This window comes from Lytechinus pictus, chromosome 1 (genome assembly GCF_037042905.1).
Source record: "Lytechinus pictus isolate F3 Inbred chromosome 1, Lp3.0, whole genome shotgun sequence".
NCBI classification, from domain to species: domain Eukaryota; kingdom Metazoa; phylum Echinodermata; class Echinoidea; order Temnopleuroida; family Toxopneustidae; genus Lytechinus; species Lytechinus pictus.
The window spans coordinates 35,006,801-35,150,979 of NC_087245.1; the positions used below are offsets into that span (position 1 = coordinate 35,006,801).

A 144,179-nucleotide genomic window follows, 5' to 3' on the forward strand; every position below is an offset into this window, starting at 1 on the left:
GAGCATTTGAATATTGCGATCACTAATGCTATGGAGATCCTCACATTGGCAATGCGACAAAGATGTGTAATGTCACTTGTGAACAACTTTCCCCATTACTTTAGTATATATTTCACTTAAATTGCCTCTTTTATCAAGTCTATCAGTAGATCATGTGTTCTTTCTATAGGAGGGCATGTAATACAGATTTTTAAAGAATACATCATGGATAAATAGTTTGTATCACCATAAGAAAAAGCAAAAAGAGACATTTTGGGGGTATTTTATAGTCCATCAAAGGGAAAGTTGTTCACATGTGACATCACACATCCTTGTCGCATTGCCAATTGGAGGATCTCCATAGCATTCGTGATTGCAATATTCAAATGCTCATAACTTTCTCCTTGTTTGTCCGATTTTTCTAAAACTTTCGTTGATCTGTTTCTTTGATTTTTCTGTTTCGACACAAGCCTACTTATTCCAAAGGTTTCATTCCCCTTTAATCAAGGGGATTGTGTGTACATTTTGGGCAAGTGTGACTTAAAGTCAGACTCAACTTTTTGTGAAGCCCCCCCCCCCCCCACCGAAAAGATTTGTAGTGAATTAACTTGAACTTTAAACAGGAGTGTCAAGCTCGTATCATAAAAAAAAAGGTGAATATATGAGGCACTTGTCTTCAAAAAGTTCAATGAAATTGTATCGTCTTTAAATGGCAAAATTTTATTCCTTTTATTCATAAAGCATGAGTATTTGAAATTAATCTACAATCTGGGGGGAAATTGGACAAATTGTGTCATGCTTATTTCAGACAAGTAACTAGGATTTATGAAAATACTCATTAAAAGTTAAATGACAACATATGGCTTTAGCAAGAATTGATTCTATGGTTCTTCTTCCATCATGCATATACGCAAAATTGCTTTTATCACCTCCTGTTCGAAAAAAAAGGCATTTGAATTGATCAGCTATTACACATATCTTCCTTATCTTCATGAAATGTTAGTTCGAAATTTCATTCATAGTTTTCTTTGTTATTAAATGAACCGTTTTTATTCATTAAATAATTATTGTAGTATGTTCCCTTTCTATTGTGGTAAGGGTATTTGAAAGTAAACTAAATCTTACTCTTTTAAACACTTTGATTGTCTATGATATGAGCAATGTGAGAAAATATCAAATAATAAAATTTGAAAGAGAATTTGCCAAGGCAACATTGAAAAATGATCAATTCTCCAAGTTGTAATCTGTATTTTTCTGTCTTATTCTTTATTTTCATTTCAATGGTAGGGTGGGGCGTGTGTGTGTGTGTGTTGGGGTGGGATGCTTTTTAGTTTTCATAATTTTTCACCATTTTCCTTGAAAATACACATATATATCTTATTTTCATATAAAAAAAATGTAAGGCTTTAATCAAGGTTCTTGCACTTTCTGAGCAAAGAGAGAAAAAAAGGAAGAAATCTATGACTTTTTCAGGACTAAAGTTGACAAATTCCTGGACTCCACAGACTTTAAAAGGAAAAGGTAATGGACAAATTTGACCATTTTGGTTTAAAGTATATTATTCAATCGGGTACATCTTGGGGGGGGGGTCATTCGGAAATACCAGAACTTTACACTCTGATCTTTTTTGCAATTCTAGGACTCATTTTCATGCCTAGAAAAAAAATCAGGACCTGACAGTTTTTCAAGGACGGTAAGAACGCCGTTAATGACTGCTCTTCAAGACTTTGGTTCATATTGTCTTTTCTCAACACCAACCAAATACAATGTAACAATACTTAAGGGGGAAGTCAATACCCACAAAAAATGATTTGAATGAAAAAAAAAAATCCCATTGGCATTAAAACTTTAAATGCTTGCAATACATTGTTACCTTATAATTCCTGCAATATCCCATTTTAAACCTTATAGTTACCTGTTCAAAAATCCTTGCAATATCCTGTTAAACCCTACACAGTGGGGTTTCGTATCTATTCGTATCTTAGAATCTCCAAAACAGTGGAGGGATCACCTAAGAGAGAGAGAGTGGTGCTCAAAAGTTAGTGAACCCCACCAGAAAATGAACATATTCAATGGTCAAGTCCATCCCAGAAAAATGTTGATTTGAATCAATAGAGAAAAATCAACCAAGCGTAACGCTGAAAATTGCATCAAAATCGGATGTAAACGAAGAGTTAATGACATTTTAAAATTTTGCTTATTTTCACAAAACAATTATATGCACAACCCAGTGTTATATACATATACACACACATATATATATATATATAAATGCCTACATCCTACGAAAGGGCGAAGTCTATAAATGGGTTTATTCCGTCATAATACACGTAAAGATGAGGTAGAGGGCGCATTACGAACATTGAAAGAAGACAAAATATATATATATTTATATAGATATATATATATATATATATGTATTTATCTTTCTACATCTGCAGTTAAGGCAAATTTTTGTCTTTCAATGTTCGCAATGCGCCTTAACGCCCTCTACCTTTGACTTAACATCTAAATGTGTATTATAACGGAATAAACCCATTCATAGACTTCGCCCTTACGTAGGATGTATGCATATATATATATATATATATATATATATATACATGTACCATACATGTATCGTACAGCCATGGAAATAATATATATATATTATTTCCATGGTTGTACGATACATGGTAGTGTTGCCATCTGTATGCAATCAGTATACAAATGAGGAGACTGATGATGTCATTCACGCAATAATTCTTTTGTTTTTTTTATCATTTGAAATACAAAACATTCTAATTTTCTCCTCATTATCAAGTTCAGTCAAGTTGGTCCTTGTTGTCAAATCAGTAAAAAACTGAAATATTGTATAATTAAAAAAAACCACCAAAGAAATAGTGAGTGAGGGACATCGTCATCTGTCTCATTTGCATGTCACTAAGTTGTGCATGTTCTGTGGAAAATAAGCAAAACTTTAAAATGTCATAACTTCATTATTTTACATCCGATTTTGATGAAATCAGCGTTATGCTAGTTTGATTTTTCCCTATTATTTTATTCAAATCAACATGCATTTTTCTGGGGTGGACTTGACCTTTAACTAACTTTAGTTTTGGGCAATAAATATCCTCACTTTTTCAGAAATTATTGTGATTTGAAAAATTTGGGGATTTAGAGTCCACTATGGGGCTTTGGGGATTTTCTTCAGCTTGGATCGACCTGCGGCGCCGCATATCATGCACGCTGTATACACCATAGTTTGCTGGTAAAAGTGGTGCACGCGATCGACTGACACAAAACGGTGAATAGATCTAGAGTCTGAGAACCTTTATCATTGACATTATCATTCGGTAGGTATATAAAAATTAAGTGAATATATCTATAACGGTACTGAATTTATATAATAAACTTTTTACTCCGTAGTTTTTAAAGTAATTTAATATTCTGGGCTCGACACGGACGGGGTTATGTTCTTGACGTTACTCTTCTATAAGAATCCACCCTCTTGTACAACTAGTGCGATTGCTTATGCACGCAAGTGAATGCGAGATATCACGTTTCCGTGATGCATGGATCCGAATTGCTCATGAGCCAAGTCGCTGAATACATGTATATATACGAAGGGGGCCCCATGTCTGGCACCTAACGATTTTACTTAAAGTCTAAGATTTAACACGAATTCTTTTTTTTTTTTCAAGAAATATTTTCACTCAGCCACAGACAAAAAAAGAGGTTATAACTTTTTGTTAACAAATTTTCGGCATTACTCCTATTTGTTTAAGATCAGTATGCTCGATCTGTAAATGAAAATCATAAGATCAGTATGCTCGATCTGTAATGAAAATCAAATGATCATAAGTCGAATCCCACTGGTTCCAATTTTTTCTGACTTATGATCATTTGATTTTCAAAACTGACTTACTTTGGCTGTCGCGCAACTTCACTTCCGTTTTATTCGAACTTAACACATAAACATATGGCCTTTGAGTCCCCTGTACACTAAGTACAGATCGAGCTAGAACTTCGGTCTCTGTATTTTGGTGAGTGGAGCCAACAGAGTTCAGCGGAACAACCAACATAACAGAGACCGAAGCTTTTGGTCTAGGCACAGACAAGCTTCAAATTGATGGGAATAAATATCAAATGTAATTTTCTCTGCTTTGTCATGTAAAATTGTATATTCATTCAGTGCCGATCGTCCTACAACACTTAAAGAAAATAACACGTTGGCGAGGAGAACCTTATTTTTCCATTAAAGAATTTTTGATGAGAATCATATGTAGACCAAGATATATTTTACCTCCAACTACTAAATTTAGCAATCTTTTTTTATTTGAAATAGAGCCTGAGTGAAAAACTGAACAAATCTGGCTTTTGAGTTTGATCATTATGACATTAGAGAGAGAGAGAGAGAGGGGGGGGGGGGTGAGCCTGGGGATCTAGAGAGACAAGATTTATGAATCAAAGCGTGTCACAACAATAAACAATTAACTGCTCTCAGTCTCATACATGGGGAAAATAATGATGTTATCAGAGAAAATTAGCTGCTGCAAATGTGCTTTGATTCCTTCTGCTTGTTTTTTTCCTTCTGTTTTGTCAAATAAAATGAACTCGAAGAGTGGTATAAACCAAATGATGCAAGTCTTCATTCATCCATTATGCGACCTATCTACTCTCATTGAGGCTTTGTTCAACCCATTGCTTTCAGCGTAACAGCGTCATGCAATGGATTGAACAGAGCCACAACTCGAGTAAGATTAGATCGCATAATGAACTCATGTGCATGCATCATTTGTATACTGTCAGTTTTTTTTTGTAATGATGCTTGAAAATATTTTTTTCTCCATTTTCTGCTAAACATGTTCACATGTGTGTTAACCAAAACCAGGTCCAAGTTCTGGTGAACTATAACTTGACTACTCCAGTGGAAGTCTGAATTACTGTATTTTTCTCTTGTTATCTACTTACCCAGTCTATAGTAACAAGATGTCTTAATCATGCCATCAATGACACTCACAAAACCTCGTAGGAAGCGATGCGTTCATCAACCAGAAGAAGCTCCATTTCCCGTCCCCATAGAAACGATCACTCACAAGCCGGCTGCCAACCGCCAATGGTTTTTCTACAACGCCCAGATGATTGAGAATGATGTCATTGTTCAGAAAGAGGGAGACATTGTGTTTTTGAGTAAGATGGTAAGAATGAGTTTATAAATATTTACATTAAACTAGCAAAAGATGAAACTAGAAGACAAACTTCTTGAGGTACTGTGTACAGGCAACCGTATGTATTATCTGTTCACAAGTGCAGTGCACTTGGTAATATATCATGCGGGTATGGTAGTGGATCATATTACCTTAAACACTTTTCATAATTGTAATGAGGTCAAACAAAATATTTTCTGAAAATTCATGAAACTTTTACCATATACTTGTACCTATAAGAAACTAAGATGTAATAGTTTGCTGAAATACATATATGTGTGTATTTTAAAACATCTGCTTAAAATTGCACCCTCTTTGCATATAACTGAATGTGTGCTTTCGTAACTATATAGTAACTATTTATTATTGTCTCGCCTGCATAGCAGAGCGAGACTATAGGCGCCGCTTTTCCGACGGCGGCGGCGTCAACATCAAATCTTAACCTAAGGTTAAGTTTTTGAAATGACATCATAACTTAGAAAGTATATAGACCTAGTTCATGAAACTTGAGCATAAGGTTAATCAAGTATAAGAGAAGATCCTGCTTGAGTTTCAGGTCACGTGACCAAGGTCAAAGGTCATTTAGGGTCAATGAACTTTGGTCAAGTTGGGGGTATTTGTTGAATTACTATCATAACTTTGAAAATTTATGGATCTAGTCCATGAAACTTGGACATAAGGTTAATGAGGTATTAGTGAACATCCTGCCTGAGTTTCAGGTCACATGACCAAGGTCAAAGGTCATTTAGGGTCAATGAACTTTGGCCAAGTTGGGGGCATTTGTTGAATTACCATCATAACTTTGAAAATTTATGGATTTAGTTCATGAAACTTGGACATTAGGTTAATCAAGTACCACTGAATATCCTGTGCGAGTTTCAGGTCACATGACCATGGTCAATGGTCATTTAAGGTCAATGAACTTTGGCCGTGTTGGGGGGTATTTGTTAAATTACCATCCTAACTCTGAAAGTTTATGGATCTAGTTTATAAAACTTGGACATAAGAGTAATCAAGTATCACTGAACATCCTGTACGAGTTTCAGGTCACATGACCATGGTCAAAGGTCATTAAAGGTCAATGAACTTTGGCCGTGTTGGGGGTATTTGTTGAATTACCATCCTAACTCTGAAGTTTATGGATCTAGTTCATAAAACTTGGGATATAAGAGTAATCAAGCATCACTGAACATCCCCTGTGAGTTTCAGGTCACAAAACCAAGTCAAAGGTCAGTTAAGGTCAATAAACTTAGGCCATGTTGGGGTAATTGTTGAAGTGCCATCATAACTTTGAAAGTTTATGGATAGAGTGAATGAAATGTGGACATGGGTGTAGTTGACAGTCTTAAGTCTCCGTTCAAATGTCATTTATGGTCAATGAACGTGGTATTATGTCATTATATGAATGGTGTTTTTGTGAATGATTATTTTATAGTAGTTTTCAAAGTTAGCACTGCTGCTATATTAAATTGCGTAATGCAGGCGAGACTGCCAGAGGCGTTCCACTTGTTATGTATCTAAATTTCAAAATTTCTAGATATTTTTGCATATTTGGTATATATTGTCACCAAAGTTTGGTTGAAATTAGCTGTGGAATGTGTTATTAAAAGCTTTGCCTGATATATGTTATGAGTTGTGATTGTCTTTCATGCAGGGTTTCTTTGGTAAAGGAATCCTATCAAGGAGTAAACCTGAACATCAATTCTTTGCCTCATCTTTTCAAGGAGCCCATAGGAGAAACTGTAAGTAGTTGAAAATGATGACAAATGCTGCATCCTGTTGCATAAAGACACTTATAATAATTCTTAATAATAATAATAATAGGCATTTATATAGCGCCATCTATCTAGAAATTTTCTATTCCGAGGTGCGATGTTATTATGATTACCCCGGCTTTAGCTGAAAGAATTAATCCTGCCGGGTAACCATTCACCTCACCTGGGTTGAGTGCAGCAAAATGTGGATAAATTTCTTGCTGAAGGAAATTACGCTAAGGCTGGGATTCGAACCCACGACCCTCTGTTTCAAAGTCAGAAGACTAATCTACTGGGCCACAACGCTCTATTTGTTATAACAACAAATGCACAATTTCTGTAACATATCAAGTTAACCAATCAAATGATTTCAGTAATTATTTAGCTTGTAATTGTTATTGCAAATTTATTATTATAATAAGTTTTATGAAACAGGCTCCTGGGTCACGTTTCATGCATCCAACGGTGACTTCACTGAAATCCGTGATCCTAATTGGCTGATTAGCATTGTTACCATGGGAGTTACCATTGGATGACAAAGTTAATATAATAGTATACGATTGTATAATGTCTTTCGAGGATCTAGCAAAAAATTTGGGTTATGAAGAGATATGAAATTGTAACTTTTTTCTCGGGGCAACTTTCTATTAATTTACTATTCTGTTTCCCCAAAATCATGTTTTCTTAAAGCTTGCACCTGACAGATTATTGTAATCTGAAGTTTGTTAAAAAAAAAAAAAATTGTCTGTGGGACAAATGTTTGTCCATGTTATGTAACTTGAGAGCACATGGTCAGAAAATGTCCTACCCTAGATCTTACTTTCATATCATACTTTCCTTCTTTGAACACTCATGCAGTTTATATCAAAATACATTTTCTGTAACTTTTATAAATTGAGAGAGCTCCTCATAATTAGTGTTGAAATGTTGCAAATATCAATATAAAAGATTTACTACAGTTTGTACATCTGGTTATCTTTGTTATTCAAATCATTTACACTTGTAAATTAATGTGAGCAATGTTATTATTTTGTTTATTATGATTTATTATAGTACCACCCAAAGAGCGGAGATTCCAACAGCAAAGATTTCAACAAGTACGCCAACACAAGTAAGTTTATTTTCTGGTACTTGCCCGTTTTTAATTCGAGAAATCTTTTTTTATTTTCATTTGCCATGAAACTGTTATTGCCCAAATTTTCAGAATGTATTTGTTTTTGTTGCATTGTTGGTGATTTATTTATTTTCAAATTTTGGTTGGATTATAAACCTACAACTAGTGAACATTTTTAAAAAGGGGAAACACATACGAGTATATCAATCCCAACTCTTTTCCATCAAATTAGAATTCTGTTTTCTGTTTCTTATGCAATTGTTGAACTTCCAGCCATATGTGGTTTATTTACACTTTTTTTAAAATCAGACTCAAAAACATTTGTTTTGGTGAAAAAAAATGAAGAGATTAGTTGTAAAATAAAATACAGCCTTTACCATTTTGAGAAAGAAATTTGATCAAATATCAGTGATGAAAATGTGCTGATTTTAAGTTCCAACTTCCCTGACCTTGTTTTATTATCCTTTTACAAAATTTGATTTGGAATCCCTCAAGTAATTAATTGATCAAAAACTTCAAAATAGCTTTACTCATGTTGTTATTTTTCAAACTAATTCACTGTACTCTCATATTACTCCTGTTTTGAATTTGCTGCACCGGCCCCTTTTCAAACAAACAAATAATTTTAAGATTTGTTGTGCTGATTTTGAGTCCATTCATGTGTCAGGACTTTCAATACAGTTTTATAAAAATCATTTTTGTCTCGCCTGCATAGAAGAGCGAAGGTTAAGTTTTTGAAATGTCATCATAACTTAGAAAGTGTATGGGCCTAGGTCGTGAAACTTGTACATAATGGTTATGGTTATTATTATTTTTGATATTATCATTATAATAATTCAAGGATATATATAGCATCTTTTCCATTTTGATTAAATGCTTAGAAAATACAAAAAAAAGTACAAGATAAGTACAAGAAAAGGCACATTACAATAGAGGAAAAATGTCTGTCTTCAATTCTAGTACCTACTGGTGAACAAATGCAATTTTAGGTTGCCCTCAATTTCAGGCTTAAAGATGTTGCAGAGTTTGAGTTCTTCAGCTCCTGTAGTAGTGAATTAAACAGGGCTGGTCTGGTATGAGCAAAGGCTCAATTGTCCCAGAATTTTTTTGATAGTGGAATATGACTTGATTGAGATGATCGCAGGATGCTTACTGGTTGGTACTGGCGTATTAGAGACTTGTTGTAATTGGGTGCGGATCCAATGATAATATGATATACTAGAAGTAAAATTTTAAAAACTATGCAATCCTTTATGGGCAACAAATTATTATGATTATTATTATCACCTTTGTAAGGTGATTATAATTAGTATTATTATTATTGTTGTTGATCTTATTGTCATTTATTATTATCATTATTGGAGACTTTTTTGTGATAAGCAATATACAGATAATTTTAATTATGATTTATTATCACATATGTATATTGTCCCATTTGGGATAATTGTAAAAAAATGGGCAGAGGACATTGGTGTTACTTTGTACACGAATATACACCTTTATATGACTTGAAAAATATACTGTCCTATTACATTTTCATTACTTGCTATTGAAATTAAGCAATCAGGGAAAAACTCCTTTTAGTCCATTATCTTGAAAATAGAGTTTACTAGGCTCTTCAATTTTTAATTAGTGCGTCCGAAGAAAATGAATGGAAATCATTTACATGGACATTACATTATGTTATATTTTCCAGGTATGAGAGACATCTTTCGTGGCAGAAGCAACTGTTATTGCAGCAAAGGCATCGCAATAATGAAGAGTCACTGGGATTAAAGAATAGTACGATTACTGAGGATTCCATGCAGAGCCCACCCTATAAGATAGCAAGTGGGTCTGCAAAACGAGTAAAGCGTGCAACAGTCTCCGAGCGCAACCATCGCGCAGGGATTACAACAACTGATTGTAAGAAGGAGCGGCCGGAATGGAGGTTGGTTCCAGAGAATGAGTGTGGGTTGGTGGTATCTTGCCAATCTGGAAGGGACAGCAGTCAAACAATGTCCTCAGAAAATCTCTTTGTATCTTCTACCCACCAGGCAAAGACTGAACCTATGCTGCAAAGCCCAATAAAGCTTCCTTCTAGTAATAGGCCTAAGCCTGGATACGTGGAAGGTAATGATTGGATTAGATCACCAAAGAGCCCTTTTGATGGAAATACGGAGAGTAGACAAGATGCGCAGGTTTCGTATCATCTTTCTGTTAAAGATTATCATCTTGGTACAGATGACTCTGTAGGGCGTAAGTTTGTCTTCCAATCTGAGGCTGCTGGTGTGAAGCACACCATCGGCTCTAGTGAACCAACTTCATCTTGCCTTCCATACTCTACTGATCAAAGTATTAAACATGACCGTAGTGAGAAGATGTTATCGTCAGGGCAATCTGGGTTGGTCTGGGACACAAAAGATGCAGACTGGGCTGAGCACACGGAAGTGCGGAGGGTAGAAGATGAAGGACATGGGGGAAAAGAGAACAATAAAGAACTCCTTGACAGTTCCAGGATTGAAACAAGTGCCTGGTCCTTGTCATCTTGGAGGACAGATCCTGCTGATTGGAATCAAGGTCAGGATGTTGATAGAGCCCAGTCCCACTCCCAGTCTTGCCAAAGGCGAGACGAGATTGGCTTCAGAGGAATCGGCCCTTCTCAAATTGCAGAGTCAGATTCTCTTTGCAATGACGGACAGGATGGAGGCGCTGATGGAGCAACAACAAGTGGATCCTACACTGGTCTTTCAGCACTTGGATTGGATCAGACATCCATTGAGGATGAGAAGAAGAGATCAAGTGGCCACCCATTTTTGAGTGAGGAATGGACCAGTGACCCTAGAGATTGGGATATGAATGAAGGAGACCAAGCCCTAGTCTCTAAAACCAAGGAACAGGATAACAGGAACTCTACTAAAGATCTAGGTTTTGACGATAGCTATGACCCAACTGAGGAGCAGAGTGAGGGTTTAGAGCCATCAACTTCAATGAACCCACAGGAAGCATCTTATTCTGATGAACAGTTGATAAGTGAAAGGATGAAAAGAGACTTTAGTGTCAGTGACCGTAAATACCATCCAGAGGAAGATGGTAAAGAAAGTTTAAGACGATTGAATAATGATGTCATGGAATCTTTCAAGCAAGACAAGGTGAACAAGTCATTAGGTAAGAGTTGTAGTGTTGAAATGAACTGCAAAGTACAGTGTGGGTAATCTGATAATCATTGACAAGAAATGAATTAAAAAACTTTGGAAGTCAAGCCAAGCTACGGAAACCTTATCTAATTAGCTATCAAACATTTTGAAGCTTATTGTGATCAATCTTTCTTGTGTTAGTTGTGAAAAAGATGTTCACAGTTTGACAAAAACGTGGTCTTCTCATGAAACGTAGAGAATCATTGCGGCAAGTCTATAATCAAACTATCAGCTAGCAATTATTGAATAGATCATGTGTAAAATAAGCATAAAAATTGTTCTTCCCACAAAGAGTACACCCTTATAATAAGATTTGGGCTTACCATTAACAAGTAGCAATACCCTTTTTAACTTGGCTTACAGAGATCTTGGACCAAAACTGATAAATAATACTCTGGGTAATACATTTTGACATAATCACCAAAAGTAGGCAATTTTCAGTATTTTGTTGCTGTTGATAGAACATTTTCAGGGATAGGTCTATGAATTATGTTGAAGTAATCGGAATTCAGTAATACACCACAGTACAATTTCATCGCAAAGCAAGAGTCAATGTAGCAGATACGAGCCTGGTTTAATGGAAATAATATGGGATGAAGGCCCTCACACAGTATCAATCCAAACATAGATGACTACAGTACGTCATAGGCTTTGTTGAACTCTGTGGCTCAAACCCACGATCAACTCTTGCTTCTAACAGTGCTTTCTGTGTGGTCATTCTGCTCAAGGTGTCAGTGGCTTGATTTGTTAGTGACTTGTTGATTTGTTACTAGTGCTAACAACCCTTCCACTAACAGCATGTCTGTGCGGTCGTTACAGGTGGGTATTCCTTTTAGTAATCACCACCCCATTTCTTTTTTTCTTGTATAGAGTTCTCTGTGGCTCCAGAAAGAGATTCCGAATCCGATCTTAGCAATATCAATGGTTCCTTTGTTGCTGTACCCACGCCAGTGGAGTTTGATGATGCCACCACAAGCCAGACAGAGAGCAATAATATTCTCAGTATCAAGGGAAAAGATGCTCACAAAAAGGTATGCCATTATGTCATGAAATTTCATGTGTATAAAGTGCTGTTTAGCTAGTTGCCTATTTGTTTATTACCCCATTTTGGCTCCACTTGTTTCTAGTGCTTTGTGCATTCAGGGAAGTAATCCTGCCGGCTATCCATGCACCTCACCTGGGTCGAGTGCAGCATGATGTGGATAAATTTCTTGCCGAAAGAAAACAAATCATGCAGAGGATTCTAAACCATGGATCTTATTGTAAGAGGAGTCAGACCGTATCGCCCCTTCTATTTATTTGTACAGACTTCTTTTATGTCAGATATCCATTCAGATAATAATGATAATGGTAATAATAGTAATGATATTAATGATATTTATAATAACAATGACAGGGTGCTACATAACTTTTTTGAAGCACTTGCCCAGTCGGGCAAGTAAATTTTCAAATAGTTGGAAAATACTTGCCCGAATATAGATTTCACTTGCCCGAAAAAATCCTTCTAAACAAAGTTTTATTGCTTCAACACAAGTTAAAGCCTTATAGTTTTACATACCATACCATTGACGGTTTTAAAAATACATTTTTCAACATGACTACTGATGTACCTTGTAGTTGTATTTATTTTTTTTTAATGATTTTTATCTTGAACATCATGACAAAATAAATGGTAAATATGCTCTTTAATTAATTTCCTAATCTCTTATATTTTCAATATATTTTGGAGGGGACTAGGACACACAATAAAAAAAGAGGAAATCACTGAAAATAACCAGAGACAAAAAAATTAAGAGAGGGGGAGAGAATGAAAGAAAAAAAGTAAGAAGAAAGACAGAATGGACGAAGAAATAAAGGAAGGAAGAAAGACAAAAAAAAAGAAATAAAGAAAGAAAGAGAGAGAGAGAATGGCTGCGGGGATGAGAAAGATGGAAAGATAGAAAGAAATGAAGAAAGAAGGGAAAGGAGGATGGAAATAAAAAAGAAAGAAAGAAAAAAAATGAGAGGAAGAGAAAGGAAGGAAAGAAAGGAATGAATAAAAGGAAAACAAGAAAGAAAAAAGGTAAACAGAAAGGAAGGAAAAGGGAAAGAAAGAAGACGAGAGAAAGGAAAGAAGGAAGAAATGAAGAAAGAAAAGGTATACGGATAGATGGAAGGAAGGAAAAAAACGAAAAGAAAGATACAACGAAAGACAGAAAGAAATGAAGGAAGGAATGAAGGAAATAGATGAATTAGGAAGGCAGAAAGAAAAAATAAGGAAGAAAAGAAAGGATGGATGGAAAAAAGAAAGATCAAAAGAACGAAAAAGAAAGGAATGAAGGAAAGAAAAAATGAAAGGGATGAAGTAAGGAAGAAAAAAAGACAGGAAGATAAGGTAAAGAATGGATGGGCGGAAGGAAGACAGTAAGAAAGAATGAAAGGAAGGGGAAAAAGAAGAAAGGATTAAAGAACGAGGTAAACAAAGGTTGGATGGAAGGAAGAAAGAAAAAAGATAGAAAGAAAAGAATGACAAAAAGAAAGACAGCTATTGTAACAGAAAAAATGAAAAGAAGGACATTTAAAGAAATAAAGAGAGATTCAAAAGAAGGAAAGATAGGCAGAAAGAAAGAAAATAGAGAGGAAGAAAGCTCAAACTATCCACTCAGAAATAAAGAAGAAAATTTATCAATTTCCTTAATTGGCTAAAAAAAATAGTTACGAAAGAAACCAGGTTTATCAACATACACACAAATGCATATGTGGGACTGTCAAACAATGTATTTCAGTGTGTGCGATACAGACGATCATTCGAAACCCGATCTTTTTGAAGCATCACAGAAGTGAAAATTTCTCCTTTTACTGCTTACAAATGACAGAGCTACCCCAATTTTTAGGAAATATGGACATTACAAGAATTTTCATTGGTAAGAAATGTGAATTTTGACAGTTCTGTGGGAGATTTCTTCCAGAGCAAACTTCGCTCGTGCAGCACCGTACTCCTTAGAAACTTAACTACATGCATGGCTGCGTGGACTAGGCGCTAGCTAGCTGGGTATGCTAGACTGCCATTGATTCTGTGTGTGTGTGTGTACGTCTCTGAGCTGTGTGTTTATTGCAGAAAATGGCGCAAATTTTGCAATTCAAATTATAAACTTTTTTGAAAGAAGAAATTAATGATATTGCTTTTTATTGTCTCTTTTTCTTTTCTATATTTTGATGGTGAAATATGGGGAATCTTTCTAAAATATAATTTCCATAGGAGAATTTTGCTTGCCCGATTCGGGCAAGCAGTTTTTGTCTTTGCTTCAAAACACTTGCCCGACTCTAACTTTTACTTGCCCCGGGCAATCGGGCAAGCGCTTATGTCGCACCCTGCAATGATAATGATGATGATAATGATAATATATAGTCATTATAATAATTATAATATCAATAGCAACAACAACAATAATAACTATGAAAATGGTAATAATAACAACGCCATTTTTACCCAGGGTAGCCACTTCACTTGTTAAAGACTTTTCTTCCAGCTGGCCCTGCTTAACATGATAATGTTATAATACCCCAGCTTTAGTGGGCTCCCTAGGTGCTTAAGAATTATTAAAGGAATTTCTTCCTACTTCCCCATTTACTTCACCAGGGGTGAGAGTGGCAAATATAGATAAGTGCCTTGGCAATGGATGCAGATGCTGCTGTGGGATTCGAACCCCGTACCTTGTGGTTCATAGCCTGGAGACTTATCTACCCGGGGATAACACCTCCTACAGATCGATCAGATACTCGGCCATGACCTTGTACATAGCATAGCTTTCTAATTGACAGCCATCAAATCATCATGTCTGCACAGAACTCTAATGTTTGGGCATTGAAGGAGATGCTGCATGGTTTGAGCTTCTTGACTGGAACAATGTTGTTATTGTCTGTATATTCCCATACTATAAGACCGAATGAGCCCAACTTTCTGTCATTATAGCTTATAAGCCAAATATAACATTCTTGTTGCATGGCAGAAAAGTTAACAAGTCTCTGAACACTCAAGATATCAAACTTTGAAAACTCACAATTTTTCACCTACATGTAAATATAAAATCTCTTAACGTTATTTAACTTGGATATTTTGTGTTAAGATATATTATTTTGTTCTTGTAGAATCGTGAAGTCAAGACAGGTCCAGTAAGGCACAATGACCCGTATCCTATCTTTGAACATCTTCAACTCAGCTATGAGGAGGTGAGCATGTATTCTGAATTCTCTTGTTGCAGCTAAGATCACCTCTTTTATTAACAATCTCCCTCAAAGTTTGTCAACATTTTGAGCCAATGTCACAAAGGAGAATGGGTTTAACCTAATAGCCATGGTGTAGTGGTTCTGACTCTCACCTTGTAAACAGAGGGTTGTGTGTTCAAATCCCACCGTGGTCTGACGTCCTTTGGCAAGGTGTTAATCCATATTTTGCCACTATGGACCTAGGTGCGAAATGGGTTACCCTGTAGAATGTGAAAGTCATTGTAGAATGTCCAGTACCTCAACTGACTGGAATACTCCCCAGGGAGTGGAGGATGTGCATACATCATGTGCGGGAATGACTGATTGAATCAAATGACCGGGGTAGTAATATATCTGTAAAGCACTTAGACACGTCGTTCCGATGTATTAAGCGCTATGTAAAAGCGGATTATTATTATTATTATTAAGCGAGAAGATCTAAAGATTAGAGATCTGGTCAACAGTAAATTTGTTTAAGAAGTAACCTTTATTGTTTTTAAGAAAGCAAGAACAAAAAATCATATGCACTTTTACCATTGACATCTCATGTTAGATTCCTCCAGGCTAAAAATAATATGATTTGAACAGATACAGAAAAATCAGACTAACAAACCTCTGAAAATTTGATCAATATCTGACAAGGAATAACAAAGTTATGGCATCTTTATGATTAATGCATTATTCCAGTGAAACGGTTCTAGGCATGTCTTCATGAATATTCATTGAGCAAATTGATGATGTCATGTCCCAACTTGTTCTTTTGTATTTTGTTTAATGAAAGTAGGTTTATTCAAAATTTTTCCTTCAAGAAATTAAAAAAATTGGATTGACAACTGATTAAGTGCATTAGACATTCATTGTTGCATTATAAGGGAGACATATCATTCACATATGTATAAAAAAAATTATGATTTCATATAATAACATAAGAAAAAGGAAAGTGGGGATGTGACATCATCAGCCCACCTAATGAAAAATTATGATGTGCCTATAACTTTGTTCACAATATTTTGCTAAAATTCAAAATTCAATAACTGCTATTTGTTATCAGATTTTGATGAATTTTCAGCATTTTGCTCTGTGAATTTTACTCTATTTATTAATAACCATGTTCCTCATCTGCTCATCACCATCTTCCTCTTTCATATCTACTTTTTTGTTGCATTATAACTATAATTTTTACAGTAATAATAATTCATCTTTTTACATCTTTTTTTTTATTCTTTTATATTATTTATAGGCCTTCTTCTTGTCATATGGACTTGGATGTTTGAATCTGAAAAACACTAATAAGGTAAAGATCATTTTTCATGAAACCATTCCCAAAGTTCTTTTACATTTATTCAAGTGAATTCTGAAATATTCAGCGTAATTTATATCTGAAGCTTCTAACAACCTTGAATTATGTGGGCAGTCTTTAGACCAAGCAATCAATCATTTGTAAATGCATGAAAAAATGTACCTGTTTTGTAAAGCATCAAATATGTGAAACAGCTATGAGACTGGAGAGATGTCTGTCCTTGTAAGCAAAATTCTAGTTGCAGGTATGAACAAAGGAATCTTACAAGAAGATGATTTACATCAATTATCGGGGCGATTCCATGCTAGAAAAATCAGCCATTTTCGCAACATTTTCCAACCTACTGTCCTAACAAATGAGGAACTTCAATATGTTTTGTACGGTAGTAATAATAAAGTACTACTTGGTAGTCATATAAAAAAATGACAACCAACCAAAATATGTTGTCCATTGGTGAAGGAGAGGTGAAAATGTTGCGTGTCGTTCGGGACATTTCTGAGTCCCGAACGACACACAACATTTTCACCTTTAATGCACTTATAATCAAACAAATTTTTTGATAATCAGTTTTTCACATGAATATCCACTATAACTTTATTATGGACCAAAACTTAATTTCTACTGCTCAAGCAATCCACTAAGAGACCAAAAATAAAAAGAGAAATAAAATAGAAATGGAAGCAGCAATGGAGTCTTCCTAAATGTACATGGGTATTATGTTCATCAATTTTCATTTTTGTGACTGTTTCATATTCAAGGAACAAATGGACCTAACCGAGATGTGGAGAACGTTCCGTCGCCACCAGCCAAGCTTTGTGGCTAACTATATCGTTTATCACTTCTTCAGAAGCAAGGGATGGGTGCCTAAGACGGGGCTCAAGTTTGGAGCAGATTTCAGTGAGTACATAATATACCTTACAAATTAGGACTGTTAGATGGGGTGATGATATTCAAAATATTGTGCCATTTAATTTCAATGAATGGGAAATCTTGAGCCCATCTTACTAAGATTTGATTTTGCAACTATAGAAATCCAGTGACTTCAATATTGAGAAAGTTTGAATCCATTGAAAGTATTTTCTAAAGATGGTGTACACTACTCTTAAGGCCACCGCACAGCTTACGACTGTTCGCGATCCGATTTCGGAACAAATCGCATTTTGCTTGTTTTCTGAAAATGTGAATGGAACATATCATTTTATTTGAGGTTAAAATTGATTGAAAGAATACTAATATAACCGTTTTGAAAGATTGCAAGCCTTTATTTTGGAGTTAAGGCCAAATTCGTACGACTGCTATGACGTCATTACGACTAGATATTAAATTTGCTTTTATTCTAAGAAGGATGATAGCATAGTCACAGATTTGAACATAGGTATTGGTACGATAATTTCGAACATATCTTCCATATATTCCATATCTTCCATATATTCCATATCTTCACAATAACATTGTCTTTTTTTTCAGTCCTGTACAAGAAGGGTCCACCTTTCTACCATGCGAGTTACTGTGTATATGTCTTTATGGTCAATGAGGAGGATATTGATCAGCATGGTGTCCATAAGATAAACTGGTCTTCCCTGATGGGTAGGGACCGTGTCATCGAAAATGCTGCAAAGGTCAGTCATACTAATAATAATAATACCAACATGCTTATATTGCGCATATCACTGCCAAATGCGTCCCTACGCGCTTAATTGGATATTATAACCCTGGCTTTAGCCCCGCAGCCTTTTACAGCGCGGTGGAATTTCAAGGAATAAATTCATGCCAGGTACCCATTTACCTCACCTGCCATGTGCAGCACAATGTGGATAAATTTCTTGCTGAAGGAAATCACGCCATGGCTGGGATTCGAACCCACGACCCTCTGTTTCAAAGTCCGAAGACTAATCCACTGGGCAACAACGCTCCACACTAAGCTAGCTGCAGTAATTACGTGCAGGAAAATGCTGCAGATTACAATAAATTCTGTCTTAGGTCAAGTTCAGCCTATAACAATAAGTTGATTTAAATGAAAAGAAATTTACCAAACGAGCCTATCACTGGAACGTTTATCAAAATCAGATGTAAAATAAGACAATTATATAATTTCAAAGCTCTGTTTGTTTTCATAACATAATTTTCATAACATGATAATATACATTGTGTACAGGCATGCCAGGATCCGGTGACCGGGGAAATAATATGTACAGCGCTTAGAGACACAATGTGATAAAGCGTTACATAAATGTAACTGCTATTTTTGTTTTATGCCCCGTATGAGTAATATGCAAATGAGAGAGAGCCAATAATGTCACCCGGTCACCATTTCTTTAATATTTTACTAAATGAAATGTAGATTAATTCTGTTTTTGGAGAATGAACAATATGGAAGCACTTTCATTGAATCACAATATGTGTTTTATAACAACAGCAATTCTACATATTCACAGAGAAATGAATCATGTTTCATGCTGTAATGAAAAAAAAATATATAGAAATATTTCATTTCATACAATGACATACCAACAATATAGTGAGTGGGGAGGTTATTAATTCCATCTTTTGCATATGGCTTGTTGTGCATATAACTGTAAAATAATGATAATAATAATATAGGTATATATACCCAAGGAAGCCATTTCAGTTCTGAAAACTGTTCTCCCAGCGAGCCCTGCTATTATTATTATTATCAAAAATGAAGTAAAGTTTGAAATTGTCATCCATTTTTCAATAGTCCCTCTTGCTGCAGATGACATACATTCTCTTTTTGTGTTAATTTTCTTTGATATTTACCTGAGAAGATTTTGATCTTGGTCGCTTCCTGTCTGTGCCACACATCCACCACGCAATGGACACTAGTCGTACATGTTTCCACATAATAATAATACATAACATTTATAAGGCGCTTACTACTGGACAGGTGTTTCTAAGCGCACTGTGTTTTGTTTATGGTTTGAACTTGGGATTAAAAGAAAAGAAAGAAAAAAAAATGTGGCAGGGGAAAATGTCACAGCTAATACAACTAAACTAATAATTAAAAATCAAAACTGGTGTGCACCTCCAATTGACCAACCCACAACTGTGAATCATCTATCTAACAGGTAGGTTTTGAGTAGGGTTTTGAACTGATTCACAGACTTGGCATTATGAATGTAAGATGGTAGCTTATTCCAAAGGGAAGGGGCAATTGTGGAAATGAAGTCATTGTTGGTCTTTGAATTAATCATGCCATTTTGACTTACTTTTGTTTGTATCTTTAAAGTTACATGAATTAAATTGAATTGTGTGATTTTGTTTGACCATGACAGGAGCTGATGTTCTGCTTCGTGATCAAGCCCAGCAAGTTGCGTCAAAAGGACCTGGAATCCCCTGCATGCATCCCACAATTCAAGGTTCAGGAGATGCTGATGAAAAGATGGGTTCCTTCTCGTGGAAGACAACAAAATCAGATGGATGAAGAAGTAACTTAGCAATCCTTGTACATGTCAGAAGAGTAAAATGCAGGGAAGGGTCAAGTTAAATGCTAGTAAATCACATTGACCTGTAATTTCAAGAGAATGGTTTCAAAATCATGAATAATAATTGTTCCCACACCATAATAGATACAGGTCTGGTAAGTTCTAATGTAGTTTATTTGAACTAAACGCTGTGAAAGAATTAAATCGGAGAACACTGACTAAGTAAAAGTGAACAGATTACCGGTAGCACATGTAGGCATGTGTATTATAATAACCAGGTAAAAACAAATTTCTTCTTTAATTAAAAAGTGTGTTATAATTTGAAGTTCAAATTCTTTAGGATAATAATGATTTGCCGTATGTGATTTTGAAAACCCACATTCTTTTTTGTTTTGTATGTGATATCTGTTTTAAAAGTTGTCTCCTTGTTATGTGTTTTCATTTGATAAGGAAATAAGACGAACTTCAGATTGTTCATGTAGATCACTATGGATCAAATGAAGATCGATTGATTGAACATTGTTTTCATTTCAGGGCAAGTCCAAGGGAATGTCCCCTCAGATGTCAAAAAATCATCTTGACTTAATACAATTGCTATGACACTGTAGCCAAAGAGTTAAATAATTTATTTCCAAAAAAACAATATCTAAATTCTGCAAATTGCGCAAAAATTTGTGCTCTCATTTAATTATAACAGCACACTTTGTATGGGACATTAATCTGAAAATATTCATCTAAAATCAGTTGAATTTATTTTTGATCTAGTTCTTTTATGAATGAGGACCCTCAATTGTCTGGTTTAATTTGCAATTGGTAAGAAAGGATCAGCTCATTAATTATGCATATTTATGTGATTTTCTGGAACCACGTGTCCCCATAGGTAAGGATTTGAGTATGTACATTTTTTAGCTTTTTCTTAATCTTTAAATATCAAACATTGACATACCCCCCCCCCCTCCACAAAGTTTGAAGGGGGTATGTAGGAATCAGCATACGGTCCAGCAGGTGGCAATCAGTCGGACCATTGTATTTGCACTTCAAACTACCTCCTCAATTTTTAACAAATTGTCATGAAATTTGGAACTCACATTAGTCTTTAGGTAAAGATGTACAAGACACATTTCTGTGTGTGTCAGAAATCGTGTTGCCAAAAACATATAGCAAAAATTGGGTAAAAATATTGTGGTTCAAACTACTTCATCAGTTTTCAACCAATTCCATTAAAATTTCGTTTACAGATTGGATTTGAGGTAAAAATGTGCAAGACACATTTTTTGTGTATGTCGAAAATCATGTTGCCATGGTTACAACATATATCATGAAATTGGGTTAAAGTCTTGTAGTTCAAACTACTTGATCAGTTTTCAACCAATTCTAATGAAATTTGGCTTACACATTGGATTTTAGGTAAATATGTGCAAAGCACATTTCTGTGTGTGTGTCAGAAATCATGTTGCCATGGTAACAGCATATATACCAAAAATAAGATTTAAAAAATCTTGCAACTCGAACTACATCCTCAACTTTTAATGAATTCTCATGAAATTTGGCTTACACATTGGATTTGAAGTAAAGCTACACAAGCTACATGTAGTAACCTTGACTTCTAATGCTCCACCTCCCCCCCCCCCCCCCCCCCGAGTGACAAGAATCAAAATACCCCTGGAGGCCGGGACTATTAAATTTTAACCATGTCTTACCCTAATTCACCCCTTGCGTGTAACTGGTACCATAACATTATCCTCTCTCCCATGAAGTCACTGCTGAAATCCTTAAGATAAAGTTAAAATGCTACACTAAAATTACTATTCCTGCCCTCTCATGCATCAAATTCCAATGAATACCTCATAGTATTTGCTCAAGTTACTGAACATGTTCATAATTGATCATTACTATATCACAACACCTTTGACTGTGCAAGTTCTAAAGGACTCTCCTCTAAAAAAACTGGGAAAAAATTGAAGGCTTATTTCTACCCAGCCTAATTTCTGTACCCTTCATATAAGTGGGCAGTGCTCACACGAGCATGTTTAGTTTTCCATCATTTTGGTGTCATTTGAAAGTTGAGATTACTTTCTAAAGCCCTTTTCCCCAAAGTGATATTTTTTTGGTAGCCATTTCTAAATTGTATAGTTTTTTTGAGATGCACTGTATAATAACACAGCTAAATCCAAATGCTCTGAATATTTTTCAGAGGTTGAAATTCTTAAGGTGCAGGATATCTTGGGCTTGCCCTTCTTTATTGTCTTTCTATAACTTCTCATCCAGTCTGAACTGTATATGTCACAATTTCATATTTCTATTCTTAACAAAATGTTATACATATGTATGTGTGTGTGTATGTATGCATGTCTGTATGTTTATAAATCATGCATTGTACATAATCTGATATATTTTTCCTCATTGTATAGAGATTATATTACAAATGCCAATTTATTCTCTGACACGAACGAGCAGTTGAAAAGAAATTATTATATTTTCGTAATGTTTGAAATATCATGTACAGTCCACTAATACATGCATATTTTAATTATAGAATCTATACAGAATGGTTTGCTGAAAATTTGCTTGTCAACTGGTTTTTCCATCAGTTTGGTCAGTTAACGGGGAAACCATGTAAAGTGAATATTGCTTTCAGATGTGCAGTTCTTAAGTTTATAGATCGAGTGATTGATTGGTATTTTAAAAGTATTGGTTATTCTTGTAATTCACCGTTTCATTACTCTATGGTTTGTAGTTAAGCATATTTCATCTAATTGCTAATTTTGAGTACCGGTAGTGGTAGTTTTTGTTCATTGATGTTCTAGTTTCATTTTATATAATCTTGCCATTGTAATTGTCGCTTTATTACTGTATCACGTGTGTGAAGTCTCATTTGTAGTCCAAGTGACGCTAAAGATATTTGGCCATGGATGCATGAAATCATGTTTGTTATCTTTTTTTTTCATTGACACCTATCATCATCTAGGGTTAGAAGACAATTATTTTACTCTTTCATTGTAACTACTCTCAATGTATTGTGCTTTATATCTTTATTGAAAAAGGCACTATAGAAATTTTATTAGTAGTATTGTTATTATTTTATGTGGAGCGTTGTGGCCCAGTGGATTAGTCTCCGGACTTTGAAACAGAGGGTCGTGGGTTCAAATCCCAGCCATGGCGTAGTTTCCTTCAGCAGGATTTTTATCCACATTGTGCTGCACTCAACCCAGGTGAAGTGAATGGGTACCTGGCAGGAATTTATTCCTTGAAATGCCGAGTGCTGGAAAGACTGCTTGAGCTACAGCCAGGGTAATAATATCCAAGTCCTTTGGAAGCGCATAGAGACGATATTCATAATGTGTTATGCGCTATACAAGAACTGACTATTATTATTATATATATCAATTACATTCATAATATAAGCCCTTTACATTGAGAATGAAATTGATAAATCCATATGGTGATATTTCAAAGTTTTGATTAAACTATAATAAAACCTGTGAAACCACATGAATTGTATAAAATAGAAAAATCAAAGAAACTGATTGATCAGTGAAAGTTTTAGATTGAATAAATGATGAAAAAGTTTTGTGCATTGGAATGTTGAGATCATTTAGTAAAATGGCAATTTGACCAATATGTGTGATGTCACATATTAAGTATATGTTTCAGTTGTTATGATTAGGTTAATGAGTAGCCCAAACGTACCAAAAATCAAATCAGATATATCTTTTCAGGTTTTTAATTGGGGCTCTGGCCTCAAATTTTTATACTGTCATAAAAGCCTGGCCTTTTCTGACAGTATGAAAATTTTGCTGGTCACTGATTCCATAGTGAGAATGAAGTTATTTATGATTTACCATTGTTGCGCCTCCCTCATAAAACCATGGACCAAGGATGGAGGCCTTTAAATTTTGTTGATTGCATATATAGGGATAAAAATAATTTGTTATGTGATTTACTAACTCTCATGTCAGATCGCATAGCGTGGTGTACCATTGTTTATTCATTCTCAGATGCATACTACAAGTAGTACGTAGTAGTAGTAGTAGTAGTAGTAGTAGTAGTAGTAGTAGTAGAAGTAGTAGTAGTAGTAGAAGTAGTAGTAGTAGTAGTAATAGTAGTAGTAGTAGTAGTAGTAGTAGTAGTAGTAGTAGTAGTAGTAGTAGTAGAAGTAGTAGTAGTAGTAGTAGAAGTAGTAATAGTAGTAGTAGTAGTAGTAGTAGTAGTATTAGTAGTAGTAGTAGTAGTAGTAGTAGTAGTAGTAGTGTAGCCCGCCTCGACCCTTTAAATGAAGAGAAAAGACAGACACGTGTTATTTCTTGGTAAAAGTAACAGTAGAATGCCCTTCTCACAAAGTGTGGTCAAACTCCTGCAGTATCTGGACTCTTCGATTATGTTACAGGGGTAACCATCATTACCAATAGAGGGACTGCCAGGTGTGCTAATTAAAGGCCTGCTTGTACCTTTGTGTACTTTGTGGGCCTGCCCACACTCTCCCCCCGAAAAAATAAGCTGGCCGGTTCATTTTCATGGTACCCTATCATCATCAACTTTCAATACAATGTACGATAACGGTTTCAATACAACAGTTTAAACAAAAATATGCATGTATTCAAATAAACGCTTGCACACCTAGAGTAGTCATCTGGTATCAAAAGAATGAGAGAACTCATTTCTGTGGCAGAGTCAAAAGGAAAAAAAATAAAAAATTCACTTCCTCATGGAATTATTCCATTTCAGAGGTCTGGAAGAAGAAAAGAGGCCTTCCTTTCTTATCCAAGCAACTTTTACAGTTGTTTCAAGTAATAATTTTTCCGTCGCAGTATCTGCGTACTCTCCGTAATTACCCTGAAAGTCACCCATGCTACCCTAACATTACCTTTTAGCAGGACTTTTCACTATCGGTACAATCCAGCACAAAAGATAACCAGAGGACTCTCTAGAACATGCAAAATGTCCAAAAGGTTTTTCTAAACATCCAAGAACTCATGATCTTAAAAAAAAAAAAACATAAAAATAACTTATTTTAAATTAGAATATCTGCCGCAGTCTCTTTCCAAGATGTCATATTCATGATTTTGGTGTCCGAGCTAGACATACGGTTTAGTGTTCGTATAGGTCAATTGTTCAAATGTTCAAATTAGTTCTGACCAAATGTCGGCTGTGGGGCGGGGGTCCTTGTCATCCATGGCTGCCATTGCTGGAATTGTCCCGCGTCCCACGCAGGCCTGGAGATAAACGAAGGCATTTCATGAGGTATACGAACCTGCTGCTGTCCTCTCGGTAGGCCGGCATCCCATGACCAGGGGTCTGCTTGATGCATCATCCTCTGGTGTGGTTGTGTATGCGGGTAGTACAGCCCTGGCTGTCCATTCATCCTCGGGAGCTCAGTTTGCACCATGTTGACATTGGGGTCCCGTCGCCATTGCTGAGGCTCACCAAGCTGAGTATAGGTCAGAACCGGCGGAGGCTGTCTCCTGCGTGGTGGGTTCCGACGATCCTGCTGCGGAGGGCTACAGTCTCCTGAGTCGTAGAGGTCAGCATCCTGTGAAGAAAAGAAAGTGGGAGGTGGTGGTGGTGGTGGTGGTGGTAGGAAAGGTGGCATTGGGACAGGTGGGATTGGGGCAGGGGGAGGTGGAGGTATGTTAGCAGGATGAGGTAAGGGTGCTTGAGGTGTGCCTTGCTGGTTATCATCAGCAATCCTGCTGTCTGGTGTTGGCTGCAATGGATACCTTGGCTCAAGTCGAGATGGGGGCTGAGGTGGAGGTGGCGAAGCTGGTGGTGATGCAATGTGTGGATGAACAGGAATAAGCGTGACTTCTTCATCATCCGAGTCACCACTTTCGTCTCTCATCTCTGCTGGGGAGGCCTGTGGTAGTGCCCGAGGTATTCGTCTCTGCCTGTCTCCGCTTGGCTGATCCTGCTGAACTCGCAATCCCAAGTAATCACAGGGCAACAACATATTGCGATGGAGCACTCTAACTCTACCTTGACCGATCTCAGGACAGACTTCATATACAGGGATGTCTGGAGAAAGACGCCGTTTCACGATATGAACTTGCTTCTCCCAGTATGACCGCAATTTTGAGGGCCCTTGCTGTGGTACCATATTTCTCACCAGTACCCTATCACCTTGCTCTAAGGGGAGTGGATGTAGTCCCTTGTCTCTGGTTTTCTTTGTAGCTTCTGCCTTGGCCTGCGATGTATGCTTTGCCAGGTCATAGGCTTCCCTCATGGCTGTTTTCCATCTCTGAGCATATGTCTTTTGGTCACCAGTTGTGGAGTGTTCTTCATTCAGTCCGAATGCTAAGTCGATTGGTAGCCTTGGTGTATGACCAAACATCAGGAAGGCTGGGGCATAGCCAGTCGCCTCGTTTCGAGTAGAATTGTAGGCGTGGACTACTTTAAGTAGGTGCTCCTTCCAGTTTGACTTTTGCTCCACGGTAAGCGTCCTCAACATCGAAAGGAGTGTCCTGTTGAAACGCTCAGCTTTTCCATTCCCTTGGGGGTGATAGGGAGTTGTCCTTGAATTCTGCACCCCTGATAGCTGCTGCAGCCGGTGGAATAACCTATTCTCAAACTCGCCTCCTTGATCATGGAGTATCCGGCGGGGAAAACCGAATCTAAGTACAAAATCATTAAAGATTCTGTCAGCTGCAGTTTGGCCAGACTTATTCCTCGTGGGATATGCTTGAGCATACCTTGTAAAATGATCAACCACAACAAGTATATACTCATAACCACCTTTACTGGTTTCCAGGTGTACAAAGTCTATGGAGATGAGCTTTAGGGGCTCAGATGTCACGATTGGTACCATTGGAACTCTAATCTGTCGGTTAGGTTTACGCTGGATGAGACAGCTACATTCATGATGGATGAAGTGTTCCACATCTTTCTGCATGTTTGGCCAGTAGAACCTTTGCCTTGCTAAATCGAGTACTCGAGCTACACCAAGATGACCCATGTTTACATGCAGATCCTTGAGCACTCGCATCCGGTAGCATGGAGGTAGGACGATTTGTCTTCTAGTTGGTGTTCTACGATGGAGGATACCATCTTGCCCTAACTCCAGTTTCTTCAACTCTCGCAAGAGGGCTCTCTCTTCACTAGAAGCAGACCTCCAACATGTGGGGGTTGGAGAGTTGTCCTGTTCTTTCAGTTTGATGATCTTTCCAAGCACACGGTCATCATGCTGAGCCTTGGCGAGTTCTTCCTTGGATACTTCTTGGATTGGGGATGAGCTATCGTCCAAACCCTCAGCCATGGCAATATCCGCTGTAAGGCTGGCTACTAGTGGAAGGGTTTCCTGAGCTTCATGCACTTGTGTCACTGCTACACATATACTGGAAGCTGGCGATTGTTCTGTGCATTCGTCGATGTATGTCTCTATGTTCAGAGGCATCCTTGACAGCGTATCTGCATCAGCGTTGGCATGGCCTGGGCGGTATTTCACTGTGAAGTTGAAGTCAGCAAGCTCTGATACCCATCTTTGCCCAGTTGCATTCAACTTTGCGGTAGACATCATGTAGGTCAGCGGATTGTTATCTGTGTAGACAAGGAAAGAGGGAGCATAGAATAGGTAGTCGCGGAACTTGTCACATACTGACCACTTCAGGGCTAGAAATTCCAATTTGCCAGAGTGCAAATTATAATTCCGCTCTGCCGGTGTAAGGGTGCGGGATGCATAGGCGATCACCCGTAACTTTCCATCTTTGCGCTGGTACAAGACTGCTCCAAGACCTTCCTGTGATGCATCTGTGTGTAACACGAATGGCTGTGAGAAATCTGGAAAAGCCATAACGGGTGGTTGGACCAAATGATCGATTAGCATCTCCACTCTCTCTTGGTGAAGTTGTGTCCATGTTACAGGAGTGCGGGAAGAAGCCTGGTGGTGTTTCTTAGATGCCTGTTTGTTAGATTTCTTCTTCTTCTTGGTTCCTCCTGAGCTGACGTCTGTTGTTAAAAGGTTGTACATGGGTTTTGCCATCTTTGAGAAATCTGGTATATACCGACGGTAATAGCCGAGTAGACCCATGATTTTCCTCACGTCTCCAACGGTGGCTGGTTTCTTTTCCTTCAAAGCCAGTACTGCAGTTATGTCGGCCGGGTTTGGTCGATGGCCCTCAGCTGAAACAAGGCGTCCCAGGTAGTTAACCTCTTCCTGGAAAAGATGACATTTGGCAGGCCGTAGCTTCATTCCATGTTTTTGCACTGTCTGAAGGATTGTTCTGAACCGAGAAACATGTTCCTCAAACGTCTTACTGTAGACAAGAATGTCATCCAGGTATGTGACACATATTTCGTTGTTGAGACCCTCTAGACAAGATTCCATCTTTGGAAAGCAGCCGGAGCGTTTTTCAAGCCGAAAGGAATCCTCACCCATTCGTACAATCCCCAAGGTGTAATGAAGGCAGTGAGGGGACGGCTGGCCTCATCCATAAAACCTTGGTGGTAGGCTTTACCCTGGTCCAGCGTTGAAAACCACCGATTGCCATCTAAAGTGTCCAATGTGTCTTGGATTCGGGGTATTGGCTGGCGATCGGCCATGGTCCTCTGATTAAGTTGGCGATAGTCCACACACAATCGCAAAGTCCCATCCTTCTTACGCACGCACACTATTGGAGATGAGTAAGCAGATTTTGACTTTGCAATCCAGCCTCGGCTAATCAGGTCTCGTAGATATTCACGCACTTCCTTCATCAGGGGTGGAGGGACCGCCATGTATGTCTTCTGGACCGGTGTATTGTCAGTCAGTGTAAGATGCATCTGTAATGATTGGATACACCCCATGTCTTGTTCATTCTTGACAAATGCAGCGCTTTCTTCCTTCAGCATCGCCTCCACTCCTGCTTTCTGGCCGTCATCCAGATGGGACAAGTCGACTGATGGGGCCCATTTCTCAGTTAGCAGGCTGTCAGCAGATGTAACAGACACCTCGGCGACATGCGCCTTCATGGTTGGGTGTGGTCTGCCCTCCTGGAGCAACTCTGCTGGTAATACAGAGCGCAGTGCAGTTAGTTTCCCCAAGCATGAATACGATGGTAAGGTGATACTGCACTTCCTGTCGTTGGTGATTGGGGTGGATATCTTCATGCGTCTCCCAGCCTTGAGGTCGACAGGTGTTGACTCGATGCTCAACCCGTCGGGAAGGACATGAAGGGGGTCGGCTTCCAACAGGACAGTGGTTGAGTCGGCGAGGTTGAGGCGGACATTGCAGACAATCATTCGAGTCTGTCCAGGGTTGATTGTAATGGGATGTCTGCCCATCAGGACACTGCACATATCCTCTCCTTCATGGCCCTTCAGAATAGCAGTGAGCGCATTGATTTTCTGCCAATGAGATTTAGGGAGGATACGATTAAGGGATATCTTGGCATCATTCTTGGAGTCTTCCTTGATGAGTTCCTTGATAACATTGTAACCGATGATCGGGTGCCTCATTGCTTGATTGGTTACGAGGACAGGAACGGTGATGGCTGGTTTCTGTTCACGCCTTGGTATTCTCAACTGCAGCTTCACCCATCCTTCATATGAGACGACTGTATCATTCACTGCAGCCACCTGCAAAGTCTCCTCTCCATCTAGGATTGCTGAAATGGGTAGGACTTGGGTTTTGGGTATGTAGGTTTTGGGTATGTACTGTCGCAGCCAATCTAAGGAAATTATTGAGACTTGTGCTCCTGTGTCCCACAAGACTTCAACATGCGTATCATTCAGCACCAAAGATACAAGGCATTGTTTTCCAATAAGTTTTATCATTCGCGTCCTCGTCTTGGGGTTTATTGTAGGTGTTGTCGAGTTGAGGGTAGGTCGGGACTTTGATGGATCGGAGGTTACTGGTTGTCCCTCCCAAGTAACCCTACCCCGTTTCCCTGCCTCCTCATGTTGCATCCCCTGGCATAATGTTCAGAGCTTCCACACCGGAAACAGTGGCGGCAGCTCTCTCCTTGTCCTTGTTGCTGGCATGCCTCGCAGCCCCTCTCTCTCCTGCCAGATCTTGGTCCTCTCGGTTGAGCCATCAGAGCACTGAGCTCGGCCTTCACAATCTGTTGGATGCTGTTCGTCAGCTCTTTCAAGTTCAGTGCCTCTGTCTTACTCGTTTGCTTAGAGGTGGTCTCAGGCTTTGCCGGTTCTGCGATGGCAGCAGCAACTCGGGCTTGGCGAGGTTTCAGCTTTTGTTGACGCTCACTCTCATGTGCAACTGCAGTGGTCAACACCTCCAGAAGCTCCTCATCCGATACATCTTGTTGTAGAGTAGACCTGAGCTCATGCTGGATAACAGCATCCTGGAGACCGGTGGAGATTGCTCTCCACGCCATCTTGTGGACCTGCGTACTCCCATAGCAGATTGCTGCCCCCTTTTCCTCTGAGGCGAACAGTACCTTTTGTTTCAAGTCCAGGGTGCGGAGCACGAAGTCATGTGGCGATTCCTTTGGAACCTGCACAGCCGAGGATAACTCCTGGAAGAGTGCAGTAGCGTCCCTCTCCCTAAAATGGGATCGCAGGAGGCGACGCAACAGTGGCAAGTCCAAATCACCTCGACCCTCCAAATAGCTCCGGAGCGAGAGCCCTGGATTCACAGCACGCACCACTGCTTCGGTGATCTCCTCAGCTGGAAATCCTTTTTTCAAGCCACTGTTAATCTGTCTTGCGAGGGAAACGAAAGAGAGTTTGTCCTTCTGGCTAGGCTCGCCAATCTGCCCCTGTATCCTAAACTCCTTTCTCCACGTGACTGGAGTATGTGGCAGCTGGTTGGTCATCTTGAGGATGGGGGATCTCTGTGACGTGTCGTCTGCCTCTTCAGCTGGCTGGTCTGACTTTGGCTGGGTGGGTGGTTCCCTTGGAAGCTTAGTGGTCCTGGCCTTTACCTCAACCACATTCTCATCTCCATCTCTGTCCCCCTTTCCCAGGATCTTGGCCAAACCCTGCAACACTGATTTGCCTCCGTCCTCTGAATCCTCCAGCTCATCCCCATCTACGAAGCGTCTGACGACATGCTTCAGTCCTGCTCGCCCTTTCGACTTGGCCTTCCCCACGTCTTCCTCAGGTAGCTTGAGCTCCGCTGCCGCCTTTAGTAGCTGCTCCTCCGTGCTCGCTGACAATCTCTGCAGCACATCGTCGATCAGCTCCTCAAATCCTGCCATCATAGATAGCTCCGGAATCGGCCTTCTTGTCAAGCTGTCTCTGGAATTGGGTAGGGCCTCGTCTAGGGCTGTTCGGAGATGTTGGAGTTGGGTGGAGTCGCTAGGGAGAACTCGTACACCATCTCAGCATCCTCCGGGCAGTGCCTCCAAAATGTAGCCCGCCTTGACCCTTTAAATGAAGAGAAAAGACAGACACGTGTTATTTCTTGGTAAAAGTAACAGTAGAATGCCCTTCTCACAAAGTGTGGTCAAACTCCTGCAGTATCTGGACTCTTCGATTATGTTACAGGGGTAACCATCATTACCAATAGAGGGACTGCCAGGTGTGCTAATTAAAGGCCTGCTTGTACCTTTGTGTACTTTGTGGGCCTGCCCACACTCTGGTATATTGTAAACCTGGAAAGTACCATTGGTGATATAACATTTATCTTTTCTTTATCACTCTAAACAAACTCTTATTCTATCTACATGCTCCAATACTAAACTGGGGATAAACTTCCATAAGAATGTATAACAGGTCTGTACTTCATTCTATGAGAACCTTACAGACATAAACATTCAAAGTTTATGATTTTGCCTACTATTCTTTGCATCAGAAAGTTCAAACCACAATGGAACTACATAATGTTCAATTAATAATACTCTTCCAATGTACTTCTTTTCTGGCATAGAAATCACAGTCAATCAACATCACTCTTCAACAATTAGTACTTCTTAGAACTCCTTCTACATCATATAGTCACTCACATAATCAATAACTTTTAACTGGCATTAGTTAATATTCAACATCCAATCACACTCAACAATTCAATGATTATAATAACTTGAAAGATGAACCAAGCTTACCTTTAAATGAAGAGAAAAGACAGACACGTGTTATTTCTTGGTAAAAGTAACAGTAGAATGCCCTTCTCACAAAGTGTGGTCAAACTCCTGCAGTATCTGGACTCTTCGATTATGTTACAGGGGTAACCATCATTACCAATAGAGGGACTGCCAGGTGTGCTAATTAAAGGCCTGCTTGTACCTTTGTGTACTTTGTGGGCCTGCCCACAGTAGTAGTAGTAGAAGTAGTAGTAGTAGTAGAAGTAGTAGTAGTAGTAGTAGTAGTAGAAGTAGTAGAAGTAGTAGTAGTAGTAGTAATTTCACAAACAGTCATGCACATCTTGGTCAGTTTGCAAATAAGGGAACCAGTGACGTCACCCACTCACTATTTCTTTTCTATCTAATTATGTGAAAATTGAATATCATTTTCATATTATAATGCAAACAATGAAATATTGTGTAATTCGAAACACAATAGAAATATGAAGAGTTTAGTTGCAAAAGGGCTTAGGTCCACTTTGGACCATTCTGAGAAAAACCATGTTTTTTATTCTCACTTACTGCACTATTCTTATGAGAAACTAAATTGTCATGATGTACTACCCTATCATGTGAACATAAAATTGGGTATAAAAGAAATCTACCTGTCTTCAATTTTTTTCTATAAATTCTTTTAAAAATTATCATTGTGGACCTAAGCCATTTTGCAAGTAAACTGAAATGAATCCAATCTATTTTGATTAAAAAAGTGATTTTTCTTTGCCACTTTTTTTCACGTTTTCATATTAATTTCAAATTTTCTTTGTATTCAGCAAAGCGACTGAAAATTTAGAGGTTTTGAGACAGAAAACAATAAAATTTATGAACAATGGAACTAACACCTTTTGACAAATGAGCTCTTCAGAAGAGTTTGTTTGCAAAAGGGGTTAGGTCCACTCCAAGAAAATCATTTTTTTTTTTATTCTCCTATATTGCATATTCTTATGCGAAACTAAATTTTCAAGATTCCCTACCATGACACATAAAATTGGGTATAAAAGAAATCTACCTTTATTCATATTTCTTTAAATATTCTTTTCCAAAAAAATTCGGTGTGGACCTAATCCCTTTTGCAACTAAACTGAAATGGACCTAACCCCTTTTGAAAAAAAAGTGATTTTTCTTTGCCATTTTTGATCACTTTTAAATAGGAATTTCAACTTTTCTTTGGTATCATTTTATAGAGCTACTAAAAATCTATACATTGAGACCAAAAAATCAAATTTGATGAAAAATGGACCTAAGCCCTTTTGCAAGTGAGCTCTTCATATAGTAAATGACATCATGGACTCTCTAATTTGCACATCCCCATGTTCTACATAATATATAATTTGTGTAAAAAAATACAATTTAAAAAATCAAAGTTTTTGTTTTACATCTGATTTTGATGAAAATTTCATTGTTATACATGTTTAATTTTTTCCCTTTTGATTCATATCAATTTTTCTTTGGTGTGAACTTCCCCTTTAAGTATTGTTATCTTGTACTGTGTTTAACTGTGACAGAATTCAATTTCAATAAATTTTATGAGACGACAATATGAATCAAAGTGTTTAAGAGCAGTGATTTAAGTGGGTTCTTACAGGTCTTGAAATACTGTGAAGTCTTGGTTTTGGTTCATCATTTTGATACCACAGGTTCATTTACCCTAAATGACCTTTGACCTTCATCATGTGACCTGAAAATCCTGCAATATCATCAGTAATACTTGAGTACCTTTGTATTCAAGTTTTATGAAATACATCCATAAACTTTCAAAGTTATGGTGACCTTTCCAATACTTAATCTTGGTTAAGATTTCATAAATCATGGTATGTGAAAATTTGTCAAACTCATGTTTGTTATTATTTTCTCAATCCTCTTCACACTTGGCAGTACGTAAGGTCTCAACAGCTGAACGCAAGTTTCTTCTGTTCTGGGCGAGTATCGCCAGCCCATTCCAAGTTTGGTTGATTTGTATAATTTCTTGTTCTATGGTTCTCCTGCATGTCCCTTTTGGTCTGCCCCTCTTTCTTTGCCCGTGTGGTGTCCATCGTAGTGATGTCTTGTATGTCTGGTACTGTCCATGTGCAGTATGCGTCCCAACCATCTCCAACTTCTTCTAGTTATTTCTATGTTTATGTCATTGATTCCTGTTATTTCTTGCACTTCCTTGTTTGTTATTATTTGTAGTCATATTGGCCTGTATTCTGAAGTCAGGTTTAACTTAGACTCAGGTTTAAAGTTGTGGTTTAAGTATGGGAAGCCAAAAGTATCAATTTTTTTATTAAGTTTTACGTTTCTTATGTTTACTGTGCTCTTTCCTGATTCATCGATGGTGAAGACAATAATCTATATAATACTTCCTAGACAATTATGAATGATTTGAGAGCCAAATGAGCTGAAATATGATATCTCTACCGTTAGTGATTTATGTAACAATTGGCTGTCCATACTTAAACCACAACTTTAAACCCGAGTTTAAGTTAAACCCGACTTCAGAATACGGGCCCTTGTATTTAGAATTCTGAGGACATCTCCCCTCAAAGCCCCTCAGCTTTGACTTTATTATTTTGTTGGTCGTTGATGTTTCTACTCCATAGAGTAATACTATCCTATACTTCGGTACTGTTTTATATTTGTAGTTCTTGATATCTCTCTTGATTTCCATATAATGTTCAGATTGCTGAATGCACTTGCTGCTTTAATCCCCAATCCTTACTTTTAATCCTGTCATGATATTTCTACTGTTGTTTATAGAGTGATCCTCAAATAGCAAATATCATCAACTTGCTCAATGTCTTTCTCATTTAATTGAGCAGACTATTTGTGATTCCCATTGATCACCATCAGTTTTGTCTTCTCATTTATTTTGAGTCCAACCTGGCTGGCTTCAAAAGCTCATGTGTGTCTTTTCTTGCATTTAGTTTCTATAGTATGTGATGTCAGATAGATGTCATTGGCAAAATGTTAATCTTCTAGGGAAGTCGTCAATGTTCATTTTATTCCTGAATTTGTTCCATTATTAGTTCAGTAATTCTCGGCATGACCCAGTCAGCTGCAAACAAGAAAAGAAAAGGTGATAGCATACACCCCTGCCTTACTCCTGAAGTTATATTAAACCAATGCACATGAACCCGTAATACATTTTCTTGATTATGTTTACATATTTTGTTCAGTTTTGTTCAGGGATATTTGATTCTGCTGAGGCTAAGGTCAGGTCCACATAGTCCAAGGAGAACATATAGGTAGGCCTAAGTTTAAAACTCCTAGCAGACAGTCTAATGGCAACTAGTTGTGAGAATTTCCATTTCTTAAATTACAAAAAAAAATCATAGTGCTTTAGACCAAATAGACAATGAAGTCTAAAACATATATTTCACACATTAATGCTTGGATATATTCGGGGGAGCTCAATAGAGTCCTATGTTAGACCCTAATTTTAGCCTAAAAAGAATGTTATGTTGCCCTCCGCACATCCGACCGACCGTTATAAAATGGACAAAAAAAATCAGTATAGACTCAAACATACCAATGCAATGGTGTTGTTTTTTTATAAAATGTCAGATTTGGCCAAAGAATTTGCTAAAATTTGCAATCAACGGCTTAAAAAAACGACTGACCAACCAAAAATTTCTGATTTGGGCATCGTCAAATTTTTTTAAATCTAGGCCTTAAAACAGTGTGTGCACCACTGATCTGAACACTACAGACCAGTGGTGTGCATGGAGTCTACCGTAGTGCATAATGCAGGTTAACCCTAAAAGGACTGGGCTATATGAGATGTATTGAGGACTGGGGGCAAGATGCCCCCCCCCCTTCTGATCTCGGCTGCCATTCCTGCGATTGCACCAAACTTTGGCACGCACATACTTTACCACATAAAGTACAAGCCAGTATTGAAAAAAAATATATATATATTTATTATGGATAAATTATGCGAATTTATTCTTTAACACCCAATTACACTTCAAATTTTCATTTTTTTCCAGGTGTCATCTTTTTAATCTTATATAAAGGATTCCACAAAGAAAAATGGCAAAAGTCAATTTTTGTCTCACCTGCATAGCAGAGTGAGACTATAGGCACCGCTTTTCCAACGGCGGCGGCGGCGTCAACACCAAATCTTCATTAACCGAAGGTTAAGTTTTTGAAATGACAGCATAACTTAGAAAGCATATGGACCTAGTTCATGAAACATGGCCATAAGGTTAATCAAGTATTACTGAACATCCTGCCCGAGTTTCATGTCACATGACCAAGGTCAAAGGTCATTTAGGGTCAACGAATAACTTTGGCCAAATTGGGGATATCTGTTGAATTACCATCATAACTTTGAAAGTTTATGGATCTGATTCATGAAATTTGGACATAATAGTAATCAAGTATCACTGAACAATCTGTGCAAATTTCAGGTCACATGACCAAAGTCAAAGGTCATTTAAGGTCATTGAACTTTGACCATTTTAGAGGTAATTATTAGATTGCTGTCATAACTTTCAAAGTTTATAGATATAGTGTATAAAATGTGGATATAGGGGTAATCAAGTATATCACTGACAAGTTTTAGGTCACATGATCAAGGTCCAATGTCAATGAACGTAGTATTGTATCATTATATGAATGGTGTTTTTTGTGAATAATTATTTACATGGTGTTTTTCAAAGTCAGCACTGCTGCTATATTGAATCGCGTGATGCAGGTGAGACCGCCAGAGGCATTCCACTTGTTTCCTTATGTATTTCTTTGTTTTTAGAATTTCTTATGTATTTCTCTGTTTTGTCATCATCACAACTAAATTAAATCCTGAAGTAATTACAGACTGAAAAAAAAGAAATAACACCAACTAATCCTGGTGATTAAAAGAAATCAAATTTCTGTAAGAAGACTCTCCTCATTATAGCTGGTGATAAAAAGGACATTAACATTGAAATACAGTTCAAATTATCAACAAATAACACACAACAAATACATAATTATAAAAGAAAAAAAGGAAATGGTAGAAATAAAAAATGAAAGAGAAAAATAAGAAAAGAGAGAAAAAAAGAAGAAGAAGAGGAAGGAGGAGAAAAGTAAATAGATGATGATAGTAACGAAAGAACGAAGAACAAATCAATGTGCCCTTTTTGTTTTAATGAAATACTTTACCTTTTTTGAAGTAAAACATTATTTTAGGTTTAAAAAACTCGCATCGATTAGTAAGGTCTTTCCTTGTTTACAAAAATGCTTAGAATGTTCAGTTTTCAGGTTAGAATATCACATTTTTTTTGGCCCGTGCGTTTTGCGGTCTCATCAATTATTGTTTAATAATTAAGGTACTAATATTGTTCTCGGTTACAAGTGCGTTTAGAATGTCCAGTTTTCAGGTTGAAATATCACAATTCTTGAGCTCGCGCTTCCTGCTCGCATTGTTCGATTGGTGAGATATGTCCCGTAGGTATGTATCCTATCATTCACTAAATGTAGTCCAGTATATTAAAAATTTCAGGTCGTGCTTTGCGCTTGCGTCAATTCTTTAATTAGATACAAATTTTTTTTCAAGATAACAAAAACTGCTTGGAATATGCCATTTAATTTTCATGTCTTATTATTAAATGAAATGCCCCAAAGTTTGAGCTTGCGATTCGCGCTTGTAACATCTCGCGAGGGTAGGCTGGAAATATTTACATCTCAATAAATAGAATAAAATTCACTAAGCAAAATGCTGAAAATTTGATCAAAATGGGATAACATAAGTTATTGAATTTCTAAGATTTGCATTATTTCGGTGAAACAGTTCGTCTAGGCATGTCTTCATAATATTTATTTGGTGGGCTGATGATCATATCCCACTTGTTCTTTGGTATTTCATTATATGAAATTAGGTTTATTAAAAAATTTCTACCAAAAGCAAGAACTAGAATAATTGGATTGACAACTGATTAAGTGCGTTATAGTCATCTATTGCCGCAACTTATCATAATAGAGACACATCATTTACACATGTATGAAAAAATGAAACAATTATGATTTCATGTAATAACATATAAGAAAAAGGAAAATGGGGATATGACATCATCAGCCCACCTAATGAATATTCATGACGATGTACGTATAACTGCTTTCACAAAATATTGATAAACTTTAAAATTCAATAACTTTGTTATTTGTTATCCGATTTTGATGAAATTTTTAACATTTTGCATTGTGATTTTTACTCTATTTATTTAGATATAAATATTTTTAGCACGGACCATCCCTATAATAACAGTAATTAGCGCCATAATTGACCAAAAAGCGAGTTTCACAATTGAAGATTTGATTTTTTTCTCTAAAATTACAACCTAAATATATATATGTTATCAATTAGAAATCACTTTAAAAAAAGGCTTTGCTCAATCACTACAAAATACACAACTACTTCATGCATTCGATAATCCCATGGTAAATATATCAATTTGCACCAAAATGCAGGTTCCTAGCTGCCCCCCCCCCTAGCTCCATGGGCCCCACTGAATATGCCACTGTGTAGGTATATACTAAAGTTACTTTATACAAAATTTTGTGAAAATAGGTAAATAGATTATATAATTACATAGACTGATGGATCTATTTTTTTATCTTTGTGGTGATCTTTTTTTTTTTTTTTGGGGGGGGGGCTTGATCTTTTTAGGGGAGTTGAACTGCCTCTGCGTGTCATATGCCTGAATATAGCCCCTTTTATTATCAAACCGTTTGTCAAATTCGATCAGAATGTAGTTTGGATCTTATTTCTCTCTGGCCCTTTAACGATGCCGTAGTAAAACCCACTACTTTTGGCTGCATTTTTGGTATGCTAACTTCACGCGATTTACAGCTTGAAAGCGCCATATTGGAATGTGAAATCTTTGTGTTCAACCGACGTTGTTCTTGTAATTTTTCACCTCTGAGAACAGAATAATTGAGCAATTATGGCAGGAACAGGTGCAAACAGTGTTCCTCTGGGAGCTTTGCATCCAGTCTTCAGTGGAGGAGGAAAATCATCTGGAAATGACTCGATGTTGAACGCTGCCCGTGAAGCAGCTGCGAGGGTGACTGCGAACATCCTGAAACGGGATCACGCCGGGATTGCCGGCCGACCAGCGCAGGCCCAGAGTACCGCTACCAGCGGACCTGTGTCGGCCGCTCATCACCCATTAACAATGCCCGGTCAGCGCCAAATCATTGAACGTAAGACACTAAGACGGCTTACTTTAGACAGTATGTTGGTATGTTTAGCTATATTACCCAGGGCAGGGTGACCAGATTTCACAAAATGAAATACGCAGCCTAGATCTAGTAGTACTCAGTAGAATAGATTAAAAAAATAATTATAGGCCCTACGCCTATAATAATACGGGACGACAAAAAAGATCAACAAAGAAGGCTACACAGTGAGTTAGAGTTAGACTTGTGAAAAAAATAAAGAATTGGAAGGGAGGGTGATATGAAGGAGAGAAAGAAAGAAAAATTGAAAGGGAAAATGAAAGAAAAGGATGAAAAATTGAAAGAAAGAATAAAAAGAGAAAAAAAGGTTTCCGTCAATATTTGAATTGAATTTAGAAAGAAAGAAAAAGAAAGGACTTCGGGAAGATGAATAAATGTGTTGAAAGACAAAATGAAGGAGGAAAGAAAAAAGAAAGTTAGAAAAAAGGAGGAAAGAATGATGGAAAGAAAATTGTTTCCTTCATTCTTTTCTTTGAAAGAAACATAAAAAAAAACAGGAAGGGGCGAAGGAAGGGATGGAAAGAAAGAATAAGGGAAAAAATAAAATGAAAGAAAGGAAGAAAGAATTGAGGGAGGAGAGAATGAAAATAAGAGGGGGAAGAGAGAAAGAACGAAAAGAAAAATGAGAGCTAAGGGAGAAGGAAGCAAAGGAAAGAAGGCAGGTAAGACTAGAGAAAGAAAGGAAAATGAACAGAGAAAGGATCAGGACAGAAAGATAGGAAATACAGATTCATGTAAGATGGAACAAAAAAGGGCAGGCAGGAAGGATAGGACGAAGAAACGGGAAAAAAGTTCAAGCAACAAAAACAATCCAATCATCTAACAAAAATCATAATATTTGGTGTTTTTTAAATAAATTTGTATTAAAAAAAAATGTTTTAGAAATGAATAAAATTTCAAAGTGAAACATTTTCAACTTAATAATCAGAAGAAACATCGGGGCATCATACACAACAAGACTCAAAATGAAAGCTGAAACCATTAGATAAAAACTCTATAACTTGTTCCTCCGATTACATCTCCAAATCAGTAATCTGAGAATCCATAATATAATTATACAAATTTCCCGCCGATTTTGTTATTATTTTGGAAAACTGTTTATAATGTCATTGTTTGCACCATTGAGAATCTGCTCCGATCCTACATGCCTAGCTAGTAGCCTGCCACACACAGGCAGGAGGCCAGTTCGTTTGCAATGCATTGCGTTTAGCAAGAAAATCACCGCAGAACTTGCAGAAGTTTAGTTATTGATTTTATTGTTGTTTCTGCTTCGTCATCTGTTGGTATTCGATGAAAATTTACCTTTTTAAAATGTATTAACTACATTTTGTTCAATATTCTGAAATACAGGACAAATAGGCGTCCCGGGAAGGGTTCATTGGGACGCCGGGACAAAGGAGCAAAATACAGGACGATCCCGGGAAATACGGGATGTCTGGTCACCCTGATATTACCCAAAAATTAAAAGGCAAGACTTCCATATGTCCCCTCGTGCCTCGGCCCTCCACTAAAAATTTTAAAAAAAATATGGAGCTAATGTATGGACCATACTCCATACTAGCTCCATATTTTTTTTTTCAATTTTAAATTTTTAGTGGAGGGCCGAGGTGACATGGAAGTCTTGCCTTTTAATTTTTTGGTAATATAGCTAAACATGTCAACATATGGTATGAGAAAAGTTTAAAGCCTAACGTTTTGATCTAAAGTTTAACTTAAAGGTCAAGTCCACCCCAGAAAAACGTTGATTTGATTTTGAATAATCTAGGTTCTAAACATAAAAAATCAAACTAATGTTAGAGTAGAATAATGCTAAAATGAACATCAAATTTCTTCAAAATCGGATGTAAAAATAAAAGTAAGAAAGTTATGGCATTTAAAATTTCGCTTAAATATTTTTCACAAACAAAACAAGTGATATGCACTAACCTTGAGGACTTCGTGTTGATATTTTAAAACATTTTTACATATACTTCTTCATCACGAAGCCTTGAAACCCTTGCCATAGGCATATAAGCGAGACTTGTCAACAAAGATGGATTATCCTAGGAAATCCATCTTTGAAGATAGAAATCACGTAAATTTGTTTGATTCCATTTATCTATACACCTTCATACGCCTAATGGGTATGAAGGTGCAAAAAAAAGAGTTGATAAAAATGTGAAAAATGAGAGGTTTCTTACCAGACCGATCTCGTGTATATCCCTCGATCCATTCATAAACACCGCAAATACAATAAGCGTGACCCTTGAACTGCTTCCTTATGACGTACAGTACCTTCGATAAGGAATGTTACAAAATGCTGTTTTGAAGAACAATTTATAGATAAAAATTATTATTTAACAAATAATAAAATTTGAAACTTGATTATAAATAATTATAATTATAAATTATTAGTATAATAATAATTATTTGTAATCAAGCTTCAAATTTGTTTATATCTGTGTTTATCAATGTACATGTAGCTCTGATGCAAGCATCTTCAAGTTGGCCAATGCAGCAGCAACCAGAGACTTCTAAGCGTCGCAAACGGAGTCGATGGGGTGGAGAGGATGTCAAGGCTGCGCCAGGTGTGGCTACCGTTATCCCTTCAGGCCTGTCAAAGGAACAAGAAACACAAGTCTTATGTGAGTATACCTTTTACATTATTCTGGCTTGAATGAAATTTCATCTATATCTTCAATGTCATTTTCCTCCATTCTAAATATTTGATATTTTTCTCTTGCCATATTACTGCCCTGCAAAACAAAGAAAGACTGATATAAGAATCTGGTCTTCGTAAGTTAGCTTGGATTTTTATTTTGATCTTCATTCTCAATAGGTGAATGTCTTTGCTCTTTACTCAAGTTGTCCCAAGGTTATAATACACATGTTCTTGTATGTATTTTCAATTGGTATTTGGTATTTAGCATGTGTACGAAAATAAATGTGATTTAACTTGACACATGAATTTTCTTCTCACAAATTTACAATTTCCATTTAGTTCAGGTTTTCAGATGTGAAGCTTTGTGAAAGGATGAGCTTGTTTGCTTTCTTGCTTTTTTTTTAGAAGTAAAATAATATGTTGATAAATAGCATGCAGTGTATGATTATCTATAGTCTATTCAAACTGGACGGTCCACTGGTGCCCGCCTGAGGCTGTTCGTAACTGGCGAAATTTCTTCCAGACCGATGGACTGCTTAAACAAAGAAAAACTTAAGAAATTCAGAGTCACCACTTCAGGCCTTTATTTTCTGATGTGGATCTATTTATCAAAACTTTCACATGATACCAAGTAGTTGAGGTAGAGCTACAATGTATGAAAATAATAGTACGAAAGCAGGATTTTTCAATTTTCTTGCTTGAATTTAATCGGCCCGAAATGTTATAATCCCAGTTGCATGGGCGCAGCCATTTTGTTCTGTTTTTTATTGCGATGGATCAATATTCTGAAGTAAACTAAAAGTGCAAACAAAGCAGACAGAGCAAAGTGGCTGTACCCATGCAACTGGGATAATAACTTTTCGGGCTGATAAATTTAAGCAAGAAAATTGGGAGATCCTGCTTGGTTGAATTGGATCTATTATTGATTTCAGGTTTGGAAAAAAAGTCTCAAGTTTTGACCATAGGTCTACATGTAGCTAGCAAATAAAGGCCTGAAAAGTGGTACATATGCATAGTCTAGTGACACAGAATTTCTTATGTATTTCTTTATTTTGGCAGTACACCTGTCTCTGCCGAAAAAATCCTGGGCGGTAAAAAAAAACCCCGGAATGTCTCACCCCTGATTATCTTCAGTTTTGTATCAATAACAATACATAAAACAGGCTTCACACAATGCTTCTATATTGAAGGAAATATGATAAGAATTGTACTTCAATCCTCCGTACAAAAAACTACAACAGTGATTGATGAAATACTTAATCCTTAAGCCTGGTTCTTACCTGGCTAAAAAAATGTTTTGCGAAGAGTTTGCAAGGATGTGAATGTCGAATAATGGTAAAGTCCATCTACATATATTTGCATTTTATGCTGCAAAAATTGTTTGTGTGTAACTTTGGTTTGCTTTTCATTTGCGAAGAAAATTTAAAAGAAAATAAAAAATACTTACTCTTAGTATTGTGACATTCACATTTTTAAGACTTTGTGTTTTTATATTATATTTTTATATATAAAAAAATGCTTTCCCTTTTACCCTTTAGTTTTCTCTTTCCTCATGCATTTTAATGGTATCTTATAGTAAGTACATGTAGTAACAAATGTGCTAGCTTTCAAATACACATGTTGATGTAAATTTACATGTATCAATTACGGTTTTTATTTGTGCCTTTTTGCTTAATTTAGTCTTGTTCAATGTGGCTGATTTATTGAATTTATATTTTTATGTACCTAGTTAACATCTTTCATTATAATCAGGAGAACTTTTAACTCCTTTTCTGTGATTGCCATGTAATCTGTGTATCTACGTGTTAACTTCCTTCTATCCAAAATGTCAGTTGGTATTTTTCTTCAAAATTATCTGCAACTTTCAATATAATTTGGGTTTAGGGTTCAAGTGGCAGTCTCCTTGCCAAACTATTCATTGAAATTTCAGGAAAATCTTCAAAGGGGAAGTAAATGATACAGACATCTGGGCCCTATAACATACAGATTTGTGCATTTTAACAGTGTTAATTTTACACATTTTATTTATATTGATCACTATCAGGATGTGCAACCAATCATTTAAATCAACTTCACAATCGCTTTAATAGCTTTTTGTAACAGGATCCAATTTATTCCAATTGTAGGCTTGTGATGGTATAGCACTGGCCTATATGCGAATGCTCCAAGGTCTGTTTAATAAGGTTCATTTACACAGTAGATTTTTAAACAAAATGATGCCTATGTGACACTGAAATTTTCTTTACTATGTGCTGTAATCCAATAACTGTGCATGTATGATCGAGATAATGTGTTAAAAAAAATACTGAGACGATAACTGACAATGGGTAAGGGCGTTAATTTTGCATATAAGTGAAGTGATTGCATTTTTATCACTTCACTGAAAATGACATGTGCATCATTTTATTTCCTGTGTATTGAATACCATGGTGTATTGAATTGGTAAATAATCCTATAAAGTCTCACTTTTATGATTATGCCATGATCAGTCACTGCTCAATACAATTTCTTCCAGACCGATGGATTGCTAAAATAACGAAAATCATGAGAAATTGGACTGAGAGTAAGACTTACATTTCCTTACCTAGATCTATAGAAAAACTTTTCACATGATACTTTAATTTCCAAACTTCAATCAGCCAACATTCCAATCAGGATTTCTCAATTTTCTTGCTTGAAATTATCTGCCCATAACATAATCCCTGTGCTTGGGCACAGTCTTTTTGTTCTGTTTTATGTTTAAAGTTACTCCGATCCATAGAAATTCTCCTGTAGAGTAAGAGTTGCGAACAAACAAAACAACATGACCGTGCCCATGCAACATGATTATAACGCTACGGGATGATAATTCAAGCAAGAATATAGAAAAAAATCCTGCTCAAATGGTTATTATTTTCCGAACTTTGCTTGCTTGATTAAAGGTTTGGAAATATAGTATTTTAAAGTTTCGATAGATCAAGTTGAGGGAATACAGGCCTTTGGCTTTGGTGACACTGAATTTTGTATTTTATTATTTTAAGTGGTCCTCCGGTCTTCGCAAAAAATTTCTGGGCAGCCACTGGTAAAAAACCCCACAACAACCTGTAATGACTCTACCCTTATGAAAATATTGGAACACTGACTTTATATTAGTGCCAATTTTTTATTTATCAACAGGAAAAAAGAACATCGTATTTGTATAATAAAGGTTGCTTGTATGTTTCTTTATGTTTATTGATGAAAGAAAAAAGCAAGCATCAAGTTTGTCCTAAATACTTTTTCACCGCATAATTATAAATGAACATGTATGACCCACTCTTTTGTCTCCTTTCTAACCATACTTTACCCACTACAGTACATCTGCAGATTGAAGAATTGAGCCGTAAACTACGAACCGGAGAGCTTGGTGTGCCACCCAATGTGGAGGATAGGTTTGTCAAAGACTTCATTAACTGTAACTCCATTCTCATTTGATTTCCTTCTTTTCTTTTGCTCTAATCCCTATTGTAATTAATTTCATTCATACCCCTTTTTTTCGAATTGAATTTGAAATCACATTCGGTAGGCTTGTGCTCATGTTTGATACACATATTTGTGCAGTTAGGTTATGGGTATTGAATAATACCTGGGCTCTGTTGACAAAGGTTTGCAGTTCGTCAGTAAATACCAGTCAAGATCCCATGTATTTTGTTCCAAACACTGACAAGGAAGAAATTGGAACTGTTCTCTCATATATGCAATCCACCGCAAACCTTTGTGTTACAGTACCCAGGCTTATTTTCAAACCAGGCACTGAGTCTCTTGACTGTGACCATCTTTGCCAGACTGCATTTTCAACCACAGTATACATTTTGCATTCAAGTGAACTTCTGCTGGTTTAGATTTTTACATTATTTTTTTGCCACTCATTTGACCCCATCCTATCGTAAAATACTAGAAAATTATTTTCATTAATATTTGATTGAAAAAAATGATTATGTTCGGTCCATTTTGCTTTCTCATCAATTTTCTGATGTTTTGTGATTGTATTGTGATTGTACAAGCAAATTAGATTGCTTTCCATCCTGATCCAGAATTACTGTACATTCAATTTTGCTAATCACAATTATATTGTAGTTGCATCCTATGGCCTGCGCAGGACACATGGTATTTGTACTGACATATGATTAGCTACATGTAAGCGTGATTATATGATTAGTGGAGGGGCATTGTATGATGTCAGTATGGCCTCTGTATTGCCAACAACTGGTATACAGAGTGGAAAGTCTTAAAATGGACCTTGTTTTTAGCCTCAGTGACGTTTAGTCCTACGTAGATGTAGCCCTAGATTTCATCAAATAATTGGGCACCTGATGGTTAGGTTTGACCTACACAGCGTAGGAAATAAATGAGGGCGACAGGTGATTTTGCCTTCTTGACTGCCCAAATAGCCCCTAAAATTCCCCCAGAATGCTTGCTTTGGGGCGACCATTCTTTCTAGAGTTGCCCCAAGATCTGTTTCAAACAATGTTCAAGAAAATCAATATTCTAACTGTGGTAGAAAAATAATATTTGCTTTTACTGCACAATTACTTTTTACCCCTAAAAATTAGTCCTTCAAATGAAAGAAATACATGTAGCCCCCAAAATTCTGCAATCGCCCCTAAACAATAGAAATTGTATCTTACCCTGGACCTACATGTACATGTACATACAGTGACAAAGGTTTATTAAAGTGGATTTTTCTGTGAACATTAACCATTAAAAATAGGCTTTAACATTCATTTCACTTTTTTAAAGAAAAGAACATGTTTAAGGGGGGTTTTAATAGGCAAATGTTTTTGAAGGAAACAAATGTTACAAGAAATTACTTTAAAAAAATTACGGTATGATATATATTTTATTTCATAAATATGATTCAAAAAGAAGAATAAGAGTTTCATTTTTCTCTTCTTATTCAAATCAACATTTTGCTGGGGTGGACTTTACCTTTAAGGGTCGTGTTGAGCAATTCCTTTTTTCATTGAAAATTCTTCTATTTTTTTTTTGGGGGGGAGGGGGAGGGGGCCATCAGATCATGATTCCCTTTTTTGGTTGCATAATGTTGGCAGCTATGACACACCTTGAGTTTGCCTTTGATGACTTTCGGAAAAGGGCCTTCTTGCAGAAACCAGGTGCTCAAGTTAACTCTTAAGACCCACCCCTCGTCACAAGTACATGTTTCAATATTTTTGTTGATCTTAAGTTCCCAGTTTTTCGGCTTTCCGCGATAAGGAATATAGGAAAAGAATAATGGAATTCATGAAAAACACACAATTCACAGAATTTACGAAGAACATGTTGAAACAAAGCAAAATCCGAAACTTTGCATTCTTAAGTAAACTATCTGCCCATCGAACCTCTTCACAGTGTTTAATGTAGCAAGTGGTTGCCAAGCTTTATCTCCATGGAAACTTGTGTTTTTCTCAGATGCTCACTATTTACATAGTCTGCTTTATCATGTTTCTGTACATGTCACCAAATAATACCAAGTTGGCATACATGTATAAGGAAGTGGAGAACGGAGGTCTTTGAAGTCTCTGTCTCGTATTAATTGATCAATATCAGGCAATCTAAAGTACATATAGGATGGAATGTCATGTATTGATATGATTTGCATTTTCCACTATTTTAATTCACTTTTAGTTTTGAATTTGTAGCTAGTCTTTTATCTTAACTTTGATGAAATACAGGTTTATTTTTCCTTACAAATGTGTGCTCAACCGGTATTTTTTTAATGTGCTGGCAAAGATATAATAGTTATTAAATGCATGCTATCTCATGTTTTTGTCTAGCATAAATAGGTTGATACTGTATGTCAGGGAAGCATATAACCATTTCATTGTCTCTCTCCAAATCACATAAGTCATAATGATCTTTTCCCATATTTCTTTTTCACAAATGATTAAATCCTAACCAAAATTTTCTCCTAGAGATTTACAAGTTTGCATTTGAATTTCAGTTATCATGCAGACTATTATTTTTCACAACTGATTAAATCCTAACCAAAGTTTTCTCCCAGAGTTTTGCAAGTTTGCATTGCTAGTACTATTATAACCATAATGCAAATGATTGCTAACCTTTTCCCTCCAAATGAAAATTGTATTTTCTCACGAAATGTTATGTATTTTATGATGAGAGCAATGATTGTTTTATAGCCTAGCAATTAAAGAAGGTTGACCTCTGCTTCCAACTGAATTTCCCTTGGGCCATGCCAGAAAGATGACCTGGTCTTTTGCACCCAACCAACCTGGACATCAAAATTTATTCTGCTCAAAGCAACATGATGAAATAGATATTGGCTTGATGAATCACATTTTCTGTTTTCATTCCTGTCTCAGTGAGATTATTTTAAAATTTTAGTATAAATTCTGGATTTCTTTTAGTGATCTGAGTTTTCATATCACAATCTGAAGTTCTATTTTCTGTCAGTTAATCATTTGCCCCAAATAAGGCTCTAACGAAAATAACCATGACCTTTTTTCATTATATGTAGTTTCCCTTTTATCATCTTGGAGAATATTTGAATTTGGCCATTTTCAGGTTTGGTCATCTTTAAAATGGAGGCTCAAATGAAGGTTCCATTTTATGGAGGGAATTCTTGCAACTTGTTGTTTTTCCCCTTACATGTACTATAAGTTTTTTTTTCATCAAAATGATTTAACTCTGCTTGTTAGTAAGACTGCAAAATGCAAACTGGATGTGTTGTGTAAGTTAATATGGTATGTTTTTCAGGATTTTAATGTGAGGTCACATATCATGAACTGGTACCCCCAAAAGGGTGGAAGAGTTACATTTTTCAAAATGTTGACAGCGAAAAAATGTTGTAGATCACCAACCCCTTGTCCCATCAGCCTAGTTGATATCTCATTTTAAAGGAAACCAAATCCCAAGAAGAGAAACAATCTTATTAGAAAGAGTAAATTGAGAGGAACAATTTAAAATAAGTTTAATCAAAATCGGTTGTGAAATAAGCAAGTTATGGACATTTAAAAAGTCTTGTTGTACTTTCTATGGGGATCCTCAAATTGGCAAACATGCCTTAAAATGGCTGATTTTGTGGACAACTCTCCATTTGTTTTGTACACAAATTTTCAGATTTTCCCATGTATTTTACATTATTTCACATCTCCTGACCTTGACATATGTGGTGTTAATTATATTTTTCCATTTTTTCCATGCTCAGAACGAGGCAATATGCAATTTGAAAGATAATGGGTAAAATCTGAAGAAAACAATTGTGTACAAAACAAATGGAGAGTTGTCCACAAAATCAGCCATTTTGTGTTTTCTTACAGACTGAGCTTGGTTAGATGAATTTATATATTTGTTAATTACACCTGAATTTTACTGAAGAAGGGGATACTTTCCATTCTAATAATAATTTTTTTTCATCAAAGAATGCACTTTTAACAAAATTTTGTATTGTTTATGATAAACATACAGACTGAGTTCTTATGTTAGCCTTATTTATTTCAAGGTCAATTGCATCATGTTTTATGGCTTCTCTCTCGAAAGAATTGTATATACAGTCCGGCCTCTCTTATCCGGACAGGTTGGGACCAGCACCGATCCGGATAAGGGATTTATCCGGATCTGGGAGACTCAGTATTAATACATGCAGCTGCCTCCCCAATGGTAGCTACATGTAATCTATTGTAGTGGGCATACACAGACAGTATTTCAGTGCTGTCAGTGCAAATTATATACGTTTTTTTACGGAAATGAAAATGATTGGTTTCCATTCCAAAACTCTTGGATAATTTACCTGGTGAAATGAATGAGGAATACATCGAGCATACCTCGAAAGAAAGAGAATGACTCAATGAAACTAATTTTGAAAATTGGATCATCGTAGCTTCGCAAAGTCAGCCATTTTTATACTGACTGTAGGCTCAAATATGATGGATGGCGCTGTCCGTAATGCAAGACGAAGCCTGAGCGAGACATGTGTTGTTGTTTTTCCTGAAAAAAAAATGTGCAGTGCCCTGATTTACTGGAAAATTATCCTGTCTAAGTTTATTCGGTGATTTGATATTTTCATAAAAAATAATGATTGTAGGTAGACTATATTGGAAAATTCATGTAATCAGAGTGAGTTTGTGTAGGAATTTTGAGTTTAGATTGAAATATCATTTCCCCACGTACTAGATTTAAAAAAAAAATCTCGGCAAGTGTGCATCCGGATAATAGAGAGATCCGGATGAGGGAGGTCGGACTGTATTTAAAATAATCCATTGGAATGAAAATGGACGATTATAACTATTGAAATTCTGTGTATGTCATTAGTTAGTATATGTTTGTAATGTGAGTTTTATGAACAGGACCTGAAGACTCATAGAGTTTTATTAATGAATTGCCAAGCCTGTGCACATTGCAGGATCTGATGCGACCCAATTTTTCTAACAAATTAATTTCGCATGAAAATATGGAACAAGTAAAATCATCTTATTTGAAATTTTGAGTAATGCTAGAAAGGGTCTGCATTACTACAAACCTTGACGTTGGAGTGAAGTTTAAGTTGGCTTCAAACTGTGGAGGATGGCAAGATTGCTATGACATTGTTATGAATGAGAAATTAATTTGCTTTCACTCCTACAAAGAGGCTGACAATTGACTGGAATTTTGATTTTAGCACTCATATTATTACTCATATATTGATTCAGAACTTTAATACCTAAGATTTAGCAGTTGAAAAGAGCTTTCCAAATGCAACTTTACCTATTTTTTCCAAAATGGGATGATAAATAGATGTGCAGTTGCAGCAAGCTTAACTCTTCTTCCATTTTGAGTCTTGTTTATGGAGCCGTATGAGGTTATTATGCCTCTTGTCTTCTCTTTTGATCCTGAAGGTCACCTTCACCCGAGCCTATCTATAACCATGAGGGCAAGCGTCTCAACACCAGGGACTATCGGATGCGCAAGAAGTTGGAGGAGGATCGTCACAAGATGATCCAGGAAGCACTCTCTATGAATCCAGAGTACAAGCCTCCAGCAGATTACAAGTAAGTTTTCACCAAAAAGGGACCATCTTTTGTGCAGTGCCCTCGTAAAAAGTTTGATCAGTTTCTTGTGGAACTCAGTTTATTTACAACTTATTTAAAGGACAAGTCCACCCCAACAAAAAGTTGATTTGAATAAAAAGAGAAAAATCCAACAAGCATAACACTAAAAATTTCATCAAAATCGGAGGTAAAATAAGAAAGTTGTGACATTTTAAAGTTTCGCTAAATTTCACAAAACAGTTATATGCACATTCTAATTTTTCCTCATTGTCAAGTCATACAAAGATTAATTCCTCCCTGAACATGTGGAATTAGCATTGTTTAATACTATATTGTTCAGTCAAGTTGGTCCTTATTGTCAAATCTATAAAAAATGAAATATTGTATAATTCAAACAATAAAAAACAAAAGAAATAGTGAGTGATGGACATCATCGACTGAGTCACCAAGTTGTGCATATCACTGTTTTGTGTAAAATAAGTGAAACCTTAAAATGTCATAACTTTCTTCTTTTACATCCGATTTTGATGAAATTTTCAGCACTATGCTAGTTAGATTTTTCTCTATTTATTGAAGTCAGCATTTTCCTGGGGTGGACTTGACCTTTAAGTATTAAGCCCTCAAACCAACCACAAGTCTTGCAGTGAATTGCAAGTTTGCAATCAGTAGCTGGTCTGTTCCTTGCAAAGGAAACTAGATTTGCTGAAAATGAATTTAATACATTATTTCAAATATTTCAATCAAAGCTTGCAAGTGGCCTCAACTAATGTTCAAACGACTACCGATTCGGCTTTTTGAGTGAAGATAGCTGTTACCATGTAGGATATTGACGACAGATATTGATTGTGTACTATTTGCAGGCCACCTGTCCAGCGAGTGAGTGATCGGGTCATGATACCACAGGATCAGCATCCAGATATCAACTTTGTTGGCTTACTCATCGGACCTCGGTAAGTTCTTTGTCTTTATCCAGGGGCCCATTTCATAAAGCTGTTCGTAAGTTACGAATGACTTTACGCAAGACTGGTGATCCTTTTTTGTGCCAAATGATATCCCTATGTAAGTGATTTAGCGCCTAAGAACAGGTTTCAGTCGTGCGTAAAGTTGTGCGTAACTTTACGAACAGCTTTATGAAACACCACCGTAGTACAAGGCATCATAATCAAGGTTCAGCTGTAAGATAATTAGTTTTTCTGATTTCTAAATGGAAAAAGCAAAAACTAAATATTGAGTGAAAATTGATTTTATTGTTGAGATATAAAACAGAAAATTGGTAATTTTTCAATATTTTGATTCAAGAACAAAACATGTAAAAACAGGAAAACAGAAAAACAGTTTACTTTAAAAATATATGGATCTATTTCATGAAACTTGGCCATAATCACTGAACATTCTGTGAGATTTTCAGGTCACATGATAAAGGTCATGTAGTGTAGTAGTGTCATGTTGCTCTAATTGCATGTCTGATGTCAGTAATGTACAATAAGTATTATTGAAAGAATCATGATCTAGAGAGACTAGCGTTTCTGACTCTCACCTTTCAATTATGAAAAGGTCAAATGGGTATCAATTATGAAAGGGTTATATGGGTTTCAATTATGAAAGGGTCATATGGGTTTCAATTATGAAAGGGTCATATGGGTTTCAATTATGAAAAGGTCAAATGGGTATCAATTATGAAAGGGTTATATGGGTTTCAATTATGAAAGGGTCATATGGGTTTCAATTATGAAAGGGTCATATGGGTTTCAATTATGAAAGGGTCATATGGGTTTCAATTATGAAAGGGTCATATGGGTTTCCAATTATGAAAGGGTCATATGGGTTTCAATTATGAAAGGGTCAAATGGGTTTCAATTATGAAAGGGTCATATGGGTTTCAATTATGAAAGGGTCATATGGGTTTCAATTATGAAAAGGTCAAATGGGTTTCAATTATGAAAGGGTCATATGGGTTTCAATTATGAAAGGGTCAAATGGGTTTCAATTATGAAAGGGTCTCAATTATGAAAGGGTCATATGGGTTTCAATTATGAAAGGGTTATATGGGTTTCAATTATGAAAGGGTCATATGGGTTTCAATTATGAAAGGGTCATATGGGTTTCAATTATGAAAGGGTCATATGGGTTTCAATTATGAAAGGGTCATATGGGTTTCAATCCCAGCAATGACATTTAATTCCCTTCAGAAAGGAATTTATCCACAGTTTGACCCAGGTTGATGTAAATGGAGACCTTGAAGGCATCATTCTTTGAAATGCTTGTGTGCTGTAAAGGGCTTTGGGGATAAGGCAAGGGTAATAATATCCAAGTCTTGAAGATGCTCATATGGATTTTATAATATGATATGTGCTATGTAAGAACTGTGTTTTATGATTATTTTTATAGTTCTTATTATTTCCTTTATATATTTTTCTTCCTCAGAGGTAATACCTTGAAGAAACTTGAGAAGGATACGACCACCAAGATTATGATCCGCGGCAAGGGATCAGTGAAAGAGGGCAAGGTTGGGCGTAAAGATGGCCAGCCTTTACCAGGAGAAGATGAACCTCTCCATGCCCTTGTCACAGCCAACAATGCTGAGAGTGTCAAGAAAGCAGTCATTCAGGTGAACCCTACTCCCATGTAGTTTGCCATAAGAGAGGGGTATACAAGTTAGGAGGTTGTTATGATATGAAAGCTCCATGATCTGTTAATTTTGAACAGACCGAGTGACTTCTGTGATGATGGAACTAGACATGAAATTCTTTATACTGTGAAACCTTGAAGAAACTGCTAAACTTGACTTTATGTAATTATGAGACCGGAACCTGTTTCGTAATCCCATAATCCTTATTAATTACAGATGCCAGAAATCAATAACAAATATTCGCCTGGCCATCCAAATTTTAGGATTTCTGGGTCAGTAACACAAAGGTTAGTGATCAATCGTATGCTTGATTTTCACGATTGATTGTACAACACAGTCAATGGAATCAATCGTAGAAAATTTTTCTACGATCATTGCTAATCTTTGTGTTACGGGCCCCAGAAGTACATGTAGCTTGTAATTTGGTATTCATACCAAGCTTTTCGAAAATGTGACCGAGATTGTTGCCATGATGCCCCTTTTAAACGACGATTATTTCTTTGAAAAAACCAAGAGAGATAACTTCTTGATGAGGTTTTCACAATTAGTCTTCATGCCTTCTCTTTCTGAATTCTCTGCTCACTTTGGGACTGATTCATGTTCCGTATAATCTCCTCTGCTCAGACTAAGCTATATTTGTGCAATATATTTTAGGATATAGAACACGGAATCTAAGAGCATTAAAATTTCTTGCCTACCATATCACCTTTTGCTACCTTTATTTGCCTGCGCAGCGAGTTGCAATCTAACAGAACCCCCAACCCAACTTTATTTTTAACCAATCAGATTTAGGACCGGGGACTGTTTCATAGAGCTGTTTGTAAGTTAAGAGCGACTTTGGGAACAACTGGTGATAATTTCTTGTAAATAATATTTACCATGGGATCTAGCGCGTAATATTCTAAGTTCTCTTTCTGCAATAGACCTTGGGTAAGGTAGGAGGATTCTTAAATTTCTGTGGGGCTATTATATACAAAGCAAAAATATTGAAATTTCAGTTATAACAAACTATTTGTAGTTTTGTTAATTTGAACTGCTGTACATCATTTTGTAAAACTTTATTTCTGGCAACTTGTAGGAAGGATTCACCACTAGAGCATTCATTACGTTAAAGGTAAATTGTGACATTGGTTTATTTCAAAACTTTCGTTTAGATTTCACTCTTCGCTTTTCAAAATACTCATAAACAAGTTCTGAGTCCATAAAATGTATTGCATTGGCCAAAAGAACTGTTTTTATTCTCAAAAAAATATATAAAGAAGAGAAATTTTGCCAAGTGAGCTTTCTTTTGATGCAGATTTTGAAATTGATATAAAAAATGAAGAGCGCCACCTTGAGACCAAATGACATCAATACCTGCTCATGAATATTCATATCCATCGCCTCTGCGCTTGTCTCACGTGCCGATCTGTATACCGGCTATACAGTACAGTATCGGATTGAACGGCGGAGTCTGTTTGCGACTTTTTCATTCATATCCTGTAGGAGCGTGTGCATTCGCGCAGTCCCTCGACGGCAAATTAAATAACTTGGAAACAACCAAGGAACTTTTTTAAATGACCATCATAATAATTGTGATGTTATGCACGTTGTTTTTCAAATCGCGGAGAATAGGTCCTACGTACATCTTGATATCTGGGCAGAGTACCAGGTACCGAGAGACGGCTTCCTTCCCTTTCCTTGCTTTTCATCTTTGCTTCGTTTCTCTAGCTGTATTTTTTTTTCTTTACTTGTCCAGGGTATGAAGGGAGGGAGAATTATGGTTGCTTGTGAAAGGGCTATTCTTATTTTTTCCCCGTTTTTTATTTCTATTTTATAATTATATTTACATACGCATTTTTGTTTCGATTCCGATTCACTGAATCGTTATCAATTTCTTCAGGTTCTGTATTTTGATTTGTTCATTATTATAACGTGTTGTAACATTTTTTTTTAAAGGAAAAGGAAATCATTTTGTATTGAACTAGCTTTGCCGCCATTCTTCATTATTTTGCTTTGTGCGTTATATAGGCCTATAAGATGCTCTTTCTCTTCCAGTGATTATTTGTCAATATACTGCCTCAATGTATTTATCACAAAAAAATGACAAATACCGCGTGGCCTATGCCTTTTTTTTTAAACAATATATTCTGGGGCGGATCCAGCTTTCACAAATAACGGGGCCGGGGTGAACAATATTTTCATCCACATTTTTCCCGATCGATCGGCAGCTCAAAGCTAGTTTTTGTTGGAATCTATAGTCGTAACAGTACTAAACCCTATAAAAAATGCGAGCGTGAGGTATTATTTTCGGACTGTGTATTGTGTCCTGAAAATTGATCTGAGCAATATGATCATTAAACAATTAAGATGCACACTGACGGATAATAGGTGCTCAAAAATTTGAATAAGTAAAGGCCTATTTAGTTCCCTTGTTCGTTTTACTATAAGCCCTTCAACAATGTTTCCGTGTTTTGTATTACATTGATCAGTTAATATTTCTTTATGTCTCATACTATTTCGATATGAATTATACCTTGTCATTGTACTTGTTACTATGATTTTATATACTAATAACTCTGAACTTGTGAACCTGTTTAACCATAACTGAATGAATAAATCAATAAATGAATTGGTATAGGTGAATATATGTTCCATCGAACAGGCAATGCGAACACAAAGCGCGGGCTAAATTGTTTTTATACTTGTGTAGTGACATGATTGGCTCCCACCCCTCCCCAAGTCTGAATTCCCCTCACCTTTTTTTATTCATTCTTCCTCTTATATTCCCCCCCCCCTCTGCTTTCGTTCATATTACTTTGCGCCGCCAATATCGGGGGGGGGGGGGGCGTAACGTCGGCCTCCTGGATCCGCCTATGATACCGGTGCGTAGGTCTGTATGTTATAACCATGTAACATCGATCCCCCTCCAAGTTTCTCTTTGCATTTTTCTTTTCAACTTGTTATGGTAGTATACTGAACAAGAACAAGTATGACGTCTCCTAGGTGCCTCTCCCTCCACCCACTCCTCCTCGGTCCGCTGCATGTGCTCGGATAATAAAATTACGTACTTATCGTGGTGATATATATATAATAAAATTGCAAATTTTATTGCAAAAACTGCATTACTCGTGAATTTGTGTTTCGCATTTCTGATGTCTTATTAAATATATATATATATATTCGAGGACATACAGCTAGGCGGAACTTTTTGGGGGAAGGGGTCTTCCATCTCTGTGTGATTCCGAAGTTCCGATGATGGTTCAGAGAATGTACTTCATGCAAAATCACGTTTTGGCATGACCTCTCAGCGCTGGGCATATCGACGGACAAAAAAATGCAAAAATGTGATGGATCGAAATGGTAAAAAATATATATTTTAAAGAAAACCATCGTTATAAAATGCAGTCATACCAACATATTTTTGTTAATACCAGTTTGAACTTAGATAAAAATTATAACCCGAGGCTATATTAGCAGCAGGGGCGGCGGAACCGGGGGGCGGCAGGGGCACTTAACCCCCTACATAAAAAAATCCCAGTAGGAAAAATGCCTTTTTTAAATGGAGAGTGCACTTATTTCAAAATGATGTACATGAATGTCCCTTTTCAAAATAAAATACCCTTTTTGAAGTCAAACGATACATTTTAGGTTGGAAATCACAAAATTTTTGGCTCGCGCTTCGCGCCCACATCATTTATTTTTTAGGAAGGCACTCACTTTGTTTTGGTTACAACTTGTGCTTATAATGTTCAATTTTCAGGTTTAAATGTCACAAATCTTCAGCTCGCGCTTTCCGCTCGCATCAAAGGTACACATTATGTTCTTGGTTTCAAACTGCTTAGAATATCCAGTTTTCAGGTTGAAATATTACAAATTTTCGGCTCGCCGCGCTTCGCATCAATTATTATTTATTAAGACACACAATTAAGTACTTGGGTTAAAAACGTGCTTAGAATGTCCAGTTTTCTGGTTGGAATATCGCGCTCGCGTCCATTCTTCAATTAGATGCACATCTTTTTCATAACAAAATTGCTCGGAATGTTTGATTTTCATGTCTTATTAGTCATGTTAGTACAAGCAATGTCTAGAATTTATAGCTCGCGATTTGCGCTCTTAACACCTCGCAAGAATGCTCTTTTAACAATAATTTGCGCGATTTGACCAAAAAGCGGCGAGTTTCACAACTTCAGATTTGAAAATGTTCAAACTGTTTGCTTGCTACGCTCGCTCCCGGAAAAATAAAGCCTAAATAGATATTTTCTCAATCAGAAAAGACTTTAAAAAGGTTTTGCTCAATTTAATTACTACAAAACGCACAACTACTTAACACAGATGATAATCTCATGGTGAAAATATAAGTTTGCATAAAAAATGCAATCTTTTGCATATAAGTGCCTTTTTTCGCTTTGTCCCCCCCCCCCCAAAAAAAAAGAAAAAAAAAAAAAAATTGAAAATACGTTCCGTCGCCTATGATTCCGTCACCTATGGCACTCGCTGGTATTTGAATATATCATCATTTACACCCTCTCAAAGAAAGCAGACTTACTTTTGCCCTTTATTTTGCCCACAATGGAACTTACAGGAAAGCATATCAAACAGGATGCAAATGGAGGTCTATTCAGCCGGACGTTATTATACGCTTTGGAGTTTGGATTCTTGTTTGCCTAGAAAACGTAAAGTATTTCAAGAGTTTTTATATTTTCATTACATCTTTGTCCTTATTTCTCTATATCCGTAGCTCTACCATGTGCGTATTCGGGGGCGCCAAAATAGGGAGAAAAGGGAAGGAAAGAAAAGGGGTTGACGAATTGCTGTTTGACATGGGGGGGGGGTGGATGCGCCGAATTGATGTTCAACCTAGAGTATGTATATAGCGGGTGCCGAATTTATGTTTTGCTTAGGGGCGCCGAATTGATGTTCGACCTAGGATGTGCCAAATTGATCTTCATCCTAGGGGGGGGGGGGCGAATTAATGTTTTACCTCGGGGCGCCGTATAGATGTTCGACATAGAGGCACCGAAGGGCACCGAAATGATGTTTAACCTTGGGGATGGGGCGCCGAATAATTTTTTTCTATATACGGTTGTCGAGTTGCTGTTTGACATATAGGGGCGCCGAATTGATGTTCAACCTAGGGGGTGCCGAATGGATATTCACCACACGCCAATTTGATATTTGTCTCGGTGCATCAAATTCAGGTTCAATTTACCTAGGGAGGGGAGGGGGTGCCAAACTCATGTTTGCTCCCATCAATTACCAATCATGTTCATGATTACCAAAAGTGCCTAGAAAGTCCTAATTTTAGATCAGAATATAAAAACAAATTCATCCTACTCTTCGCATTAATTGTTTAGTAAGGTGGCGATCCTGTTCATGGTAAGATAAGTGCTTAGAATGTCTGACTTTGTATCAAAATATATAGATTTTTATTCAGCTCGCGCTTCGCGCTCGCATAAACTGTTTTGTTACTGATCATCCTTTTCATGATAACCGAAAATGCTTACTCAAATGTCCAAATTTTAGGTAAGAATATGAAAAAAATTTCATCTCGCTCTTTGCGGACGCATCAATGTTTAGTTAGATGACAATCCTGTTCATGATTACCAAAAGTGCTTAGAATGTCCACATTTTAGGTCAAAATATCAATCACTTTTTAAGCTCGCGCTTCGCACTCGCACAAATTTACGAGGTCAGAATATCAAAAAATTTGAACTCGCGCTTAGCGCTCGCATTAATTATTTAGCTATATACCCATCCTGTTCATGGTTATAAAAAGTGCTTATGATGTCCAGTGTTGGATTGGGAATTCAAAAATTGTCAGTTCGCACTTCGTGATCGCATAAAATGTTTTGTTACTGATCATCCTTTTCATGATAACCGAAAATGCTTACTCAAATGTCCAAATTTTAGGTAAGAATATGAAAAAAATTTCATCTCGCTCTTTGCGGACGCATCAATGTTTAGTTAGATGACAATCCTGTTCATGATTACCAAAAGTGCTTAGAATGTCCACATTTTAGGTCAAAATATCAATCACTTTTTAAGCTCGCGCTTCGCACTCGCACAAATTTACGAGGTCAGAATATCAAAAAATTTGAACTCGCGCTTAGCGCTCGCATTAATTATTTAGCTATATACCCATCCTGTTCATGGTTATAAAAAGTGCTTATGATGTCCAGTGTTGGATTGGGAATTCAAAAATTGTCAGTTCGCACTTCGTGATCGCATAAAATGTTGATAGATACTCATCCTGTTCTTGATTGCCAAAAGTGCTCATAGATTTTTTTCCCCTCAAATTTTAGGTCAGAATATAAAAAAAATTCAGCTCACGTTTCGCGCTCGTATCAATAATAATTGTTTAAATAATTCATATACATATCATGTTCACGGTTGCAAAAAGCGTAGAATGTTTGATCGGAAAACAGATGAAAATATCCCCCTCCCCTATTGGCGAAAGCTGGATCTAGCCCCGGTTAAGAAATTACAGCTCCCGCACATAATTTTAGTATGGTCTACCACTCTGATGAAAAGTTGAACTAAATTGAAACCCCAAAACGCTTAAAAATTCTATGCTTTCTGGTCGCATTTATTCTTTTCAAGAAGTGGATACAACTTTGATCTTTTTTTACATGGACACACTATGGACACATTAAAAAAAATGGTCTTCGATTGCCTTTTTCACGTGGTTGTGGAATAAGACAATTCAAAATGCATTTAGGCACTTTGATTGCCTGAGTGGTCGGGTCGGGGTGCAATTTTCCGAAAAGTTCACAGGGGCGCAAAAATAGTGACCCCCTCGTGGTGCAAAATCCTGGATATGCGCATGTCCGTCGGGCATCGTTTCCACTTTTGTACCTCTTTATCTATACCGGTGTGATACTATATAAGTCCATGGATCAGTTTACTTCCATTTCGTCTGATGCCAAATCGTCAAATTGCCAACTCGCCTACTATCATTAAAGTCTACCATAATTATGTTCATCCACTATCGTCTAGTAACCAGTTGGTCCAATAGCCATTCAGTCCATATACCATTTGGTCTAATTGGACAACGTGCTATTGTGCAAAATGAATGAAAATGAATTGGATACTGGACCAAATAGTTGTTCGACGAAATATTGATGGACGGAATGGATATGGACTAAATTAAATCAGACCATGTGGTGAGTGCAAGTTGGCACTTGGCAGTCGACGACTTGGCAATTTACCAATGGACCTACTAGGCCACTAAATTGAACTTGTCCGAGTGTGCCATAACACCTAAACTGCAGGCTTTCTCATATCCGATACCCCCCCCCCCATCCCCGCCGCCCCAAGAAAGGGAAGGGGGGCATGGAGGAGAGAGAAGAAATAAAGAAAGAAGTAGATTGTTGAAAGGGAATCAAAATAATATGAATCAAAGGGAATGTAAACGCAATATCATACTCTGTTTGAATCGCTTCTCTTTCATGGAATTTATATTTTGAATAGATCGTTTCATTTCAGTCTTTCACATTATTTTACTTTCAACCCTGTATTTCATCAGCTTTACTATCAAAAGCCTGCGTAGCGAATTACAAAACGTCCCATCCTTGTTTCACCACCCATGACATTACGTAATTATCATTTTATTATTATCATGTAATGAAATTCATACTGTGTTTACACGCTGCATCTGCTGTCAGTTTGACTACCTTGTAAATATTTATTTACAAGGTAAAGCTTATTTCCAAGGTAATATTTATTTACAAGGTAAAGCCTATTTCCCCACTGGAAAATAGCTTTAGAGCTTTCGTGGGTCATCCTGTGTAAGCCTGTTGTTTTTAATGCTACTGTATATATATTATGGTGACTTGCGAAATAAAATCAATCAATCAATATTTTTTGACGATATCCAGTTGAAATCAGTGGCGTTCAAAATAATGGGGAAGGATTGGGGCTATATGGATTCCCAAATTTGTCACGGCCAATACAAAAAGAAAGCGAGAAGGGGAACTAATATCTGAATATTATGTCAAAATCTATCACCGATAAAAAATGATTTGTGCCCGACACATATATCTGGCCCCTTAATTCATATATTTTACGTTTATTATTTACGCCAATAGTTCAAGCAAGGTTCCTAACATCTTTCTGTATTTTTCGATGTTTACACAATTCCTAGCCTTGGGTTGGGGGTTGTGTGTATTCCTTATGTTCGCATTTTTTAATGTTATTTTTCTATTTATTTCAATATTATCCTCTCCAACTTTATTATGGTATGACTATTCAAGGAATTATAATTACTCGTTTGCTTGCATGCTCCATGACCGCTTTGCCTTCACTCCGGGGGGGGGGGGGGGGGGGGAGGGCACTTACATTGACGAGTGGATACCATGCGCGACCCCAAAAACACAAAAATATTTAAAAAAGGGTATCTATGTTGCTATGAAAGCTACGTGTTTAGGGTAATATTTTCGGGGATGATGAAACAAAATAAAAATGTTTTATAAAGGATGTCCTTTTTGCCCCAACACTACGTGTTTAGAGTCCGACTTGCGCGAGTTGTGGAAGGTGCATGGGGCCGTACTAAACCAAAATAATGATGTGTAAAGGTAAAACCAACGACCGACGGACCCGACATAACAATAAAATATCGCTGTACTTGTTTAGGGGTTCATTTCGGGAATACTTGCCAAGAGTATCGTTTTGTTTCCAATACTTGTTAAGGGTCGGTTTGAGACGCCAATACTTGTTAAGGGGTGCAGTTTGAGAATATGGAAAATACGTGTTTGGGTGCTTTTCGAGACCCCATGGTCGCGCATGGTATCCACTCGTCAATGGAAGTGCCCCCCCCCCCCCCCCGGCCTTCACTTCTCTCAGTGCGTATTCAGAACTATTACTGTATTCTCATTGATCCCCCTGGAGTTGTAAAAAACCCATAAAGGCAAAATATTATATTTTCATCGGCAGCACATGTGCATTAATTACATCATCATAAATTAAGTACATCAGGGATGCAAGTAATGTCTTTGTCCTGCTCATGTCGCAGTCATTCACATTTTTTCAACGGTTGAACTGCTCGTGCACACTCTGTATGCGTATAGGCCTTTCCCGGAGGCCTTTCTTCCTCTCATTTGTTATAAAATTTCATCTTTTTATCAATTCTTTCTACTTGTTTACTGTCTATGAAGGGGTAGCAAGTTGATCTCCCATGGGGTGCCCCTATCTATTGCTGCATCATTTGTATCCATTTCTCTTTGACCATCCATTTCTTGGGAAAATACATCAATTGGATGATCCATTTATATATGCCTATCCATCCATTCTTTCAGTCATCCATCCACCGGTCGTGCTGATGGTTTGATTATAGCATGGACCTAATAGGTCCATGATTGTATAAAGTATAAAGCGCCCTACTATATCATTATAGGCTACCCCCACCCCCTCCCCATACTACATAAAAACTCGGCGACCCATGTACACATTTCAAAGCAGACGTAATGTACATGCACAATTCCCTTGTACATGTTGCACCTTGCTGCTTCTCCAGGTTTGCTTAGTCTTCTTTCACATACGTTGTTGCACTTTGCCCCACGGCGTGCCTTGTAAAGTTCTGTTGTAAGACTCTACATGCTGGTCGGCCCTGGAAATCACAACTCTGAAGCACGTGCACCGCGCAATACTCAACTTCTCATTTTTCCATATCTCGATGCAAGCTTTCTTGTGTGGATGCAAAAATAAGAGTTTTCCCAGAAATCTTGTCCCTGACGTCATGTCTGCCCCCCTCATTTTTTTACTCATGACGCCTTTACTCTGCTTGTTCGACCTTGAGCCGTTGGTCCCCTGGTTGCTTGCTCACAGGCATTCGTGCTTTCTTAGCAGTCAGGTAAAAACCTCGGCACAGAAATAACAGAAATTAGCAACTTGATGCGTACGTTGGTCACATTCATGCTATCACGGTCTACACAATGTAGACTACACGTACGTACTTCGCATCAACAGGTTTCTCAGCTCACCTTTTGACCTCGCGAGTTCAATCTAAACAAACGAAGAGTAGTCAAGTGTTGCATTGGGATTGTATCTTCGTTATGTTTTACTACAGGCCTATATTTAACCCCGCATTGGGGTTGCATCTTCGTTATGTTTTACTATAGGCCTATATTTAACCCCGCATTGGGGTTGCATATTCGTTATGTTTTACTATAGGCATATATGATTGCATCTTCGTTATGTTTTACTATAGGCCTATATTTAACCCCGTATTAAACAAACCCTGTTTTATATCGTAGAACCTGCTCTGAAAGTAATCGTTTTTCTCTTCGCCCTTTCCCTTCATGCTTGGCTGTAGACAGAATGGTGGTGGCCGTCTGTTTAGAGTTTTAAATATTTTTGGTCTAACTTTTTTTTTCCAATTTCTCCTCTGTACTTTGCGAGTGGATCTAAATAATCTGAAACTGACTGAAACATTCAGGAAAGATAAAAAAACACCAAAATATCAAATTAGGGTATGTTGTATCCATATCCCTTTATGATGGCTCTCCTGATTCTCTTTCACCAATCCACTTCTTTCTTTCTTCTCTCTCCTCCCTCCCCCTTTCCTTTGGGGAGGGCCAAGGAGTCCAGTGAGCTGCGCTATAGCGCCTCGCTGTAGTTCCCGTATATGTATCACGCCAAGCTATACATGAAGGGAAAGGTGCATAAAAGAGCTACAATCCACATGAATAAAGATCAAACTCGGAACTCGGCCCTTGCCCATCTCTGGGATTCTCGTATCTCTTTTAGTCTTGGAGTACTTTCAGATTCATGACATAAGAGTCCGAAAGTAAGCCGTATTGGGCAATCCTTTGCTTCGTCATTCACGTCAGATAATCAACGTGTCTGAATCCTTTTTCATGCGTACGATACATTTATGGATGTAGCTCAATATAGTATTCTTATCCTGTGTGTGCTATCGCAAATAGTGGATTATATCTGAAACTAATACAGAGCGCAAGCATGTCGCTAGCCGCCTAGCATCGGCTCATTGAGCTTGCACGCACCGTTCGATGTTTGCTTTCTACTCAGCTACACACACAGAGTACTGCACTTTGTTGATACGGGGATTTCTTGATACTGCGCATGCGCCATGACGTATTTCATCAATATGCATGAGTCGTAATGAATATGCATGATTCGAACGGTGTTCTAATATCAATTTATTTTTTAACCCGAGAGGGCGTCAATAAGAAAGTTCAAACTTTTATCGTTTAACCGACATTTGTTATAATATATGTTTCACCCCTCAATATCATGAGAATATAAAAGTTATGCAAGTTTCTTTTCCGTGATAAAATAGAGCAATAATATAGGTATTTAATGAATGTAATAATTTCAAAATTGATTCATTGCCCTTGTCTGAGATCAACCAATCATACACTATACCTTTAATATTATGTCATTTGTACTTCTTGACCTGTAATTAGTTTTTATATGAGGAATGTTTTTGTGTCGCCTGCATAGCAGAGCAAGACTAAAGGCACCGCCTTTCATGAAAATCATGAAAATCAATGATACACTCAACAAAAGTAAAGATACCGAAGGTGAAGCTGATTGATTATTTTACTCTTTTTTTTTTTTACTGTGTTCCCGTAAGATGGTCATGACAGATATTTTATTGATAATGTGATAAGTTTGTTGAATGTTTGAAGCCGTTTTCACAATGTGTTATTTATTTATCGTCCACAGATTCAAGAGATCATAAAACAAGGTATTGAAACACCCGAGGGTCAGAATGATCTTAGAAGGATGCAGTTGAGAGAGCTTGCCCGGCTGAATGGTACACTCAGGGATGAAGATATGCTCAGGTATTCTAATTCTACTCTATACCTTCTTAAGCTGTGTAAATGGCACCTATCTATAGCAGCCACCTGCATATGGCAACTATTGAATTTCATTTACTCAGAGATATAATGTGTTTAAAGACCTTATTTGAAGAGAAAAATTTGACAATTTATGTCCCCTTGGTCACTATAGACAAGACAAGTTTAGAGTGAGGTTGCCTGCCTGATCCTAGGACTGATAATAGCTAAATTGATGCGTATCTCATGTGATGAAATTCACTTGAAATCATGAGTGTAATTTCAAGTCATCTAACAAATGTATCTCTGAACAAGTCAGGGCAAATTAAAACTTTCTAGAATGGGGTTAAAATTAAATTAGTACGACTTTTTGATGATAAAACAATTTAAATGATAGAAGGAGTGATTGGGCATGTACAGTGACCTGATAAGATCACTTGTTTTGTTGTCTTTCTGTATTGGTTCTTTAATTTCATGGTATAATTCTTGAACACTCTAGGTGCTCCAACTGTGGGTCCACAGAGCATCGTACCTGGCAGTGTACAGAGAAGCAGAATATCACCAACAACATCTTATGCTCTCTCTGTGGCTCAGCCGGTCACATAGCTGCCGATTGTAGGGAGAAGGCCATCGGAGACCGCCCCCTTGCCCAACCTATCGTCAACTCAGCGGACAAGGCTAAAATGGACTCGGAGGTAAGAATTGGAGGATTTGCATGTTTTAGAACGATTCCAGTGTTACGATTTTTGTTTGAATTTCAGACAGCTTCATAGGTATTTGTATGAATTGAAAATAGTCATCTGCCGAATGATTATCAAGGCCCTGTGATGCAAAGCTTGCTACTTGATTGTACTGCTGATTTTTTTCATTATTGATTTTCTTGTATTGGATTACATTCACTATTATTTGTAATCAAACGTTCAATTCAACTGCGTAAAATATATGCAGATCATGATGCGCACAAACATAGCTGTGTAATGTCCTTAAGACATTTTATAACCAAGAGATTGATATAAAGAAGTGAGAATTCAATTGTACAAATTGAGCTCTTTTCCAGTATCTCGCCAATGTCTCACCCTCTGAGACACAACAAATTTCTCTTCAAGACCAAGACAGAAATGAAACTCATGTCACACAATCACTAGCAAAACATATCTTGAGACCAAGACATATTCAAAGACACCCAACACTGATATCTTAGTCAATGAATTCTCTATAACGCTGCCATCTATTCACATTGTGTTAGAAATTATGTTTACTAATATATTCATGGTCAGTCAATGACAGAGGCGTAGCGTTTGACTTCATGCAGTTCATTCATCTCATCTCCTATCGATTCCATCTTCCTTCCAGTACCTCTCTCTCATGGCTGAGCTTGGTGAAGGTCCTTTGCCAGGTGGAGGAGGAGGAGGAGGACCACCCCCACCACCAAAGGTCAGTATGGGTGGGCCTCCTAGTGGTCCTAGACACCCCCCACCCCCTATCTCATCGGCTCCGCCCAATCGCCCTATGATGATGCCCCCAGGCGGTGGGCAGGGCAACAACCAGGATCACCCTCCCCCTCTGGTGAGTACATCCCGCTATCTTTTGCTAAATTAACTTATTGATTTTGTGCAAGGTACCCTGGTATGGCACGTCCAATTTCTGTATAAAGCACTTTGTAATGGCTATGCTAAAGCTGGGATGATAATTGTGCAGTGCTAGGAGTGCCATGTTTTACAGATATGAGATGAGGGCTATATTATATTACAAACTTCTATTATTATTTTCATCTTGTACTTTTTTTGGCTCAAATGCCTACGAATATTCTTCTTTGATGATGAGTTGAAAAGGGCTTATTACATAATTTGGGTTGAGAATATAAAATTTTCAGGTTATACCGTCCAGATTTTCGATTTTAAATAATGTATTGTAAAACGGTTAATTGAACCTTAACTAAGAGTAATGATATTTCGTTTCCATCAGATGGGTCAGAACCTGAACTTACCTTGGAACAACCGCAGTCAGAACAAGCCAATGTCCCTGCTTAACTCTGGCCCTGCACAGCGGCCTCCTCTGGGCCAGGGCCCCCCTCCTCCTCCTCTCCCCCATCAAGGCCCTCCACCGCCCTCTAACAGCGGACCTCCACCCCATCACAACCAGCCCCCGTTCATGGGCCCACCACGCCCCCCTATGATGAATAGACCCCCTCCCGTTGGTCCTCCCGGTGGCATGCCTCCGAACATGATGCCGTCTCACATGAGCCAAGGACCCCCCGGACCCCCTCCGTCTGGTGGATTCAACCCAATGATGCCCCCTCCACCTCGAGGGAGATCTCAGCTGCCCCCATGGGCATTCCATGGTGGACCTCCATCTTCTGGACCCCCTAATTCATCAGCACCAGGTGAGACACAACACTAATTTCATTTCCCACTTTAAGTAATACATATGAATTATGTTTGGTCACATTGATATCATTACTGAAGCTTTGCCAGGTAATAAATACTAAAAGAGAAATGCAGGTGCTATCATTGCCTTACTCGGTCAAAGGATTTGAAATAGATATATCTTTTTGAGAATTCTTGATTTCATTTTTGTTGTCTCGCCTGAACAAAGTTCAGCAGAGACCTAGTGATCACTTTTCCTGCTGGTCTGTTAGTTTGTTACAAAAGTATTTAAGTTTTTGTTCAACTTTCTGTCATTTCTTTATTTCTGCTCAATTATGTACATTCTTGGTACATATGATTCTTGGGTAATACTACATGTGTTGTTGAAGATGGGGTCAATGGTCATCTAGAGGTAAAAAGATCATGTTGCATATTTCATTGATCGCAAAATCAGGCAAGATTCTAATGAATCTAATGAATTTGAAGCTTAATTTCTTTGATCCAACATTAAATGAAGATTTTTGTTTGATTTTCATTCCAGCTCCAGCGCCGGTTCCTCCCCCATCCCTTCTGGTTGCCCCGCCCCCACCCCCACCTAGCAGCGAGCCGCCTCCACAACCCCCCACTAGTGCTCCATGGCAGATTTCGTCATCAAGTAAGTCATTGAAAATTTCCCTCTCTTTTTTGGTAGCAAATCAGTGTGTGGATTATTCATTGGTCAAAATTTTATTTGATCACAATCCAAATTTAATGGCATTACAATAACAATGGCATTCCCATTATTGGTGTTCTTTTATTGATATAAAACATGATATAAGTGAATGCATTGTTGCGAATTGTAATATATTAATTTATTAGATGATGAATTCTTATTGGCAATAATGCTTTGATAAGTTAGTTTTACTCGTTGGCTTTTTATTATGTTATTGTTAGTGTTTCTAGTGCCAATATATGGACTTTTCAATATGTAAAAGTACACATGTATAAACATGACTACTCTTCTTATTCAAGAGTAAGAGATAAAGAAATAGAAAATTTGTAGTAATCTTTAACATTTTTCCCAGATTTGAAGTCAATTATATTCTTATCAAATTCTAGATTCAAACATATCAACTTTGAAGATGAAACTAATTCTAAGGCCTTTCAATGACGCTTACTATCAGGGGTATAAGGATAACTATATCATGATGAGTAGGAAAAATAAAAATACAGCTCTTACTTGAAGGCTATCTTGTATGGGGGATTGAGATGGTTTAAGAGTGCTGTAGGATAGAGTGGTGAGTGAAGGAATACAAATCTGAGTTTTGTCGATGTTAGAATTCCAAGGGCCTTTTATGGTGGAAAATATTTAGGATTATGAATATAGTGAATATCATGCTTGAATGGCCACCTGACATCTGCTGCCTGCCTACGTATATGCTTGGTTTACAGGCCAAGGGGTAGGGACATCTCCCCCATCTCAGCCTCCATGGCAGTCCCAGGCCATCCTACAGCAGGCCCTAGCCCTCTCGCAGCCTCAGCAGGCAGCGACAGGTTAGCTCCATCGATCATTCATCTCAGATAAATACATGGATAGATCATTGTTATTGCTGCTGGATCATTGTTAATGCTGCTGCTGTTGCTCAACACCATTTTCAATCAATTCGCACATCTTGTAGCTCCCGCTGCCTGTCGTTTTAAATTTTATCCATATTTTGCGAATCTCATATTGCAAATATTTGTTCTTAAACTGACTTAGGACTAGAATATCATGGTTCACTGGCGGATTCAGGGGGGGGGGGGAAGCTGGCCAGTGCCCCCCTACCTTTGCAAGGCACAATTAAAATTTGTAATGTAAAAATGCCATAAAACAGAAGTGTCCCCCCTTTGAAAGTGAAGAACCTTTTTTTTTTTTGCTTGGGAAAATGTGCCCCCCCCCCCCCTTTTGGAAAATCCTGGATCCACCCATGCCATGGTTTACATAAAACCCATTCTGGACACCCTAATTGCTGCGGTTAAAATATCACGAATTTTCACCTATCTGAGTTAAAGTTCTAAATGTGGTTTTCCAAATTGAAGCCCAGCCCAAACATAAAATTTCCAATCTCTTTTGTATCAAGGTGTAAGTGAATAGGAGAGTTTCAATTAACTGATGCCTTTGGTTGGCTGGCAGCCTTCTTGCCATCAGAACGGGCTCCTTTGACGAAGATGAAGATTTGATATATCATTGTGGCATTCATGCAGACTGCACCATGTCTCAATGTCCTATCCATGTACATACCTGAGATTAGTGAGCAAATCTTGTGCATGCTGCCTCCCCATCAGTGTCTTTTTGAAGATGTTTAAACACGAAAAATATTAGGGTGATATAAAATCTGGATATCCTTTGCTTGTAGTGGTTTTAGTGTCTTTGGTTCCTCATTTTTACCTGTAAATTGTTTTGGATGAAAATAAACTGGGTTCCAAAAGAAACTGATCAAACTTTACAAGAGCACTGTACAAATTCCATGAGTGTGGTCAAAATGAAGAATATTTTGACACAGGCTAGCTTCAATATTCTTCACTAAGCACATGTCAATAATTAAGAGATTGGTTCAATCACGGAGAGACTATAGCCCCTCACATCAATTGGTTTCAGAACCCAAGGTCACAAAATGGCAAGAGACGGACCAATGAAAATGAGATGGATTAAACAAACTTCCCAGTTTATTATTACACATGTCCTTCACAGGCATGTTAAAGTGATTGGCTTGATCACAAAGAATCTACAGGAAGTTAACATAACATTTTTTAAATGACTGGAACAACAACACCCACACACAGATCCCCAGAGTGTCCCGGTAAGCAGGGGATAATCTGAACACAGTGTTATCTGTGCGTGGTTGAGTAAGATACACACAGACACTTGCCATGTTCAGATTATCCCTGCTTACAGGGACATCCCAGGGGGTTCGTGTGTGGCTGCGTGATTATTCATTTTGACTGAGCGAGTGGAATTTGTGCAGTGCCCTTGTACAGTTTGATCAGTTTCTTTTGGAACCCAGTTTATGTATATTTTTTTTTCAAGATGGCAGATGCTTGTGCATTTTCTTTGTTATTTCTGATGCTGTTATGACTTTATTATTTTGTTAATACTATTTTTGTTTTATTTTGGAGCTTGATGTTTCTTATGTAATCATCCATGTCTTTCTGTACCGTAGTCCAGTAGACGGTCTCATAGGGCATGTACAAGACCTGGAAAAGTACAAGGTTTTTTTTTTTTTTACATTGGTTAAAATGGAAAACTAGTGTCATAAAGGAATTCCTCATCATAGAAAACCCTAGAAGGACCGTATTATACATGTATTGGGGATTTTCTGGATAGACATTCACAAATACTTATACATCACACATAGATGCTAATTAGCTAATTAGGCTGATTACGATGATTGAATTACTTTAAAATAAAAGCTATTGTCATGAAATAATTCCTCGTCACAGAAACCCTTAGGAAAATGGTATCATTTATGTTTTCAGTCTTTCTGGTTTAAGAGTAGTAGCTTATTACATCTTGTATATATGCTAATTAGATGATTATGCTTATTAGGCTAATTAAAAAAAATAATCAAGGTTGCCAAGGTGGCAACCAAGCTGAATTTACATCAATACCCATCTAGAACACAAATCAACAAAAAAAAAATTGTACTTTTCCAGGTATGAAAAATATCTACTGGACTACTGTCACTCCCATACTATTTTCTTGTGAAAAAAAGTTGAGATAATGTTTTCTCTAATCCAGGCTTGATAAGTATGTCTGTTTTTTGTTGTTGTTTTTTGTCTTTCGAATTCTAACTTTTGACTATCTTTTAACAATATAAATGATTAAGCTTCATTATTAATACTACAATGTATTTAATTTTTTTCTTATTGACTACCCCCTCTGTTTCTCTGTGATTTTTATTTTATTTTTGCTTAGAATATTTCAATTTAAGCTGTCTCATTTCAAAATCTATCAATTGCTCAATGGGAACTTGTACCTTCTTGCCTGGAATGAATGTTTTTCTGACACTAGCACTAAAACTTCTAAATGGCAGAGAGCACTATTAATCCAATGCAAGCATGATATCAAAACATAGACATTTTAAAGCCATGTGTACTTTCCTATTGGCTAACTATATTGTTTGCCATATCGTGTGAAAGTGAACATGGTTTCTTGTACAAATAATCAACAGATGTGAGTGCATTATTGGCAATGAAACATACTTGAAGGTATTTACAATGAAAGCACAAGGCTTGCCAATTGCTCTCCCACAACATTGTAAAAACCCAAAGTGCGTTCAAAGTCACCAATATCGCAAACACAGACCTGTGCATTATTCATTTAATGAAATGGGTTAACAACATGATTATGTGGCAGAAAAAGTGGACAAGCGTTCATGATTTTCATTTTTCAATAAACCCAAAGTCAATACAAGGCTGGCAATTTCTGTGATAATAATAATAGCCAATTTTTATATAGCGCTTTTCCCAGGATGGCTCAAAGCACTTTACAGCATATTATTACCCCGGTCATTGGATTCATTTCAATCCTGCACGAAAAGTGCACAATTTCTACTTCCTGGGTGATGACATCACTGCTATAGCACAGCAAAAAGGTGAATTGCATGCTGTATGTGTGCGTCTCCTAACGCATCGATGGAGCAAACTGCATATATTCTTTGTGCACATTAGAGTGCACGTTATTATTATCATTTTTTTGCTGCACAATTGTTACACTGTTCGTACAAAAAAAAAGTTCACACATGACCCATTGGAGCACAGGTGATTAGCCTCAATCTTTAATCAGTTTTATAATAGATTATGACATTCAGGCAATGATATCCTGGCAATCATATGTCTTTTAAACTCAGTATATTCTTGTTTAAATGAGTTGAATGTTTTACCTAAAAAAAAAATTGGACAATAAATTCAAATTTAACATGTGTTAAAATCAAGATTCCACAAATGAAATTATTCCTTGTTATTCTAGGATTGTATCTAACATACTTAAACCGATTTATTGTGTACATTTTTCACTTCAGCTACTGCTACGACAACTGAGACCACTACATCCACAACCAAGCCATCTCCTCCAGTACCATGGCAACAGCTTGCTGCAGGTAAGACTCACATTGCAATTCAAACATTCAATCCTTCTATTCTGCTCATTGTTCAAGACCACTGTGCTGAAATCAGACCCAGTGTACAAACTTTGCCGTTTTCTGTCTTGAATTTATTTAGAGAAAATAATTTCTTAAATTGTGGGCAATAGCATGAAATATGGACGAGTTTTTCTTCCTTCATCGATAGGAATATTGTCAGTGGGTTGTTTTAATCTTTGTACTCGAAATTAAAAAAATATATATATATATTTGTAAAAAGCTCAATGATAGAGTTATTACACAAGTTGCAACCTTTCTTGACTAGAAAGAGTTCAACACAAGAATTAGGAGACTTGTTCTAGTAGAACCTTACTGCAAGGGTAAAATGGGGTACAAATGCAATTTTTTTGCTGGAAATGATAGTTGTGGGAATACTAATTTGAAATCAGGTTAATGTTGCTTTGGCTCCCTTTAGCATTTTGTTTTAATTAACGTTTTAAGCCACCCCCACTTTTTAGGCAAATAATCATAGAGAAATGATATTGTTTTACCCCTCCCCTTTAAAAAAAATGCAACAAAAAGTTTTTCAACAGTTTTTTGGTACTACTTGACCTTAGGGGATTCCATACTAAAAGTCTATCAAGATCCACACCTGAGCAAAGTGGTCATTTTCAAGATGGCCGCCATTCGCTGAAAATAGACACAACTCACTCATCCACCCTACACATCCTATTTTGTTGCATATTCCATGGTCTAGGGGGTAAATAGATCTATTGATACAAGTTAAGAGTGATTTATGCACTTTAGGGTACCTGGAAATCCAAGACGGCATCCAAAGCGGCAGCCATAGTCTAAAATTCCACAATTTATCTATTATTTTAGTGTTTTTAATTCAGTTTCTATTCAATGGTTTTAAGGGTCAAGTACATGTAGTACTCCATATTGACCAATGTTTTTTCAAACATAAACATGAGCATGAATTCAAGGTGATATATATTTCAAGTGCTCTTTTTAATACTCATTTCTGAATTTGTCTTCATGTATGCTTTTGTTTCGATACCAAACATGACAAGTTGTTCTTTATTTGTTGTTTTTCAGTTAGTGGGCATGATCAATATTCTAGTAAATCACCTCATATGGCCTTGAATTTGACCCTTATTGACCGAAAGTTCTTAGTTGTTTTCAGATTGTTCATATTTACCTTTACATGAAATTGGATTGGTTTGATGCTAAATGTATGATATGTATATACGTAAATTGCATTTCCCTATGTAATTATCAGCTTGAAAGTGGGCATTGATTAAAGTATTAATTAAAAAAAAATGCTCATGGGTGCCAAAGTGGCACCAACCTGATTTCAAATCAGTATCCCCTCAACTACCATTTCCAGCACTTTATTTTATGCTTATGCTGAAATGATGATGAGTTCTACTGGACTGTTTTTTCAGGTGATATGAGCTTTCTACCAATGCAAGAATTCTAAAATACTACCTTTTTACGCTGGTGCTAATTGAGTACCCAAATATGCTCTTTAACCTTGTGATTTAAACCCTTTTAATATATGTGTATCATTTTCCTTTTGTGTTTGTTTAGCTGCAGCTGCAGCCAATGCTCCTCCAGTCAGTTCAGCTAGCAGCTCATCACCAGCCCTACCGCCCTGGCTACAAGCCTACACAGCAGCTGCTGCAGCAGCGGCAGCTGCAGCTGGTGGAGGAGTTTCTACAAGTACGTCAGGCCAACCTACACCCCCGCAGTGGGCGCAAGCAATGCCTCCGCCACCACCCCAACCCGTCCCCCCTCCCTCTATGCCAGGAATGCCCCCCATGGGGGTGCCACCTCCCCACATGCAGCCCCCGATGCCCCCCTTGCCATTCCAGCAGGGTGGTATGTCTGATGTTGCACCACCCCCTGCAGTACCCCCTCCTCACCTGAATGCCCCTCCCCCACCCCCGCCTCCTTCAAGTTGAGCATCGTCTCAACATCATCTGAGTATTACACCATTGTGTTTAAACTTTCCAAGGTGGTCTCCTTTACCATCCAAGAGGTCATTTGAAGATTGACATACTCAACCATTTTATTTTACATGCAGTGTCCATCTACCGCCTACATTATACTCTATAGTGTCCTTGAAAAGCATAGTTTGATTGCGACTTTTTCATACAAATCTTGTTTTCTCCGTAGAATTATTTTTTATATTTGATTTATAGAAATTACCTGCATTTGTTCCATTTTTTTCCCTTATCGATGTTGCCGTCATGGGTTGTTGACTATATCAACATACATCCATCCTTACATACGCACATACACCCTTACACAGTCACATACACACATGTATATAGCTTTTACAAATACCTTCAAACAAATGTAAAATCATTGATTTGATTCAATTTTGCATGCAATTAAATTTTCAAAAATTGAAATTTAAATTGATTAGTACCTGAGAGAATACCACATTGACAAATCAGAGAATACTAAATATATTTGCCTTTCTATTCTATTTGTGTACTGCCATCCTTTTAATGATGACTTCATCAAAGGTAGATAATATACTGATTTTTATTTAGAATTAAAGGTAAAAGACTAGTTGCAGCAAACAATTATTTCATGAGAAAGTTTTTTAAATCAAGTTTAATTGCCAAAATATTATCATACATCTAGATCTGGTACATTTTCCCCCCTTATCAATGTAAACTTATCTTTTTTTAATTATGAAATATCAGCTCAAAATCGATAATTATGATGATCACTAACACAGAAAACATGTGGGACAGTGTTTTGATATTGCTTCGAAAAATACCCAACATTTTATGGAATTCTGTGCTTAATTTGCTCATTTTACAGCAATTACGCATTTTCTTCCAGAGCTATTTGGCACATATATTTTACATACAAACACTATGGTGGTAATTTCATTGGATTCTGTTTGAACTCATTTTGAGATCATTAACACACCCCCCCCCCCCTTTCAGGGGGAGTTTGGTAAAATAATTTGATGCATGGAACATAGAGGATATGAGTACCCATCACATCACATTCCATCATAATTTTTTTTCTATGTTTTGTGCAGTTTTAATTGGGAATTCAATATCAGGATCCCATTCATAAATAGTGCTATGAATGACAACTGTAGTGAAATCCTTGTTTGTTTTTTTATCGGGCAGAAAGCACTATACTTTATTGATATTTGGTAAAATAAGCACATGTACATTATTTGTTATTTGCTTTGTAATTGATCATGGATAGATGATGCACTTACATTTTAGCACTGAATACCTCACTTCAAGATTTTATTTACAGATTTTTTTTTGTAATTTTGACTATACTTCTATATTTTCTTCCTCTTTTAAAAGAATAAAAGTGCATTTAATATGGTAATAGATTTGTCATCCTTGATTTTACAAGAGCAGATATATCAGGTTATTTTCATATATCTTTAATTCATTTGCTGAACATATGCTTTTTGTGATTTCTCATTTCTACCACATGTCAGAGACATAATTGAAATCTATCTGAACTAGTTTAGAGGGGAATGACTCCTCCCTTTCCTGCGTTGATAAGCTTGTGGGTAACGTGAAATACACATTAATTGTAAGATATGTGATAGTGACATGTATGCAGCCTAGTTTTTCATAAGTAAAAACAAGATAACAACCAGCCCCTTCTCGTTATCCTGTATGCTGCTAAGTTTATATTCATGAACATTTAGCGTTCAAGGGATCACCCACCTAGAAATCATTATCAATTGGATAGTCAGCCCAAAGGGGTGAAAGTTTCATCAAAGTTGGAGATAAACTATAAAAGAGTATTGGAATTTCAATTTTTTCATCAGTGTGAAACAATTTAATGCATAATTATGCTAATGATGGAACCAGTGCTGTCATGAGCCAACATGTTTCCTTTTTAGTTTTTTTTTACAAATTATTATAATTATCATTAGATTATTATTATAATGATGAATATAAAGTTTTAATTTGCAAAGGTGAGAATGGAGATGATTTATCTCCTTTGTATCAAATTTGATAAGATGATTATATTACTCTTTTCATGAAAACTAAAGCTTGCTTTAAAAAAAAGAAGAAAAAAGGTGGGCATGTGACTTCATAGTTTTGGATACAACCTCATTTACTGTTTTTTAGCAACTATACATCCATCTAGCTCTGTGCACCTGAATAGGAAGCCTAGCTTAGCCGGGGTAATAATAATAGCAGGGCCCCGCTAGGAGAACAGTTTTCAGAACTGAAGTGGCTACCTTGGGTAAATATACCGTTACTATATTTATCAAAATGCTGTTATATTTTCATGTGATTGGAGAAATTTAAACCGTTTTGCTTATTTAAAATAAATACTTTTTTATTCAGTCAATTTGATTTCAAGGTGTCTCTCATGCATATGACTACTGCAAGGTTTATTGATCATACAGTACATCTTTATCTTTCTAATAATAAATATAATAATACATGAGATTTATATAGTGCACTTTCCATCTTGATTACATGCTCAAGGCGCTTCAGAGCAGAACAACAAAAACTATTTACATACAATACATGTCTGAACAATAAGTCAATGTCTATCAAAAAGCACTCTTATACTTGTATGTTTTCAGGTTGCCCTTGGAGGTGGTCACTGAGGTCTGAATGCATCATTCAATTGGAAGATTACAGGCCGTACGTTTCATAAAGCTTGTTTTGAATGGCGAGTCACTGGCTATGGTTAAAAGCTACTGAAATGAAGCATGTTATTGACTGACAGCTGATCTATCACAAAATTTTTGTCATTTGTTTTTCTCAACAGGTCTTATGAAATCGGACCATAATTTATATCAAAACAAAAAGATAGCCGTAGTATATTACAGATGCTTGTCATTCATTACATAAAAAGGAGACTAGCAACTTGTATGTCTTAGGTAGATTGTGCGTGGGAAATCACACTTTTTAGTAAGCTCTGTAATTTCATTGTACTCCCATTGTATATGCCCATGTGGAAAAGATTTCAAATTAATTAATAAATGTACATTTTCTGTAAAAATATTGCTGTTGTATTTTGTTGAGTATTTTAAACATTGAATTGTTGATAGTGCTTGAGACAGACACACATGAGTAGTAGTGTCATTTTAAAGGACAAGTCCACTCCAACAAAAAGTTGATTTGAATAAAAAGAGAAAAATCCAACAAGCATAACACTGAATCACTTGACAATGAGAAAATTAGAATATTTCATATAATAAAATACAAAAGAAATAGTGAGTGATGGACATCGACTGACTCACCTAGTTGTGCATATCACTGTTTTGTTTTAAAAAATAAGCGAAACTTTAAAATGTCATAACTTTCTTATTTTACATCCGATTTTTGATGAAATTTTCAGCACTATGCTAGTTTGATTTTTCTCTATTCAAGTCGGCATTTTCCTGGGGTGGACTTGACCTTTAAATACATGTTCATGTGCATATTGACATTCCATTGATTCATTTAATAGCACACAGAATAATCAAGTTTGATGAGATTCAGTATTTCAGGATGTGTCGAATATTTAGGCCTAATCCTTAAAACAATAATGTACTTGTTTCCAATCTTGCATGCCATGGAAGCTTTGCCCTTCTTGGTGCAAAACTATTACTGATAATAGCGCCATCTATCTGGATACTGTAGAATTCATCCAGAGGCGTAAGGTTATTGATCCCCTTAAGGGTGTGAACCTCTAGTTTTTAACAACCTTCAAGAGAGAGAGAAAAGGGGATGAAGAAAAGGGGTGTTGGGTTGCAACTTGGATAGGGGAAAGGTAGAGAGATGGGGATATGAAGAGTGATGAGGAAAAAAGCGAAAACAAAAGTAAAGGTAAAGACAGGAGGAGAATGGACAGGTGATGGAGTGCATATGGTATTAGACATTGGGCAAATGAGAGAGGGGTGATTTTGACATTTTTTAGATTACGGTAGGTTTTGTTTTTAAAATGTAAAGAAGATTAATCAATATATCTTAGAGATTTCTGGGAAAGGGGTAATGGAATTATCCCCATGTGCTGTCCCTGCGCCCCCTTCCTCAATCCCTCTATAACTTTCCCCATATGTTTTGTACACAACTTGTTGCCAATTACATGTATGTGAATGCCTATACCTGATGCTGTTGGCTGCCTGTCGCCATGGACGAAAAAGAGCACTCCAATAAAACATTGAAGAGCCTTTCCCTCTGTCTTGTAAAGGATAGTGAAAAGTCCATGACTAGGATGAGGGAGAAAGAGAGACGTGAAGGCTTGGGGGCCTTAGTATCAGGTAGATGGAAGCCCCCCCCCAAAAAAAAAAAAAGGGAAATATCAATACATTTGTTTGATCAATGAACAGTCAGTAATAGGGCCTAATAAGACATTAATTTGATCAATGAAAATATCCGACAAGCATCGTTGGATTAAAGTAATACATAAAAAAATAAAAGTAAATACATGTAAATAATAATGATAATATCAAATAGGGCCTACCTCCCTCCACCCCAAAAAAAAATACAGTGGCACCCCAGGATTTTTTTTTTTTTTTGGGGGGGGTAATTATTGGCAAGTGAATGGCATAATGAAATGTTAGGGGGCAAGGGCAGACAAGAATGGCAAGTTTTGAAAGGGGTTTAGAAGAGTGAAAGATGGTATTCATAGCCTTATTCATAGCTTGAATGGCCGCTTGTGACAGCATGTACCTACCATACTTTTTTTTCTTTATAATCGAGTATAGATTTATGATCTTGAGAAAATGTGCAATGGAGACAGACGCATTACTTTTAATACTGTGTGTCTGAAAATACTAAATTGCCCAGGTGAATTGCAAGAAATATTGTGACTCGGAACACCATCCACCGGGGGGGGGGGGGGGGGGAAGGCAGTCAAATAATTGCTGTATACACATGCGTGCCCCCAAAAACTTGTTTAAAGGGGTGGTTTTTTTCAGTTTTGGATGCTGGCCCTCGTAAAGGGCATCAAAAACACAGATTTTCAATAAAAAGGTGGGATGGTCAATGAATGGTCTATCGCGGGCCGGGTCAAACGTAGGGTAATTGTTGATTTTCCCCAGCATGCAAGCTTCATATCCTGGCGACAACTTGCATTGGGGGCAAAATGTGCAAATATGCCTGTGAAAAACTTGTTTAGGGGGTGTTTGGAAATAATTTGGTCACGCATGTGTTCAGCAATACATTTGACTGCCCACCCCCCCACCCCCCCCCCCCCCCCGACCATCCACAACACTGCATGCAGAGTTCGCTCGTTATATTGGTCTGCTACTGCTAATTAACTCAGCATGCAAGCTAGCGCAGTGTTCGAGTTGATGCTAGCTCGATAGCTAGCTCGCGCTGTAGTACCGGTATAGCTAGCCCGCCAGAGCTCGAGCAGGCCATCGTTACAGTACGAGTCCACCTGTGGCTGTGCTTTACTTTAGACTGGATACTGAACACCAATGAAATTGTTTGCCCGATAGTGACAATAATTTGAAGTGAAACATGGCAAAAAATCAGGAGGCGAGAAAGCGGAAACATAACTCAAGAAATGGGAGCAGTGGTCGAGGAAATGGAGGTGAGATTCTTTCTCTTAAACATTCCCCATCTTGTTGATGATGCACTGCCGTTCGCGTTCGGTGGTATTCCGTTGGTGATGGTGGTGCCTGGTGGTGGTGGTGGCCGTGGCCGTGGGGGGCCACGCGAGGTAAACCCAGTTGTGTGTCAATCAATTTTTGACAGCCATTTGGAAAGATAACAAGCGAAGTTCCACCATTTTCTAATAAAAAATGTTAGGCAATATTACAGAGAACAAAATACAAGATGATTACAAGTATTGTCGCATTGAATTCCGATGTCGAAATTTTGATGTTTAGGGCTCCATGTAACCTAACCCAGAGAGCTCCCGCCCGCGCAGCGGGCGGGAGCCCAGAAGCTTACCGTGTATTTTACCATTGTCACCGGACTAGGGTGATTTATGGTCTAAATATTTCTCCAAATGAATTGTGAAAACGGAAAGTATACAATTACCACGATTATGTGGATGAAGGTCTAACGAGTGGCAGATTCCTGACATCTGGGCACAGTCTGGAACCTCAAAAAAACGAAAAGTTCTCTCCTTCTACCCAGTCTCGATCGGCCATTTTGTTACGATTTTTAACAAAAATGGCCGATCGAGACGGGGTAGAAGGAGAGAACTTTTCGTTTTTTTGAGGTTCCAGACTGTGCCCAGATGTCAGGAATCTGCCACTCGTTAGACCTTCGTCCATATAATCGTGGTAATTGTATACTTTCTGTTTTCACAATTCATTTGGAGAAATATTTAGACCATAAATCACCCTAGTCCGGTGACAATGGTAAAATACACGGTAAGCTTCTGGGCTCCCGCCCGCTGCGCGGGCGGGAGCTCTCTGGGTTAGGCTCCATGCAGACATTTTGAAAAAATGTTGAGAGCCATTTTACAATTTACATGCAGAGCCATAATTTCAGTTTTCCTGAGTCATTCTTTTTTTCTTGATAAGCACATGGTTTAGCATCACACTCTGTTCTGCTTGTTGAAAAATCAAATTAATGCATATCATTGTTTTATTGTTATTCACTTTGTTCTTCATTAATTGTTTTAATTTTTTTCTTTAATTTTGACTTTAATTTACTTTAATTTTATTTTTTGCTTTTAGAAATTAAGCGATTTTGTAAAAGGCTGTGTCTCGTCTGCTTTTAATGCGTATACACATAGTATCAGGGTGATCAGATTTCAAAAAATGAAATACGAGACAAAAAGAAGCACGCTGCATGCATGAGCGGTTTAAAAAAGCTGGATCGACCGAGCCAGGTCTTAATAAAAAAAAGATCAACAAAGAAGGCTACACATTACAATGTTAGACTTCATTGTAAAAAATATTAGGGGAAATTTTAATCAGTACGAGGGTAATTATGTGTCCAACCAATTGTGGGCAGTATTCTACCCAATGCGGGAAGCATATTGTCCAGTAAGGTTAAAAAATAAGCAGCAATTACTTTAGAATGGGCATAATTTTAATCACACTGGACATTTAAAAATGCCAAATGTTGAATGTACTTGGTTGGACACATAATTACCCTCATGGAGCATTTTTACCCAATATTTTTTAGAGTGTTGTAAAAAATATAAAGAAAAGGAAGGGAGGGTGCACAAAAGAATGAGGGAGAGAAAGAAATTAGGAAATAAAAGAGATGAATTGAGAGGAAAGAAAGAAAAATGAAGGGGAAAATGATGTAAAGAAAATGAAGGAAAAAATAAAAGAAAGAAACTTAGAATAAAAGATGGATAAAAGAAAGAATAAGTAAGAAAAAAGGTTTCCGTCATTCTTTGAAATGAATACAGAAAGAAAGGATAGGGAGATGAATAAATTCGTGAAAGAAAAATAAAGGAGAGAAAGGGACAAAAGTAGGAAGAAAGAAAAAAATGTTTCCTTCATTCTTTGAAAGAAACAAAGAAAGAAAGATGAAAAACAGGAAGAAAGGAAGGGAAAGAAAGAATAATGGAAAATAATTAGAAGGAAAAAAGAATGAAAGAAAGGATGAAAGACAGGAGGAAAGAATGAAGGGAGGAGAGAATGAAAAAAAAAGAATAATGGAAGGAGAGAAAGAACAAAAAGAAAAAAGAGATGAAGGGAGAAGAAAGCAAAGAAAAGTTTAAGGAAAGAAAGAATGAAGGAAATTAAAAAAAGAAGGAAAGTAAGAGAAAGAAGGAAATAAAGAAAAATGAACAGAAAGGATCAGGAAAGAAAGCTAGGAAAGATTATAAAGATAGATTAGTGAAACTTCCTGAAACTGACAGAGTGGTCTTGAAGAACAGAGAAATGTGGGGAAGATGGATTAATTAAATATTGTATTATTCCATATTTGAATAAATAAAGCCCTGTGTGGAAACTGCAATGTCGTCTGAAAAATTGTCCACCAATGGAATTCTGAGCTCTATGGGCTATGGATTTTGCGTAACAAAAGAGTGAACCAGTTGAGTGAAGAGCTATTTCAAAGCATTTTGCATCAATTCTTTTGAAAATCAGTGAAAAAAGGATTCCTCACATATGCAGAAAGAAGGTACAATATGACTTTTTCAGTGATTCGGTCTTCATGGACCATGACAATGGCAATTCATGGACATACAATCCTGTATAAGAAAGTTGCTTTAAATACAGTATGTAATGAGCATCAAACTATTATACTTAGACGCAGTTCTCATTATACTTTCCAAAACTGGTTTACTGGAAACCGGTCCAGGAAACCAGTTTAGAAGATCGCTTTGCTAGCGTTCCCATTTGATCACCTGAAAGTGGTTTTCAAAATCACTTCACGTAAAGTGGTTTTGTTGCTATGGGAACACTCAGTTGGGTGACATGTTTCGCGCGAAATTTGAAACCGCAGTGTAGGCATTGCACATACAGTGTGTGGAGTAGCGCGCTTGAAATGTGAGAAGATCACTTCCCGAAGAACGGTTGTGTCCTCTCTTATGCTGAAACCAGTTTAACGAGGCAAAGCTGAACTGGTTTTGAAGATCCCTTTCAAGACCGTTTTAATCGTTCTCATTACACGTTAAACTAGTTTCCAATTCCAGTAAACTTGCTTTAGGAAGGTAGCAAGAACGGTTTCTTACTTGAATAATTTAGGCAGCCATGTGTCATGAGGTCACCCACCAAAAAGGGTGGTGCTGTTACATATTTTGGTTGCTTTTTAGAGTTATTCCTATTTTCAAAACCAAAGCAACTATGCCAACAAGTTTGGTAGGCCTATCATTAATAAAGCTGAATTCTTTGACTAATAATCCAGAAAGTTTCATTGCTCTAGGATAATTAGAACTTGAGTTACACGTCTTTAAAGACGGAGCACCAGGGGTGGTGCCGGAAGCAGTACCACCTGTACAAATTCAATGGGGATTCTCAATATTTTTGCCATTTTTGATAAAACGTTAATATTTTTGTGAAAACTTGACTTCCAACTACATATTCCGTATCAAATTAAAGCTAGAACATTTTTCTTTACAGTTGACTGTTTGAAAAATAAGACACAGGTCAGAGACATTCAGACCAATAATGTGTGAAGAATCTTAAAAGTATTATTTTTCCTAATGCTATTATAATTTCTTTGAAATTATTTTATACCTTAAAGATAAACACAGCAGAAATACCCACCATGTAATGGTAATGCAGAAAAAAAGCACACTATATACACAATAGACCTCTTCATTTCTTTATATTTTGTGAAAAAAATTACATAAGTTCTGGTTGATTTTTAAGTAATTTCTTGACCATGAACCCAAATAGAATTATACATTGTTGGAAAGGTCTGACTCTGTACTGTACAGAAATATGATTATTCTGGTCATAGCCTAGGGGGATTATACAAATTATTATAAAGAATATTAGATTAAATAATTACTAATATTTTCTATCCAACACAATATATAACTAAGGCCTTCCACCTAATGCTATTTTTAGTGCATATATGGGTTCAATGAGTAATTTCCTTTCAGAAAATACATACTTTTACAATTATAGGGTGTATACTAAAAGTGATAGAGACTTTTGAAGTCAAAAAGGTGAAACAAAAGCAAATATCACCATGTAACTTGATTGGTTACTGAAACTAAATACGAACGAGAAATATCTAGGTAAACTTTTGGCCTACGTTAAGCTTTATTTCCTTCAGAGTAGCTAGGGTTTGGAAATGCCCCAAAATAGAGTAATCCTATACATGTATGTGTTTGGTGAAATTATGTGATACTCTGTATGATTATAAGATGGTTCGATACGGTAGTTTAAAAATAAAGATAAAATAAAAAGGTTTGGTAAGGAACCAGTGTTTTGGCTCAATTGGTAGAGCATCCGTCTCACAACCGGGAAGTTTGGAGTTTAAACCCCGGCTGCGTCCAACCAAAATACATCAAAAAAAAAAAAGGGAGTTGCTGATCTGGGGCAGCACAGTGGCTGCCAGGCCCATGATCAATTGGGCAAAATGAATTTTTTGAGTATTTCTCTCTCAAATTTGTATTTGAAACAATAAAATATGGATTTTCATTTTTCATATGAGGTTCCTTGTACATGGATAAGGGGAAAAGTCTTTTTCTTTTCATATCCTGGTTTTATTGATCATGTTAACTGAAGAAGAACAAATTTGTTGACTATCTCCTTGGTCAACAATGCACCAGAACCCTGAAGTGTAGTCAACTATATTTCTTTGTTGTCGGTGTTTAATACAATATTTACTCTCGGCGGATCATCACAGATCATCAGATAGGCCGTGCCAGACATCGTTGTTTGAAACTGAACTTCTAATATTATGGTTATTGACACAAACTTCCCTCTATTAAATTGAAATTTATGTATTTACAGTTGGAACACTCATAGAAATACCAGAAATCACTTGTGCATTAGACTGTCTCTAATATTTGAAGTGTCATGCATGGTTAGTTGTATTGTTGTGATTTGAACCTCACTTGTTTGTAACCTACCTGTCATATGAACTCATCAGAGATATAGAGCTTAAAGACCCCAGTTTCCTGTGATACAGAAACAATACAGATTCAAAGAATTTTATGGAAAAATGTATGCAATTAAAAAAAAATAATAATAATTAGAATAATAAGAAAAATACAGTGACAATCATGAAAATCAAAGCAAACTCCAATAAAACAATCTGCCAAACCTGTACGCAATGTGATCACAAAGGTTTATCTAAATTATTGCAGTGCTTGTAAATAGGTTTTCACTATATTTCGCCTGTTTATGTATCGTCGCTGGTCATCCGAACCGTTGTATCACACATACGACAGTGCAAACCCATTTCAGAGAAAATCCACTTCAAAGTTTACTATAATTTCAACATTTTGTTCCCCAGTCTTACAACATTTTCATTGCTAGAAAAAACACATTGTTGGAAAGACCAAGACAATTGCTTGAAATTGGTATCTTTTACCCAAACCAAGAATCAGAGGAAATATCGAAAAAAAAGAGCTACATGTACATACGTACATGCTTGTAATTTCGGTTTGAGCGATCTAGATTTTCCCTGTACAAAAACGTCATAGGGGATACAGCAACTCTGACAGCGATTTCAATGCGCATGATCAAGCAAAACATTGTATCTCTCTTTCAAGTGCAAAGTCGATGCAGTGCCAATATGACAATTTTACTGACCACGCATTTGCATATTAAAGGGGAAGTTCACCCTGACAAAAAGCTTATTGTAAAAATAGCAGAAAAACTAATAAAAGATATTGGCGAAGGTTTGAGAAAAATCCATCAAAGAATAAAAAAAGTTATGAGAATTTTAATTATGTGATTTGTGACGTAATTATGCGAGCAGCTTTCCTACATATATATATGGTAAAAGTCATTTTCTCAGATAATAAATTTTTACTGTAGGCCTACCTTCAGTATAGACAATAGACAAATCATTTCACTCCCATTTCTAAAAACAAAACAAAAAAATGAGCCATTACAAACCCAGAGTGCTACATATAACTTTTTAGAAGCACTTGGCTGGTAGGACAAGTAAATTTTCAAATAGTTGGAATATACTTGCCCAAAAATCCATTTTACTGGCCCGAAAAAATTCTTGAAAAAAAGTTTTACCTCTTGAAAAGAAAGTTTTGCGGTTTTATAAACCATTGAACTTTTTCTCTCTTTTGGCATGAACTGATCTACATGTACCTTGTTATTGCATTTCTTTTTCCAAAGTTATTTTATCTTGCCTGCCATGACCAAAATTAGGGTCAACTCAATATCATATCATATCGACCCTTATTTTGTTCAATCTACTGTGAGAATTTTGCTTGCCCAATTCGGGCAAGTAGTTTTTGTCTTTACTTCAAAACACTTGCCCGACTTTTACTTTTACTTGCCCTGGGCAATCGGGCAAGTGCTTATGTAGCACACTGCAAACCATTAGAAAAAATTGAAATTTATATATTTTTTATTACATATCATGGGGGCAGCTGCTCGTTTATGATGTCACAAATCCTAAACTTGAAATTCTAATAATTTTCTTTCTTAATCTTCAATGGATTTTCTTCAATTCTTCACCAGTATTTTTTTCTGCTATTTTTACAACAAACTTTTCTTCAGGGTGAACTTCCCCTTTAATAAGTGCATGCTGTTGTTGTTTGCTTTGCTACAGTATATGTTTCCAATGGGATTTGCGCATTTTATCAAAAATTTGTATGGCATTGACATGAAAATCCCCACATATCTCAGAAACTAAAATAAATTGCTGCCTAGAAATTTATGTATGTATATAATAGGATTTGTTTTCATTTTCTGCAAAAATCTCAAAATTGATTTTTTTTTAAACCAAAATTTTGCTTATACGACAGTTCTGATGAATGCTGACGGATGTTTTGTACATTACCACTGGCGAGTATGGAATTGGATGTTTAAAACATTGTAGAACACAGAATTTGCAGTTTAGAAAATGGGAAAACTGGATAGTTTAAAGCTACACAGTACATTATTATAAATTTCCACTGAAGTGATTTGTAGATTTACTTCCTCTTTTAGTCGATACCCTCTCATCTGAAAATACCTTTATGAGGTGGAAATAAGCAGACTATTGTATCTCTCTTATCAAAGCGATTAACCCTAAAGTACCACAATGGAGCTGGTAATATCCTGAAAATCATTCAATGGTGTGTTAGGTGCTGAGCATTTTTTTGGTGGGGGGGTTGGAAGGGATGGATAATAATTGACGTATTCACTCTGAAACATAAAACATGTGTGCAATGTGTAAAAAGGAGAAATATCATACACAATTAAAGTAAGAAGACAAAAAAAAAGATTTTGGTACATAAAAACAGTTTTAATGGGAACGAAAAAATTAAAAACTCCCTTTTCTTTATTATGGTTGATTTTTTTTTCTTTGTTGCTCTGTTCTTTCAGCCATTTACTGCGTATGGCAAAGGGAACCCCTGTTGATTGTCGAATCTGATATGATTTTTTAAAGAGGAAAATGCAAAGAAGGAAACCGTTACCTCAAGGGCTTTGCACATTGGCAAAGTTGTGCTTAGTCATGTACTGTCACTGATCTTACCAAGACTCACACTCCTCAACCGGCTTTCTGTTTCTGTTCTTATTTTAAGAGTTGGCGAACCCCACAGATAACTGGGTAAGGGGTGGTACTGCAAGAAAATAGTGCCATCCCCACACACATGCCATTTGAGCGGGGTTAAGCAACAAGACAAAGGTCAATACTAACTGACTAATCAGAAACAAGAATGGTATGGTGTTCAAATTGTGATTTGACTTCTGTTACATACACGGCTGCATCAACAATTGTCTCCCTTGCAGTGTACATTACATTCCCGGGGGGGCCACTTACATTGACGAGTGGATACCATGCGCGACCAAAAAAACACGTAAAAAGGATGTCCTTTTCACGATATGGCACGTTACGTACGTAACGTGATAAGGGTGTCAAAAACACAAAAATAATGAAAAAAGGGTGTCTATTTCGCTAGGAAAATTGCGTGTTTAGGGTCGAATTTGCGGGAATGTTAAAACAAAATTAAAATGTTTTATAAAGGATGTCCATTTTGCCCCAACACTTCGTGTTTAGAGTCCGATTTGCGCGAGGTGTATGTTACTAAACCAAATAAGGTAAAGCCGACGACCGAAGGACCCGTAACAATAAAACATTCATGTACTTGTTTAGGGGTTCATTTCAGGGAATATTTGCCAAGAGTATCGTTTTCTTTCCAATACTTGTTAAGGGTAGGGTTTCACACGCCAATACTTGTTAAGGGGTGCATTTTCAGAATATGGAAATTACGTGTTTAGGGTGCTTTTCGAGACCCCATGGTCGCGCATGGTATCCACTTGTGAATGGAAGTGGCCCCCCCGGGATTACATTCCCACGTTCAGGGGCCTTGGCCAACTTTCGGAAATAGCCCAGGGTTTCAACAACCCCTGGAGTTACAGTACCAGACTTCTGTAAAAAATAATTTGATTGGTAGCATTTTTCCCAGTCAAGAATTTTTACCCATTTTTTGGTAAGCTTTCGCCTGTGAGGCTGCAAGCTTCGTCAGACCTTTGTTGTAGCTTGCATTTTTGCTGGAGCAACACTGACAAGGCATTAGTCAGTACCAGAATAAATTTTAGTGTGAAAAGCAAAAAACAAACGAAAAATAAAGGGAAAAAAATAGTAAGGGACCATCAAAAGTCCTCTAGTATTAGGGGTTAAAGGTAAATGCTAGTTTTGGTAACGATATCAAAATGAGTTTGTACATAATCCAATGAAATGACCACCAAAGTGTCTGTTTGTATAAATAAAACGCATGTGCCAAAGGATTCTGGAAGAAATTGTGTAATTGCTGAGAAATCAGCAAATAAGCACAGGATTCGGGTAGAGCGTCGGGCCCGACGCTCAAAGCAATAATTATACACTGTCCCACGTGCGCTTATCTGTGTTGGGGAAGTTCAGTCTGAACATTTTTCAGCGTAGATTTTAAGATTTCACAAAGTTCAGTTTATGTAACTGTACCAGATCTAGATCCTCGATGATATACTGACAATCAAGCCTGGTTTTACAGACTTTCTCATGAAATCAGTGTTTACTGCAACTACTGGAATTTCTCTTTAAATTGCAATGCGAATCCTTTCTTTCTCCATTAATGCTAATAGAGTGAATACAGTAGCAAATGTACGTAACCGACAAGTTTTTATATTGGAGTTATCTGTGGGCTTCTGCTAGTGGTCCTTTGATTTAAAGTATCATTTTATTCATTTACATAGCTCTCAATTTGGAGTGTGAAAGCACACAAACCACCTTTTTATGTTCATTCTCTCTGTTTGAGCTTTGAGTGTCCATCTCTGTTTGCTCTCCCTCGAGTCCAGACTTCCTTCTTCGTGTTTGTTTTTAGTCTAATGTACATACACGCAAAATAGACTGACCATCTACCCGTACCTCAAGTACAAGATGTATTTACACTGCCTCTAAGTTTGAGAATAACAGGTTTTCTTGAAAGACCTGAATCAGGAGATTTACCCAGAGTATACTTGTTATCACAATAGAGGTATTTTTGCCAAACTGGAAGCAAAATACTCATAATATCCCCGAAAAAAATACCTGCTACTTTCTGAAATTAAATCTTCATTTCAATCTTCTTAAATATTTCCACATAATTTGACAGTATGAAAGCAGATTACATGGTTTTTCCCAACCCAGCGAGTAGTCGGGTGCGGGCACTGAGGGCTGCTCGTGCCTTGCCTGCCAATCAGACTGTAGGGGAGACCGGGGTTAGTTGGAACATGGGGTAAGTTGAAACATTGTTATTTTCTTTAACGTCTTTAAATAAATTTCTGCAATACTGCCCTCAAGTTATTGTCATTATCAAGAGCCATCCACCATATTACAGACAACACATGTGCAACAAGCCTGGTGAAGTTAGAAACAAAATTTTGTTTTTTGACCTTCTGAGTAATTTTTTTCTTGTTCAGAAATGATTGATTATCTCAGAGAAGTTTATAGATCAAGTTGGCCAGTTTGGGGGTATAATAGACACTTATACCAAGCTACAAAATGAGGTTATTAATATGCCATGGTGAAGTCCCTTTTTTGTGCTGTAAGCTTATAAATGTCAAATGGGCCTCCGGGGTTAGTTGGAACAAAGTTGAAAGGGCTAGTTGGAACATGTTCCAACTTACCCTAAACATCATAATCAAACATCATAATTTTTCAACCAAAAGTCTTAAATGTATGATTTACTTTTGCTGGTTCAAACAGATTCACTATTTATGATCGCAAAAGACTCCTGACAAAGTCCATCGGAAAAAACAAAGTTCGGAAAACAAAAATACAAATTAAAAAAAAAAAAAAAAATACATAATAAATTATATTTTTTGAATTTTTGGTGGATATTTGTTATAAATGTGAAAATTGATACTCTCACCAAAAATTAGCATTCTACTAGCTTAATAAATAGAGTTAAAGGCAAAAACATACCCAAAAAAGCAAATTTCAGGAAAATTTTATATGCTTATTTGCATAATTAATTATGAAAAAAATATAAACAATTAATTTTTGTCTTATAAATTTGATGCAGAAGTACATGAAATTGCTGAGAGTACACCTAATTGCATGTAAACTCAAATGCACCCAAATATGCGGAATTCTACTACACAGTCTGCTTGTGTGAGTGGCTGTATAATAGAAAGCCTAAATTTCAATGAATCCACACTTTAATATTTTGAACTTGAATAAGATAAAGCAAATAGGCTAAAACCATGTGATATTACAGTTTTAAGTAGTTTAAGTATAATTCTTAATTGACCATGCAGTGTTCCAACTTACCCCATACCATGTTCCAACTTACCCCGATATGGGGGTAAGTTGGAACGTTTGCGATGGTCTTGTTCAAGTTCGATTTTTTTCAGTAACCATAATAGAGTTAAAAAATTTTATGGGGTACATTTGAAGCCCTGAGATATATGCTTCAAGCTGTCAAAAATGTTCCAACTAACCCCGGTCTCCCCTATAGCGCATGTATGCTCATAACTTCGAGAACTTACCCTGTAATGGTCTGCTTCTGGTGGTTGTGAATGCAGAAAATAAATATTGGGTATTATTTTATTTCAGCTTTAACAAATTCTCGTAATTGAACAGGTATTCTGGTGATCAAGTAGGCCTGACTACGCCTTATGGGTACATGAATTCAAACTAGGCTTGAGTCAAAACGTTTCTCCAACATTTGAATGACCAAAAACAGTTTTCAAATTTTGGTTTTTAAACTGTTGAGAAAAAGTAATCAAAAATACCTTAAAACCTACAAAAAATTCCCTTCATTCATAAATTCTGCTTTGGAATGAATTAAGAATGTATATTTCACTAATATTTTTTCTAATTTGAATGGAAAATGAAATTAAACTACCGTAATAAACCACACCCGTGGATTAACCGCACCCCCAACTTTGGACTAATCACCCAAAAAAAAGTCATCACACACTCTTTCTAAATTCTTCTCACATTTACATGCATATTTGAGGTACCAAGAAACAAAAATTAAAGATTTCAAAGTATCAAAAGAGTGATACTTCACGCAAAGTGGTTTTGTTACTATGGGAACACTGTGATGTCAAATGTTTAGTGCAAAATTTGAAACTGCAGTGTAGACATTCTAAATACAGTGTACATGTATTCTTGGACACCGTTCTCATACCTTCCTAAAACTAGTTTAGTGGAAACTAGTTTAACGTGTAATGAGAACGGTCGAAGCGATCTTCCAAACCGGTTCATAAAACCATCTTGTGATGTAGTTTTGAAGATCGCTTTGCCTCGTTAAACTGGTTTTAGCGTGAGTGAGGACACAACCGTTCTTCGGGAAGCGATCTTCGCACATTTTGAGCGCGCTACTGCACACGACAGGTGTAGAATGCCTTAGCTGCGGTTTCGAATTTTGTGCGAAACGTGTCACCCCACTGAGAGCATTTCCATAGCAACAAAATCGCTTTACGTGAAGTGATTTTGAAAACCACTTTCGTGTGATCAAATGGGAACGCAAGCAAAGTGATCTTCCAAATTTGTTTCTTGAACCGGTTTCCAGTAAACAAGTTTTAAAAAGCATAATGAGAACAGTGTCTTGAAAATCGCTTCCAAGATCAATTTGAGCATTCCCAATGCACTTAAAACTGGTTTCCACTGGCACTTAATGAGTTTAAGAAAGTAGATGAGATGAGAATTTAGTCAGTGTGTGTTTTCTCTTTCTGAACCCTTCCTCTTTCTCTAGTTTTCCAGTATTATTTTTTTCAGGATTTTCTTCATTCACAGTCATCGTATTTCTGTGTAAATATTGGCATCTTTGGCAAAACCATTTTGTAAAAATATTAGAACACCTCTTTCATAATCATATAATCAGATACATTTGCAACTGAAATACTAACTACATACCATTTTTAAAAAAACTATTAGAACACCTATTTCAAAACTTGCAATGGGTAAAACCTACATAGATATGACAATCTTCCTATCTCGGAAGAATAGTCGGTTGGATGTTTCTACAATGGATGCACCATGAAACGGGCTCCTCACTTCCTGCTTTGTAAAGTGAAACAGGTGCTTCAAGTCAAACTTTACATTTGTACATTTCTCAAATAACATGATGTACCCGTAATGTTTTTGAGGATTCTCTCACACATTTATGTATTGTATTTGACAAAGTCATTTTATCTATATAGGAAAAAAACAAGAGATAATTTGTTTAAAATGTTTCGCCTGACCTGGTTCAAGGATCAGTCCATAGTCCACAAAATTACACCGCAAATTGCTGTCCCAATTCAATACCATTTTATAAAAGTGATGAATGAAATTTGTCGAGAGTAGAAAATCTGTTTCTCCCTTTATTTTGGAAAACACTTTTGTCTGGCTTTATCACATTTCTAGTGCTATAAAATAAGTTTAATACAGCAAGTGATATATATCATAATGGCTGAGAAGTGATAATATTAATATTCAAAATATATACCACACATTTACTTGTACATGTACCTGCCTATACTGACATTGAATAGTCATGTCACATTCACATGAGTTTTTTACTTGTATCTCATCTGTTTTTTGTCAATTCAAGAATTTTTTAAATTATCTCCAAAGCCACCAATATAGACTAAGCAAGAGATTGGAGTGAATGAACATGAACTTTTAACCTCACAGTAGTTACATGCAGGAAGACACATCTTGTACTTGACCTTGGTTATGATTTTAATTGGAGTATTCAGAAATATTTTATGAAATTGAATTTAAACAAAGGTCTATCAAAATTGTCAAAGAAGTTAAATGAAAAAAAAAGTGAAAATTATCATAATAAAAGTGCATAGCACTATTGGATTGCGTTTGCTGTATGTTCAGCCAAAGAAACCGATAAGGCATGCATAACCAAAGACATTTTATTCATAAATAATAGTGATTCCTTAAATGGTAAATTAATTTTAATGGGAAATGCAAATGTTTGCTATTCATACTGCCTGTTCATTATTGTCTCCATTTAAATGAGATTTGTGGAATGCCAGTAGCGAGGCTGTGAATGTCTTTAAAGGTCAAGTCTACCCAAGAAAAATGTTGATTCGGAAATCAATAGAGAAAAATGAAACTAGCATAATGCTGAAAATTTCATCAAAATAGGATGTAAAATAAGAAAAGTTATGACATTTTAAACTTTCGCTTATTTTCACAAGACAGTCATAATGATATACAATTCAAAGACATCCGAATGAGAGAGTCGATGATGTTACGCTTGTTGGATTGTTATTCTTTCAAATCAACTCTTCGTTGGGGTGTACTTCACTTGTCCTATAAAGAAAATATAACTAAAAATATTGATGAAGGTTTGAGGAAAATTTGTCAAAGATAAAGTTTATCAGAATGTTAACTTTATTTATTTGTGATGTTATATACGAGCAGCTGCCCATATGTTATGTTATATAAAATGCGTAAATTTAAATTTTTTTAATAGTTCATGATGACTAAAAATATTCTTACAGGAGCGGGTGTGAAATAATTTGTCTGCTGATGTACTAAAGGTACAATTGTAACCATTTTTTTTTCTTTTTTTGAGAAAATTATGTTTCATTGATTTTTTACTGAACGATATATAGGGAAGCAGCTCACACGTGACACCACAAATCTAAATAGTTAAGTTCTAGTAAAATTTTATCCTCAACCTGTCACCAATATATTTTTTTAAATAAATACTGCTTTTTATACGATAAACTTTTTGCCAGGGTGAACTTCCCCTTTAACGACTGAGCCGCCTAAATGTCTGCAATGTTTACCAGACTGTGTCTTACAGTCATCAGGATGTAGTCTGCTGTGCAAACCCTTCACTCCAGTTACCGGGTCTGAATGCAAAGACTACAATGACTTGTCTACTGAAAGCCCTCTCGCTCAGGAATTGAAATAGACAGTTTTATTTATGTGCTTGTCCTTAATGTGAAGATTTGTTGATATAAGTTTCAATCAGGATCTGTGCCTGCATACTAGTCAGGGTGTTACCGTCTTCGAAGCACTTGACCCGAATCACCTGACACCTCCCTGTATACCTGAATGAAAGGGTCAGTGCTTTTCATTCTATGACTATGTCATTCGTCACCTGCTAAATGTTGTTGTTTTGGAACAGAAAATTTCACAAAATACATTGTAGGTCTGTCCTTTTCATACAAGAGTGTAGGAGAAGAAGCATGATATCATATAAAGTCATCAACATGGTATTCCATGTGAGAGCATTTGGCCAGGCAGAAGTTGAAAGGCATCAGTTGGCTAGCTTTGCAAACAGCTGATTTAAAAAAATTCTCAAACCTAGATGAAACCTACGTATGAGTAGATTAGAACTGAAAAACCTAGAAAATAAGTAATGACCATTATTGAGAATGAGAAGCAATTAAGTATAATGCAAACCCTTATTTTATAATTTCACATCTTTTAAGACGTTGATAGAACTCATATTGTTTGTGATGAAATTAAGATGGTGTTTCTGATCATTTAATATATTTCTTGAACAAAAAGTGTTATATGAGAGGTGTGGTGGCTGGGCTTGAAATCTGTGATTGATAACTCTTCTGGGGGGTGTTTCACAAAGACTTAAGTATGACTCGACTCACACTTTAATTCTGACGCGGATACGATATTGATTAATTCGCAGTAGTGCGCTTCCTCTTGGCATGATCTGACCAGCGCGGTCATGCCTTTTATACCGCCCGCAACTGGGCATTGAAGTGCGAATCTAAGTCATACTTAAATCTTTGTGAAACACCCCCTTGTAATAGTAATAATTGGAATTTATTCAGTACCGTTTAACATCTCTGTGCACTATGTTCTGTTCCAATTTTATTTGTGATTTATCATTTGTGATTCCCTCCAGCTTGAGAAATTGAATTTTCCTACTAGCTATAGTACAATGAATCTTCTCATAATAGAAATAACCATAGAACCTGTAACATAGCAAAATCTGTCAGAAATCATTTTGGTAGATCTCTAATCATAGCAAGCTAGGGATTGGGTGCCTGGGGGAGACATGTTTTCTTTTCAAAAGTGTCTTTCTATGATAGATGGGATCAAAGAGGAGTAAACTTTAACCTTGTACCGTAAACAGAAAAATTTCAAGCTCATATCTTCCTCTCTGTGAGCATCAAAAGTGGACACATAGCTTCGGGTGTTTTTGCACTAAATATTGTATGGTTCAGCTGCGTGTACAGTGTATATGTCCTTGTAGAAGGTAGATTTATTTACCGGGTCATGTCTGCAGAAACAAGTTCAATATGGAGATAACTTGGATATCAAATTTTCATGCTTTTTTTCTTCAAAGGCGAATGAATTATGATATCTAATTTACATAATCATATAATTCAATTCATCTTTATTTTGATTCCTAATATGTGACGAACACTTCACACATTAAAGGAAACCAAAACCCAAGAAGAGAAGCAATCTTTTTGGAAAGAGTAAAATGAGAGGAACAATTTAAAAAGTTTCATCAAAATTGGTTATGAAATAAGCAAGTTATGGATGTTTAAAAAGTCTTGTACGTACTATGGGGATCCTGAAATTGGCAAACGTGCTTCAAAATGGCTGATTTTGTGGACAACTCTCCATTTGTTTTGTACACAAATTATCAGATTTTCCCCTTTATTTTATATATTTCACATTATCTACTCCTGACCTTGACATATGTGGTGTGATTTATATTTTCCCATAACATGTTGTGCTCAGAAGGAGGCAAGATGCAATTTGAAAGATAATGAGGAAAATCTGATAATTTGTGTACAAAACAAATGGAGAGTTGTCCACAAAATCAGCCATTTTGAAGCACGTTGCCAATTTGAGGATCCCCATAGAAAGTACAAGACTTTTTAAACATCCATAACTTGCTTATTTCATAACCGATTTTGATGAAACTTTTCAAATTGTTCCCTCTCATTTTACTCTTTCCAATAAGATTGCTTCTCTTCTGAAAGGACAAGTCCACCCAAACAAAAAGTTGATTTGAATAAAAAGAGAAAAATCTAACAAGCATAACACTGAAAATTTCATCAAAATCGGATGTAAAATAAGAAAGTTATGACATTTCAAAGTTTTGCTTAATTTCACAAAACAGTTATATGCACATCCTGGCTGGTATGCAAATGAGGAGACTATGGCGTCATCCACTCACTATTTCTTTTGTATTTTATTATATGAAATATTCTAATTTTCTCCTCATTGTCAAGTGATACAATGATTAATTCCTCCCTGAACATGTGAAATTAGCATTGTTTAATACTATATGGTTCAGTCAAGTTGGTCCTAATTCTCAAATCTATAAAAAATGAAATATTGTATAATTCAAACAATAAAAAACAAAAGAATTATTGAGTGATGGACATCATCGACTGACTCACCTACAATGAAGTTGTGCTTATCACTGTTTTGTGAAAAATAAGCGAAACTTTAAAATGTCATAACTTTCTTATTTTACATCCGATTTTGATGAAATTTTTAGCACTATGCTAGTTTGATTTTTCTCTATTTATTCAAGTCAGCATTTTCCTGGGGTGGACTTGACCTTTAAGTTTTGGTTTCCTTTAATGAGCGAAACGAGTTTAAAATTTTGATGTAAAAACCAGGTTGCGCAGAAAAATTATATAAGATTGGTTCGTGATATGATGAACGTGCTTATTCGACGATTGGCTCAGTAGCATTTCTTTTGTATTCTTTGTTAAGATTTTCTCACTGATCCCCGAAATGAGAAAGGATTCAGATTCACACCTGACTTTGTACTCAAATCATTTCTGGTATGCCTCAATATTTATTGTTTGTAATCGGCCATGTGTGAACAATTTGCTAAGCTGTTGGTTTCAAATGAGAGATGAGATTCCACTCTTTCCATGAGTATCAATTTTATAGTAAAAAATTAATGATTGTGAAATCTTTCTCTGAAAACCATTTCTTTTTTGTGGGATGCACTGTATATCAACATAATCATGAAACCATTATCAGATATTTAATATTTTGTCAATATCGCAAATTTTTTATAATATCAGAATATCGCCCAGCACTAGAGGTGACTATGGCTCAATACAGAGCATCAGGCAACAAATTTGATTAACAAGAGAAATATGAATTCACATTAGATTTACATCAACTTGTCAGGTGTATTTCATATCGTCTTTGTGCTTTCTTTTTTTTTCTCCATTTACAGTTGATACTGCAAAGTTGAACGGGAAAGCCAAGCCCAAAACAGTAGAGGAGACATCGGGTTGGCAGAAGACTCTGGGTGCTCTTGTCATCATCACTGGGGTGATTGCCGCTGCTTTCCTGACAGGGGTCATAAGGATAGACAGGAATATAGGTAAAGACACCATCATTTTCATTACCATCCTAAAACCATATTAGTTTAAAAGGTAATGAGATCGGTTGAAGTGGTCTTGGAAGCGATCTTGGGAAGAGAGACCTGCAAGTCACAGTTCTGTGTGCGCGCCCTTCTAGGCGACCGAGATTGGCTGGCTCCTCCAAAAATGCGCCTTTGAATGTCTTTGACAGATATATGGTGCTATACAAATTCTGTGCATCATCTTCCAAATTGGTTTGGAAAACCACCTTGCAATGTAGTATTTTAAGATCGCTTTGCCTCGTGAAACTGGTTTCAGCATGAGGACATAACCGTTCTTCAGGAAACGATCTTTGCACATTTTGAGCGCGCTACTCCACACACTGTATGTAAAATGCATAGGCTGCGGTTTCAAATTTTGCACAAAACATGTCACCCCACTGAGAGTGTTTCCGTAGCAACAAGACCACTTAACTTGAAGTGGTTTTGAAAACCGCTTTCGGGTGATCAAATGGGAACGCTAGCAAAGCGATCTTCCAAACTGGTTTCCTTGACCGGATTCCAGGAAACTAGTTTTAGAAAGTATAATGAGAACAGGGTCGTAGATGCTGATGGTGGTGGTGATGGTGATATCGATGGTAGTGATTATAGTGATGATAATGGTGATGTTGATGAGAGAAGTGGTCTTGGTGATGGTGATGATGATGATGATGATAGTGATAATTGTATGGAGAATAAAAGGTCAAATAGCCATAGATTCCATCTTTGTGCTTGTCAACTTTGGTGAATCAGATATGGATATGGAGTGTTGTGGCCTACAGTGTATTAGTCTCCTGACTTTGAAACAGAAGGTCATGGGTTCAAATCCCTGCCATGGCATAGTTTCCTTCAGCAAGAAATTTATCCACACTGTACTGCACTCGACCCAGGTGAGGTACATGGGTAGCTGGTAGGAATTAATTTCATTGCACTGTTAGTTTTTACGGCCGCCAGGGTAAAGTGAGGGTAATGATATCCAACTCCTTTGGAAGTGCATAGAGACATTATAATTATGATGTGATATAGGCTATACAAGAGAACTGTTTTAATTACTCCGACGAAGATTCTGCTAGGATCGAAAGCTTAGGCCCCTTTTGACTTTCTAATTATTATTAGTAGTAGTAGTATTAGTATTTTATTATAATTTTTAGTAGTAGTATTATTATTAAATTACTTGAAATATTTTTGTTTTAACTATTTTCTGAGCAGATAACGATGGAGAGCAGAATCATACCCAGGAGGCCCATTCTAATGTTGCAGAGATCAAAGATTCCAGTAAGAAGCAGTTCCTTAATATATCCCTCTTTAATGAAATAATTTGGGCTTTATGTTTATCTTCTAATTCGTCAACATGTTTGCGAACAGTCCTAATAAGCTAATAGCAGACAGAAACATGTTTTGTAATAATGCATGGAAGGCTGTTTTCGAGAGTGATCCAACTTTATTTTGTGATACTGAGTGAGGGTTTAAGATTTTGTGAGATTAATGTATGAGACAGTTTTGTTGAAATATTGAAGTTTTTCTCTTGGGACATTTTATTAAAAATAGTGATTGATTTATTATGCAACCAAGTCAACAAACTTTCATTGGCCATATACATGTAGTGCATTGTGAGACAGTTTGCTACCTTTCTGTGCAATGGGTGCCTGGATTCTAATAATAGGTTTTAATGCATGATACATGTAACTGTATATGGCTTTTGATTTGGATATTTTCATGCTTTGTAGATGATGTTTGATTTGGGGAAACAGAGTAGACAGCCGGTAGAAATAATGATATATTTGGTGCATTTTATAAACACAAATAGTGATTTTCACTAACTATTGTTATAAGCTAAAAAAGAAAATTGCATCCCATAGGCTGAAAGAACATTTTTCATTTGTTACTAGCTGACTACCAAGCTCTAGTCATTTTACATGTGACTAGTTTGTTTTGAAGATAGGGTTTCACCACCTCATTCTCTTTTAAATGCAAGTTGTGGAATCTAGTGAAGTGTACATTCTTCCACTGAGTCATTGCTTTCAGTTGTAACGCAATGTCTTTATGAAAACAGCCCTCGATCACCTTTAAAGGAGAATGAAACATTTGGAACAAGATAGCTTGTGTGAAAACAGAAAACTCAAAGAAACAGATCAACGAAAGTTTGAGAAAAATCAGACAAATAATGAGAAAGTTATGAGCATTTGAATATTGGGATCACTAATGATATGGAGATCCTCCCATTGGCAATGCGACAAAGATGTGTGATGTCACTTGTGAACAACTCTCCCCATTACTTTCGTATATATTTCACTTAAACTTTCTCTTTTATCACATCTATCAGTAGATCATGTGTTCTTTATGTAGGAGAGCATGTAATACAGATTTTTAAAGAATACGTCATGGATGAAGAGTTTGTATCACCATAAGAAAGAGCAAAAAGATACATTTTCGAGGTATTTTACAGTCGATCAAAGGGAAAGTTGTTCACATGTGACATCACACATCCTTGTAGCATTGCCAATGGGAGGATCTTCATAGCATTAGTGAGTGCAATTTTCAAATGCTCATAACTTTCTCATTATTTGTCCGATTTTTCTCAACTTTCTTTGTTCTTATTCTTTGATTTTTCTGTTTCAACACAAGCCAACTTGTTCCAAATGTTTGATTTCCCTTTAATGAAAATATGTTTTGGAGGATGGATGATGGATGGATCCTTCATCAGGAGGAAAGCTCCCAACGGAACAATTTGACATCATCAATTGATGTTTGTGCTGGGGTTCAGCCACACACATGGAGATGAGCCTGTCATCGGGTCAAATGCCTAACTGCCTCTGAAGAAAGAAGATGCACAAACTTTGAAGGCCATTTCACTCATAAGGGGATGCAGAATTTAGCCAGACCAAGAATTTGTAAGCATTAATGGTCCATTCAGACAGGAGTCGATATACAGTGCTTAGGTACATGTATATACTGGTATATACCAAGTTTCAAAGGTTCAGACATATATCTGTTTACTATACATATACTGAATCAATATGTTCATGGTTACTCTTATTGGCCCTTATTCTGAACTTAGGTCTAAATTAAACCCTGGATTAAATTTGTGGTTCTCTCTCGATAGCCAGGTGGGGAACACATCTCTTAGTATACATTCAATTTGTTAACTGACATGACACTCAAATCATTCATAACTGCTGGGAAGGATAGCTGAAAGATTTTTTCTTCATTATGAAGCAAATGGAAACAAACTAGTAAAAAAAAAAATATATATATATACAATGTAAACAGAATCTCTGAGTTTTTGGCTCCCCATAATTTTTAGCACAGAGTAAGACCATGGTCTAAGTTAAACCAGACTTCAGAATGCGGGCCATTGAGAAGATGCTGAATTTTAAAGCCAGCTTTTATTTTGGTAAATTTCCTCTTCCCAAATGAGTTCATTTCAACTTGTTTAATATTTACACCTCTTTAGTACAACTTCCTATACAGCTTTTGATATTGTGTGGTCTAAAAATGTCCAATTCTTTTGATTGCATAATTCTTGAGATCTTTCAATTGGATGAACTTCATAAAGCTCATTAGCAAAAAATCTAGCACTTGAGCCCATATTATTTTTTGGATATTTGGAATATATGCTAAATTAACTCAGTGCAAAATTTGGTTAAAATGACATGGATTTCATTTGAACAATGGAACGTCCTGAAAGTAAATATATTTAGAATAGGGCTGAAAATGACATGCTTGAAATATGTTTGTTTTGAACTTGTCAAGAGCTAACACAAGAATGAACAGAAAATCAAACAGCACTAAAACATATAAGCTAGACAGAAGATAAGTCCAAAATATTTATATTTTGTAGAACTGATTTTCATGTAGGCTTACATATTTATGATTTTGAGTTTTATATTTATATAGCAAGATCACCCCCCCCCCAAAAAGAATTCCTAACATATGTATTAATTTTTGTTGCATACATGTAGATACTGTTAAAGGGGTAATATTCACAAACTTTAATGGCCAATTACAATGGGTTGGTTATAGTGCTTTTAAATATTGTTAACAATAAAAGAATTATTGAAAATTTTGTATTGTGACTTTTTATTTACAGCTTACCCTTGAACAGTAGTAAATCATGCAGGTCAATAAATAAATAAAATGAGACCTTTTGGTTTGCAGCACTTTAAAGTAACATATTTCCTTTGAAATAGGCCTGTTGGTCTACTTCCTATAGTAAATTTATAAGGCTATTTTGTAATACGATGGTTGAGTAAAGGTATGATTATTCCAAGTTTCAAGCATGTATGTAATACGAAAGGTATTAACCATGATATTAATCATATTAATTGTTGCATCAGTCATGCTTAATGCTTTTACCGTGTCGTTTTATTTTGCCTACCTCATTAGATTGCTTTATATTTCCTTTCTTTTTATTTTAAAAGCCTAATCATAATTATGTGGATCTAATCATTGTTGGCTATTTAAAGGAGAATCCATCCTGACATCAAGTTGGTTTTAATAAATGCAGAAAAAGGAGAGAAACATAAATGTCATATGAAAATCCATCAAAGGAATATTAGTGATATTTCAAAGGTTTTAATTGTGACATCAGATGGGAGTAGCTTGCCATTACAATATAAATTCCTAAAAATCCACGTTCTTATACAATTCATGATGACTGCAAACCAGTTTCTCATAGAAGCAGCTATGGTAATTGACTGCACGAATGTAATATTATTTTCACTTTTCTTAGAAAATGGCATGTCATGGAATTGATATCACAAGAGATATATAGGGAGAGCTCTGCTCGCGGTATCATGTCATGAACTGTGAACCTTTAAAAATCGACAACTCTGTTTAATATTCCTCAATGGATTTTTCCAGGCCTTCATTGATAGGTTTATTTTTATTTTTCTTCTTTGATTTTAAATAAAACCAATTTGACATCAGGGTAGACTTGACCTTTAAAACTAAATTGCTTTCTTTTCTAGGTGTTTACTCCTCAGCAGCCTTGCCTCTCCTCACCACCTACCACCACCACCATACCAAGTAACTTACCCTGTTTAGACCCGCTCTAAACCCGCTGTTACCCTGCTGTTACCCTGCTGTTACCCCGCTGTTACCCCGATCAAGACCCATCACTTAACCATTAATAACCTACTCATCCAATATATCAGAGACCTGTATCAGTTATAAAACTCCCCCCTGCCATTTAGGTGATAAAAACCTTCTTTAGATCCACTTCAGACCCACACTAAATCTGCTCTAGTCCAACCCAGACTCATCTAACCATCTGTAGACTTGCTTTAACTACGTCTACATTTTTCTCTTATTTGAAATAATTTGTGTTGGAAGCTCCTTGTTGGAACAAAGTATTGAGCTCGTCTTGATATAGTACTCTAGTTGATGTTTGATAAGAACTTTTTTTGCTCTGATTTAAAAAAAAAAGTTTTTATTCAAGGTTAACTTGTTATATGTTTGCTCAAGGGTTTTACATCTAGGCATACAGCGTTTTTAAAACTCAGTTCATGTTGTACTATCTTTGATTTCATGTTGCAATAACTCCTTGTAGACATGTGTAGGAAACTGATGTGCAGTGAATGGGGATGGAAGGGGGGGGGGGGGGGCAGGCATAACTTTTGATGTGGAAGGGGTCATGTGACTGAAGCCCCCGGGGGGGCCACTTACATTGACAAGTGGATACCATGCACGACCATAAAAACACGTAAAAAGGATGTCTTTCAAGATAGGGCACGTTACGTACGTAACGTGATAAGGGTGTCAAAAACACAAAAATAATGAAAAAAGGTTATCTATTTCGCTAGGACAGCTACGTGTTTAGGGTCAAATTTGCGGGGATGATAAAACAAAATTAAAATGTTTTATAAAGGATGTCCTTTTTGCCCCAACACTACGTGTTTAGAGTCCGATTTGCGCGAGGTGTGGAAGGTGGGGCTGTACTAAACCAATTGGTGTGTAAAGGTAACACCAATGACCGACTGACCCGTGTCATATCAATAAAATATCGCTGTACTTGTTTAGGGGTTCATTTCAGGGAATACTTGCAAAGAGTATCGTTTTGTTTCCAATACTTGTTAAGGGTAGGGTTTCAGACGCCAATACTTGTTAAGGACTTAAGGGGTGCATTTTCAGAATATGGAAAATACGTGTTTAGGGTGCTTTCGAGACCCCATGGTCGCGCATGGTATCCACTCGTCAATGGAAATGGCCCCCCCCCCCCCCCCCCCCGGGCTGAAGCCTGCATAAATCTATCTTCTTTTTGTCTAGTGGTTCATACATGTACCAGGGAAGTGTAACACTTCCCTGCATGTACCAGGCATTATCCTCACACATAAATCTATGGACTGATGTTTACTGATAAAAATGTTGTCTCTCCTCTGCTCTCCATTGTCAACATAATGTACATATTTTTCACTTTGTTTAGAGACAGAATTTGCAAGGCCATTGTTTGTCTACCAAATGTGAATCAAACCTATTCAAATTGAATTGAGTGGTTTTATTGAAAATCGCTGGGGGAGCCAGTTTAAGGCCAAAGTCTAGACCCAGGCCCTGGATAATTTTTATTCAGGTATGACATGTTCATGTCAAGTTCTTTTCTTAAAGGGATGGTCCGGGCTGAAAATATTTAAATCTAAATAAATAGAGTAAAATTCACAAAGCGAAATGCTGAGAATTTCATCAAAATCGGATAACAAATGACAAAGTTATTGAATTTTAAAGTGTATCAGTATTTTGTGAAAACAGGTAAATGCACATCTTCATGAATATTAATTAGGTAGCCTGATGATGTCACATTCCCACTTTCCATTTTCTTATGTTATTACATGAAATCATAAATGTTTCATTGTGTCTCCATTATGAAATAAGTTGTGGCAATAAATAAATAATGCACTTAATCAGTTGTCAATCCAATTCTTTTAGTTCTTGGTAGAAAAATTTTGAATAAACCTAATTTCATATAATGAAAAAACAATTGAACAAGTTTGGATATGACATCATCAGCCCACATAATGAATATTCATAAAGACATACCTAAAACTGTTTCATAGGAATAAAGCAAATCTTTAAAATTCAATAACTTTGTTATTTGTTATCCGATTTTGATAGAATTTTCAGTATTTTGCTTTGTGAATTTTACTCTATTTATTGAGATATAAATATCTCCAGCCTGGACCATCCCTTTAAAATCCAGATGAATCGCTGTCGGTATGAAGTCAAGAACAGAAGGAAGTAAACATGTTTTATGCACATTCCCCTCCTCTTCCCCTTTTTTCCAGCAAGTTTTGGTCTCGCCTGAGTAACGGAGCGTGACTCTAGGCGCCTCTTTTCCACTGACAGCGGCAGCAGCATTATCAACATTGAAAACTTAACAACATTCAGTCTTTGAATGTATGTCATTTATCATAACATAGGAAGTATATTTACCTAGCTCATGAAACTTACACAGAAGAATAATCAAGTATAACTGATCATCTTGCATTGTTTTCAGTCACATGATCAAGGTCAAATGTTGTTATTAAAGGGCCAATGAACTTGTGTGTCTTTTAAACCAATGTTAAGTTTTTAAAATATTTTAACTTCGAAAGTAAATAGATTTATTTCATGAAACTTGAATATCAGGGTAATCAAGTATCACTGATAATTTTGCAATAGTTTCAGGTCACATGATTAAGGTCAAAGGTCACTCGAGGTCAATGAACTTAGTATTTTATCATAATTTTTTTTCTTCTATTTTTCTATTAAAAAATGCCTTAGTTCTATTGATTTCTTTGTAGTGATACTAAGGATGGATTTAAAGTGAAGATACTAGATAAGTTCTTTGGTTTATTGCAGAATGACAAACACAACTCAAACAAAAACTTGATCTGATTATCAGGTTACATTTGATTCTTTCTGCAGTACAATATACCCCTGCTCTCTGCCTGGTAGTATCGATGTATGGCAAACCTCATGACTTCCATTTTGTTTTTTTGCTAAGTTCAGTTTTTTTTTATCATCCATTTGGAATAGATACCGTGTACATGTACCTACCTGTACATTTGGTCAGAAGCACATTTTTTCTACTTCTTATTTTCTTAATAAAAAAAAAAATCAGTTCATCTGTTTAATGATAAGTCATTTTGATAGTCATTTTGGCCGCATGCTCATCACTATAATGCTCACTGCTCTATTGATACAGGTGATGTTTTGATTGCAAATTTGTTTCAGAAATCCCTGTTATCGATAGGCAATCACTTGTAGGGCTATTTTTTATTTTAATACCATGGAGCTAAAAACAGATGTCAATGCCATTATTTTTCCATGTAATTTCACCCAACTCTGCTCACACATATGTATATGCTGTATCCATAGGCTGGCATGTTATATAGTATAATTTTACATAATGAAGTGACATATAAATTGAACTGAACATTATGCTAAATAGATTAATATTATGAAGATTTTTTTTTTACTTTCACTGCACATCAAATAAGATGAATAGAAATATGTCAACAAGCATAATGCTGAAAACTTAATCTACATCGGATGTAAAATAAGAAAGTTGTGTATTGCTGTACACATGCATGGCCAAATTATTTCCAAACACCCCGTAAACGAGTTTTTTCTCTTTCTGCAAAATAACCCCCTAAACAAGTTTTTCACGGGCTTTATTTACACATTTTGGCCCCTAAACAAGTTGTCGCCAGAATATGACCCTGGGGAAAAAGCTTGGTGAAAAAACATACCCTAAACACATTTGGCTAGTCTTTACAAAAAAAAAGCGTTGGAAAAAAAACATACCCTAAATACATTTGACCCCGCGATTAACCATTGATTAGTCTTTCAAAACCACCCCTTTTCTTGAAAATCTGTGCTTTTGATACCCTTAACAAGTGCACGCGCAGCCCTCGTCCAAAACTGAAAAATACCCCTTTAAACGCATTTTTTGGTCATGCATGTGTACAGCATTATATATAACTGCCCCCCCCCCCAGATTTCTCTTTTGATTCAAATCAAATTTATTTGGATGAACTTGTCCTTTACAAATATCTCTTAAATTGGATCAATAAAATTGGAGAATTGATTGCAAGTAGTAAAGGACATATCCATTTTCGATGACAAGCCTTTAATAGTACACAGTAAGGTAATGAATGATGTCACATAGATCTCAAGGAAATAATGTGTCATTATGGACTATAGTAAGACTCTAAAGTGATGACTGATAAGTTTTTCCTTGCTACATGTATACTCAGACAGGTGGAATTTATCAGCATTGTCAACTTCACAGGTCCTTATGTATGGGGGGGGGGACACAGGATCGTTAGGGGTATGATGAGCAGAGTTAAACATTATAATTTGATATATCGGGGGAAGATTTTATTTTCCCCTAGTACTAGTTATTTCAAAATTACTGTGTGTAAAATGCCCTTTGGTGGGTTGGGGGTGGCTTGGATCTTTACCCCTGAAGGGAAAAGAAGATCTTTAAAAAAATATATGTATAATGATGGGGGTGTGATTGGAATGTTGACTTTTTTTTCTTGTCACAGAATTTTAAGAGACCCCCCCTCTTGTGCCCTCCACTGGTCAATTCTGAATCTGCTAAATGATGAAAATTGCAAAAAAAAAAGTTTAGAGCTTTACAATTTATGAATATTCAATAGTTCAGAGTCCTTGACGATTGAATAAAAAACCTACTCTGATGTTTGGAAGAAATTAGCATCCAGGATCATTCTTTCATTAAAACAAGTATTTTTATACCCCTTTTCTCTTCATATTCGGACATAAGTGGGGAATAGCTTGGTTCTTTATTCCACTAGAATTGAGTATTTGATGATTCATCAATATGAAAATGTAGTTTCTCATTAACTGAAAAGTGAAATTCATATGATTGATTTCTTGTAAAAGTGCAAACCCAAAGTCTAATAAAATAGACAGAAAAATCCTTTAGTTTAGGGTAATATTCAGTGCTAGAAAATCAATCATACTTGCATGAAATATGTATTTCTTGGATAAAAGTTCCAATAATTTGTAATTAACACCCCCCCCCCCTTCTATCACCTCTTATCCTCCCCTTTTATCTCTGTAATTGATGCATTTATTCTTGTATTAATTATGGTATCTGGAGCTCTTAATTTTCAACCCATGTAATTGAATTATCTAAGTTTGTTAAATTATAAACCTAGAGACTAACTTTACAGGGTCCTAGGCCTACATCATGTATCCTGAGTAGGCATATAAGAACAAGGGTTACTAATTTCATTGACATTAAGAATTGACATTCATTTGTTTATAATAATATTGATCTAGTAGCCCAGTCATAACCAGCAATAACCAAGACCAAAAGCTTCTCTGTAAATTAGTTGTTCTTTTGAACTATGCTGGCTCCTCTCACTAATGAATGGGGATGACAGTAAAATGTCAGAAATTGTTAAATAAATCCCCAGAAATTACAGTTACTCCTTTCTAGCAAAGGGGTGGGTCCACGAGGCCGAGGGTCCACAAGGCCGATTATTTTTCCCATGAGGCCTAGGTCCACGAGACTGAGGGTCAGAGAAGCCTATCATTTTCCCATAAGGCCGAGGGTTCACAAGGCCAATTTTTCTTACAATGTATTTTTTTCATTAGGATGTTTGTCTACATCGGTGGAAACGTTTCCGCATAGCATAATTTTGTCCCATGAAGTTGTGGATGATAATGGACATTAATATGGTGAAGCTTTCGTAAATCGGGACAACATGACTTATTCTTGAGTATCATCTCACTTACCCATCATTTAAATATGTGGCTGTTTAATCCCTTTTCAGCTGTTTATTCTTTGTAAAAATTTTATTCATATCATTTCTCAGTTAGTTTTTTCTTGGAATGTAGATTTTATTCCATTTCACAACAGCACGATATAAATAAACATAAGCTGACAAAGTTAAATATACCAATTTGGAAGAATGATCAGGAGCTTAATATAAAAATGACCTTTGAGCTGCCAAATTCTGGATAGATTATAATTTCAAGAATTGAATATAAATTATTTGATAAAATTATAAGAAAAAGATTTAAATACAATCCAAATTTATTTGGTTAGTGATTAAAAAGTAATGAATTTTAACTAAAAGTCTTCATAGCATACCTGCAACTGTTGATTAATATCGATGAAGAGAAACGTCTTGATAAAATAAAAAAAATGATTTGAAAAAAAAATCGGCCTCGTGGACCCTTGGCCTCTTGAACCCTCGGCCTCGTGGGAAAACCCCCTAGCAAAAACCCTGGCAGCACAGTCTTCATCATATATCTGGAGTGAAAATATCTGAACATCTGAGCTCTCCTTTAAACTACCATCTTCCAGAAAGCTAAATGATCTACCATCTCCTGAGGTCACGTGACCTTGGAGAATGTAAAAAGTTATCTCCATCAACAGATGCGAGGAGTGTCATCTCACATATTAGATTTGTTAGCCTGGATAGGAAGGGTTGACCAAGATCAATTCACATTGACATTCCTGGGCTTCCTTTCGGTATCATTTGTATGCAACTGGGACTGTTCCTTGTAGCTTTAATGGGAGGTTTCCCCCTAGTGAAAGTTACTATCAAATAGCAGGGGGGCGTGTCACAAAGCTGTTCGTAAGTGTAGAGCGATTTTAAGAACGACTTGTGATCCTTTCTTGCGCGCTAAATCATCGCCTATGGATAATGGTGTATACCATTTACCAAAAGAAAGGATCACCAGTCGTTCTTAAAGTCATTCTTATCTTATGAACAGCTTTATGAAACACCCACTGGTGTGGTATGCTGATAGGCCTGGTAAACACACTTTCATATGACTATAGTTGTCAACTCATTTTCCAAGTAAAAAAATTCTAATCTTGCAGCAAAAAGTTTTTAAAAGTCAACTATGTCGTGAAATGAGCAGAATAGAAAAATACTGAAATAATATGAATTTTAATGAATTATTCAGTACATTTTCTTTGTCGTGAATATGGCAGAAGAATGATCTAAACAATCGTGCGACCTGATTTTTTTGTATAATCCGACCAAAAACTTGAGATCCTAAGCACTTTCGTAACCATAAAAATGAATATGAAACCCAGCGTTTCCATAGGGGTGCGGTCAAAAATTATAATGTAGATTAGAGTAAAACCCCATCAGAATACCACTCCAGCGGTGGTGTTTTCATTATCAAACCCGGGTTTGACACCAGACTAATCAGAATTAACTACAACAGTATGAGCAATAGATCATAGTAGAAAACAAATTGCAGGTGGACTGTTTGTACTCAAATTGATAATACAGTATGACTATCTATATTGATTAAAGTATAAAGGGCTTTGATTTTGTTTTATGATAAGATTCTGAAGAATATCTATGTGTTATCTCTATTTTTTCGTAATGGGCAGAGAGTTAATCCTGCAGGAATGCACAGGCTTTATCTCTGAATGTTTGAAAGTTTGAATTCAACTTCTCATGTCTCCATTTGGTATTACTATTAGAACTCTTACATGTTGTCATTAGTATTCCTTTTCAAGCTGGAAAAAAGCCATTTGAAAGAACGAGAGAAAATAGTTTAAAACATCCTCCTTTTTACTTGCTCCATCTTGTTCCTGTTTCAGAGTCCAACAAGACTACTGTATTATTTACCCAGACGGAGCATAACAATCTAACAAGTGAAACTCCCGAGTCAGAGCTCAAAACTGAGCATCACAGAGATGAAGATAAAAAGTCAAACAGTGATACAGAAATAGACAATAGAAAAGTCATAAGTTCAGAGAGCATAGCACACGCTCCCCTTCAAAGATTTTCAGAAAGTGATGCTGATGTGACCAAAGAAGTAAGTGATGTTGAGGAAAAGGAAGACAAGCTTGATTTTCAAGCGGAGGCTGTGTTTGAAGTAAAGAGGGACGTTTCGGAAGAGAGGGTTGATGAGGAAAAACAGCCTGTACCTGCTCATGGAAATCTGAAGACCGAGGATCCGGCCAAGGCCTTTACAGGAAAGGAGGCCACTGTGACAGAGACCGATTTTCCAAAGGGTAAAATGGTCACTCCAAAAAGAACTCCAAGGTCTACTGAAAACACCAAAGAATCCAAAAGCAAACCACCTGGTAAAGCCAATAAACCCCAGGAGACATTACAAGTTCAAGAGACTGCATCTGATAGATTAGAGTCAAAATCTGATATGGAACAAGATGTTCCATCACTGAAGGAGGCTGGTGAAGCTGCAGAACGAAAAACAGGAAAGGCTGATGGTGTGAGACCTTCACCACCAGGGGAGATGAAACAACCTGAAAAGACAAGGACTAAGAGTAAAGATCATCAGACTAAGGACAGGAAAAAAGCAAAGGTGTCTCCAAGAAAGGTTGATGGTGTGAGCCCTCCAGCACCGCTTGAGGTCAGAAGTTCTCCAAGAAAGGATGACAGTGTAAAGCCACCACCACCAGTTGAAAAGGACATGAAGAATGCTAAACAGTCTTCAAGAAAGTCTGATGATGTGAGCCCTCCACTACCACAAAAGGGCACAGAAAGACTTGAAGAATCTCCAAGAAAGACTGCCCGTGTGAGGCCACCACCACCACAAGAGGAGAGGGGAAAATCCAAAGAGCCTCCTAGGAAAACTGATGGTGGCAGGACTCCTCCGCCTCTGGAGACAACACATCCTGAAGCAGAAAGGGCCATGGGAAACTCTGATCAGGCTAAGGACAGGAAAAGTGACAGTCCTCCACCACCCCCACCACCACCAGCACAGGAGACAACACAACCTGAATCAGAAAGGGCCATGGGGAACTCTGATCAAGCTAGGGACAGGAAAAGTGACAGTCCTCCACGACCCCCACCACCAGCACAGGAGACAACACAACCTGAAGCAGAAAAGGCCATGGGGAACTCTGATCAGGCTAGGGACAGGAAAAGTGACAGTCCTCCACGACCCCCACCACCAGCACAGGAGACAACACAACCTGAAGCAGAAAGGGCCATGGGGAACTCTGATCAAGCTAGGGACAGGAAAAGTGACAGTCCTCCACGACCCCCACCACCAGCACAGGAGACAACACAACCTGAAGCAGAAAAGGCCATGGGGAACTCTGATCAGGCTAGGGACAGGAAAAGTGACAGTCCTCCACGACCCCCACCACCAGCACAGGAGACAACACAACCTGAAGCAGAAAGGGCCATGGGGAACTCTGATCAAGCTAGGGACAGGAAAAGTGACAGTCCTCCACGACCCCCACCACCAGCACAGGAGACAACACAACCTGAAGCAGAAAGGGCCATGGGGAACTCTGATCAAGCTAGGGACAGGAAAAGTGACAGTCCTCCACGACCCCCACCACCAGCACAGGAGACAACACAACCTGAAGCAGAAAGGGCCATGGGGAACTCTGATCAAGCTAGGGACAGGAAAAGTGACAGTCCTCCACGACCCCCACCACCAGCACAGGAGACAACACAACCTGAAGCAGAAAAGGCCATGGGGAACTCTGATCAGGCTAAGGACAGGAAAAGCAACCGTCCTCCACGACCCCCACCACCAGCACAGGAGACAACACAACCTGAAGCAGAAAAGGCCATGGGGAACTCTGATCAGGCTAAGGACAGGAAAAGCAACCGTCCTCCACCACCAGCACAGGAGACAACACAACCTGAAGCAGATAGGGCCATGAAGAAAGAAGAGCACTCTGTGGATAGGTCAGGTAAGAAAGTAGTTAAAATGTTACTAGTTCTCCAGTAATGTTTGGAATCGGAAAGAAAACCCGACTTGAGCCTGGACCGGAAGGTTTAGCAAAATTGTTTTCTGGGTCCTGGAACAGCCTGGAACTCTGAGCCACTGCACAGCACTGCTGATGCAGATGCGCTAGTGATACATCAAAGCCTTGCCTCACTTGGTGCATGCTAGCACTAGTACACTTTCACTCCTGGCAATGTTTGCAAACTAATTTCACCTCAGTTTTTGTCCCAATTTATTGTGTTGATCTTTAACCAAATTTTCGGCTACATTGAGCATTACAAATGGGTTTATTTCGGCTGTGATCTTGTTGTCATTGTTTGAATTCTTAGATGACTTCACTTGGCTCTACAGTATACTAGTAGTTTACTATGAGCTGAAATTATCGACTAAAGTCCTTTTTGCCCTTTCACATAATTTTGGTCACTATGCATCAGTCCATATCGAAATTATGGCAAAGGCAAAGTCTGACTGAGAATTGGAACGACACAGTCGAGATCAAACCCAAAATACAGCTGTTTTAAATGATCAAAGTGGCTGAAATCCAGGTGAAGTATCAATTAAGTTAGATATTTGGGAATGAATCTGAGCTCAGTCAATGCCTGGAGGTAAATGCCATGGTTTACATTATCTTGTTTATTTGGTATTTATCCAAGGCATATTCCGATCTTTGTTGTTTGAGCTATCAACCCATGCCGGATTGGCCTGGGGGAATCCCCTCAACTCGCCGGGCTCCGAGTTCCAGTCCGGTCTGGCTCCCAACATATTCATCAGCCCTTATCCATTGACAAACTAAGAGTAATCCCAAGACCAAGACCCAGTCCAAATTGAATTCTGAACCTCCACCCTCTTCCCCCCTCAAATGCCCCAACCCCCATCAAAGTCTAAGTATGCTCCTAAAGATATTGATGTTGCCAAGGCAACTGGCATTGCTGCTGACGGTGGTGAGAGAGAGACAAGGTTGCTGACAATCAGGTAACTAGGAAACATTCAACAATTTTTACCAAATTAGTATTGGGCATTATCTATTTAACTAGGATTCTTATATTTTGATTTTTATCATTGCAATGTCCAAACCGTGTTGCATTGGGCAATAATGCATGCTGGTACAGAGTTTTCATATATAATGGTATATATATATTTTAAAAAAACTTGCAAAATATTTTTTCCTGTCTACTTCTAGATGCTCCTTCCTTCACATTAACATCTACCTTTCCTAGAAAAGAGTTATTGGAATTAGTTCTGCAGATTGAAATGTACACTGAATAGACACCAAATATGTATATATTGTCCTCGCATCAATGCTACCCTTCATTTGCAAAAGAAACAAGTATATGAAAAAAGTATTTATATCATTGCATTTTAATTCCCCTGCTTTATTAGTGTATTAATACCTAAAGCCCTGCAAGAAAAAAGGCAGATGATATACAAATGAAAAGAAAAAACTTTTTTGTCATTGTGATTTCTGAAAGATGGTTGGCCGTCATTGTAACAATATGTGACATTTGTAAGTTTTTTTGCAAAAAGGGTACATCCCATCATCTGTCCATGTCTTGCTAAATATTATCTGTTTAAATATGTGAGTTGTTTATCAGTGATAAATGTCTTTTTACTTTGGGGGGGCGGGGGGATTAGAAGCAATATGCAGGTGTCACTAATGCCTAATATCGGAAATATGAGGTATGTTTGCAGAGGGAAGGGAGGCGGATTCCGCCCCTCGACCCCCGGGTACTTGGTGCTAAAATTGAGCAACATTTGTATGTCAAACCCAAAATGGCTATAAAAAAACGTGAATTCATGTACAAATCCAAAGGAAATTGTGTTTTCGAAATTCATATATGTATTATTATTTCTACTTTTACTCATTAAACTCAATTAATTTTGTCTTGTTTATGATCATGAATAAATCAGCGACAAATTTCATTGGAAAAATTTAAAAAGTAAAAAAGAAATACATAAGAAACTTAAAAAATACAATAAATACATAAAAAATTGCTATACCATTTTTTTTATTGAAGTACATTTGATCTACATGTAAATAGAAAATTAGTGCCAGTATTCACTTACGTAGATTTTTAGAATTTTATGTGTATAAATTGTCATGGCTGTATCTCACTATAATTGGAATAAAACCGTACAAAATCAAGCTATGTTTGTCTTAAACTAGGTTTGATATTTGCAGAAATACAAGACAGCAAAAAGAATTCAATAAAAATCAATAACAGTCATCTTTTTTGTCTCGCCTGAACGAAGTTCGGCAGAGCCCTCGTAATCACTTTTCCTGTTGGTCTGTTACAAAATGTTAAAGTTTTTGTTCGACTTTATCTCATTTCTTTATTTTTGCATCAATTATGTTCATACTTTGTAGATATAATCCTTGGATAATACCACATGTGACCTCATGAAAATGATGGGGTCAAAGGTCAAATGATATGAGGTCATGTCCATACCTTTTTTCAAGTTTTTGTTCAACTTGCTCTCATTTCTACATATCTGCATCAATTGTATTTATACTCTGAACAGGTTGAGACAGATTTTTCAAAGTTTCTGTATTTTCAAATTTGTCCATTAACAGCGCTTTGTATCCTCTGGAAAAAGCGCTATTTAAATCAACTTATTATTATTATTAAATGATCTTTGGGTAATACCACACATGTGATCTTGCGGATGATAAGGTCATCTAGGGGTCAAAAAATCATATTGCATATTTTGTTGATCATGAAGTCAGGAGAGTATTGTGGTTCGTGAACCACCTTGTTAGATATAATGCTTGTGTGAACTAAACTTTCTGTGACCTTATTGCAAAAATAATGATTATTGTGTTTTGAATCCCCCTACAGATACATCTAAAGTAAGAGAGAACATCAGTAGAAAACCTGAAAGTAAGGAACCAATTCAGAAGTCAGTCTTAGAAACACTTCTTGAGGAAACAGAAGGCCTTATCCAAAAGGTATTGGGTTAAGATATCATTTTCGTGCTAAATTAATCTTTTGCGAAAATCTATGTACCGGTAAATGCAGCTGTTTGGAAATACTTTGTAAGAAAAGAAGTTACAACTGAAAACAATTGTTGATTGTTTTGATCATTTTTTTATCACTTTACTCTCTCACTCTGTCAACTCTTTACACTCTTTGAGCCTCTAGAAACATCCTTGCCACTCACTTTCAACTGTTCAGGCATTCGTCTATGTACAACATGCACACTGAAAACTAATTTGTGACATTCTTTTGTAACCAACGATATTCATCACTTTAAGTCCGAAGGTCTGTGTCTTGCCAGTAATTAGTACCCTACTCTTTTTTTGTATTGATTGTTTAATAATCACAATAGATAAATTTTGACTCTACATATTAATTAGAGGTTCTCTTTAGGAAACAGACACACCACACTATGCACATCCCTAACTCTCTTCTACAATTACATTGCACATGCATACCAGCTTTCAATCCTTTACTAATCTTTTGCCGATAACTATAACCAAAATTAATTATTTTATTATACAAATAATTCTTAAACCATACTTAAAATACTTGTGTATGGTAAATTTTGCATGGATCCTGTATACCTGAGTCAAAATAATTTCCTTGTGTTGGCATGTTATCACCATTTTTTTGTTTTGTTCTGTATATACATTGTATCTAAATGTGTAAACCAGTTAAAACAAGAATCTCCTTTATGGACAATAAAGTTATTCAATTCTTTTCAATTCAATCCATCTTTTGACACTCTCACTGTGTTTTTAGAACAAGAAAGATCAAGCTCTGTACAAGTACGAGGACATCATCAAACGGTTTCCAAACAGTGCAAAGGCTCTGATGGCAAAGGCTCAACTCCTTGACACGCTAGCGGAGGAGAGGAGGAGCAACGATCTACTTGATGGGTATGGATGGACTAGTCCCACTATATTCATTCTCATGTCATATTACTCACACTCACTCCTCTCTCTTTTGATCACTCCCTTCTTCTCTGTCTGTCTCTCCTTTTCTTTCTCCTATATCTCTCCATTCATATTATACAGATATTGCCTGCCCAGGGTTTGAATGTAACATTTCACTTCCCAGACGGAGTTATATTTCCCCTAGGGATTTTATTTTGCCCGAAGAGCGCAGCGCTGAGGGAAAAAAATAGCATTGGAGGGGAGTTGAAATATTATTCATGAAAGAGATAGAAAGGGCAATATCTCTTATATATTATATATATAGTATATGTAGATTAGCCATTAGACTCTGCATTTATCATAATGGCTTTATGATTACCTCGAAATTCTTGCTGCAGTTTTGATCCATCTACGTCATGATAGATAAAAAATGGAAAAATACGGCAAGTGCATTTTTCATGCGATCAACGTGTAAACACTAGCGCGTACGTCAAATAAGCTACCTAATTACGCAACTTATAAGCAGCAAGTGACGTCACCTTAGTGAATATAACTCCGCAGTTGACAATACAACGCAGTTATTTTCACTGAGATGACGTCAAAACTTAGAATATAATAAATGCGATCCTCGCAGCTATGGTCACGTGATGGCATATTGACCTATCACTGATTTGAATTTACATAATATATCTTTCTTCTTTCTCTTTTCTCTCTTTAGCTCTTTCTATTTTATCTTTTATTATCTCCCTCTTTCTCTCCCTGCTATTTCTATCACTCATTCTCTTTCCATGACCATTTTTCTCTCTTTTTATCTCCCTATTTTCCTTGCTGCCTCTCCCTTTCTCTTTCTACCTTCTCATTCTCTCTCTTTCAATCTCTCCCATTCTCTCTCTCTTTCTCCCGTTGAATGTCTCAACCACTAAAGTTAAAAGGCTAGGCTGCTAAGGGATCCAAACGGCAACCATCCGTCCTCTGTCTGTCACCATTGTTGAGTTTACCTGCAAGACTTGTTTTACCATTACTTGTCAACCAATTGTTACTATAGCAATCATACCCGATGGGTGTTTCATAAAGCTGTACGTAAAGTTATGAACAACTTTACGCACCACTGAAATATGTTTATAGGTGATAAATCAATTACATAGGGATAGCACAAGAAAGGATCACCAGTCGTGCGTAAAGTCATTTGTATCTTACGAACAGCTTTATGAAACACCCACCTGAGTCAAAGATCCACAGGGATAAGGTCAAGGTCATCCACCCCCACCCTCCCTTCTTCCTCTCTTTTCACTTCTTAATAATATCAAATTTTTTTCCCATAATCTTTATTCCAGAGCAATCCAGTCATACAGACAAGCAGCTGATACACCACATTGCCCCCGAGATATCAAGCGAGCTGCCCTTGCAAGAATGGGAGACAGGTTGTCTTTCTTTGGTATATATTCCCTTTTCTTTTCTTGTCGTTCGTATCAGTGGGAGCTTTTAAGTGCAAATGGGAGTAAAAAATTGACTGGAATTCGTCTTTGAATTTCCATATTAAGTATTTTATTTCTTTTACACATATCCTGAATAAACAAATTTGAAATGTATGAACCAAGTGGAAAGTAGAAAATAAATTGTAAGTGAATGCTAAAAAAAAGACACTATGTCATTATTTTATACATATGAAATATGTGAAAATAAGTGTACATACATTTTTGAATAGATATTTATATCAAACATGAACTTAGAATGAATTGATTTCATATTATTGCATACGAAAAGAATTAAGAAAAAACAAGAGTATGATGGACAAGAATCGGAAAAGAAGAAAACACACAATACAAACAGAGACATTTTCTTGCAATAAACAAATACAATACATTTTACAAACTAGTCTGAGAGTGACGGTCTTTGTGGCTCCGAAAATGGATGAATTTGATTATTTACTATCTTTACATTGGTAAGCATAAATCTGTTTATGCTTGGAAAGGGGATTGTAAAGATTATCTTTTGGGGCAAATTCCAAATTTTTTCCCAAAAAAAAATTAAAGAAAGAAAAGAAGTTGCATATTACCCATGTCAATTCAGCAGGTTTTGCATTGTGCTGTTGAAGTCTACAGGCAAAGATTGTCAGAAAAGTGGGTCAAATGTATAAAATAGTGGATACATTGTAGGTAAAACACCATAATTGTTTGTTTCTTGTTGGTTTCACATAGAGAGTTGTGTCTATTTGCTCTACATACATGTATATTTACTCTCTTGTCTAGAGTGCAAAACAGTTTTGTACACCTGTGTCAGCACGTTGGTAAACATTACTTTTTAGTTTTCTCACTATTAGAGATATGCATTTACTTCTCTATTTACTTTTGCACAGAATCCATTGTCAATTATGATTTATGCTTCATCTATCACCAGTTTTAATAGAGCTGAAAATCTGTGTTTGTGTATACAATTCATAAGTAAACATAAGCTATTACAGTGGATTTCATTGATTTCTCTTGTTCAACGTTAGTTTGGGGTTTGAAAAAAAAAAGAAGAAGTTGTGCATATAATAATGCTTCAATGTATTGACTTTGTTCTAAAGTAAATCCCAATATATGAAGCACATATTGACAGCTAAAGAAACATGCTCTTTATGCCACTCTAAAATATTAAATTAAAACACGATTGATAGATATCAAGTTTGTTATTCATATTTGTCTTGCCTGCATAGCAGAGCGAGACTATAGACACATCTTTTATGATAGTGGTGGTGTCAACATTGAAATCTTAACGAAGGTTAAGTTTTTGAAATTTCATCATAACTTTGAAAATATATGAACCTGTTTCATGAAACTTGGAAATAAGAATAATCAAGAATCACTTATGATCTTGTAGGTCACAAGAAGAAGGTCAAAAGTCATTTAGGATCAATGAACTTTGACCATGTTGGAATATAAACGTAATATTAACAATGGTAGAGGTTTCGAAATGTCATCATAACTTATAGGACAAGTCCACCCCACCAAAAAGTTGATTTGAATAAAAAGAGAAAAATCCATTAAGCATAACAATGAAAATTTCATCAAAATCGGTTGTAAAATAAGAAAGTTGTGACATTTTGAAGTTTTGCTTGATTTCACAAAATATTTATATGCACATCCCGGTTGGTATGCTAATGAGAAGACTGATGATGTCATCCACTCACTATTTCTTTTGTATTTTATCATATGAAATATGAAATATTCAAATTTTCTCCTCATTATCAAGTGCAAAAACGATTAATTCCTCCCTGAACATGTGGAATTAGCATTGTTTAATACTGTATGGTTCAGTCAAGTTGGTCCCCATTGTAAAATATGTAACAAATGAAATATTGTATAATTCAAACAATAAAAAACAAAAGAAATAGTAAGTGAGGGACATGTACTGTCTCATTTGCATGCCACTGAGTTGTGCATATCACTGTTTTGTGAAAAATAAGCGAAATTTTAAAATGTCATAACTTTCTTAGTTTACATCCAATTTTGATAAAATTTTCAGCGTTATGCTAGTTTGATTTTTCTCTATTCAAATCAACATTTTTCTGAGGTGGACTCGACCTTCAAAAAGTATGTGGAACGGGATCACGAATCTTGGAAAGTAACCAAGTATCACAGATCGTCTTGCAAAAGTTTCAGGTCACATAATTAAGGTCAAAGGTCATTTTAAGGTTAAAATATCTTTGACCTTTTTAGGGGTAATTTTTGAAATGTCATAACTTTGATTGTTTATGGATCTAGTTCGTGAAACTTTGACATAAGGGTAGTCAAGTATCATTGATGTCGTGCATGAGTTTCGGCTCAAACGTTTAATGTCAAAGGTCAATAAACTTTTATGATATTAGTATCACTATCATTTACACGAGTTTCAGGTCACATAATATTTGAATGAATGTTTTGTTGGGTTAGGCTTCCCATTTAAAGGAATATAAGTCCTAAGATGATTTTTTGTCTACTGGTACTTTTTTGCTGACATTAAATCAATTCAAATCAAATTTTAAATACTGTCTTAAATCAAATCAAGGTCCTATAAGAGATGACTTAATGCACAGTATATATTTACAGTACTTTGTACCAGACAACATTATAATATTAAAATTATGATACTTCTTTACTCCTGATCAAACTTTTTTTTTTTTTTTTCTTGTCGATTTTGTGTAACTGGGTAGAAAATCTCTCCACCTTAATCGACAAATTCAACCATGTGATTCCTTTACTCCCTCATATTTGTATTGTGTAGTAGAGCAGAAATCATGTATATTATTTGCAGTGTAAATGTACTTTGTCTGCTGATAGCCCATGTTTTGTATGTATAGTTGGGCATTGTTCAACCTACATTCCAATATTCAGTGGTGTCAGACAAAAGAAGGTATTCCCACTTGAACAGATTTTTAAAAGTGAAAATTACTTTTTATGTGTGTGAAGTAGAATAGGGCCTATTTGTACTTTTTAAAAAAAGTTCTTGGTTTGATTCAATATGACTATATTGTCTTAGCGCAATGAAGGTGTCTTTGTGTTTTTATTTTAATTACATTTCATTGACTTTTTATTTTACTACATGATATGCATATATGGGGATGTTGTTCACATATGATGTCACAAATAAAATAATTAACATTCTAGTAACTTTTTGGACTTTAATTGGATTTTCCTCAAGCCTTCACAAATATTGTATATTATTTTTTCTGTTATTTTTACAATAAACTTTTTGACAGGGTGCACTACCTTTAAACATTGGATTCTTGATGTATCCAATAGTAAAAAAAAAAGGCAAGGAGGAAATCAATAAGTACTCTAATTAAAGGAGAATGAAACTCTTGGAGCAAGTTAGCTTTTGTGAAAGCAGAAAAATCAAAGAATAAGATCAACAAAAGTTTGAGTAAAATAGGACTAACAATAGAAGAGTTATGAGCATTTGAATGTCGAGATCACTAATGCTATGGAGATCCTCCCATTGGCAACGCAACCAAGATCTATGATATCACAGATGAACAACTCTCCCCTTTTGGACACTGAAAATATACCCCAAAACATCTCTTTTTGCTCATTCTAATCATATGAAAAACGATTCATCAATGATATAATGTTGTGAAACCTCTGTACTTGTCCTCTCATAAAGAGAACACCTCACCTTGTGATAGATTCTATAAAAGTGAGAATATAAGTGAAATAAGTACTAAAGCAATGAGGGAGTTGTACGTGTGTGACATCACAGATCTTGGTCGCATTGCCAATAGGAGGATCTACATGGCATTAGTGATCTCAATATTCAAATGCTCATAACTTTCTTATTATTCATTCAATCTTCCTCAAACTTTCAACAATATGTTTCTTTAATTTTTCTCTTTGATATGGATTCAGCTGTTTTCAAGGGTTTCATTCTCCTTTAAGTTCCTTGGTGTTGGCAACAATAATGATGGTTGGGGTCGATTTCCGTTACAGATGCTCAATTCAATGCCTAGAATACTTGGTTGTTAAAGCCTTTTTAAATATGGTTAGTACCATCTAGTTTTAATTGGCGAATTCTCTTCCCGAACATTCAACAATCATAACGGGTAAATTTGTAGAATGAGATTTTCAAATCACAATGGAAATATAGTTAACTTTTAATGAAGATGATATTTACAGACCTGCCAACCCTGGTACGTTTTAGCCGTATTTAGTACGTTTTTTTTTTTTTTTTACAAAATCGTAATTTATTGAGAAAAATCATCTCTATATGTCTCTATTTCATAAAACGTACACAAATATGGTTATTAGATCAATGTAATTTCAGGTAACTTTTTTTTTTTTCAATCATTTTGTAAAAACCAGAGTGAGATATACACAAGTTTCAATGGTTTTTTTTTTCATCTGCAAGAGCAGTGTGCATTTTAGCTTGCATGCAGCTTGAGCGCCATGATGGGCGAGTGCGCCAAGCATTTTATTATGAAATACACTTTTTGGGGGGTAAATACAGTTTTTTGTATCACAGAATACAGTTTTTCATTCCCAGAGGTTGGCAGGTCTGTAAATTTGTAGAATAAGCTTTTTAAATCACAATGGAAATATAGTTAACTTTTAATGAAGATTATATTTATAGTACAGCAGGAGAGGGGAGAGCATAATGTTTATTAGCTTTTTATTATGCATTGTTTGATACATGGAATGTACAGTATATTGAAAAAGATTAGCTTGTACCTCCTTTGCTTAATGAATCATTTTCCTGTGGCTAATTGTTAATCAAGGAAGAACATACTAAGGATTTAATTAGGACCTTGATAAACAAATCATTTAATGAGATCCAGGTGACTAAGTGGTTTGTCAGAAGTTTCAAATCTGTCTCCTTTCATTAAAGATGGAGGAGAGTATGTTGACCACAAGTTTGTTTCGTGGTGTTTGCATCGATGATTCTATTCTCCGAAGGAGGGAAATGGTTTTATTCATAAGACAATGAAGATTTAGGACCGTTCATGTATGTATGTATCTCAAACTAATCACTTCTAATGAAGGATTCTTTACACGTTAGTAACCACACATTTGTTCCGCGGTGTTTTTATTGATATCTTATTCTCCAAAGGACGGAAGTTGTTTTATTCATGAAAATGAAAAGTGACAGTTAACTCGCACAGCGGAGATGTGTATACACACACACCTTACTTCAGTTTGTGCGTGTATAGATTCAAAATTATGAGTTCAATACACATATCTATTCTATTTTGTTCTTGTTTTGAATTGAATTATGGATTTTATTCTAGCAATGATTATATTTTCATCATTTCAGTGACAGTCATGCTTAAGTGTTGATACGCACGTAGTATTTAACGCTCAATCTCATAGACGATTACGCCATAGTATGTGACTGTTAAGCAATATTTAAACAATGCGGTGATGCAACTTAAGTCACACTTAATGTATGTGAACACCCCCCCCCCCCCCCCGCCCCCCAGGTCCAGTACCTCTTTCTTACCCAAGAACAATGTCTCATGACAGTGAGTGACCTGTTAAAGTTATAGAGGCATTCAGGGGCGGATCCAGGATTTTCCAAAAGGGGGGGGGGGCAAATTTTTTGGAGGAAAATTTTGACAAGCCCCTCCCCCCCCCCAAAAAAAAAAAAGTCTTCAATTTCAAAAGAGGGGGCACACCTCTGTTTTAATGGCATTTTTACATTTTTAATTTTGCTTCTCAAAAGGGGGGGGGGCACGTGCCCCCCCCCCCCTGCATCCGCGCCTGGAGGCACTGACTGTGTAACAGGTTGCACTGGATCACACGGTGACCAGAGGCAAGAGACATTTCCACAGCAGTATGTGATGTAATAGACAGGAAATTAAATAAAAGATTTGGAGGTGGGCGGGGCGGGACATGAAGCTTGAAGAAATAATGGCAGGTGGTTGGTTTCACAGATCTTTACAAATATGACCCTTAGTGAATACACAGGAAGAAGAGACGGAATTAAACAAAACCTTGTTGATGATGTACATGTAGTATATGGGGGGGGGGTGGTTCACAAAGATTTACGTGTGACGTAGGGAGTGTTGCAAGAAAATATTTGCGATCAATTGCAAATATCCTGTTGCAATTTTACAACTGATAGATCAATGTTAGCTGTAGGAAATCAGATTAAACTTCTTGTTTCAAGGAGCAGATTAGCAATCAATCACTAATTTGCAATTAACTACAAGACATGTGTTTGATTAAGGGACCCAAAATAGACTTCAAACTTCAATTGATCGCAAGTTTCCTGCAACACCCAATAGAGTCATGCTTAAATGCCAACATGTTCATATGTATCTTACTGTACACGTAATCTCATTGATGCGTCCCCAGAGTATGAGCTGACCAATGTGGTGATGCCTTGTAATCAATCTACAACTTTTATTCAGACTTTTTTGTGAAACCCCTTCTGTCCATGTAAATAAACCCCTCTGAGAGGACCCTAAGGCATCAGTCCATTGTAGTTGCCATTTAGATTAAAAAAACAACTTATTATTCAATTACATAGCAAATTTTAAACAAATTTCCTTACATTCCTGCCACATTCTACTTCATATCTTCAGGAAAGTCATCAAGATCCATCCAAGTGTACCTGGAACTTGTGAAAGAATTCCCAGATGATTATGAAGCCAAGAAAAGCCTCGCTGTCCAGTATCTCATCGCTGGGAAAAATAAGAGAGCCAAGCATTACTTTGAGGAGGTGAGTAGATTCTATTTGTGAGACTGTCATTGATCCAATCAATCGTAACTATGGAAATCCATCAGTGTCATAATTTCTTTCTCCAGGAAATTTGCAAAATGTCCTTTGTAAACAAAGGGGAACACACTGAATTGTCAAGAAAACAATGAATTTATGAATATACATCACATCTAGAATATACTTTGAACAAACATGCATTTTAGATGTTGATGTTACTGGCTTTCCGTAGTTGTAATTGATCCAATCAATCGTAACTCTTTGTAAGACGGGTCCTGTTGATGAAGAAAAAAATTGTGTATATTGGCATTTACTGAGGAAGGGATGATGGGCATTCTTAGCTCATTAAAATCAAGAATTGTTTGCAGATGACAGATATTGATGGGATGGGGTTATTAACAACTTTCCATGATAGCTCTACTTCTTGATAGCTTTTCATCAAAGTTTTTATGTCAATGATTTTCACTGAACAATTTTGTTCCCAGCCAATCGGAAACAAGGATTTGTAGTAGGCCTATACAAATAATACACGTAAGCGCATGCATGCAGGGCCAAATAATGAACGATGTGCAAGAAGAGCCAATGGATTCACTAATTAGGTCCTTTATGCACAAGAATGTGTGTATTGTTTGTTTTATACACCCCCCCCTCACCCATTGCACCGAATGCTATATTTGATCCAAATTCTAGATAATTCCATAACTCGCACTATCCTGCGCTCTGACGTCAGAGTGCAGGATAGTGCATTTTGGATGCAATAGTGCAATTCGCTGAATATCATGTGATCCGATTTGGACCAACCAGATTACAGAACATTCTTGGGAGTTGTATAATAGCTTATAACAATAATCAATAACTATCTGTTTCGTGACATGCTCCCCTGTTCATTATCCCTTGATTTTCAGATGGTAGAGAGAAATCCAACGGATGGCTTTGCATTGGTCCACTTGGGGTTCATCTTGAAATCGGAAGAGAATTACCTTGAAGCAATCCCGCTCTTGAGGGCAGGCATTGATACCGGTGATAGGGAAACCAATGAGGGAAAATTCTTCTTCCACTTAGGGGAATCCTTCTTAAGGACAGGTCGGATTGAAGAGGTAAGTCCCTGGAGATGATCATGTACCTTGCCAGTAAATTTCACTTTTGTGGACGTGTCATGGTCTAGCGGTTCTGACTCTCGCCTTTCAAACAGAGGGTCGCGGGTTCGAATCCTAGCCATGGCATGTTTTCCTTCAGCAAGAAATTTATCCACACTGCTGCACTCGACCAAGATGAGGAGAATGGGTACCCGGTAGGAAGAAATTCCTTGAATGCTCGAGCGCCTGATCAAGGTAGCTGTGCTAAAGCCGGGGTAATAATAACATCACGTTAAGCAGGGCCCGCTGGTAGAACAGTTTTCAGAACTGAAGTGGCTTCCCTGGGTAAAATATGACATTATTATTATTACTTGTTCTATACCCGCTTTGTCCACTTTCCGATTAGTCTCATCTCACATGTAGTCTAATACTAATTCATATTCAACCAGTTCATCTACAAGTTGTTTTCATTCAGTTACCATAGTAATTTCTTTTCACATCACCCATAGCTTTCCTCTTAATTGTCGTGTTCCTTTAATTTTTTTGCGTGCTGTTTTTTTTATTTGAATTTTCCTACTTGCCAAAAATAAGCTATTGCCAGAAGAAGATTGCCATAGCATGTGACAAGAAGTCCATTAAACATGAAAAATGTAACAACATTTGTCACAATTGGCGATCCTTCTGTCAACAACTGAAAGGAGAAATACCTAGATTATGAATATGGTCTTATTATATATCAATGGAAAGGTTAATGATGTTTGAATTATTGAATGTAAATTGAACAAAGACTGACGTCATAAAAAAATCACCAGCTTCGCGCCCGGTATTTCCGTGCTCATACCATTCGGACAGAGAGAGAGCTCTAAAAACTATCAATTAACTGACTTTCATCGGTCTTCATGATAAACGAAGCACACCACTGTGTTGTTCTTATTTTCTGCTTTAATTTGATTTATAATTCGCCATTTTGGGGGGATTGGCAATATATTTCTACTTTAACATACTTGTAAACCATTATGTGAGTTCATGTAAAAAATGCTTTAAATAATTACAGATTGTAATGTAATGAGCATATGTGTTTTTGCTTACTGTTCAGTCCTACAAGATATATGACGAGGCAGTTAGCAGGGGTCATTTCAGGTCAAGGTATCAAAGGTCACTTTACAACGTCGACTCGCTGAGGGGAAGACAATTCTGGACTCCAAGAGAGGCAGGATTTGCTGAAGGAGCGAAGGTGAATATCCCCTCTAAATAATTCATCTGGGCACCCATTTCATCAAATGTGTCAAATACCCAACTGAACATGGATTTAGTCTGTCTGGCTCTAATGAGAGATACCATGAATAGTATTTCAAAACTTAATGGGGTGGTCTATTAAGAAAATAATTCAATTCAATAGAAATATCAACTCCATTCTTATTTTGAGCATTCATTATGTGTACATAAAAACATGAATAAGATCTGAAGTTGTATATTTTCTGACACAACATACCACTAAGTGACACATCCTTGAAATTCTTTTCCCACGTATGTAGTTGCATCTGAAATAGAATGTATGAATATTAATATGATTTTATCCCCATTGTTCCACGTTTTATTTGCAGATATTAGAAAGTAATTGGGAGACGATTCGAGATGAGGCCGTAGCCTTGCTTAGCACCGATGGATTCTTTAGGAATGAAGAAGAAAAACTCAGGGAAACGGGTGACTGGAAGCAATTTACATTATTTGCAAAAGGTAAATCCTCTTGTGCTATGGTCGTGTTTGTTGGGGAGGGGATTACCAATGACTAAGCCTTCTCTGTGACTATCATATTGAGCACAAAATGCACCTAAATTCACTTTTTTGCTTGTCAAGACTTTGGTATCAAAATCATCAGTTACACCGACAGATTCTGAAAATCTTTAAGTCTGAACTCAAGTCATCGTTCATGCCCATGGGGTGAATCTACACTTAACCACATTGTGTTATATTTGCTTGGTGTATAATTCAAATCACTCTCAAGGCATTCTTGTTTGGCAACCCATTATATGTGAACTGCATCTACTTTTGATTATGATGAATGAACCTTGCTTGATATCTGTGAATTGCAATTTTGTCTTATCACACTTTTCCTCATACCTGTTTGATCTCATCCCATATTATACCAGTAATTCTTATGTACCATCTTTTTTTTCTTCTTCTGGTTATGTGTGCCTCCATGAAGATTGAAAAATCTTTCAAACATTTTAGCGTGTGTGGACTGCAGTCTACATCCTTTCTTGTGTTATTTACAGCTTATTTGCATATGTAATATCAGTTTTAAAGGAAGAAGATACAGAAACAGTCATTCTTTCTATTGTCAATTGTTGGAATATTTCTGTTTGTCAATAGGAAGTAAAGACCAAGGGAACTGCCGACAAGCCCCTCGCACCTGTGAGATATTTGATTCAATCCCTCAATCAAAAAATTGTAGAAGAGGCCAGGTAAGGTTTAATTTGTATTAGATAGAGAAGAGAGGTGTGCATTTAATGGGCTGTTTAACTGCATTGATACAATCATTACAATAAGCTAAATCTTTTATCCAAATGCAAGGAATTTAAAGTCAATAATTACCTCAGAATTTATTGAATGAATCTGTCAACCTATTTTGGAGTAATGACCCTTCTGTGAGGTACAAAAGTTTTTTAGGTATTTATACTGCGGGTCAGAAAAAGCAAACAAACAGAGAAGTATTGATGATTTATCATAATTTAATTAAAATAAAATATTATTGACAAATGACATATGGTATTGTAAGACTTGAGTCTTGAGTCCGACAGGTAGCCAGTATAATGTCTCCATTTGATAAATCATTGAAATTCGACGTTAGAATGATGATTGTGTTGATGGTGATGATGATGATGGTGGTAGTGATGATGATGATAATGGTTATGGTGATGATAATGATGATGACGATGATGATGATGATAATGACGATGACGATGGTGTTTATGATGATGATAGTGTTTATTATGATGATGATGGTGTTAGTTGTGGTGATGATGGTGATGATGGAGCTGATGATGTTGGTTATGATGATGATGGTCTTTATAATGGTGATGACGATGATGATGGTGTTTATGATGATGCTTGTGATGATGATGATGTTAATGATGTTTGACTGAAGTAATGCTAAACCTTTAAGATATCATAAATTTGTTGTTCCTTGTCCGATTTTGATCAAATTTTCATTTTTTTTTTTTTTGGTCTGATTTTTTTAATCTGTTCAAATCATATTATTTCAGCCTGGAGTACCCCTTAAAAAAACAGGCCAATTAGACTGATTAAAAATGGGGCTAAGTAGGTATTCATATGGCTCCATCTTGGTCCCCTTTGACAGATTCTCACAAATTAGGTGTGTGGAGGTTTAACATCATGCTCTACTAAAACTTGGTCATGAAAATGCTAAATTGTTCCAAAAGGCAATTGATAGGATACAATATCACACCAAGATATGGTATCAAACATGCTGAAATTAATATTTGTTTGTGATGTCATTGCTTGGGTACATATATTTGTAGAGTGTTGGATGATGAGAAGGAAGAAAGAGAACCAAGTAAGCACACCTTAAGTCTAAAAAAACACAACCTAATTTGTTGATTAATTATGTAATTTTGTAATTATTAATATTTCATTTATTTTAGGTGCAGTTTTCAGTAATGCATTGTGGTACAAATGTCTAACCCCATTGCATCCTACAAACTGTAAACTAATTAACGTCTCATCTTGGACTGCTTTTTAATTTATTTTTGTGTGTGTGTTTTTTTAATTTTTCTTAGGTGAAGTTTTCAGTAATGCATCCTGGTACCCATGTCTGGCCCCATTGCGGTCCCACAAACTGTAGATTAAGATCTCATCTTGGACTGATAATACCTCAACCTGTCAGGTTACGAGTGGGCAATACTACAAGGTGAGTCATAGATATACAATGTAGCTTCATCTTGCCTAGAAACGAGCTTCAGAAACAAGCTTCAACTTTCAAAATTCATGTTATGGGGTTACTTAATTTTAATTCAATAATAATAACATTATTGGTATAGCGCTTATCACAATTCATGTCTCTAAGCACTTAGGAAATAGAAAGAGAGAAGGAATTTCAGCAAAAAACTAAAGTAATTGTATAGTTCACAGTAGACTGTAGACAGTTGAGGGGCTTCACATGTGAAGGGAAAGGCTATTTAACAAAAAAGTAGGTTTTTAACATGGATTTGAATTTCTCTGTTGAATCTGCTTGTTTTATACTTTGTGGTAGATTGTTCCAGAGATGAGGGGATGCGGAATAAAAAGATCGTGAACCATAAGACTGGGCATTGGTGGCAGGAACTATTAACCCTAACTAGGCCGGGCTTTTTTGGCTGTTCGGGGGGGGGGGGGGGGTGATTCAACCCCCCCCCCCTGAGATCTCGGCCGCCGATCGCGCGAGTGCCGCAAAAATTTGCACGCTGGTAGTGTGTGATGTAATCTACAAAGGCTGTATGGTAAAATTTTCCAAAATAATGAGATTTTATTTTATATGAATTAATTATGCTAATTTATGCATAAATCATACTTTTTGCTCTAATTCACTAAATAAAGCTCCTAGAATGCTAATTTCTGGTAAAATATTCTTTGTAGCATTCTTAACAATCACAATTGAAAAAAACTTTGGTTTGGAAATCAATTTCTTATGTATTTTATTGTTTTATGAATTTCTTATGTATTTCCTTGTTTTTCAACCTTTTGTTTTTCTTTGTTTTTTTCACCAGATCTATTGCACAACCTTTTTGAAGTATAAATATGCTAAAATCAATTGATTTCAACTGTTTAAAGTAAAAATAATCATATCTTTATGAATAAGATGAGAAAACTCAATTTGCATTGACTTTGTACACAAAATCACGTTTTGGAACAATTTTTGGTCTGACATGCACTTACGAAATGTTGCGTAATTTCAGAACCGTGTACCCGGGCATCGTAAATTTGACCTCAAAAGATGCGCGAGACTTAAAAGTATAAACTCTGTGAGTGGCGTGGTCAAAAAATTTCGCGGGGCGGAATGATCGCAGAAAATGTTGAGGGGGGTTGATTCAACCCCCCCCCGGCCTGTTTAGGGTTAAGAGTGATTTGTTTCTTGAGCGCAAGTTGCGGGAGGGTGAATATTCTGATATCAACTCTTGAAGATAATTCAATTGAAATTAATTTCAATCAGCCCAAAAAAAAGACCCCATAAAAATAAAGGTTTGGATAAAAACATGGGGTTGGGAAGTTTAGAAAAACTTGTAAGGGGGCACCAACATGAAATAATACAAATCAATTGAAAACATACAGAAAACACGCACTGTGAAAACGCTGTTCAAATGTTCAAGCACCACTGCCCAGGACTGCCACTCCCAACAGGCACTGCCTAAGCCCCCAAATAAATTATTCTAAAATATTTAAACAATTGTTTAACAGTTCAAACAACAGTTGCTAGAACCACCAGCCCAAATGTTGCCGCTCGAAAAATTAGACACCGTCTTTACAGTGCAAAAGACAAATATGGTGTAAATACACATTAAAGGCACATTAAAAACACCCTTTCATCTCAACAAAATATTGTTGGTCGTTCCTTATGCCCAAGTGGTAAAGCTCCACAGTGGTTGAGCAGTGCTGGTTTAGAGCTTCTCAAAATTCATTTTAGGTATATCTACACCTGGATGAAACTATCATGATCATTGAACTTAGTTACTTCAGTAGGTGCTTGAACATTTTAACAGCGTTTTCACCGTGCGTGTTTTCTGTATGTTTTAAATTGATTTATATTATTTCATGTTGGTGCCCCCTTACAAGTTATTTTCTTAACTTCCTTACCCAATATGGTAGTTATGTGACTTGGAGATATATGTTTCATGAGCATTTTCCTTTGGTCCAAGTACTACTCGGTGCAAATAGACTTCACTACATTGCCTTCTTCAAAATCCCATTAGTTTTAGTAGAGGTTTGCAAGGTATTTGAGTAACCTGTCAATAATAAGGAGAGCAGCAATAGACATTCTACTTTGATCGATGAACAGGCTTAGTCTTACAATATCGTTGGAGTAAACTTAACTAAACTTATCATTTTTACTCGAATGTAATAGAAATTCATTCATTTGATATTGATTAAGTATCATATCTGTTACTCTCTACAGAACGTGGGAAGAAGGAAAACTCTTTATATTTGACGATTCTTTTGAACATGAGGTGTGGCAAGAAGCCGATAGCCTGAGGTTAATCCTTATAGCAGACCTGTGGCATCCGGACCTCACGGAGTCTGAGAAGAGAAAACTTACAGCAATATGAACCCATCGAACTGAAGAGATGTGTGTGTGCATTGAAGACATCAAAGTCAGTATATGGGCCCATAGATAATTCAGGAAGAGAAACAAAACACCTTGCGTGCCATCGTCTAGTCAGACCCATTTTTTTTAAGGGGAAATCTGCCCACTTACTGATGTAATTTCTATCAAGGGTAATACAATAGTAATACTTGGGGATATATGCTGCTAATGGTCAAAGCCACAGGGTTTTTAAAATGAGTGTTTTATCCTGTGTCTTTTGAGCCATTAATTACAATCAATTCATTCATTCCAGTCACTTTGTTCAATCTGTGAACCATACCCATTCCTTCTAAACCCTGTTACATCAAACTTTCCATCCATGGTAACAATCAGAAACCAGTGCTGACAAATTTATTGAAACTCAAGCTGGTTTTTCTCTCTTTCCCATAGACATAATACTTAAAACATAGATATTTTTAATACTTACGGTAATACTTTACACTACATGCGATTACATAGATCACACGGTCCAATGGAGACAATGGGTTAGTATTTCTTTTTACTGAAATTGGGAAATTCTTTAAGAATATTGATAATGATTAGCCTTATATTTTGATGTACGGTTATGAAAACATTACTGACATTACTAATATTAATCCAGTACAGAATTTAAGTCCACAGGCCCGTCTTACAAAGACTTGCGATTGATCCGATCAATCGCAACTATCGAAAGCCAGCAAAGTCAACATATAAAATGCAAGTTTGCTCAATTTTTTTTCTAGATATGAATGTATATCCATAAATTCATTGATTTCTTGACAATTCAGTGTGTTCTCCTTTGTTTAAAATGGACATTTTGCAAATTTCCTGTAGAAAAAAATTATGACACTGATGGATTTCCATAGAGTTACGATTGATTGGATCAGTCGTAACTCTTTGTAAGACGGGGCCCAGATGTTCTGAGTTATTGGTTGGTATGACTGTGACTGAGAAATGTTTCAAAATCTTGACTTCCAGGAGAGTGTTTCACACAGAGTTATGTCTGAATTTCAGGTGACGAGGCAAACTATCACTCCCTCGGCAAGCTGGATGTACGGAAAGATGGCTTCATCTAGCTTGCCTCGCAAGTGATAGTTCGCCCATCATCTGTGATTATTTTTTATCATCCACACTATAACATGTTGAAGGACATTCAAATTCTTACGTACCTGATTACATATAGTATTAAGACATGACACCATTTCCAACATAACTTTTTGTTAATTCCTAACCATGATTGATTCATGTAGTATGAAGTATTGTATGCTATCTAAATTCCTTTGCATCGGAATGTTAATACACAGGAATTAATAGCAATGATATCAGTCATACATACAACCTATCTGTATTTGGAGGCTGAAAAGTTTATTATGAAGAAAATAATATCCCATTTCTGTAGTAGACATGCAAAGTATTTTCCATGAAATTTCATGAGTTTGACACTTTTTAGATTAGCACAAAATCAGTAAAATACTTGAAAAATGAAATTCACAATGATATTTCAAAACCTCCTGACCTATTTATGCAAGTGCACTCTGAAAATTTATCCGATTAATGTACATGTGGTGTATTTTTTTCTCGTAGGTGCACTCTTGAACAATGCTCATTATTTGTACTTAATATTAATATGTAAAGCTACTAGGTTGGCTGCTTCATCTGGTGTAAATATCACTGTCTGCATTTTGTGTGGTATAATACCAGCATATAACCTGACTTTTGCATTTCAATCAGTTCATTCATTTCCACCATTATTGCCTGAATGAGGTATTTTGGAGACAAGCGGAGCGTTGTGGCCCAGTAGATTAGTCTTCGGACTTTGAAACAGAGGGTCGTGGGTTCGAATCCCAGCCATGGCGTAATTTCCTTCAGCAAGAAACTGATCCACAGTGTGCTGCACTCAACCCAGGTGAGGTAAATGGGTACCGGTAGGAAGTAATTCCTTAAAAAGCTGTGTGCGCTATGAACGCCTAGCTTAGCCGGGTAATATAGGAGCGCCTTGAGCACCTAACAAGGTGGATATGTGCGCAATATAAATACCCTATATTATATTAAGATATAAATGCGTATTTTGTCTTACTGATTGATTAACTCAACACAAAATACGTCACAATGGCCCATCTAGGTTTTTTGAAGGGGTGGTCCTAACAGTCACTTCGTATCTTAATTACTATACAACAACATACATGTAAATGTGTAATAATCTCATATAAGTCCTATTTAAAAAGTGAAAATAGTTATATGCAGATCATGATCATTATTACCTGAATGAAGCATTTTGGAGACAAGATATAAATGCGTATTTTGTCTGTCTGATTGAATAACTCAACACAAATTAGGTCACAGTGACCCATCCAAAGTTCAGCTGAATGACTAGGGACCATAATATTCAGACACCCCTCCTCAGTGAATTTTTCATTTTTCTATTCCCCTATTTATTAATTATTCTGTCCATCATATATCTGAATTCCCATTTAATCAAATTCAAGCGCAAGTCGTGTATGCATTAAGCTCAATATACCGTTTTCGCCTTTTCATTTTTGCTGTCCTGCCGAGTTCTTACGGGAGTTACCATAAGCAGAAACAGAATCAGAAGGAAAAAAATACCTGATAGTACCTTGATTCATTTATTATATATGCACATAGGTTAAATTTAATAACTGAGTGTAAATAACTCACTTGTTGCTTACTTGTAGAATGAACATTTGTACAGACAGACTATTTTTCTACATCTTCATAACTGGGTCATAGAATGCATTGCTTTCATTATATGTCAGTAGCACTAATTGTTGTCATACCAAAAAGAATAGAATGATGCAAAGTGATGTCATACAAGAATGAGTCTAATTCATGGTTTTAAGAATGTGAACACTGATCCTTATTATTGTTAGTGCTTTATTTTTTGCCATACTAAATGAATGCAAAAGATTGTATTTTGGAAGGTTGATGACAGATATTGATTTTTTTTTTGGTAATTGTTTGAAATCAAGATATAGTAAATATAGAGGCTTTAATAGGAGAAATTATAATTTGTAAACAAATTTTTGGCATTACTCCTATCTGTTTAAGAACGTATGCTCGATCTGTAATGAAAATCATAAGTCAGAAAAAATTGGAACCGGTGGGATTCGAACCTGTCATCTACTGCTTGCCGGGCAGCGACTTAACCACCACTTAACTTATCAATTAAGATATGTATTATTCAAACTCCTGGGGGTGTTTCACAAAGATTTAAGTATGACTTAGAGTCGCACTTAAATACCGAGTTGCGTACGGTATGAAAGGCTTGAACGCATTGGTCAGATCATGTCATGAGTATGCGCACCAATGCGTATCAATAAGATCGCGCGTTGCATATCATTTACGCGTCGGCATTTAAGTGCGACTTAAGTCATACTCAAAAATTTGTGAAACACCCCCCTGTGGGGACATGAATCTTTGACATTTCTGAACAAAATGAAATTGAATGAATAGTGAGAAATTTATATTTTCCTTTTGAGAGAAGAAAGTATTGATTGTGCTTTGATGAGTTTCCATTCCAAATTTGATGTGTGAATAGGTACAGGTTGAGAGCTATTTATTCTGCAGCTGCATTAACATTATTTTGGATAGATCTGTCACTAATTATTGATTTTGGTTGCAATGGCTGAAAATGTTACATACTAGCTCTTAATTCACTTGCCATATTTTTAAAGCTGAAATACGCTAAGACAAAAATGCATTTAATCACAATCATATAATGTTTGTGCTAATAGCTGAGTGTTTCATGAAAGTTATTGTCAATGATTTTTCACTCACAGATTTGTTCTCACCTATTCAGAAGGAAGGATTTTTCAGTATTTTAAAACAGTTGTCAGTGAAAATCAGTGACTCTTCGTTTCATGAAATGCTTTTCAGGGGCCCGTCTTACAAAGAGTTTCGATTGATCTGATCGATCGCAACTATGGAAAGCCAGCAACGTCAACATCTAAAATACATGTTTGTTCAAAAAAATTACTAGAAATTATGTATATGCATTCATTATCTGTTTTCTTGACAATTAAGTATGCTTTTTTTTGTTTTCTCGACAATTAAGTATGCTTCTTTTTGTTTTCAAAGGACATCAAACAAATTTCCAAAAGAAAAAATTATTGTTGTTGGATTTCCATATACTTGAGATTGATCGGATCAATCGTAACTATTTGTAAGCCGGGGCCCAGATCTCCTCGTCTTCCTGCTTTGAAAATTATCTGCTATTTTTTGTATGCATTTATTCTGAAAAAAATATATATTTATGTATTTAATTGCTTAAAAGGAAAGTAATGGCTGAATTAGAATTTGTTCTCTTGCCATCATACATGCTATTGTTGAGTAATGCTCATTCCTCTGTAAATAGGATAGAAGGTTTGTTTTTTATAAAAAACAATATTCCGCATTCACATTGGAACTTGAACCTAATAACAAAACTTTGTATGTGTTTGATGTACTATAATTTTGAATATAGCAAATCGGATTTTCTATTTTTTTTTTGGGGGGGGGCGGGAATATCTTCTTGTTTTTGTCTCGCCTGCATAGCAGAGCGAGACTATAGGCGCCGCTTTTCCGACGGCGACGGCGGCGGCGGTGGCGGCGGCGTCAACATCAAATCTTAACCTAAGGTTAAGTTTTTGAAATGACATCATAACTTAGAAAGTATATGGACCTAGTTCATGAAACTTGGACATAAGGTTAATCAAGTATTACTGAACATCCTGCTTGAGTTTCAGGTCACATGACTAAGGTCAAAGGTCATTTAGGGTCAATGAACTTAGACCATGTTGGGAGAATTATTTTCAAAATCTTAACCGAAGGTTAAGTTTTTGAAATGACATCATAACTTAAAAAGTATATGGACCTAGTTCATGAAACTTGGGCATAAGGTTAATCAAGTATTAGTAAACATCCTGCTTGAGTTCCAGGTCACATGACCAAGGTCAAAGGTCATTTAGGGTCAATGAACTTTGGCCAAGTTGGGGGTATTTGTTGAATTACTATCATAACTTTGAAAATTTATGGATCTAGTTCATGAAACTTGGACATTAGGTTAATCAAGTACCACTGAATATCCTGTGCAAGTTTCAGGTCACATGACCATGGTCAATGGTCATTTAAGGTCAATGAACTTTAGCCGTGTTGGGAGTCTTTGTTAAATTACCATCCTAACTCTGAAGGTTTATGGATCTAGTTCATAAAACTTGGACATAAGAGTAATCGAGTATCACTGAACATCTTGTATGAGTTTCAGGTCACATGACCATGGTCAAAGGTCATTTAAGGTCAATGAACTTTGGCCGTGTTGGGGGTATTTGTTGAATTACCATCCTAACTCTGAAGTTTATGGATCTATGTCATAAAACTTGGGATATAAGAGTAATCAAGTATCACTAAACATCCCCTGTGAGTTTCAGGTCACAAAACCAAGGTCAAAGGTCAGTTAAGGTCAATAAACTTAGGCCATGTTGGGGTAATTGTTGAATTGCCATCATAATTTGAAAGTTTATGGATAGAGTGAATGAAATGTGGACATGGGTGTATATGAATGGTGTTTTTGTGAATGATTATTTTATAGTAGTTTTCAAAGTTAGCACTGCTGCTATATTAAATTGCGTAATGCATGCGAGACTGCCAGAGGCGTTCCACTTGTTTAATTTTATAGCCAAATGTTAAATCATGGATATTAATTGTAAACGTATTTGGTATTGCTGCAAGTGTTCTTGTTAAAGTAATCATCGAAAATATTTGTATTATTACTCTTTCTTTGCATATATTTCTGCTTTGAAAACATAGGTCTCTATATGCTGATAAATTACAATTGCAAAGCATAATGTATGGGTGATCTTTAAGCTGATTGAGAATACTGGTTTGTTTCGGGTTGCAGGGACAAAGCATTTTGGAGGTCTCAAATTGGCAACAACTATATGTATTTCCTTCCCACTCATACATAGTTTGAAATAAAATATATAGGTGTAACATGAACCAAAATTTATCCTATTTGTAAGATCTTACTAAACAATGTCAATATGAATGCGGAAATAGTGATTATTTTAATTTCTCTGCACTGCCAATTCTATATATTTTTTTTTAATGATTAATTACATTTACAGATATCTTATTCAAATGCTTAAATATACTGCATAGAAATTAGATTGAAACTTGCAGTATATTTTCTCTCCCATGATATCTGGTTTCAAAATTACACTAGTTCTTTGGATTAATTTACAAAGAATTTGTGAATGATCGTTTGGTTATTTTTGTTGATGTTATTTGAGGTGTAATATGGACTAGAAAGTACTAATATAGATGCTAGATTTTTCTATACATGTATTGTATTCTAAAGGGGTATATATATTTGTGTGAGTTATGTTAACATTTAGTATTTACAATTTTGCATAGATTTTGTTAAGTTCTGAAATTCATATACTGTACATGATGTAGGAATGTGTGTGTGTATATATAAGTAAAAAAAAGTGCTTTATGTTCACTTGAATGGTTTATTAATAGGCCTATACATTTTTTTTTCATCTGGCTGAAAAGCTAACAGGATGATTTTGTAATAGGGAGAGTAGAAATCATAGGAATATGACCAATTGAAATATTTTCATATTTATAAATGAAAAAACAAATCTTGTCCACTCTCATCTAAATATTAATTTAAACAGAGAATGAAATATAAAGAAGATTCTTTGCTATATATTTTGCTTAATATATTTATAATTTCACCTGAAGATATGTCCTTTCCTACCTATTTCATATTAGCCTATAATCTAGAAAAAGTCTGCAGCTTTTATCTGATGCTGTTACACAAAATGTTCTCAATACACTGCAAAAACTCTGGTGTTGATTTAACACCAGCCAATAATCTATGTCCAAACCAGTTTTGTTTTGGTCTAACACCAGAAAGGTGTTTATACCACACCAGTTAGTATTAAAACACCATCAGACTGATTCCAAACTGGTGTTGTTTCAATACTGCTCTGGTATGGACATATATAGATTCCGGGCTGGTGTTAATCAACACCGGAGTTTTTGCAGTGTACATCTGATGAGGAACACTATGCACTGTGGCTGCAAAGTCACTCTCAAGTCTTGCGTTAGTTCTTCTTGTTTTTTATCAACAAATGTCTGTCGGCAGCTTTTTCATAACAAATAACCTGCAGCAAGTCCTAGTCGATAAAAACTACAATGAGAACTAATGCAAGACTGAATTACACCGGCAATGGTGAGTCTTCATCAGACGTTTCTCAACAGCATCATACTCGTATACACTGTTAGAAAATTTATCCTTAAAATAAAAGAAGTTCCTGCAGCAGAGTCTCGAGAACACCAGTAATCTTACCAGATTGCATAATCTTACAGGAAATTGGTATTTTGTGTATGGAATCTTACAAATTTCCTTCAATAAAACAACCTTTTCCCCTTTTTAAACAGACCTGAATTTACAGAATGATTCTGTTATTGCTTTCTGCAATTTTTTTTTCTCCCTGTAAAATCACAGTTTTTTTAACAGTGTAGGCAAAGAATATAGCTGCAACCTCCACTTAGATCATATTCTCGCTTCATATCATATGGCTTCAAAGTATCTAAGAATAAATTCCTAGGAGCATGAACCAAGTAAATTATTTACATATATGTATGAAAAAAAATGAAAAGAATATGGAACAGAACAGTTTAATCTACTTGATAATAATTAGGCAGGGATTTGATTGAAATTCCAAGGGTTTTCAATCAAGTTCTGATCTTGCATTGATATTCTGTTGACCGATACACACTTACCATGATTTCACCCAAGTTGTAGGGTAATAGGAATGGTAGCTTCAGGACATTCCACAGTTAAAATGAAATCCATGTCATTTTCACCAAGTTTTGCACAGAATTACTTTAGCATCTTAATATTCCAATTATGCAAAAAATTATATGGGTTCTTTCTCTTTTTTTTTTTTTTTGGTATCAAGCTTTGAAATTCTGCCATTTGAAAATTCTTGTGAATTACACAGTAAAAAGATTTGAGCATTTTTAGACCTCAGGAGATCACAACTTTGAGTTTAATATCCTCTTTTACTCGGACAAAATCCATGCCTTTTCACAAAATTTTATGGTATAGTTAAAAAATGTATACTTAATATTGAGAATTCATTCATATGGCTGTTTGTTTACTCTTGTAAGGCTAGCGGGACCTTCAATTTTGAAAAACATGAATGTGCTATAGATGACAAAACATATTTTAACAAAGTATGAAATTTCTACAACAAATTTAAGAAGTACAATGAATTCTGCAGTTTATTCAAAACCCCACAATGTGCAAGGTTTTAAAGGAAGGTATAATGAAGAGGCGTATTGTTTTCAAACTATCAGCACTTTTATTGGAGCACTTGTGCTTTTTAAAACACCAAAAATAAGCCAAAGTGTTTGTATCTGTGTGAGAAAAAAATTCTTAACCACTCTCTCATATTCGTCAAATAAATAATTTCACATTTATCCCTTTTTCTATTTATTTTCTTGCTTTTTCTTTCTTTTCCTTGGTAGTGAACATTTGGGGGGGGGGGTCCAATAGCCACTTAAGCCCCCTCCCCCATCTGTACACCAGTGGCAGTTGATGTGGAAATCAACTGGGACAATCATTTATCCCTTTTTCTATTTATTTTCTTGCTTTTTCTCCTTTTTCCTTAGTAGTGAAAATTTGGGGGGTTCCAATAGCCACTTAAGCCCCCTCCCCCATCTGTACACCAGTGGCATAATAATAATTCATCGTCTGTTCGTGTGACGTCAAGATCATGATGCGCATAGACATTGTCATGTCTTCATTCAACGTGAATAGATTGTAACTTTATAATTTCTATTTTTTTCACTATTTTTTTTTTTTTCATTTATTACTATTTTTATTAATGATGTCATACAATATTGCAAATTATCTACAGTAATGCATATTTCTTTATTAAAATGAATATTTCAAACATAACTAACGTTTGATATCGGTGTGTTTGAGCATAGTAAGTAGTATTTATCAATGGTGGTCCAATAAGGGTTATATGGGGCCCGTAACACAAAGTTTATAGCAATGATCGTAGAACATTTTTCTACGATTGATTGCATTGGTTACAATGTACAATCAACCGTTGAAATCAAGCATACGATTAATCGCTAACCTTTGTGTTACGGGACCCAGGTGTGGTTACGTATGTGTGGAATTGAGTCTTTAAAGATATCATGATATCAATTAGGAAAAAGAAGATAGAGAAGAAGAGGAGTATAGGGAGAAGAAGAGGAGTAAAGGGAGAAGAAGAAGATGGGAAGAGGAAGAGCTGAAGAGACAGAAGAGGAGGATGAGAAAGAAAAGGAAAAAACGGATTAATTATCTATCATTTCAAAATTTAAAAAATAATTAGGAAGATAAGCGGTGGAGAAGAAAAAGGGGAAATATTGCTGACAGAGATGAAGCCCTTCATACTTTTCAAAATTGTATTTTGCATTTTGGCACTGTATTACGCAATACATCGTGTAGTTGCACAATACATGTAGGCCTGTCGGGGGGGGGGGGGGGAGTCAAATGTATTGCTGTACACACGCGTGGCCAAATTATTTCCAAACACCCCCTAAACAAGTTTTTCGCGGGCTTTATTTAGACATGTTGCCCCCTAAACAAGTTGTCGCCAGAATATGACCCCGGGGAAAAAGCTTTGGAAAAAAAAATACCCTAAATACGTTTGACCCTGCGATTTACCATTGACCAGTCTTTCAAAACTGCCCCTTTTTTTGAAAATCGGTGTTTAGGGTCAAATTTGTGAGGGTATAAAAAGACTAAAATGTTTTATAAAGGATGTACTTTTTGCCCCAACATTACGTATTTAGAGTCCGATAATTTGCGGGAGGTGTGGAAACGAAATAGATACCCTTTTTTCATTGTTTTAGTGTTTTTTACGTTACGTATACGTAACGTGCCCTATCTTGAAAAAGACATCCTTTTTACATGTTTTTTGGTCGCGCATGGTATCCACTCGTCAATGTAAGTGGCCCCCGGGAGGTCATGTCAGATCGCATCAGATTATATCATTTCAGTCGTGGCAATTTGATCGTAGAAAACTTTTGAATGGTCCAAAAATTTTCGCGTTCAGTAACGACTAACGAAAGACAATTCGCGTTGCTCGCAATTCATCTCGTAAGACAGTAATCAGGAGCCTACTACCCTCTCCAGAAGTTTTAAATGTGTGTGAGCGTAGCGAACGAGGGAGTAATTCTTTTGATTAAAAAAAAAGCTATTATTCACATTAATTTCAGAGACCTTTGGTTTTCAAAGTGGGGGGGGGGAGTTTTTTGATTTAGGAAAAGAAAGAGATATTGACTGCAAATTAGATTTCTAATTTTCCGAAAGAATTTTGAAATTAAGTTGCGATTAAGTGCAATTTTTATCATTTTTTGCGGTGGTCGTGGATTTCATTTTTGTTATTATTTTTTTCTCGGAGGGTTGTATTTTCTTGTTATCATTACATATTAATGTTCTTTATTGATCATAAATGTGTGGTCAAGCATTATAGTCCTATTACTTCTACCACTAATGACATGACTGATATCACTGCAACAATATTGCTTTAATTTTGTCTTCTTCTTCTTCTACTACTGCTGCTGCTGCTGCTGCTGCTGCTACTACTACTACTACTACTATTAATAATAAAAATGAAAATAATAATACTAATACAGGGCAATTCAAAGGATTTTGAAGTTCATTAATTTGTTCATTTTTTTTGTTACATGTGCAAAGGGATTTTTTTTCGAGTATCGCTGTTATGATGATTTATACTAGTGCGGTAGTAGAAGCAGTAGTAGAGGTCACACACAAAAAACAACAGTCAATGATACACTATTATTATAACAGATATAAAAAATGATTGTAATTAAACTTGAAAAAAAAACCACCTTCTCTTCCGGAAATAATGAATTAAATTCGTCAATGTAATGTGTTTATCATTTACCTCAAACACATTCTGTTTCCCTCTTTCTGAAACAGCGAACGGCTTGAAGTTTCCTTATTAAGACTTGTGATAATGTGAGGTAAGTTCCATGAATAAAAGCCCAAATCAGTGTGAGAAAGTCCAATAAAAACGAGAATGAAACATCCGTATTTCTTGTTCTTATGCAAAAGTAAACAAACAGGTGCGCCGTGGCCATTCCCTTGGTTACCGCGCCCCGATTGGCTGAAAGTTTTCATTCTGCGCACATCGCATTGTGATATCACGTCAGAAAGTTCGTTGACTTTTCGGATTGACCTATTTCTAGGGACGAGAAGGCCCTGGGGTGCGTATACTGACTGTATGCTGGGCATCATTAATCGTCCTACCAATCGAAATTTTCTCTTTTTAATTTCCAATTATTTCATTTTGTCCGTTATTGTTATTTTGGATGTTTAAGATTAATTTAGGAGGAAGGAGGTATTGAAAAGGATAACACATTTTAGATAATGGCCATGGTAGTTTTTAATGCTAAAAAACCTAAATACTTCAAGGAAAAAAAGTCTTGGAACTTCCGGTCAATGTAAACGATCAGACAATCAATAATTTCCTATACTGGTGAAAAGGAAGTTGATTCCCTTCTTGAATTCTTACCATCTTTTTAATATGAATTTTTATTTATTCTTTTTTTTTGGGGGGGGGGGGTCGACCAGGGCTGATAATCATTTATCATTTTGCCGACAAAATCCTTTTACCTTCAATATTATTAGAATAGAAGGTAATTCTAATAAAGAACTTACCCAAAAAAATTGTGGGAATTTCATAT

The 144,179-nt window shown here is 36.4% G+C and overlaps 4 protein-coding genes across 5 annotated transcripts; all 4 read left to right on the top strand.

The window, feature by feature from the left end:
• The first annotated feature begins 3,211 nt into the window (after nucleotides 1-3,211).
• LOC129261639 (uncharacterized) lies at nucleotides 3,212-23,789 on the top strand. The gene is made up of 11 exons (XM_054899700.2): nucleotides 3,212-3,314; nucleotides 4,937-5,159; nucleotides 6,823-6,910; nucleotides 7,976-8,033; nucleotides 9,733-11,183; nucleotides 12,083-12,243; nucleotides 15,341-15,421; nucleotides 16,698-16,751; nucleotides 17,516-17,654; nucleotides 18,225-18,376; nucleotides 20,051-23,789. The coding sequence occupies exons 2-11, from the start codon at nucleotides 4,962-4,964 to the stop codon at nucleotides 20,210-20,212; spliced, it is 2,544 nt and encodes an 847-aa protein (XP_054755675.2). The 5' UTR covers nucleotides 3,212-3,314; nucleotides 4,937-4,961; the 3' UTR covers nucleotides 20,213-23,789.
• A 15,192-nt stretch (nucleotides 23,790-38,981) lies between these two features.
• Nucleotides 38,982-53,668, top strand: LOC135155453 (splicing factor 1-like). Its single transcript, XM_064104428.1, has 6 exons — nucleotides 38,982-39,360; nucleotides 41,859-42,020; nucleotides 45,372-45,447; nucleotides 50,887-51,039; nucleotides 51,900-51,989; nucleotides 53,464-53,668. The coding sequence occupies exons 1-6, from the start codon at nucleotides 39,102-39,104 to the stop codon at nucleotides 53,666-53,668; spliced, it is 945 nt and encodes a 314-aa protein (XP_063960498.1). The 5' UTR covers nucleotides 38,982-39,101.
• An 11,669-nt stretch (nucleotides 53,669-65,337) lies between these two features.
• On the top strand, nucleotides 65,338-77,940 carry LOC129261655 (splicing factor 1-like). 2 transcript variants are annotated; one of them, XM_064101327.1, is made up of 8 exons: nucleotides 65,338-65,454; nucleotides 65,948-66,143; nucleotides 66,802-67,014; nucleotides 67,414-67,831; nucleotides 68,356-68,469; nucleotides 69,246-69,347; nucleotides 72,854-72,931; nucleotides 74,507-77,940. In XM_064101327.1, the coding sequence occupies exons 1-8, from the start codon at nucleotides 65,396-65,398 to the stop codon at nucleotides 74,878-74,880; spliced, it is 1,554 nt and encodes a 517-aa protein (XP_063957397.1). In that variant the 5' UTR covers nucleotides 65,338-65,395; the 3' UTR covers nucleotides 74,881-77,940. The 2 variants fall into 2 exon arrangements, with proteins under 2 accessions (XP_063957397.1, XP_063957398.1); XM_064101328.1 differs by lacking the exon at nucleotides 69,246-69,347.
• Nucleotides 77,941-97,948: 20,008 nt separating this feature from the next.
• On the top strand, nucleotides 97,949-136,684 carry LOC129266321 (aspartyl/asparaginyl beta-hydroxylase-like). The gene is made up of 14 exons (XM_064104431.1): nucleotides 97,949-97,970; nucleotides 98,081-98,230; nucleotides 99,458-99,523; nucleotides 110,829-112,904; nucleotides 115,777-115,886; nucleotides 116,680-116,816; nucleotides 118,148-118,248; nucleotides 124,852-124,988; nucleotides 125,891-126,082; nucleotides 127,158-127,295; nucleotides 127,666-127,798; nucleotides 128,435-128,526; nucleotides 129,862-129,992; nucleotides 132,231-136,684. The coding sequence occupies exons 1-14, from the start codon at nucleotides 97,949-97,951 to the stop codon at nucleotides 132,379-132,381; spliced, it is 3,636 nt and encodes a 1,211-aa protein (XP_063960501.1). The 3' UTR covers nucleotides 132,382-136,684.
• The last annotated feature ends 7,495 nt before the right edge of the window (nucleotides 136,685-144,179 follow it).

Excerpts from the sequence above, each read along its gene's own strand:
- LOC135155453 (XM_064104428.1), top strand. The coding sequence starts at position 39,102 with ATGGCAGGAACAGGTGCAAACAGTGTTCCTCTGGGAGCTTTGCATCCA. Across the intron at positions 42,021-45,371 it reads ACAAGAAACACAAGTCTTAT|TACATCTGCAGATTGAAGAA; the intron begins GTGAGTATACCT and ends TACCCACTACAG. Across the intron at positions 51,990-53,463 it reads GGCTTACTCATCGGACCTCG|AGGTAATACCTTGAAGAAAC; the intron begins GTAAGTTCTTTG and ends TTTCTTCCTCAG.
- LOC129261655 (XM_064101327.1), top strand. The coding sequence starts at position 65,396 with ATGCAGTTGAGAGAGCTTGCCCGGCTGAATGGTACACTCAGGGATGAA. Across the intron at positions 67,015-67,413 it reads AGGATCACCCTCCCCCTCTG|ATGGGTCAGAACCTGAACTT; the intron begins GTGAGTACATCC and ends CGTTTCCATCAG. Across the intron at positions 67,832-68,355 it reads CCCTAATTCATCAGCACCAG|CTCCAGCGCCGGTTCCTCCC; the intron begins GTGAGACACAAC and ends TTTTCATTCCAG.
- LOC129261639 (XM_054899700.2), top strand. The coding sequence starts at position 4,962 with ATGCCATCAATGACACTCACAAAACCTCGTAGGAAGCGATGCGTTCAT. Across the intron at positions 11,184-12,082 it reads CAAGGTGAACAAGTCATTAG|AGTTCTCTGTGGCTCCAGAA; the intron begins GTAAGAGTTGTA and ends TTTCTTGTATAG. Across the intron at positions 15,422-16,697 it reads TTCAACTCAGCTATGAGGAG|GCCTTCTTCTTGTCATATGG; the intron begins GTGAGCATGTAT and ends TATTATTTATAG.
- LOC129266321 (XM_064104431.1), top strand. The coding sequence starts at position 97,949 with ATGGCTCAATACAGAGCATCAG. Across the intron at positions 99,524-110,828 it reads TGCAGAGATCAAAGATTCCA|AGTCCAACAAGACTACTGTA; the intron begins GTAAGAAGCAGT and ends TTCCTGTTTCAG. Across the intron at positions 128,527-129,861 it reads AAAATTGTAGAAGAGGCCAG|GTGAAGTTTTCAGTAATGCA; the intron begins GTAAGGTTTAAT and ends AATTTTTCTTAG.